The sequence below is a fragment of the Natrix helvetica genome (assembly GCF_964273705.1).
Source record: "Natrix helvetica genome assembly, chromosome: 2".
In the NCBI taxonomy this organism is placed as follows: Eukaryota; Metazoa; Chordata; class Lepidosauria; order Squamata; family Natricidae; genus Natrix; species Natrix helvetica.
The window spans coordinates 181,324,275-181,468,453 of NC_138552.1; the positions used below are offsets into that span (position 1 = coordinate 181,324,275).

Here is a 144,179-nt window from a genome sequence, read left to right on the forward strand (position 1 = left end):
TTTTTGCACACGTTTCATTACTTAACTAGATAACATCATCAGGGCTAGAAAGGAGAGGGGTTGCTCTTGGTTTATATGTAAGTGGCATGCTCTGCAAATATGGGAGTGTTGTTTTCTTCTTCGTGGTTCCTTGGTTGTTTACTGTTGTTTACTGTTTGTCAAGTGGTAAACAATACATCAATCAAGAAACTACCAATTCAACCAAGCGGCTAGAAGACTGTTCAAACAATTGTGGTCACTTCTGGAATCATGCCATATGGCTGCCCAGATCACACAGAGCTGCAGAAAGCTCTGGATATCTTCAAAAAGTAAGTATGGGATACCTGATTGGGGGGGTGGGGATGGAGAAGAGGTCCAAGCCCTGCCAGGACTTGATGGGGATAAAATAGGGGGAACTGGCAGTGTCCCTGCAATTGGTTGTAAAGGCAAATGACTGGAGGGATGCTGCAGCAGCTCTAATTTTGGGACCAGGTTGTAAGCAGCTTACAGGGGTTCCACTGTAACTTCAATCGCTTAGCAACCAGTCATTAAGCAAGGACTATCAGTATTATGCACCTGGAAAATACGATACATGAAGAAGGTTACTCAAAGTCCATAGCATAATATTGACATCTTAGTTCCTATTTTTTCAGGTATTATGTTCATTAGGATTGTAGCAACTCTACTTCCCTGAAACCTATAAATTTAGTCTGCATAATTATAAGCTAAATACTAAGATATGCCATTAACTCTTTGAAATAAATGAGAAATCAAAGTGAAAGTTCCCATCTCTGATAGAAAGATGTAAGATGCTTAAGCCTACTTTCAACACCAAGATCTCTTTAGAATTCATGTTTACCAAGCAAAAAACTGCTTACTTTGGCATTTACTAAGATGTTATAAACAGCATTTTTATTTTGCAATCATCATTTTAGAAGGTAAGTTGTAAGATTGGACCTAGTTAAACTTATTAACACAAGGTTATTTTAGTGTAATTATGGTTATAATTACAGAAAAAAAACTGAGTCAAAAGCAGTATTAACTTCTCTGATCATACGAGGAAAAGTGTTGCAAAGCTATAAACTTGTTTCATATAAGTTAAGTTACTTGGACTTACTATTTTTGTTTGGCTAGTCTTGGTATGTCTTACAGTAATTATCCACATTTCATTGACACACAGTATGATGAAGCATACCATTAAAATAAAACAAAAACCTTTGAGGTTTTTCCCAAACAGTTCTTTTACCAGAGAATTGACTCAGATTTATCCAAAGATGAAACCCAGAAGTTAAACTACTATTAAGCATTTTACAAAAGAAAAATGCCAGGCAAATAAATATTTAAAATAAATAAAAATAGAAGAATTTAAACAAAAAAATGAACTAAAGAACTTTATTGACATCACATACATTCAATAGCAATTTAAGAACATTACAGCTGAAAGAGAATGACATATTTCATAGCCTTAGGTAAGCACTACTGTTTTGAAAAATGTAAATACAAAGAATTCCTAGCAAGTACTTAACTCCGAGCAGTGTTTCCAAAAAATACAGCTATGTACAGATCTTTTCGTTAAAAAAGGGGTCAGCTTCCATCTACAAAGCCACAACTGTAGCCTCTATAATGAGCCTCTATAATGAGACAAGCCCTTAAAAACTCATGGAATTTTTAAATCATTATGACTAGTGTCATATCATTCCTCAGCGTTTACGACGAGGAGTCATTGATCTGAAAAATAAAGAAAAAGTGGGGAAAATTAAAGGGAAAAGAATCATAAAAAGCATACAGGTTAGGCTTAATAACTGTATTTCTTTTTTTTAAAGCGATCAAATGTATCTCCCCATCCCACCAGAAGGATAATCTACAGAAATTAGTTTAATTTGCAAAATATTTACATATATATATATATATATGTTGCAGGCAAACATGAAGAAGAATTGAAATATAAAGAAACATATAAATCAAGCAAAATACTTAAAAGAATACTACCTTGATCGTGATTTAGACTTGTGTTTGCGGCTTGCCTTCTTACCAGACCTTTGAGATTTCTCCATGGACCGTGACCGACTATGCTTTGACTTCTTCAGCTTCTTTTCTTTGCTGCTGCTTCGTGATTCAGAACTGCTCCTTGTGCTAGATTCTGAACCTGAATGCTTTTTGCTCTCTTTGGTAGAACTTTTTTTGCTTTCCTGCCTAGAATCACGTCTTAACATTTTTGAAGACAAAGAATCACTGCGAGAGAAAGTTCTTTCGCTATCTCTTTTTCTTTTTAATCTCTCTTCATGATTGCCAGTTTTACTGTCTTTGTCTTCTTTTTTCTGTTTCTCCTTACGCTTTTCCTGATCTCGGTCCCTCTCCCTGTTCTTTTTTTTATCTTTCTCTATGCTCCTACTGCGTTCCTTTTTTCTTTCTTGAATTTTGCTATCGTGACTTTGTTTGTGCCTGTTCCCGCTTATGTTCCTGTGCTGATCTTCACTTTTATGCCTATCTCGACTCCCACTACAAGCGGAATGGCTAGTAAGTCTATCTCTTGAGTGACTATCACTTCTACGTCTCTCCCAGTTTCGGTCATGGGAAGGACTATGATTTCGTCTCCTCTCCCTTCTTTCTATACTTTTGTGTCTACTAGATCTCTGTCTTTCTCTTATTTTACCCCTGCTCCTGCTCCTTTCTCTTCTATTTCTATGTGAATAGCTCCTACTTCTGCTACGCCTAATTTTAGGTGTCCTACTGTGACTACGTCTTTTTTTTCTTTTGGGGGAGGAAGAATGTGTAGAGCTGCGACTGCTAGCTGAACTACTACTATAAGATGAACTACTAGCTGTGCTGCTACTGCTGCTACTGCTACTACTTCTACTATTATTACTTGAACTAACACTACTTGAACTTTTTGACCTACTCCTTCCTGCTCTCTCTTTTTCTTTAATCTCTTTTTTGGGTTCGATGTCTGGTGTTATTTCTTTTGGAGACTTTTTCTTTTCACCAAATGCATCCTCCTCCTCAGCTTCTTTCACATCTTCTAGTGGTGAATTGCTGTCTTGCTCCTTACTGGCAAGTTCACTCATCTCCTTTGCAATTCTCTCATTTTGGAGCTTTTCTTCTGTAAAATATGTGCCAAAGAGAAACAGATCCCAAATCATACAAATAAAGTGGAACCGATACATAACTATTTCTATTCTTCTGGCCAATAACAATGTTAAGATAAAATGTATTAGAATAGTACTTCTTCCACAATTGTTCCATGGCAGCAAAAATCACTGGATGACTCTCTTGAGAACATACAATAGACAAAGGAGAAACCATAACATGATTTCCTACAATTAGTTTTCCATAAGTTCAATAGCTTTGCTTGGGTATATAGTATCACATAATAAGTTAGACCTGTGCAGATCATCTGATTAGGTGGTTGTGAAAGGCCTCTGGATCTTTATCACTAAGCACATAGCATGGCAGGATATTTCAAGGCCTTATCTGTGCATGTGCACAAAAGAGGCTGCTGCCCTAACTGCCTCACGAAATGCTACACATGGTTAACATATATTAAGAGGTGAAAATAATATTCTATAAGCATAAGAGTCCTTCGCCCTATGCATATATACATACCTTCCAGCTGTTTCTCTAGCAGTAGTTGCTGTTCTCTCTCCTTCCTCCAAAATGCTTCTTGTTTTTGCCTGATTCTGTGTCGTAGTTCCTCATCATCAGTATCAGATGACTCAGAGCCTCTGTCACTCCTCTCATCGTCACTGTCTCCTGATCCATAACCACCCAGTCCACCTGCGTGCATAAAGCCTAGTCTATCACGAGGAAAGATCAATCCTGGTTCTTAATATTTCTGCAGGGCAAAGAAGAGTGCATATTGCCCATCTTTCACTTCTTCACTGAAGAAGCCACTTATTCTGGAGGAAGTGCCAATGCTGGTTGACTGGAGTGTTCAAGGCCCACACATCTGACCTGCTGTTCAGTATCTGGTTTTACTTCATCCGGAATAGCTTGCCATGTTTTCCAGCAAGCAATCGCTAAGATTACATACTTTCTGCTCAATATGAGTGAAAAAGCTCTTTACAGAGCCAGTACCAAATGCTTAGAATACATCAGCAAGAAAATAAGACTCTGAAGTGCAATGCCTAAGATCTATCCTTCAAGATATAGTTACAGGGATTTCAGTCAGCTTCAATATCCAGGGCTTAAAAAGTCCCAATGCCAATCAACTGTCTAGTGTTCAGAAAAGACTGTACATTAAAAAGGTACAGATATGCAATAGGAATGGACTTCTCTTCCCCCAAAAGATAGATCTGAAAAGCTGGTAGAAAGTAATCTTGAGCATCTGGTTCAGAAGCATCTTTACTTTCTTTCCCAGGTTCTTAATTTTAAAATTATTTTCCAAATACATTTAAACTAACAAAAGAATTCATCATAGTGGTCAAATAATGTATTTATTTAATGTCACAATAATATGGCAGCATTATCAATTTACACTGACATGCAAAATTTTTACACAATCTATTACAACATAGGATGCAATTCTGAATTTCATATCTAGCCTGTTCTAATATAAAGCACTAGCTATGAGAATTCAAAATATGCATTTTGTTGTATGGGATTTTTGGCAAGACAAAGTAGTAGGTGTTATTGTGTTTTTTTTTTAATTTAAACATACACTAACACAGTAAAGTTTAAAATAATAATACAAATCATTCAAGTCCATTGTATTTTAGATACCATATTAGATATCTAACCAAAAACACCCAACCTCCAACCTCAGGGAAGGCTTGCACAGAAAGAATACTACAGTTTTCACAGATTTTAGTATAACTTTTGTGAGAAAAGTCCTAAGTTACTTGATGCTTGCCTAATGCATATTGGAAGTTTCACTCTTGTTTCAATACATATTTAGGAATGCAAGCGACAGCTCTCCCCATTAAGTCCCTCTCAAAAATCAGGAACATACTTACCAAGTCCAGTGAGGGAAGCCAATGCACTGGACTGTGCCAGCTGTTTTGCAGGAGCTTTGTATCACATCAACAACAGGAACAACATGTTAACACAAATAGCCACGTTTTCATAGTCATGAGAGTCTATGGTATTGTTAAATCTACTACTATTGCTGTTTTGTGGAGGAGAGAAAAAACATTAAACACATATCATCCATTCAAAGCCCAGTAATTTCTGGCCATGATTGTTTAGAAATTAATTAATGGATAAAATTAAAAAGGCAGTTCCCTAGAGTAAAGCATTAACAGATCAATACATTTTACCTGCAATCAATATATTAATTTATTCACAGTTATATGAAATAAGATTACTGGCTCTTTAAAAAAAAGCTGAATAGCAGGATCACAAAAACATTTAATTATACAAGTTTGACTTATAGGAGTTTTTTTCCTCATCTAAATTTCAACTAGAAAATCAACTATTTAAAAACTCAACACTATTTTTAAAAAGTTAAATTGAAAAAATGAAATATTTAATGCTAGAAACTATGCAGAACAACTATATATGATTACAAATGATTTTTTGGAACTTTACATTTAAATTATTTTAGGTACAGATATTATATATGAACATATGCTTATATACTTTAAATTATTACAAGACATGCACAAGGACAATTAATGAACCTATTAGAAGCCTAAACATACCTTTTATTGCTTTACGATGGACATCTTTAGCCACATAATAAATTTCTTCATTGGTGACATCTAGGAGAATTTCTGTCAGCAACATTTTTGTCAGCAACATCTGAACAAATTTAAAGATAAACATTCATTCAGATGCTATTCTCAACTACACCAATTCAAGGCATCTCACTTCTTGAAAAAGAAATAGCAAAGGATTTGGTAACAGTAAGAGAAACAGCATATTTATGCCAACAATAGTTATATGGTGTCCTATGCGAAATATCAAGTAAAAATATGTTCCACAGTAAATCCTCATTGTAACAGATCTCAGTTTAACACATTTAATGCAACAGATGTATCAGCACACCAATAAAATTTCAATCTAGCAAGTTGCTTGATGTCTCCATTAGAATAACTTGACTAAAGAATAGCAGCTTTTCTGAATATTTAAGGATGAAATCTTTAACTGCTTTACTTCAATAATGGTTAACAATCAAAAGAAACCTTCCTAGTTAAGCTTAAATATATTTTTTTCAAATTACAAATTGATAATTAAATTTTATCAATTAAATTTAAAAAATAGAATTTAATACAAAATTATTTTTTCTTAACTATGGCGCCTATTATATCAACAGTCAAATGTATGGTAAATACAGTGATCAAAAAATGAATTGTACCATCTGAAAATCCTTTTCTTCCTCTGTCATTTCTGGTTCACTCTGCTCCTCATGAGTTGGAGATGGGCTTCTGGTGACTTTTCCACTACTTATAGCCTCTACGTTATCAAAATCCTCTTCTTCATCACTATCCTATAAAACAACAAGAAATATAGCTCTTCAACAAGGAACATTCATTTTTCAAATGTTGACTATTCACACTGACAAAATCAAAAAAGATATTGATGCAAAAGAAAATGACAAGGTTAAGGTCTATTTTGCCTGATCAAGACTGCCTGACACGTTCCATCATTTTACCAGAACAAAGCCAGTATTTTGGGCAGGACCTTGTAATTAAAATTACCCATCTGCTTTAGAAGCCTGACAAATAAGGAAAAGTATGGACAAACTACTGCCTGTGCTACCATCACTTGGTAAAATACAACTTTATTTTCTAAAAAAATATATTAAAATGAAGTATTTTAAATATGCAAGCATGTACATACTGTACAGGAATTTCCCCACTTACAAATTTACTTTTCTGTGGTAACCGAGGTCCACCCTCTTCTCCTGGTTCTGTAATTTCCTTCTTTTCCTTTTTAGACAGTTGAGAACGCTGCTGTTCCATTCTCTCTTTTTCTAGCTTCTTCTGTTTTTCCCTTTCCATCTTCTCTAAGCCCTCACGAATCCAAGCAGGTAGAGTTCTACGTTTAACAGCATCTACAGCATCGTAAAATAAATTACTCAATAAATGCATACTTTCTCAGCCCTATCAGGGTTTTTAAAAGTTAACTGTCTCTAATAAGTTTTATAATTCTTTCCTTGGGCCATATCGGAGAACATTTGTTAGGCTGTAGCTGAAGGTCCGTAAGTTGTTCTATTTAAGATGAAGCACAGATAAGTGAAATTAAGTACAGTATGCATAACTCAGTTATGGGACGTGGCACTCAGTGACCAACAACATGTATTTTCAAAATGTGTGTATCACATACATTAAACTAAATATACTGAAGACATACCAATTTGAGGGGGTTCCTGTTTCACGGGCAATGTAATTGGTGATCGCTGGCGATCTCTAAATGCTGGCCTTTCCCTTCGATTTTGAGGAGGTGCAGGAGGTGCTGGAGGTCCTGGAGGCCCTGGTGGTCCAGGCTGCCAGTAAGGTGGATGAAACCCACCTTGAGGTGGACCAAAAGTGGTCCCATGCTGAAAAAGTAATGAAGTTCATTTTTCTTTAACTCAATGCTACAGATTCCCCTAACAGTTTCTCAGTAAAAAGGTGAAATGGAAAAGAAAAGAGGAAAGGAAAAGAAAAGAAAAGAAAAAAGAAAAGAAAAGGACTTGATCTCTGTATAGAATATTTTTTGTTTCTACTAGAAAGTCTGGAGTACTTTAGGGAGAATGCAAAGATTAATGAAACAAAAAAGGGATTTTTACCATTTAAAAAGCAATTTTGTAAGAGACGCCCATGCTGTATTACACTATGACATTAGAAAGTTTTAAAAGCAATATATAATATACTGGAATCTTCCATTGAGGAAATAGAGACCCAAGAGATCTATAGGAACAGAAATTATTTTTTATTTTATTGAGGGTTTGGCATTTATTTGTAGGTCATCAGGAATACCCAGTATTCTTATCTTATTTTTCTGAAGTAATTTTGACAGGCATAGGGAATTAAATCACATGCACTTCTAATGAGCTTATGATACTAAATGGTTTTTGTATTATATAAATGAATTGTCATGCATGTGCAAGCAAACAAATCTAAGTAATTTATTAGGTCAAATTCTCATGACCAATTCTCACTTCTAAGCAAAAAGTAACATATTTTATTTAAGTAAGTAAATAACCTCTTTATGGTTAAAGGATATGTTTAACATCAGAAATAGAGCATGATGTGCATGAAAAAACATTGGTTTTTTTTTTCTTTTATTGAAAGATAATTGTAAGAAAACTACCCATACTCTTTTTAAAGGATTTGTACAATCAAGCAATTTTTAACTTTTTTTAAAAGTATTTTCATATTACTGAAATTGAGTATAACCGTTTTTCAGAGTATGCGTGAGAAGGGAACATGCATTCTTTTAAACATGAATCATGATTTCAGGAAATAAAATCTACTCATTATCAGAAATAAAACTATCTAATGTTTTCCTAATGATTTGGGATTTTCTCTTGTAAGTTTTAAGTGCTATCAGCTCTTCTGGAAATGTGGATTTAAGAAATGAATTCATTTCAGTTGTGGGGTGTGATGTTAGTTTGCGTCCTCGCAATGCACCCTGGATAGCACAGTCATGTGACCCAAACAACTAGCAGCAATTGGCAGCCAGACTACATTGAAGAATTGGCAGTTAACGACAGTTGGCAGCCAGACATCTTTGTAGAACTTCTGGCTCTCTATATACATGGCAACGGATTAAAATCTACTCCTGCCTGCTGGCTCCCTGTCTTGAGCCGTATTGCACCATCAGCTCTACAAAGACAGAAAGCCTTAGTGAAGGAATGCAACAAAATTATCTAACAACTTTGACAAACACACAGTGGAAAGCCACATGGACTGCTGAATGCCCAGATACAGGCAGTTACATAGATGACCCTACACAAAAGGTGCCAGGTTTTGACCTTCCTCGCCAGCTTTGGTCAACTCTGAACAGGATCTGTGTGTGACTGTCGTGCTCCTCGACAAAATATCCATCACATTGGGTAGTCTGGATATTAACATTTGAACTACTATAAATCCATGTATTTTCCATACACTAAATAAATAATAAATTTCAATTGCATGTTGTTACTGTTAAAAGAAAAGCTGCTACCAAAAGCTAGTCAATCATGTCATTGTTCCACCTTCCCTAAATTATATCTAATTGTTAGATAGTGTACAGTGGGGCAAAAAAGTATTTAGTCAACCACAATTGTGCAAGTTCTCCCACTTAAAAAGATGAGAGAGGCCTGTAATTGGCATCATAGGTAGACCTCAACTATGAGAGACAAAATGTAAAAAAAACCCCAAACAATCATATTGGCTGATTTGGAAAGAATTTATTTGCAAATTATGGTGGAAAATAAGTATTTGGTCACCTACAAACAAGCAAGATTTCTGGCTCTCACAGACCTGTACCTTCTTCTTTAAGAGGCTCCTCTGTCCTGCACTCATTACCTGTATCAACGGCAACTGTTTGAAATTGTTATCAGTATAAAAGACACCTGTCCACAACCTCAAACAGTCACACTCCAAACTCCACTATGGTGAAGACCAAAGAGCTGTCGAAGGACACCAGAAACAAAATTGTAGACCTGCACCAGGCTGGGAAGACTGAATCTGCAATAGGCAAGCAGCTTGGTGTGAACAAATCAACTATGGGAGCAGTAATTAGAAAATGGAACACATAAAAGACCACTGATAATTTCCCTTGATCTGGGGCTCCATGCAAGATCTCACCTCGTGGGGTCAAAATGATCATAAGAATGGTGAGCAAAAATCCCAGGACCACACGGGGGGACCTAGTGAATGACCTGCAAAAAGCTGGGACCAACGTAACAAAGGCTACCATCAGTAACACACTACGCCGCCAGGGACTCAGATCCTGCAGTGCCAGACGTGTCCTCCTGCTTAAGCCAGTACATGTCCGGGCCCATCTGAAGTTTGCTAGAGAGCATTTGGATGATCCAGAAGAGGATTGGGAGAATGTCATATGGTCAGATGAAACCAAAATACAACTGTTTGGTAGAAACACAACTCGTCATGTTTGGAGGAGAGAGAATGCTGAGTTGCATCCAAAGAACACCATACCTACTGTGAAGCATGGGGGTGGCAACATCATGCTTTGGGGCTGTTTCTCTGCAAAGGGACCAGGACGACTGATCCATGTACAGGACAGAATGAATGGGGCCGTGTATCGTGAGATTTTGGGTGCAAACCTCCTTCCATCAGCAAGGGCATTGAAAATGAAACGTGGCTGGGTCTTTCAACATGACAATGGTCCCAAACATACCATCCGGGCAATGAAGGAGTGGCTTCGTAAGAAGCATTTCAAGGTCCTGGAGAGGCCTAGCCAGTCTCCAGATCTCAACCCCATAGAAAACCTTTGGAGGGAGTTGAAAGTCCGTGTTGCCCAGTGACAGCCCCAAAACACCACTGCTCTAAAGGAGATCTGCATGGAAGAATGGGCCAACATACTAGCAACAGTATGTGCCAACCTTGTGAAGACTTACAGGAAACATTTGACCTCCGTCATTGCCAACAAAGGATATATAACACAGTATTGAGAGGAACTTTTGATATTGACCAAATACTTATTTTCCACCATAATTTGCAAATAAATTCTTTTCAAATCAGCCAATGTGATTGTTTGGGTTTTTTTTTTTACATTTTGTCTCTCATAGTTGACGTCTACCTATGATGCCAATTACAGGCCTCTCTCATCTTTTTAAGTGGGAGAACTTGCACAATTGGTGGCTGACTAAATACTTTTTTGCCCCACTGTATATATCAAGAGTGGCTAAAGGTGTATGCATCATGGTTCTTCATCAATTGTGTCTTCAATCTGTTTCGTTAATACATCAATGTGGGTCTATGGGATGGGATATACTTTATTCAAAACTTCAGATGACCAATCTACCAAATTATAGTTTGCAACTTTTAACAAACTATATAAGGACATAAAAAGTTAACTTATTATGAAGTCTCTTCATTTATTTTGTAGGTATCTATGAAATGTAACACCAACATTTAGTATAGCACTAACACATAATTGAGAAAATGTAGCCATACCTTGTGCTCCTGAAACAATACACTTAATGCTGTCTAGGTCATACCAAGGACTCCATTCATAGATATAACATCCAGAAACATGCACAGATAACAGATGTGCAGAAATTCTCGTGCCCCACCCTCCTTTCAATCTAGAGACTAATTCTCTGCTTTCACCAAAATGAATGGGAATGCCTAGGTATAACAAAGTGCTCCAGTGTGTTTCTTAACTAACTAACCCAAAACAGATGAAATAAATAAAGTTGTATTCTACAGTTCTGATTTAACTCCAATTTCAGAATGGCTAAAGGTGAATGCATCATGATTCTATGCAACATTTACCTTTATGTTAACCTTTGTATTCTTTATACATAATTTTATTTACAAAAGTATTATTTATTCAGAAAATTAATAGGGAGAATCTCAACATATTTTCAGGCTTATTTTCTTAGTTTTAGTAATAAGTAATTAATCTCATCCTTGTGGTTAATATTTTTCTCCTTTACAAAACATCAATCTGTTTTATATAAACACAGCTATCCCTTATATACTTTTAATATATAAATATCACATGGGAAGTTCAAAAGCAAAACAAAAACAAAAAGACACCCCTCCAAAAAAAACTTAGTAAAAAGTATAAAAGCAGATAAAAGAAAGTATCATGTAAATAAAATTTACATTTGCCTGCAGTTGAACTTTCTCTTTCATAAGTGATCCCAAACAGAACACATCACACTAATCCAGTGTAGCTCAACATATGTACAATATCACAGCCAATCTGATAAAGAATACAGTTGGTAGAACAACCAATTGAGCTGGGTAAATGTTTGTAAACAAATCTATTTTAATAAACAAGCAAACTCTGTTGAAATCTGCTTTAGAGCAATGCTGCTGGAACTCCACATGCTTATATTAAAATAACAAATGTTTCACCTGGTAGTCAAACTGGTTCACTGGCCCCATTGCAAAGTTATCAGGTGGTGGTCCCCCAAAGTTGTGATTATTTTGATTAAATATATGCCTGTTTTCAGGGGCAAATTCCCCACTGTCCTGACTGTTACTGTCTTCAGAAGGAGGAACAATATCCATTGATGCAGGGGCTGGAGGAATCCATGGCTGATCTGGAGGCGGATGAGGCGGCTGGTGGGGGATGTTCCATTCTGTTTTGATGTCATAACAAAAAATGTTTATAATCATTTTAATCAGTGTTTAATCAGGCTGTATTGATTTTTATGATGAGGGATGTATCATCAAACATATCTGGTTTTAATTTTTGTATGAATCCAAACTATGTTTAGTTGTCCTTTGTATGAACAGTATTCAAGCAAACCACATCTATTACAGGGAAAGTCTAAATTATATCAGCCAATTTCCCCCCTCAATTTGCCCTTTTAGATCTGAAATGCAATTTCAAGGATAAAGATAATCTCCCACATCAAAGAAAATATTGATGTCAAATAAAATGGATGTGAGCTACAAAAGCTATATAATAATACATTTATTAGTGTTTAAGTTGCCACAAAACTCTTGTTTATGCTGGCACAATATCCCTTTGGAGAATAATTATTTATGTCAGCATCTCCAGCTATTGTAGATTATCACTTTCAGCATCTTCAGTGCATATAACCAATGGCAATTCTGGATATGGCTGACAAAGAAGTAGTTCAATGAATCTGGAGAACACTTTCTAGGGATCAACTTTAGTTGAAAAAAGAAGCCCAAAAGAATGTCATTTTTTGTAGAAACTGGTTATCTTACACAGCAGAAATTGATGACTTTATGGTACTCCATGTTTCTGAAGTTCAACTCACAAGAGTCCTAGCAAGTATAGTAAAATAATGGATATCAAAAATTGAAGTTCAATCATATTTGTGAAGCCACAATTTTTTATGTTACAGAATATGGACATATTTAAAATTTTAAAGTAGTAAGACCAGCTGCTGCAACAACATCACAATATTTAAAATAAATATATTCTCTTCTTCCAGTGAACACTTTGAAAAACCTGTTCTATAATTGGTACAATTAATCCTAAAATGGCAAAAACTCAAGAAGAATAATGTTGAATGCTAAGATATCAACACACATACACACAAACAGCCCAAAGAGAACAAGCCCAGTTTTTGCAAGTTCTTTAAAAGGCATGCAGGTATTTGTATGAGATAAATCATAAACATGACAATGTGCAACTTGTCTGAAACAAGAACTAAGGCTGACCCAGTGAAAAATTTCCTCACATCTGTGTTAGCATAAATTGATACTATGTTTCATTTGAAGGTGAACTGCTCTTTGAAATACTATTGTCTAAAAATGTATTTTTAAAAATTGATTCAATTGCTTATTGCAATCTTTTTACAGTACATATATTCCTTTATCAAGGGTAGTTTCTGCTATAAATTTCTGTTCAATTCAAAAACCAATGAATATTCTTTACTTTCACTCGGAAGGATTATTTGTTTTTTGTTTTTTTATTCAAGCAGCAGAAACTGTTTCAATGAATACTATTCTACAATGCTTTTGGGAGCAAGCATTGAACTGAATAAAATTATTGGGGAACTATGGGAATAACTCTGTCCTGTTGGTTTATTGCTAGTCCTTTTCAATTTTTATGCCTGTCTAAACAACTTTGAATTTATGTAATCTTTCTAATAATTTGTAGTATAATCACATTACAAAGCTTGATTTTTAAAGCATCTGCAGATTATTTTCTGATCACAATCTGAATCAATATATGAAGTTGGAGACAGGGAAATCCATAAGAGATCATATATCTCTATAAGCAACAGTTACTTGGGAGAATCAAAGCTTCTTGTTCTTCCCATAAAAGAAAAGAAATTTTGTCCTAACTGAATTTTGGCCAGTATTGGTAAGAATTTTGCAAACTAAATCAGATTTAATTTGTAGTAGTGCTCTTGTAAGAATGTTATCCACAACTAGGAAGATTCCAAGTGCAGTGAAAAAACAAGGACCAACAACATACCTGGCTGCCACATCCTGTTGAAATTTGGATCATTCTGAAAATTACCATGGTTGTTTGGACCAGGTTCCATTCCTGTCATCTCCTGGCCATTTGGCATTATTCCTTGCTGTTCTACTACACCCTGCTGCCCCGATGCTTCCCGCTGAGCAATCCATGCCTGAGCTAATGCAGCCCAGTCAATTTGGCCTAGAAACAGAATTAGATTTTCAATATATAGATTTCCACAACACAACCAAGAATTGAATTTTATTCATACTCCAATCCTCCATTTTAAAAAATCTGCATCATTTTATATTTTGGAGGCCTCTAAACATTCATATACCACACCACACCACACATAGCAATTCTCCGCTGACCCAATAAGAAATTTGAGCTTTTCTGAATTAAGAACTTAGTACTGAAAAAATACCCAAAGTTTTACAACTCAATCCTGAACATGGGCCAGTTTCAGCGTGTTTTAAAAATTTAAGCACCTATATGAACATTCGGATATAAACTGATATCCCATGAGAGTGAATGAGAGAGATAAAAAGAGAGAGACCACTGACATAGATGTGCTTTTTCTTCTTACTCTTCTACAAAACACTACTTCTGAAAGAAATAATTGTACTAGACAGGCAAACAGAGTATTGGTTTGTTGCAACAATGTAACAATTAACAGAACTGGAACACTGGCCTCAAGTTAGTACATCCAGATCTGCCGGATATGATGAATATATCGACTATTTATTCTTTTCAACTTTCTTGTTTTATAAAAGAATAAAAAGCTATTAAAACATAACAGAAAGATAGCATAAGCATATACAGGAAAAGCCATGCATGTAAGCTTGTTTGGCTAAAACAAAGCACTTTTTAAAGAAAAGGTAGAGATCCCACCACTTGCAGTGGATGGGCCCAACATTTCTCAAGAGTATGGGGATTTTAAATAGCAAAATGGGTGACTTAAGCTTCTTGGGGTATCAGGTTGTTCCTTTTTGCCCCTTAACCCTATCATCAATAAATAAAAGGGGAAAAAAGAGGAACCTCCAATTCTAGATATGTGTCACAACATTATTGAATATATTCTTTTCAAGTCTCAGAAGTCAAGGTTTTTTTTTAAACCAAAAAATTAGTAAAGTTCCTGCCACAAGAAAGTTGCCCATTTCATCTTAAAGGAGGAGCTCATTAACTTTTTGCAATCAAACCTCCCTTAATGTAATCTTAATGTACACACCTCCACTAAAAATCCAAACACTGAAATCAACATAATGAACTATGAAAACAATACAATGAAACTTTGGAGAAAGGTGGGTTTTTTCTAATAGTGTAACTAAAAGGTTCTTCATACCTCTCTGGGTTCAGTCTACACCTCCTCCCTGAGGGAGGTACACCTCACTTTTTAAACAATCCTGTCTTAAGGGGGTAAGGATCAAAGAGCAAGAAACTCTTTTAACCAGCTTCTACCGGTATTATTTTGCATATTACTGTTGAAAGAGAAGCACGCACTTGGGCAAAATACTGAACAATTTAAAATTTGTTTGAAGATTGCACTATAAAATGAAGTGTTTAGGAAGTTTACAATACAATGTGTTTTGAAAATATGGTTTTTGAGAACCACCAGAACTTCCATTATGCATAAGATTCAAAAGATTTATCGCCTCAAATAGTCTTTCTGTATTTGTCAGTATTGTTACATATATATGGCTGACATAGATATTATAATAGTTCAAATCACCTTCCTTGTATATTAACGATTTGGGAAATGCTCATTGGAAGAAGATGTTGTTTAAGAATTTCAATAAAGGCATGCTGGGATAGAGAATAAATCATTAGCTCAGCACATACTGCTGCTTACCAGCATTTTCTCCTATTCACTTAAGAGTCTAAAAGAGTACTTACAAGCAATATAGAAGCAATCTGTAAAACTTTCAAAAGATTGTAAACGCTAAAGAATAGTTTGTTGGATTTTGATTTAACAGGTGGGGCTTTTTGGTGAACTCATCACTAGCAATCTTTTCTATGTGACTGAAAGAGAAACACTCTAACCCAGTTTATAAAATGTGGACTTAACTTTAATGCTGAAGGCACAATCACAGCTATTTACTTACTTGGATCTTGCTGATGCTGAAATGACTGCATCCATTGTTGCTGATTCAAAGGCCACTGTTGCCAAGGCTGCCCACCTTGATCCCACATCTTTAATTATTTATATGTACTCTATTGGAGCAAAAATAACATTTCAAATTTGAGTACAAGCTTCACTTTAAGCCATTCAACTGTGTACAGTGACATCCAAACTTTTCTAAACTACCCATTCAACATTATCCAAGCCTTGTTTCTTGAGATTTTTTATGATATTCTTGTAATCAAAACATTCCACAGAAATTATATAGGATTTCCCTGAAATTTGCAACATCAAACAAAAATATTTGATGTAAGTATTTTACCATTCTGATTGCAAAAACTGTCTATCAAATGTAAAGTGCTACAAGGTCTGCTATCCTGGGTTGACCTTCAGAATTTAAAAGCCATAAGTTTTAGTTTCCAATTATTTTAATTTGATTTTCTGCTATATTTTTTAAACAGCCATCATTTATACAAAAAAATCTTTGGAAAACAGAAAGAATAAATGAAAAAAAACACCTACTGGGGCTCTAGAATGTCAACTATGTTTTACTTTGAGTCACACCATTTTAGCTCTGTGGCCTTATATATCATAAAAGCAAATCTGATAACCATTAACCAGATAATCACTGTTAAAAAATTATTTTCTCCTCTCTTCACATGGTTCCTATGCAGATTACACAACTCTGAACAATGCTACATCACATTATATATAGTATAAAAGTTTAATTTTCAGTCCCTTTGCACCATTAAATACTGCATTCAGACTACATGAAATACAATGTTTTATTTGGTATACAAATAAAAGGCAAATAGGCATAAATCTGTAAATTTATCGTAATATAATCTTTCTTACATATTTGTTTTATAATTTCACATATTCCCCATTATCTTTTAAAATCATATTCAAATGGCCTAGTTTTCTGGGTTCCACTACAGTAGTTTTATCATGGAATTCAGGCTCTATTTGGTTATAAGGCATATTTGTTAAGCACCTCTAATTATCAAAATACTACTTTATCCCAGAATTTGCTCATATCTGTGAATAAAGCTTTGGTGGATATATATAAAGTGTTTTAACACCCAAAAGAATCAAGAACAATACTACAACTCCTAAAATATAAAAAATAGCTGCAATGCCACAAAATGTCAGTATTTATGATTTTGTCCTCTTCCTATTGGTGGCATGCACTTTTGCAGCAAACCAAGGACTCACCTAAAATATGCCCCCCAAAAAGATTATAACTTAATGTGCCACAACATGCACATTACTAGATGCCTACAACTTTAAAATCTTTAACTTCCTGCGTCCACTTTCCATTTTTATGGGAGATAACATCAAATCTGGATGCAATAGAAAACAATCGGGCCTGCACACCTCCCTGAATTAATGGAGAAAATCTGTTAAATCTAGATTTTATGCTTCAGGAAAGTTTTGAAATAGGCAAGTTAGTGGGAAAATCATTAACAGCAGAAAGTGCTCAGAAAATTGAAGTAGTAGAAGTACAAAATTCTTAAGATGAAGAGAAAATCTTCAAATATTTAAGCAAGAACGCACATTCCAAAAACCATAGCCACTTCTAGCAATTTTCTGTCTATAAATAAATTACTTTTCTTTATTGGTCCAACAGACCACACTGGTACACAAGACATTAAATATAAGCTAAGAAGAATAGGACAAAAAATATCTGCTGATGATATTACCTAGTCTAGTAACGAAACGTTCAGAAACTAAACTGAAACAAGCTTGGAGAGAAAACCACTGCCAAAATAATATTGTGCATATACAGTAATAGCACGCAAGAAAAAAATCCCTTAGTTCATGCTATTGTCATTTATGATAGTTCTCTTAGAGACTGGTTCAACATATCTTTACAAAAAAAATTTCAATAAACTTAATATAAAATGCCTTCAATTTACTGAACATTGGATGGAAATATGGTAAATGAAGTTTGTAAGCGCAAAAACCTCTTAAGCACCACATACACATTTTCCTAACATAGTATAATCAGGAAACTTCAGAAATAATGACAGATTCATGAAAAGCATCAATGAATCTAAAGCAAATACAGGTAGTCCTCAAATTACAATAGTTCATTAATGACTTTTTGAAGTTACAAGAGGTATGAAAAAAGTGACACGACCATTTTTCACACTTACTTTCACTGCAGGATTGCCATGGTCATGTGATCTAAATTTGAATGCTTGGCAACTGGTTCATACTTATGACAGTTACAGCATCCTGTGGTCATCTTTGATATGCTCATCTTTTGCAACCTTCTGACCAGCAAAGTCAATGGGGACAATTGTTTTACTAACTTTACAACTGCAGTGGTTTACTTAATGACCATGGCAAGAAAGGTCATAAAATGGGGCAAAACTCACTTAACATGTCTTGTTTACCAACAGAAACTTTGAGTTCAAATATGAAAAGTTGACGACTGCCTGTATTTCTCATGTCGTTTAGAAATTGAAAGTAAAAAATAGTCCCCTCCACCACAGATGAGTATTCCTATTAAGCATTATTTTAAGAACATATTCTGAGAAATGTACAGTCTGAAATATGATATGAAAATGGTATTAGGTTACCAAGTTTGACATGGATACCTGCAATACAACTAATTATGCTGCTTTTGTTTACAACACCAACATTTCTGAAAGTAAATTGACCAAGGTTATTTATTCCACTAAAATGACAAATCTCTGTTAGTCACCTGCAGCCCACAAGGAAAAACAGGGGGACCTAATCTAGAGACAACCAAAGGAATGGTTGCTTACAACTTAGCTTGTTTCACATCTTTTGCTTTTGTTACCTTTCATACAACTGAAGTGAGGTTATCACTTTTTTCAGTCATTATGGATTGGACTCCCTGAACTGGGGAAGACAGAATCCCACTCTACATTTTGAAACCAAAATCCAGACCCAGAGAAGTTCTATTGTTTCATATCAATGTCCTATTAGGTTCGGCAAACTACTTCCAATAGTTGTCAGCCTGACCTTTTTTGGGCCTTCCAGGGACTAACAGAAGACAGCAGCTCTTTTTGTTGTACGTCACACATACCATCTAATCCAGAATTTCGGGTACTATTTTAATCATTTGTGGACAGGAGGTTCCTATTAAAACTGGAAAAAGCCTCCTGCTGAATAAACACCCATAGGGTGAGACTAATCACATCAGAACATATATATATGAAATAGAAGTTCTTTTATTCCATTGCGAGACACATACACACAACTTTTACCCATCTCCTAGCTATCAGCAATGCCGCACAAGGTCGGCCCAGCATGTTTACAACACAATGTGAGAGCGCGCCTGGCTCCTGGCCTTCTCACGTGGCAACCATGGCAACAGAACTAAGCCGTCGCCCCAAGTGTCAATCCAGGCTATTTATCCCGTTGAGATTAGGGGCCCTCAACGCACGCGCACATGAGGCTCGTATAACGAGCCCAATCTCAGCCCGCCGCCTGGATAGTCCAGCAAGATCAGGGCGCATGCGCACAACGGGGATCGGGTTTTTCCTCTCTCCCCGCCTTCCCCGCCCCTACACCTCCCCCCCCCCCGGCAGCCCGGTTACGACTACCGCGAATGCGCCTGTAAGGAAACGATCGGCCACCCGGAGAAGTGAAGTAAACTAGCGCCCCCCCCCCCCCAAGTTCTTAATCCGAACCCAGAGCACCAGCCTTGCATCTTCTTCCCCACCCCCTTTTGCCTCGCCGCAGCGAGCTCCGCCTGTTCGGAATTCAGCGCCGAATCCAAATGGTGGTGGAAGAATAATCAATTATCCAGCTGCCTTCCTCCTGTTCTCAAACGCAGCCGCTACGCAGGCAGTTACTCACCCCGCCCGCGCCTTCTGCGCTGACCGGTAACACTCGCAGCGCCTCGGCTGCCCCCTTCCCTCCGGTTAGCTTTGCGTTAACCACACAAAATGGCGCCCGCTGTCACTCACCCGGAACAGCAAGCTTACGTCACTGCAACCCGGCGGAGAAGTCTGCCCTTTGAGTCTATTCGCCATCTTAAGTCAGGGCGGAGGCGTTAGACCGAGAGACATCTGGAGGGGAAGGGTTCCGATTGCTCCTCTAACGTTGGCAACAGCTGATGGGAATGATAGTACAAAAATCTGGCAAATTTACCCAGCCATGGCATTAGAATCTCCGAGAGTTAGAAAGAAGAGTTATTTTTAACTCAGTTTTGTTTTATTTTGTTTGTTTGCCAACAAGTGAAAGTATCGCACAAGCGCCTGGCTGAAAGTGTTCTGTGGGCGCCATTTTTACTAAGGACGAGGAGCTGCTTATTGACGCATGCGCAACGCTATCTTTAGCGTTTCGGCCCGCACCGCCGAAACTCAGGTTGCTTGTTTGATTGTGCCCTGGCTACAGTCTAAAACGAGTTTAATACCGGCTGCAAAAATCTGCACATCCGCTGTTTAGCAAGCAAAGAGATTGGTTTTTGTTGCCATCTTCTGATTATCCGAATTTTAGTAGCTTTAAGCACTTTAAGAGTTGTGTAAATATTAGATTGGATGGGTTTTTTAAAGACACAGCGAGGCTTAACTTCTAAAAAAAGCCTGCATCGCGTGAAAACTACCTCTATTTTAGTGTTCCTTTAATTAATACACTTTCCTTGAGAAACGAGCTGTATATTTGAAACTTAGAATAACTTTTGTCACTTCAATGTACACCAATCAGCATACATTAAAATGAAATTTCGTTGCATACAGCTCTCAAGTGTCACCACCTCCAATATACCATACATAGATATGACTATACCCACACATGACAAGAGAAACAACAGTCAACATCTAATCTTTCTGACATAATTGTTTTTAGTCTATTTGCAGTAATGTTTTAGGATGCTTTAGTATTTAAGAGTAAAGACATGACAATGGAATAATTTTGTGAACAGCAGAATAATCAAAACTCAAATGTTTCTTGTGAGTGGAAATTACCAAGGCATGTTTCATACAGCTCCCACCCATTTTAAGGCAAGGAGAACACCCAGTGTCCACTTTCTAAAGTAAACTTTTCTAATGGTTTAGAACTGTCCAACATGTATGTGTATTTAATGAAATGCATTAGTCCAACAAAACCTATGCTATAACCATCAGAATCTAATTGTTGCCTCTGTACTGTATTGTTTAATCACTGTATACTATACTGTATAGTATACAAAATATACAGTGTATAGTCTTCTAGACAATATAGACTTCAAGACAACATTGCCCAGGGTATACCATTGTGCAGTAGTCTATATTCATACTTCATCAGTAATTGCATGACCTCGTAGATGCCATACACCAAATAAATCCATAAATAACTATATAGAGGGCAGGTGCTAGATTCTTGGAGGTGGGGTGGCTTATTCTGAATTCCTGCACTGAACAGGTGGTTGCATTCTGTGCCAAAAATGCCAACTTTATTATATTATGGCTGATGCCAGGGGAAAGTCTTCTGAATATGATGATCTGTTGAGCTGGATCATCTTGACAGGATGTCAAGAACATTTCTGGTTTCCCAAATGGGCACATTGGGTTAGCATCACATTCACACAGCAAAATATAACAACTTCGTTGAAAAGGCATACTGATAACAGCAATGTATATGAAGGCAACATTTTGAGGCCAAGAGATACATTTAATATGGTGGCCAAGGCTGTTTATGGGTGGGGCAATTATGAAAAAAAAGTGTGGGGCATGATACAAGAACAGGTGGAATTAGGAATTCTGCAGACTGTACAGGGAGAATTTTGGTATTTTGTTTTAAAATTTAATTTCCATTTTTCATGGATTCTGTGCTACGTCCTTAATTATTAAAATATTGCTGTCTTAGGAGATGAGAGAAGGCACAATGGCAAATGAGATAACACAAAAACTCCGATCTCATGAAGTACAGATATATATGCCCATCTGTCAAATAGCACTTATACCCATATCATTCCGAGGTTTTCTTAATATCCAGGATAAACTTCATTATGGTATGTGGAAGACAAACAGGAGGAACCAAATTTGACTCAGGACACAGTAGAGGTGCAAAATTTCATCAGTCTGCAGACTGAAGTAATCTGCAAGTTACTTCAGATGAAGCAACAATCAAGATAGTTAAAATTGTAAGATATCTGATAAAAAGAAGCTATGACATAGCTGATGCAGACTGCTGATGTTATAAATCTAGAAACGATTATGGGAAACTAGATTCTTACTGTTTCATTATTTTAAAATATTCTGATAAATGAGGAAAGGCAATACTTTTTTCCTTCTTTTAATAAAAGAAAACAGACATTTCACTATTTAATGTTTTGCAAATGTTCCTTTTGGGGATTTTGAACAATTTACAGTATACTAAATATACAGTAGACACTGGCGAAAATAAATGTAGTGTGTCATATTAAGCATAAATGCCTTCATGAACTTCATCTATATGAAGAAGTTGGTTTGAACAATAAACCAAAACTTAACACTAAATTTCCACAAAGTATGTATTTTATTTTACCCAATCACATAAATGTAAACATACTTTCCTAAACACCTGATATTTGATCTTGAAAAATAAAATTTATTTTCTATTTGCATCCAAAATGGAATATATTTAAAAGTCATTTTCTTATTTTGTCTGTTTTGTTAAATACATATTAAAACTTTCTATACATTACATGTAAAAATAGTGATAATTTTAATGCATATACAAAGCAAATTCAGCTTGCATTTATCTTTGCTATTATGTAACATTTATTGTCTGCCTATATACCATCATTTCAAATATAATCCAAGAATACTAGTGTTGAAATGCCATCATTTTTGTTAACATATTTAAAAGCCTTTTAGTATTCTGCTTCACCTAACCCATTTATCTATGGGATTTTATCTGTCAACATACAGAATGCATTGCTTGTATATTCATGAACCTAAGAACACCAAAACACTTCAGTATGAATGCGTTCCTATGGTACTGTTTTAGAAACTTGACAACCAATGTGTTTAAACGTAAAAGCCAAAATCAGCTAATACTTACTTTAAAAGAAAACAAATTAAAAAGGGAATAATTCCTAGGCTGCTACTTAGAAGTAGATAATCTCAAATATAGCAAAAATGATAAACTGGAGCATTTATGCACTAGTGTCTCTGTGTATAAAGCAACAACTGTACATAAAGTCTTGTCTAAATTGGGATCAGTTACACAAACAGTAATAAACTATTAGGAATCTTGACTAGAGTTTGCCTCCTTCCTTCCTATTACCCAAGAATATACAAACCCCATTTACAAAATATCTGTTCATAAAACATTATCTTAATCATAGTTGTCAATATTATTGTTTTGAAAGCCCATTTGACACAGAGAACATGTTTTCAGTAAAATAAGATATAAATTTCCAAGAACAAACCAGAAGATGGTGCTACCTCAGCTAGCAATTTTTGAGATGTTTTACAGACACAAGGACAGAATCACCAATGAGTATGCAGGCTAGAAATGGCAGGGGTTAATGTTCCACAGATATGGGAAGTAGATATTTAAGATAAATCCACTCATTTATGTCAATGTTTAATCTCCAGAGAAAGCAAGAATAGGGGAATGATAAAAACAATGTACCGTACATCTTATGAAAAGAGGTCGTGTAATATAACTCAAACGGATCGAAAAGCAAGAATTAATTTTTATTTATTTATTTATTCAATGCATATAGCTATAATGTGAACATAACAAATAGAAGGATAGAACAAGAGGAAAGAAATATAATTCTTTCTTTTAAATTAAAGAAAAACACAGTAGGATAACTCCAGCCAGAAGTAGCAGTAAATGCACTGATTTTATAATACAAATAAGAGAAAAATGACAAATGTTTCTTTTAGTACCAAGGGCCATGCTCCAGTCAAAATGTAGAATATTTAAATACCATAGATCTCAGTGACAAAATTGAAGAATTCATTTCTTCACTTTGCTTATAAGTTCTTATTTATGGAACTAAACCTCAGATTGTATGAAAGATCTGAAATATATTGGGTGGAAAGTAATCTTTATCTTGGGATTTAAAATTACGTATACATGATAATCTCGGGTACAAATTTATCTGTTCATCTATTTTATTGTCATGCAAACAAAGGTACCTGTATATATCAGAACGTATGAAACAATAAATGTAACTCACCCCCACAATTGTTTGAGATTAGATGCCCATGGATTCACTACACTATACACATCCCCTGGATGCCACTAGGTGGCACTGTTTCATAGAATGGACCCACAGCAGGCTCCTTCTGCCAGGATGAAGAGAAATAACTGGGAGAGAAGTTGTCCTGCAATAATTTGGCATTGTACTACAAGAGGCTTTTCAAGCGGTAACCAGCACTTTGATGGACTCTTATAAGGTACTAGTAAAGTGCTGCTACAGGAGTGCACCAAAGTGCCTCCAGAACTACTGACTACTGTATTTCAGATCAGTTGCAGCTTCTGCGTGGTTTTTCAAGGTTAATCTAATATACTGTACTTTGCAATAATCCTGCCAGGGGTTGACTAGGCAATGACTTTACCTGGAGATTTCGTGTAGATATTCAATAGTAGTTGAGACCAAGTAGTAGAGGCCTGGGAAATCCCACAGAATGGATACTTGGGGCACAATTTCTCCTTTTATCTACCAGCACTAATTGGAAATGCCCCGGAAGAAAAGAGAACCACTACAACACCATGCCTCTCATTCCTAATCTATAGAAATAGTCCAGAGAGATATAGTGACTGCTTGTATCAAAGACGGATGAGAAATCAAGGAAGGCCAGAATGGATTGTACCACCTCATCCCAATCCTACCACAGGCCTTCTATAACTGCAATCAATGCTATCCAGATAATCCGCTTCATCCATACTCTCTGTAACTACAAGCCAATCGCTTTCCCCAAAACTTCCACTTTCTTGGGATTAGCAGTTTTAAACTCATCCCAGATAGCTATGCCAGTCACCTCCAAGAGACCTCCACAGCAATTTGGAGTGATTTCATCCAACAGACACCTAGATTAGTTTTTATGGTAGCCCTGTAGATCTTCCTCCATTCTCTACTTCCCCAAGAGGGATTGGATTACTCTAATGTCTATCTCCAGATGCAATAAGGGTAGAAAAATTGCATTTTGCTGTTCTATAACCATGAGGTAGTCTCACCTGTGTTAAATCTGATCCCTTTGTTTTCCGTCAGTGACTCTGTGGGATCTAGAGGTCACACAAGCACAATTTTACTCAAGTCCTTGGCTGCCCTTTCATTCCAGATAGCAACAAAGGCCTCAGATGAACCCAATCCAAGCTTCTTTTAAACCTGTAGAGATTTATCAGGTGCCTGAAACAGACAAATCTAATGGGCCTCCCTCCCTGTGCCAAGGAGTGCTTAAACGGAACTCTAAGGTAAATGATCTGACCACCACAATTGGTAAGCCTTTCCCAGATATTATTGGATGGTAGTTGTGTTACATGAATAAACCTATGTGTGTCAATGTGGGTTGCTGCATTCTGCAGAAGCTGAAGCTTCGACAGGCACTTAGTTCCATGTGGAGTGCCCTGCAGTGCTTTAGCTGCAAGATGACAAGGAATGAATGACTGCAACTCTTAACTGCAACAGGTCCAGATAATCTGCATCCTCCAGAATTTTTGAAACTGCAGGTCTAGCATGGTTTCCCCCCCAATAACTTTTCTAAAAATAGCAGGTTGGATACTGGATTAAAATTGTCCACCCAGCTGGGGTCCAGCAATGGCTTTTTCAGGCAAATAGAATCACCACCTATAGAGAGGTCTCTGCTTGATTCCAGCTACGTATTACCTACCGGAGCCCCTAACCAACTAAGAGGAGCGTGTATCTAATATATAGCAAATTTGTGGTTTTTCATCCCCTGCTGGCAATGATCTCTCCCAGTGACTTCATATGGCTGTAAATAGTAATGGGGAGAGGAACAAGCTTTGGGACACTTTAGGCAAGGGCTCCATCTTTTCCCCGACCACCAATGACTAAAACCACATTATCCAGGGAGGAAATTTACTGAGGAACAGTGCTCTCTATTCCCAATTCTTACAGCAAGTTTAGTATAACATGGTTAATAGTACTGAGGGACATTGAGAAATTCAGCAGGATCACTCTCGTAACATTTTCCCTCCTCATACAGCTTAAAAACAAACAGAAAATAAACAAGCCATAAATAGTGATCTCTAATTCATAATACTGGATCTAGAGCTGATAAATGCAGACTTTTCTATCTTAGCAGCTATAGGTTCAACAAAGCTATTAAATTAAATATACAGGAATTTGAAAGCACCTCCTTTCCCAAAATAAGTAGAGACATATTCCATACTCCCACTAGCAGAAGTTACCTCTACTCAATATTTACTTTTCTCTTCGCTTTGTAAAATAATACTTGTTCAAGAGAGACCTCTATTCTCAAAGTAGGTTTTGGAGGATGATGGGATGATTAGCAATAGACTTATATACCCCTTCACAGTGCTTTACAGCCCTCTCAAGCAATTTATAGAGTCAGCATATTGCCCCCAACAATCTGAGTCCTCATTTTGCTGACCTCGGAGGGATGGAAGGCTGAGTCAACCTTGAGCTGGTCAGATCGAACTTCTGGCAGTGAGCAGTGAGTTAGCTGCAGTACTGCATTCTAACCACTGCGCCACCACAGCTTAGGTGATTGTCATTAATCATCTTCAATATGGATTCAATCCTCCTTATATCTGTGCCAAGTGGCATAGTTACAAAACTTATAAATAACCAAATTCTAAACCATACAGGCATATTTTATACATTAAAAGCCACACTTAATGGGAAGCTAATTGTACAGTTACTTAATATATAAAAATAAAACAATGTATTGATATTCACAACAAAGACCTGAGAGGTAATTCTATTTAAGTCACCTTAAATCACATACATTTGGACACCGTAATATCTATTTTTAATAGAAAAACCACTCAAATATTATCAATGTACATAATGAAAAACACAAAATATAAAATATTTTAGGAAAATGTAGTTTTCTTTAAAGATATGTAGTATTTAATTCAGGAGTCGTGTTTCTACCTACTTTTACCCAGTAATTCTGTAACCCAGTCAAATGATGGTTTCTGGCAACATACCATCACCCTAACTAGGTCACAAATAACCATTTATAGAATACAGTGTCCCATATAATTTCTCTAGGAAATATATAGTATATCAGGAGTTTTACCCAAATATCATATCATTAGCCTCTTCCCCAGGGAATAGGCTGGCTTGAACCGTGCCACTAAACGATGTATGGTACATACATTATTTGTGCTTGAGCCTTAAAAATTAGTTCTGTCACTGAGAAGGTTGCTTTTTTTTCATTTACTCTTTTACTTTTGGTCTTTTTCTTTTCAAGTATTAAGTAGGTAAGTCAACTATCTGTCTTTATAGATTCCCACAATGTGATTGGGTAAAGTTAAATTAACTTTTCCTTGTTGGGGTTCCTAGTTTAATTCCCTTCTTGACCTATTTAACATTATTTAAAAAACAGGGCCATGACGGCATGCATTAAATAGTAAAAATGTATGTAAAGTAGACATACTTGTGCTTTTGAGATTTATTCTGCATGACATTGTTTTTCAAGTTCAGAGAAAGTACCGTATTTTTCAGACTATAAGATGAACCAGACTATGCACCTAAATTTACAGGAGAAAAACAAGGAAAAAAAATAGTTTTTGCCAGAAGCACTCTGCAGTGCTCCGCACGACCAGTTTTTCCAAAAACATGGCCATTTTTGGCCTGCAGAGTGCTTCTGGGGGCCTGGGAGGGCAAAAATGCAATGCGTGGAGGGCTTGGGAGCCCAAAAATGAGCCTGTTTTTAGTAAAAACAGGGCATGCAGAGCACTGCAGAATGCTTCTGAGGATCTGTGAGGGGGGAAACGTGATGCGCAGAGGGTTCGGGAAGCCAAAAATGACCGTGTTCCACAGCTGGTATTCAGCACATTCTAACCAGTTCTGGAGAACCAGGAGCAGAAATTTAGAGTAGTTCAGAGAACCGGTAAATACCACCTCTGACTGGCCCCGTCCCCATCTATTCTCTGCCTCCCGAGTCCCAGCTCATCAGGAGGAAATGCGGATTTTGCAGTATCCTTCCCCTGACATGGCCACCAAGCCACGCCCACTAAGCCATGTCAAGCCCACCAAGCCACGTCGGTAGTAAACCAGTAGTAAAAATTTTTGAATCCCACCATTGCCGTATTCTGTCTATAAGATGCACCTAAATTTTTACTCACTTTTAGCAGGGGAAAGGCATGCCTTACTTACACTCTTCCAAAAAATACGGTAATCTCTTCTCTTGAACACATGCATTGTTTGTCAATAAATTTATGTGGAGAATATCCAATTGTTCTGAAAAGGTATGGCTTGCTCCCGCTTCTCAGTGCAAGAAAGATGGATTCAGAGGTGGTTTGGGGTTCACTAAATTTGAAATCCAGAACATCACAGGATGAATGTCTGTTTAACTTGCTCCTTTCTGATAGTTTCAACTATAATATTATCAGATTTCAAGGCATATTCAAATAAAGAAAAGCATCCTGGAATAAAATCAGGCCTGCACTCCCACATTCCCTTAGGACACACAATATAGTATCCTAGTTTTGTAGAATGAACCATTTTGATTCCATTTGTGGAACATGTTAAATTTATACCCAATTATTCCTTTCAAGAATAATTGAGTGCCAAATATTTTACAAAAACATGATGTCCCCAAACAGCTTTTTCTTCACTGAGGAAAAATCAGGTTGTCAGTCTTATCAAGAGTGTTCCTGCAATTCACTTTTGAAAAAGCACATGATTTTAACTAGCCCATTTTGAAAAAAATAACTATTTCGTTTCGCAATGTATTATTTCACATTACAGCTTAGAAGTTCAAAATCAGTGTCTGCTTGGATTCAGAAACACACACATACACCCATGTCTTACAATCACATACGAATTTTGTTTTAAATTAATTTCCATTTTAATGCAGTCTGTGCCCTCAATTCTTCATAAAAGCATATGAAGCTGTGGGTTCTTTTAAAACAGCAACTGAATTAAAACGTTAGCCACTCTACTGTATTTTTGAATGCATGAAAAAGTGGGGGAGGGGGGAACAATGCATGCATAGACTGTTCTGTATCCAAGCCATGATTTACAGAGTCTGAAACCAGGGTATATTTTCTATTGAAGAAGAACAGATAAAGGCACAATATTTACATATAGTGTAATTTTCTCTGCCCTTTAGCAAGTTAAATAACACTAATTGCTTCCCTGTTTTCCATACTGAACATGGCTACAGAATTCTTTCATAGAAAAGCAAATAGGCTTGTGAATTTAATACTCTTGATTCTGGGACTGCTTGTACATAGGTATCACTGACATAAACCCACTGTCCTACGGCTGATCCCGGAGATTCTTTTAAACCTGCAATGCAAACAAACGCACACAACCAGTATTCATTAGCTGGAATCAACAGGTACAATCAAGCTAAGCAAACCATTAGGATTCAGAAGCAAATATCTCACTCTTAAAACAGGGCTGTCAAACTTGCAGCCCACGGGCCAGAAGCATCACACACTGGCATGCCCACGCCCCGTTTAACAATTGGGGGGGGATCATGATATGTCACATGACGCCACCGTGATGCCGTGAGGTTGACACCCCTGCTCTAAAACATTTACAAATTTGTTTTTAGGATCTTGGCTCTGTTCTTTTGGAAGCTTTACTGAAAGTTGTGAAAGTTGCTTGAGAAAGACTGCGTGAAACAAGGAAACCACATGGTAGTAACACCCAAATTGTGGCTTGGAACAAGCAAGAGCATTTGAAAGAGACTAAAGTGGTTCTTGTAAATAATGAGGGTAGTTTTTATATTCTTCTTATCATTCCCTGCTTGAGCAAGGAGGCAAGAGCTTCAAGGCTAGGGGAAAAGTGATACAGTATAGCACACCAAATCTAGACTCCATAAAAAAGTATGTTTTTCTAACATATGGGCCTCTTGAGAGTATCAGCCACATCTGATTGCTTAAATTCATGTCCACCTCATGCCAAAATTAAAATCATGTTAACAGATATGATGCATGCAATGTAAAGGAAACAGTTTTCTGCAATTATTAGCATTTGTAACAATATTTGGGGGGAGAGGGGAACTATGCAAATGAAAATATAATAAAGATTACATACATACATACATACATACATACATACATACATACATGTATATAATCCTTGACTTACAACCATTCACTTAGCAACCATTCAAAATTACAGTGGCACTGAAAATAATAAGTAGAAGCAGTCCTTGCACTTATGACAGTAGCAGCATACGCTGGTCGCATAATAAAAAATTCAGGCACTTGGCAACCAGCATGCATTTTTGTCCGTTGCCATGTCCCGGAGTCACATGATCACTATTTCTAATTTTCCCAGCTGGCTTCTGACAAACAAAGTCAACGCAGGGAGTCAGATTCCCTTAACGACCACACGAATCACTTAACAAATGCAATGATTCATGTCTTAACTCAGGGGTGTCCAAACTTGGGAACTTTAAGACTTGTGGACTTCAACTCCTAGAATTCCCCAGCCAGCCATGGCTGGCTGGGGAATTCTGGGAGTTGAAGTCTACAAGTCTTAAAGTTCCCAAGTTTGGACACCCCTGTCTTAACTGGAGCAAACTGGTGATAAAATTGGTTGGCGCTCACTTAAAAACTGCCTTGCTTAGCAATGAAAATCCTGATCCCAATTGTGGTGGTAAGTTGCGGACTTCCTGTTTACACAACATCTGTATTTTTTTTTAATTTAATCACACGGTTTTGTTTAGATACCTACCTTGAACGTTTTTATTGCTAGAATTGTGCTCCAAATGTTTTTTGGACGATGATCGGATTTTTACATAAGCTGCATAATGACCTCCCCGCATGGAGCCATTATGCTCTACTATTCCGTAAAGCGCATAGAGGACCTTCCCACCATCAGTGACATTCTAGGAAAGGAAGGAAAGAAGTGAGGGCCACGTAGCATAGGCTTTGTAATACTTTCAGTATGGGTTTTGTAATTCTGTTGCACTGGCTAACTAACAGTTTTTCTTATATTTTAATTTGCCTTATTTCTCTCTTTCTCTTCTAAATGTATTGTTAATAATTAGCCCTAAGTTTAACCTAGCAAGAAGAGTGTAAAAGCTTTATTGTAGAACCTACAACTGGCCAACTCTTTGATACATGTTAAATAAATGCAATGTTATTCAAAGAAAACAGCCAATTTATTCTAATTTCAGGCAGCAAAAGGTATTTTCAGCTATTGTTAAAGCGTAGTTTAACAGAATGATCTTGTGCTGAATACGAATCTGACTGAATGTATGCCTAAAAATGTGTGATGTTTGTAAGAAGGAATTCACTTCAATTTTTGACTGAAACATCACCAATTTTGCTTCAAACACAATCTGACATTATGCTTTTATAATGTCTTACCTTGCAAAAGGCAGAACAAAATGGAGCCAAGTCCAAAACAAGTGGGAAATCTACATGTCGATTTACTTTTCGTAGGCTCAGGCCAGCCTTTAAAAGAAATTAAAAGTATTTGTAGAATTTGAATTTAATGCATAAATATTTGAAATAGGACATTTTGAAATAAATAAGTCAGTAGCAACTATGAGTGATCTACAAAACAAATGATATTGTAGAGCTACAATATACAACCTAAAATATTATCTTGCCTTGTATCACTCCAGTCCAGGAAAAATGAAACATAGAATATTTAGGAATCAAGAGCAAAACCTGAATCTGAATGCTATATTTGAAGCATATTATTAAGGTAGGAATCAAGTAGTGCTGAAACAAAACTTAAGTTATTTTTTTTTCTTTTAATAGATATAACTGTACTACTTTTCAAAAAGTAGTGGAAAGACAATGAACTCTGTATATAACCCTCTCTCTCTCTCTCTCTCTCTCTCTCTCTCTCTCTCTCTCTCTCTCTCTCTCTCTCTCTCTTTGTTTTTGCAAATCTTCCACCGCTCCTAGCCAACTTCTGAGAATGAACCAAACAAATATTTAATGTTCTTCTAATAAAAATACCTGTCTTTTAACTTTTAAGGAGGAAAAACCCCATCTTTTTCAGTGCATTACCTGATGAAATCTTTTCAGATGGAGGATCAGAACAGCAGGAACCAAAGAAATCAGCAGCTGCTTCCTAGCATTTGTATAGACACTTTCTGTCTTCTTATCTATAAAAAAATACATTTATAACGAAAATGATCTGAAAATGCTTGAAAAATATAAGGCAGAGCATAGAGATAGAGACAGATGGAGAGATAGAGATGATAGAGATAGAAACAGACGTTCCAATAATATATCCTGGTCAACAGTATCACAAGCCACTGAAAAAGCCAGTAGTAGCATTCATAAGGGCTTTCCTTGTTGTTCTATATATACAGGCCAACCAATGAGCAACACCGTGGCTAAACCCAGACTCAGAATGACCAGGCTATCTATTCTGTTTAAAAGAAAATCTTTGAAAGTGTAGTACCACTACTTCCCCATCAGCTTAGCTGAGTGTGGAATACTGGATATCACCCAACAGTCATTAAAACTGATCAAACTTTACCTCCTTAAACAACACCCTCACTCTTTCCTTCTATCAGAAAGAAGGAAACAACAATCTGATCATTGGCGGGCTAGGTTTTTTGTTTTTTTTACAGGGCCCTCCAAGCCAACTTGAGAAGAGATCCAACTGGTTCCAACAGATTCAAGAATATTCCCTTATTCTTCAGGAGATAAACTGCAAAGCTGCCTCAAAAAGGATGGTACTGGATGGTTCATCAGACACCCGTGGTGACATCAAAGCCAGCAATGAACCTGAACAATCTTATCCGCAAAGAATCAATGAACAGCTAACCTCTAGGTGAATTTTCACAAGGCCTTTGAAATGGATCCCTCAATTCACTTTTAAAGCAGGCAGTATAAGGCAGGGGTGTCAAACTCGATTTCATCAAGGGCCACATCAAAGTTGTAGACGACCTCAGAGGGGGGCGTGGGGGCATGGCCACCTCGACGCCACTCATGTCAGGTGCGCAGGTGGTGGCCCTAGCGCTCTGCCAGGAAAACAGGCTCCCGAGTTCCGTTTTCAGCTGCAACAGCCTCCTGCAACCCTCCCCCAGCGAAAACAGAGCTTGGGAGGGCTGCATGGGACCCTCCAGATCTCCACTCTCTCTTGTGCATGAGGTATTGGCAATGTCTTCCATTTTAGAGTTTCTGATTTTTCCGGGCAGAATAAAAGGGACTGGCATCAGGGGCCAGTCCTTTGCTGTTCCCAGGGTGACCCTCTGGGCCAGATCTAAGCACCCCGTGGGCCGGATCCGGCCCCTGGGCCTTGAGTTTGACACCCCTGGTATAAAGTATGGGAAGGGCACTGCTTTCCAAAATGCATAAACACCACTCTTGAATGAGCATGTGCTTGAATCAGAAAATTTTTTATTACGAGCTACCTGTGGAATTTGCTTTTTTCTGATGTTTGTGCTTCTGATCTGTGCACTTTTCACACAGCAGCTTATTGTTCCCCATTAGCAGCTCCACGGACGTAAACTGATAGAGGCATGACTGAACCGAACATTCCTTAGAACTTGTTACGTAACTCTGAGAAAGTGTCTGGAAAGCATTTTGAGGGTTTTGCACCTCTGCGGAAAAGGCAGTGTTCTTCGACAGGCTCGAAAGAGTGTTGAGAGGCCCTTCACTCTCAATGGCTGTGCTTCCAAAGTGAAATTTTGACAAGGTACTAGTAAGTGCCTCCGTACTGCTATTGCTGGGTTTGCTATATTGCGTTTTAGTATTTGGAGGTAAGTGTCTGTGTCTATCTGTGCATAAATCAGGTGAGGGACAAGTTTTATTGGCCGTAATTTGCTTAGCCGCGCTTTCGCTTTCAGAGGCCTCGCTATCAGCATCAATGCTACTTTCAGAACGGCTGACTTCTTTCTCACTGCCTTCAGTCTGACTTCCATTTCCTGGGGAGTCCAAAACGGCACCACTCTCTCTTGTGCATGAAGTATTGGCAATGTCTTCCATTTTAGAGTTTCTGATTTTTCCGGGCAGAATAAAAGGGCTTATTTCTTCTTCATCAGATTTGTTGGCAAGTCGTCTTTCATGGTTTACCTGGTTCTGCCAGTTGCCATGTCATCATCAAGGTGTTAAAGGAAAAAGGAAAAAACAACAACACATTATTCAAATCCCATAGAAGCACTGAAAACAAAATCTTACTTTCTTTACACATGCATTTAAATGATATTGTTTAATCTTACTTTCTTTATACATGCATTTAAATGCTATTATTTAAGAAATCATTTTTCAGCAAGGTTTCCAAATCAAATTTGAATGTTCGCCTTCGAGTACTATATTTTAAATCTATCATTTTAAGATATATTCAGCCTCATATATAATTTTATATACTGTATATTTCAGTCACAATCATTTCTTTTATATTAAAATCTTTCAATTAATCAATACAGTACTACGATTTCTGAAAGCAGTGATTAAAGTACATTCAAACACTTGTGACCTAAAATTGCAAGTTAAAAATATGTAATCCAGGTTTTTAAAAAGAACAATTAAATTTACGTGACGAACATCTGAATTCATGTACAAATGTCCATACTGGCATATTCTTACCTTATCCTTTGTTAATGAACACTTTCTAGATAATTTTGATTGCTGGTTAGTCAGAGCAGATATGGAAGAACAGCTGAATTGATCAGTATTTGCTTCTTGTATTTGTTTACCTTTGCTTGTCCTTCCAAAACAAACAGGTTTTGAGGTCTAAAAAAATCAACATGGGTTACTAGCAAATCATCTAAGATATTATTTAATTAGAATTGATTTTCATGCATACCATGAATTAAAAATAATAATAGCTGCGTTTACACAGTAATCTAGTCTAAACCAAAACCAAACCAGATTTAAAGCAATACATGACACCAGCTATAATTTCTATGCATATCAATATATTCTTTTCTCCATCCTAAATTGGCTGAGTTCTATATATCAATTGGCATGAAGAAGACTTCTGACAATTATAATGAAGGCTTTATGGAATAAGAACTTACTTACCCTTTCTTCTATTATAGGAAGTGAAAGATCAATGAAGGGTTCTTTTACTGTGGAAATCTTAGAACAGAAAAAAATGAAAATGGCAAGTGAATATCTTCTAGATTCCACCATACATACAAAGTTATATAGTAAATACATTTTTTATTAGGCATTGGAACACTTCACAAAAATGGAAAAACTGGGATTTGGAGGTGGAAAAAAAAATCCCCGCTGTACTGGTAGTCCTTATTTAATGACCACAATTGGAACTGGTAACTCTGTTGCTAAGCAAGGCAGTCATTAAGTGAGATATCACATGAATGTGAATGGGCTTACAGTCATACTTGCTCTGTGGTCATTAAGCAAATCACATCTGGATATCACATGATGGTAGCTTGCAATTTTAGTGCCAGCTTCTCCATTGACTCGACTTGTTGGGAGCCAGCTGTGAGCCATGCAAACGGCAATCGTGTGACCCTGGGATCCTGCGAGAGATTCTACTCTGTGTGCTTTGCTGTTAAGCTTTACAAAAGGAATAACTCTCTATGTATGCAAGAACAGCTTTCATCTCTCTTTCTACAGATAAGACACATTAAAATGCAGTGGTGATATCATAAAACACAGTATCCTATTACAACAGAGATTCTTTTAGAATATTGTTGAATTCTTCAAACAGGAACACATAATTTGACTTCAGGATTTAGTTTCAGGATGTTGCCCACTCAAAGAAGAGTAAAACGACAAACTTCTATATATGTCTAATAGTAGTATCAAACCTCTGACAACAATGCACAAGCAATGAAGCAAGATTCATATGGAATTCCATTAATATGCTTTAATATCAGAAAAGGGAAGCAGGATAGAGAATCTTGGAAACTGAATAAACAATCCTCGTTGCTTGTGAGTTCAGAAATACTGACTCATTAGAAAAGATCATATAAATATGAAGTGTTCATTATCACCAATGAAACCTATAGAAAACTATTAAAACATGATTCTTCACAGGTATCAATAAATATATTTAAATCAGTATTGTTCATAAAAGATACTTGTAAATCATAATTAATCAGGTGATTAAACCTTCAATCACCTAACTATATATTCAACTAACGTCTCTTGACTAACAGTAAGTTTTTGCTAACTGTTAGAAGTATGGGGGAGAGATCATTCTAAGTTATTGCCCCTCTTCATGCTCTGATGGATTGGCAACCCTTTTAAAAAAAATGTGGAAGGCAGCGAAGCCAAAGTGCAGTTATCAGAATTGTCATTCCTTCCTTAAGGCATAAACTTCAACTGGATCACAGAAACTTCCTTCAGCAGAGACACCAATTAAATAGAAGCAAACTATGAAACAAGGAGAAGTATACTGGCTGGTAGAATCAGGCACCAAGCAACTGAGTTGTCTCTCAACTTAGTAGCTAGAATGCCAAAGTCTACACCCTGGTAGCAGGCACATTACCAACTCTGTTGCCTAAAGTTGCTTTTCTTCATTATTACCATAATTTTTGTTCACTTGCTTTTTTTCAAGCAATAGAAATAGGCAGTGAACAAAAAATATAGATGTAATATATATATATTTGTACAACACAAATATAAAAAGGCAACATTAAAAATAAAAATATGGGTTTCTGCCTGCATGGTTTTCTGTGATGAGCCGAAGGACAGAAAGAGGGAGGAGTGAGCTCCCTCCCATATTTGGGCATACCAGGGGTTGTAACACAAACACACACACACACATATATATATGTATGTACGTATGTATGTACATATATACATACATACATACATATATACATACATATACACATACACATACACATACATACATACATACATACATACATACATACATACATACATACATATATATATATATATATATATATATATATATATATATGCCATCTTCAAGCGTGGGCAAAGACAATCTCAACCTTATACGGGAAAAGACCCGAATACAACAAAACCAGCATATATATATTTGCCTTTTCATCTTCCCGTAAAGCGAAGAAGATAGGATGGGGAAGCAATTGAATGGACAACAGCAACAACCAACCAATAACCAACCAGGACCATCCTAAAGACCTCACAATTCTCATACCAGTACCTGAGACCAATCTATTGACTTCTGTGATGTGCCTCCTTCCGCTGCTCGAACTGCAGGCTCCAACTTAAGTGTTGGTCTGCATGCACTAATGAATTTTTCAGGAGAAAACATTCTTTCTCTTTACATATTAGTTATTTTTTCAACTGGTATTCTTACTTCTATGCTGATTATAAGAAAAGCATTTCTTACTTCTCCAATACATGACAAATTAGAGAGGTGGAAACCAAACTGAACTTAATGAATTGATTTCCATAATATTTAAGAAGCCAATCCACATTGTCATGACAATATCAGAAATTACCATTATCCAAATGATTATTCAACATCCTTCTTATCAAATTCCATAATACTTACGTTTTCACATTCCTCGCACATGATAGTGCTGGTTAATTCACCCACAAAAATCCTGTCTATGAAATTCATCTTCACACCCTCTCTTCCATATGCTGGGAAAAAAAGAACTTATTTAAAAAATGTGCATCTCTATTCTAAATTTAGCAGAATTAATTCTAGGATTTAATTCAGAAAATATACCTCCAAAGAAAGTTATAGTTTGCATCCATTAACATGGGGGGGGGGGGGGGGGAATTATCATACCAAAGCTGCAAATACTGGGGTGGCCACCAGATGGCAATAAGAGGAAAGAGGTCATTGGATGTTTTCATACAGATACAGTTTGATTATAAACATGAGTTATCCATGACTACATTCAATTTTGTTTTTTATTTCTGCTAATTAGATAAAGATATATCATTTGTACTTGACAAGAATGTGGAGGTATTTTATCATGTTGTATGATGCAGCAGCAAATTCCAGTAGATTTTACTTTTCCCCTTAATATAATTTTGAAAACTATTCAAAAAATATGGGTTTTGGTATCTTTAACTTTAACCTGACACTAATTATGTGAATTTTACTCATCAACAACAAGCTGAGAAGCACAACTATTTGCCTTGAGATGATGATATAGCTGGTGTTTTATCAGCAGAAAATAATCTCCCCAACTCCTTACACAGCATGAATTTTATAAGGTCTATGTAAAGGTAAAGATTCCCCTCGATATATGTGCTAGTCGTTCCCAACTCTAGGGGGCGGTGCTTATCTCCGTTTCTAAGCTGAAGACCCAGCGCTGTCCAAAGATGTCTCCGTGGTCATGTAGCCAGCATGATTAAATGTTGAAGGTGCCCGGAACGCTGTTACCTTCCCACCAAAGGTGGTTCCTACTTTTCTACATTTTTACATGCTTTCGAACTGCTAGGTTGGCAGAAGCTGGGAGAAGTAGCAGGAGCTCACACCCTTATGCAGCGCTAGGGTTTCGAATTGCTGAACTGCCAACCTTTCTGATTGACAAGCTCAGCGTCTTAACCACTGAGCCACCGTGTCCCTTTAGGTTCTACGTAAATGTGCTCAAATGCTTCCAGGTTAATATGTACAGGGCTATAGTCTTCTATTTATATTCTACATATCTGAATTTTTTTATGCACCCATCAAGTTGCCAACTTTTCAGCTTTTCTAGTTAAATGTAAAGTAGTGCCTGATACCTCACAGTACAATCCTAGAACCTTCTCAGAAATCAGTCTCCCCAAATTCAGTGAAACATTTTCCTAGGTAAGTTAGCACAGGCACTGCAGTCTTCAGTTTGTATACTCTTCTTTCCTTCTCAATTACTGTGTAGGTTTCAGAAATCCATCATGGCAGGTTGTGTCCAAAATGTCTGTCTGCCTAGGCAGAGTTTATTTGGCTTTTATACAGTTTCAACAAGCAGAATAGAGCACAGGTAGCAACAGTATTGTTCTTTTGGTTTACTCCTTCCCTTTTCCTTTGTGAATCCAGAAAGCTATCCAGGCCAAGGTTGAATCTAATTCTCTGATACGGCCTGTCTCTGCTCGGTGAGATAATGGGTTAAAAGGTAAACGGCTACTTGAGATCATGGCAGTTTAATGCGCATGTCTGTACGTAACCTTTCCTCTCTTCCCACATCTGGTTCTGCTAATTAGGTGAGCTTGTAGGTATTCAAGGTAGCCAGCTACTGAGATCACGGTAGCTTACTACGCCTTACCTCTATTCCTTCATTATTGGTCAAGTACTTCGATATGTAGCTTAAATATATTACCTGTGTTATACAACGCTCTGCCTCCTCCCTAAATGACAATGCTAGAATTGCCTTTTAGGCAACATTATGAAGAAAACTCATTTGTGCAATAAGGAAACTCTTGTGCATATAATACAGGGAAGTTGTGCCAAAGGAAACCATACCTTTGACTCTTCGTTTGGTTTCTTCATCTGCTGTTTTACTTGTTGGATTATTAAATGCTGTTAAGATTGCAGCTTGTATGCGCTGTAACACAGATGTTTAGCACATGTTTTTATTAATGTTTGCAGTTTTAACTCTCTCTTTAAAAAAAAAATTAAACAGCCTATTAATTAGACTAGGAAATTACCGTTCTTTCAAACACATAGGTTCATATTAATGACAGAATTTGAAATATAGTCTCAGTCTTTCACAATAAGACCTCTACTCTTGTTTCCATATTCTTTTATTTAATTAAACTTAGTTATTGTTATACTTCCTTGCCCTTAAAGCCTAGTCAAAATAGTTGCAAAATAAGAGTAACGCTACAAGATATATAACATTAAGAAGAGCTGTAATAAAATACAATTCTAAAACAAATTAAATATATACTATCAGCAATAATTCAATCAGAAAACAACAGAATAATGAACTGTTCCCTTCTTATACAAAGAATATATGTGTGTGTCAAAAGAAAATATACACAGGATTTTATCAAGTCTTTAAATATATTGTTGCTGCTTTTCTAACATAAAGACTAGCAATTTGCACATAATTAAAATTAACTATCTTTACAATAGTCATTTTACTTTGACATATTTTATAATTTAAGATGTGTTTAAGGTAAAACTAGAAAGTGTCCACTTCAAAACTCATTCAGCCTCAATATGAAATTAGAAAACCAGGTTTATCCTAGTCTACCACTCACCTTAAAGCAGCAGCTGTGGAAGGAACAAGGCAATCTGGATTGCAACTTACGTGGACCAAATTTAACCCTTTATGCCTCTGCAGTCTTCATGAAAAATACCAATCCACCAAACTCAAGCTTCCATTCAGACCCAACCCAGTTTCCCCACAAATAAGACTGCAACTGCCACCAGTCTATATAGCCATTAGAAAACATCTGGAAAGACCTAAACTGGAGTAAGTTTCCCTATTTTATTATAAAGCCTACTGTAGTCTGAAAACCCATTACTTCAATAATGTTGCAATTTGTGTATTTTTAATAAAATGCATAACTTCTGGAATGGTTTGCTGCTTGCATCAAGCATACACAGAGAAAAAGAAGAAAATATTGAAATCATCAGCAGGAAGAGAAAAGATTTCCCCATGGAAGAAGAAAACTAAATTCAGTTCAGTTCAGAAAACTAAATTCAAAGGTAGTGAGAAAAGGAAGAAGAGGTTCCTTTCTTTGCAGGATAATATATATATACCTTTTAATTGGCTAACAGATGGGGTTAATGTTACAAAGACAAACAAACATAATAAATTACAAAAGATCAATAGAACTAAGTATTTTTGCACTGGAACTGTGTCATTCCAATATGAAAAAAATGAAATTATGATAAAAATGTAATATTGAACTCTTTTATGTGACCATTTGTTTTTCAAAAATATTAGAATATTAATATTAATGTGATATTTGGAGCTAAAATAAGTCCTAATATTGGGCAGGGAAAATACTAGGCAAGAACAAAAATTACACCTGAACATTTTTGGTATCAATATATATTACTTTAACATTCAGGGCAGCCAATCCCATACAAAATGTTTTAACATTAAAATGTATGTTACAACTGGGCTGTGATTATTGCATAGCCCTCTGTGCTTGTAATTAAATCATACATCACTGCATTTTATAATTAGGGCTCTATAAAGTGATTTCTCAGGTACGTGAATAAAATCTGTCTCTATCACCATCAGAAAAGAAAGAAAAAATATAATTGTAATTATAATCAAGAAACAGATGACGGGTACCTGCTTATATATTTCAGGTTTAATGATGAATGATGAATATATAGTTAAATATATTATAACTGCTTTACTACATGAGTGTCTACTTCACAAATTCTTGCCCTAGCTATTAATTCCCAATGCCTCAAAGACTTTTTCTGTTCATCTTAAATCCAACAACAAACAGTATTAAAAAGAATCCAGCCATGAAACTAAATAATTTCACTCATCTAAATGATGTCATAAACAATTTTTATGAACGCAAAAGAAACTCTCTTTTTATTGACATGACTGCATTGATTTATATCAAAGACAGTCTTTGAAGGGTTTGAGTGCATCAGACATTAATAAATTAACCAGCCTTGGTATACCCCTGTAAGGGGGTAAGGGGACCGTATGCAACTTTGCCTGAATTACCAGTTTTTTGAAAATTGGTTAACTGTTAAGTATTAATTTATCTAAACCCTACATTTATAATAATTTAGGAGAAAGCAATTACAAATACAAGTCCATCAACAACACATATCACTAAGAGAACTGTCTCACACCACAGTTCAATGCACAGATTAGGTAATCACAGATCCCTCTCTGCCTCTAAAATAAAAAATAATATTTTTACCAAAGTGCTTATGATTTCTAATGGTTGTTCATTATTGAAAACCGTTCTTCTTTTTTAAAAAAAACAACTCCACAAGTTTTTTTTTAAATACCTTCTTTAAATTACTTGTGCAGAAATATAGATAACTTAGAGAGATGGGATAATATAGAACTGCAAAAGTTAAAAAAGCTGACCCAAAATGAATCCTTAAAGGAACCACATTTACGAGAAACACGAGAACAGAGTGCTTGGTCGTTCTAATCAGTTTTAAAGGATTCTGGTGGCAGACAGACTGCTGGAGGCTTTCTTCAATTAAAAAAAAGTCACCGTAGTGACACTCTCTAACAATAGCACGATTAACAGCTGTGGTATTCCCATGACAGAAAATGTTGCTCAGGTTTGTTCAGGCTGGCACAACTGTCACTGCTGACAAGATGGTCCAAATTCTCAGATCTGACATTCTCCATTTGCCATGATCATATGGAAACCTGAGAAGTGGAGGGGGGGGGGGGACGCAACAGCTTTTAGTAGTAATGCCCCTTGCTGTGAAGCCTGAGGTAATAAAATCCCCTGTTTGCTATATTGCTCCTTTACAGCGGAAATATGGGCTTAATTATTGATGCAGGCTCAACATTTGTCTTCCTTAAAGGAAAAGGAAGAAGGGAATGTGGGATTTGAGGCAATGAAGACAAGGGGTGATACAATCATTTTGATTTATCTCTGCTAACTCAGTGTTCTTTTGGAAATTCCTACCATATAATTTCGCAACAGGCTAAAATCAAGATAGTTATCTGATACTCTTTCCAGACTCTCATCTTCATATATGATCTTGCAAATGAAATTATCAGCCCCAAACATATTTAAAACAGCACTCATTGTAACAAGGAAAGTATACAGAATTTGAGGCTGCGGAAAGTAGAATGAGGGTATTAACTTTCTGCTCAAATTAAATATATAGTTTGTGAACCTTCAAAAGTGTATAATTAAACTATATGACATTAAACATTGATAAATAAGGCCCATCTTATATTTGACAATCCAGCTATTTTAACTGATGACTATAGCATGACGTAATAGCAGAAGGGGAAATACATAATTGAACTGATAACGGTAATTTAGATCACCTGATCTAGATTATTCAAACAGAGTTAAGGACTGTCCATGGTCTTTAATGACATAAAGGCGGCATTCTAGATAGTATTCTACAAGTTGATGGGCATCTAATATAACTGGCACAAAAGTGGTATCACTTCCTCAGATCGTCAGGCATCTATTAGCATTCCTGGACACATTTTTATTACTGATTGTGGAGTTTAGATGTGGGTTGGATGCATCACATTCAGGCCACGCCCACCCCAGCTCCGCAAAGGGGAAAAACGTCTATATATCACATAACAGCAATATGATGCCACAAGTTTGACAATTGTGTGCTAGAGCCAAAAGGAGTCCAACATAATGTATTATCACACTCATATTGCCAATATGAAATTTAAAATCCTGGGTAATATCAAAATAACTACGGTACTGTATATCCTAAATTAAGGAGTTCAACTATGTTCAGTGGTTGGGATTCAGAGTTTTATTCTACCATTGAGTAAAATTCTGCTAAAATTCTCCCACAGATGAGCAAAAGAGGCATTTTGATCTACTTCTCTTTCTTTCCAGATTCCAATACTATTCTAATAAGTTCTTCCTCTCAAAATCTTTGGAAGAGTTGTTGAGAGGACATAAGGGGCAGGGTGATGAAGAGCAACCTACTCCCATTAAACCAGTAAAAAAACCTCCAGTGGTACAATAGCCACCAATTGAGTAAGGCATACTTCTGTCTATATCCAGAGGAAAAAATCTCTATAGAGTAGTAACCAAGCAACACTGTTTAAGGGTTTGTAAGGAAATAGAATCTCATAGATCAGGGGTAGGCAATTATTTCCCCAAAGGGCCACATGAGAAACCGGAACTGTTATGGAGGCCAAACCAATAGAGCTATGAAGGTGCAGAAGATGCATATACACACATATGTAAATTTTAAAAAATAAAATAAAAAGAAGTCACTTTCAAAATAAAAGCCAACCCATGCATGCCACACAGGAACAACCAAAGGGCCAGGTGTGGTCTGAGCTCTGTCACAGATCATACACTGTAATATTCAGACAGCTTAGATCCAATGTGTTTTTTCAAATAAAAAGCAAAATAAATTCACAGCTGGCATGCAGAACTAGAGAAAATATTTTTTTTTTCTGGTTAAAATTATCAATGCTTCTGTTTTAGAAGTTGCTGCTTTAAAGTCTTGAGTTTAAAAGATGGGATGGGAGGAGGACTGGGAAAATAGTGCAGATAGGTACTGTGAGATTTTGCTAACGAGTTAGCAAAGCTGCTATAGTCCTGCTTTATGAACTCCCATATGAAATAAATATTTTAAAATGTGATTGACAAACAGGTACACTGCACAGGGGACACTCATTCAGGAAATCAATCAGGCTGCTTATCATTCTTTTATAAGTATACTTTTGTTAGGACACTGAAGTTGGGCACATAATAGTTTGGAAATTACCTACCATCAGTAAATGTTTTTATTACATTATTATAATATGTATGATATTACAATGTAAAAACAGCAATATAAAACAGATAAACTTCTTTGAGTGAATCCATGAACACAGTAAAATATAAGAGCAAATTTAGGTTTGATTTGCAAAACAAATTCACACAGCAATCAGACAGTATCCAATTAATAAGCTCCATTTAAAATTAATAATTGGAAGAATTGACTATTACGCCAAAAGCTACAACATCATCAGTGCTTCACTGTAGACCTGCAATACATCTTGAAGATGTGGACCAAAGCAAATCATTTTCTTAATATATAGCATAAAATAGCACAAGGTTCTTTAATTTTTTTAAGAAATAATTTGAGTCAAACCGGCTCTTTTTGCAAAAATAAACACGTCACCTTTGTTTCTTCTATTCTCATTGCATCCAACAAGTAGTGGAGCACCTCCTGGCTGTCCTGTTGTTGAAATCCTTTAAACCGAGGGGCCCTGCAGGGGGGGGGAAATGGACAGTCTCTGGAGAAGGAGTTATAAGGCTTAAAAGTAGAGGTTTAACATGTACATGCAAAGATATGTTCAAGAACAATGGTGCTGTGACAGAGCCAAAAACAACATTCAGAAAGAGGGTGAGAAACACAGATCAAAAGTGTGAGAGAGATGGACAAAACATGGGAAGTACCTTTAGTTTCCAAAAATAATATAACCCTGATGGCGAACCAGGGTGCCAGAGGTGGCATGCAGAGCTGACTCTGTGGGCACGTGCACTGTCTCCAGCTGCTCTTCTAATTTCTGGTGTGCACATGCACACTGGCGCGCCAGAAAATGGTTTGAAAATGGCCAAAAAAAAAGGTTTTGGGCTATTTTCAGGCTGCTTTTCGGGTCATTTTTCAGGCTGTTTTCAGGCCATTTTCCTAACCCAAACCCTAAAAACACCCCAAACAGCCAAAGAATGTACTGTAAATGACCCAAAAATGACCGGAAAACGGCATGAAAATGGCCCAAAAACAGGCATGTGCACGCCAGCCAGGTGGTCTTCGGGTTTCTAGTGTTCTGAGCCCGCGAAGACCAGCTGGCCGGTGCGCATGCTGGAAACCCGAAGGCCAGCTGGCCGATGCATGCAAACCGGCCAGCTGGTCTTTGGGTTTATGGTCCTCCAGTGTGCTGACATGTTTGGCCACTCGGTGCTGAAAAGGTTCGCCATCACTGCACTATTATGTGAAATCTGGCTGAAAGATGACAGGCCTTAACTACATTATCTTGGGATAATGTGTGACAAAAATGGCAAATCCCCGTTGGACCACCATGGATGTAAACAACATAGAATAAGGTGTTCTACTGGCATAGGGAAGACTAGGTTCTAATCAATTCTCAACCATGGAAGGTTACTTTGGCCCAGTCGCTCCCTTGTAGCCCAGTTTACCTCAGGGTTGTCATACTATAATTACATATCAGGTTGTAAACCATCAGCATTTACAATGTGATTTACATGGGTGGCCCACCAGCTACCTGTTAAGCCCCATGCTTTAGGACATAATCCACAAAGCAAAACCACTCCACTGCGGAGCTTTAATACAGGCAGTTCTCGTCTTACAACAGTTCGCTTAGTGAAGTTACAACAGCACTGAAAAAAGGTGACTTGTGACCATTTTTTCACACTGATGACCATTTCAGCATCCCCAATGGTCACCTGATTTACATTCCGATGCTTGACATCTGACTCACATTTATGACAGTTGCAATGTCCCAGGATCATGTGATCCCCCTTTGCGACCTTCTGATAAGCAAAGTCAATGAGGAAATCAGATTTCACTGAGCAACATTTTGGGCTCCATTGTGATTGTAAGTTGAGGACTACCTGTACAAGAATTAGGGGTAAGGTACAGAACCTTGGAAATTGCAATAAGAACTTCCAGCTTTCTTTTACTAAGGCACGGGTCTCCAAACTGGGCAACTTTAAGACTTGTGGACTTCAACTCCCAGAATTCCCCAGCCAGCTGGCTAGAGAATTCTGGGAGTTGAAGTCCACAAGTCTTAAAGTTGCCCAGTTTGGAGACCCCAGTACTAAGAATTTCATCAAGGTGGAATCTCTGCATGTTCTGAATCTGATTTTCTGGGATTTCTTCCCCATTTCTTTCCCATTTATTTAAGCTTAAGTTCTCAGCCTTCTCAAAATTTCTCACATTGCCCAAACATCTTGTCAAAAAGTTACACAGTATTTTAACGTATATTGTCCTGTGATAAAGTCTAATAAAATTACTACCATGCTATGAATGTGGTTTTTTTATTTTCATTTTGTTCCCATGAATCAATGGAATCACTCTGATTTTTTAAGACAGGCATTGACTCAAATTATCATCAACCATCCTGATGGCTGGGAAGCAGTGCATCAAAGAGCCCAACTGTTTAATTTAGAGGCAACCTTTTAAAAGATTTATAACTATTGGGAGATTAATATGGAAGAATATTCAGCATACACTGTTTTAAGCTAAGCTACTAGCCCAGTCATTGCATTTCTACAAAATTGCAAGATGAAAACGGGATACATATTTTCATAGTCACTTGTGATAAAGAATTAAGGTGACCAGGCAGGAAAGTTGAGATAATATTTTTAGATTGATGAAGGTATATATCGGGGAGGTGCTAGTAAAGCTTTTGAGCTTATCTGCAAAACCGAAAAGATCAAAACCAATTCAAAAACATTGTACAAAATGAAGATATGATAAAATTACAATTAAAATGTTCTCCCAACTCTTCCTTTCTCAGACAGAGGGCTGAGAAATAGGGCTGCCAGCCAGCCATCTATGGGCAAATGAGAAGAAAAATAACCATGTTTTGTTGCTGTTATCACCCTAAGTACATCTTCTTCTACTACCTCCTCTCCCAGAATTTGCCAGTAAACTAAGGAACTGTCTGGATCCATATACAGCTGTGATGGCTAACCATTTTTTAAAGGTGTGCCAAAATTGTGCATGCGTGTGCTATCACACACACATGCATGCCCCACCCACCTGTGCATGCACACGTGCATGTGCAACCACCCATGGGGGGGGGAGTTTTCATTCTCCCCAGGCTCTGCAGGCTTTCCTGAAGCCTGGGGAGGGCGAAAACGGCCTCCTCTAGCCCCCCTCCGGAGGCTCTCCGGAAGGCGGAAACGGATCACCTCTGAACTTCCGGTTGGCCCGTTGGGCCCATTTTTCGCCCTCCCCAGGCTTCAGGAAAGCCTCCAGAGGGCGAAAAAACGGCCACCCCCAGCCCTCCGGAAGGCCGAAAATCAGCTGGCCATACGCACATGCGCACCAGAGCTGAGGGCTGCCATGCCGGCAAATATGCCATAGGTTCACCATCACAGATGTACAGTTTTCTCAGATGCAGCTAATCTAAACCCCTTATTGCCAGCAATGCCACCCCAAATTTCCTGTGAAACCCCAAGCTCACACGAGGAGGGGGGGAAATACAGGTAAAAGAAAAATAGAAAAAGAAAAAGGATACAAAGAAGTAGTTTCTGATCTTCTTTATAGCACCTCTAAGTATAATTATAACTTTACTCTACAGTTACAAAATAATTGTCTATTTTCTAGAAGCTATCCTGTGTAATCACCAAAACCCTAAATCAGAAACTTGTTTTTTTCTGTTCCATTCAAAATGTTTATTAGGGCCACTTTAACAAATCTCATTCCCTGTGGTGAGGAGCAGGCACAGGGAACTCAAAATTATCTGATAAAGGATTAATAGCAACGTTGACTTCAGATCACATTGCTACTGCCCCAAATAAAAACCTGATCTAATTCTAGGTCAGGTCTAGGTCTGGTGTACAGTGACAATTCTTTCCCCTGCTTTGCACCTAAAGAAAGCAGGATTAAGTCCTCCAAAACCACAAGTAGGAAACTGTCACACAGCACAAAGGCCAGTGCAGTAGCAGCACTCCCATCTAATCAGCAGGGTCTCATACTTGCTTATGTGGGGAAATAATGCAAAAACCACCAGAAACTCAAGGATGACAATAGCCATGCTATTACCCCTGTCCTTGGGTCCATGGGTTACACACCCAACTGGGCACATTTCCCCTCCATACTAAGCCAAGTCTTAGCAAGGCATGTCAGGTCATCTCTAGACCTCCAAGATCCCTTCCAACTCTGTTATACTGCCTATCAGACCTGGAAGCCATGTTTTACCTTTGGGACTTCAGGCCTGCCACATTTTCTACTGTGGGAAAATGGGAGAGGGGATTATACAGAGTGTAGGTGATATATAGTCAAAATAACGTTCTTTCTCAGAAAGTCAAGGCCATCTTGCCCTGCAGCTGTGATGGGGTGACTGGGAGGCATCTCCAGTTTTGGATGGTGCCTGATTGGATCTTGTGATGGACATGTAGGTGCTGGGCAGGGAATTAAACTTTCTTTTGGGTGGGGAAAACCTGGAAACATTCAGATTCGGGTTTTCCCAGATGTGCTGATATGACATCTCTAATAAAATGGAACTTCGAGGAAACTCAAGCCTCGGAGTCTTCTTTCGTTGGGGGTGTTACTTGGAACCCTGACATTGTCATTCACTATTAATCCATGGGTGAGAGAGATCTCATTATAGTCTGAACTGGAATGCATCCACAGCTAAAAGCCCAGACCACTGAATCTTGGGGGCTGAGTCCAGGAGCCAGGAACATGGAGCCAATGCATACACACCAACACCACTTTCCCTATGAGTGACCCATCCCTGCCTCCCACCATTTCTCCTCTTGCCCATCACCAGCAAATTTCCAAGTTGCCCTTTCTTTGCTCTGACTAGTGGAGCATGGCATATGCGTATAACTGTTGTCTGTCCTTTTCTATATTTGGTGTAGGCTATAACTGACAGAACAGAGCTTACGGTGCTTTCTAAAAAAGCCAGGCTATGAGAAGAAAGAACATATTGCTAGCTTAGTGGAGTTTCCAATAAAATTTCAGGGAGGCCAATTTTTATGTGCTGCCTAAGGAAAGATGTTCTGAACAGTAGTTTTAATGTATGTCAGCAACTTGTCCTATACACAATAATTGCATTTGTCATTTGCCCTGAGAGGACCTTTCCAATAAAGACCTTAGGTAGCTTCACATATTAATAACTATGAGAGAGAAAATAATATACACAAAAGAATCCAGAGAAGAAAATGGGGCAGTTTGAAAACTTCAGAAATCAAAGAAGGTCCTACGCTACAGAAGAAATAGCTCTCACATTTCCTCAAGTTTTGTAAAAGTTCTAGTGCAGTGATGGCTAACCTTTTTGTCGTCACATGCCAAAAGGACGCACGTACACCCATAATGCAATGCGTGTATGACAGCCACCTTGCGCGCCACCCCCCACACATGTGCACACAATCCTCCACGTGCCCTGCCCCCTGCGCATGCATGTGTGACCCCTGCATGTGCCCCACCCCCTGCACATGTGCAGCAGAGACCCGAAAACCAGCTGCTGGTGGGAGGCACGCCCACATGTGTGGTGGAGCTGAGCTGGGGCAAGGGCTCGTCTGCCCCCAGAGAAGGCTCTGCGTGCCATAGGTTCACCCACATGGTTCTAGTGCATCCTTGACAATCACTAGAGACATTGCTTATAGGAACTGTTGAGGCCAGGAGTATTAGCTTGCAAACTCAGTGCAAATTTCATGTTTTAAAAAATATTTTGCAAGCCCTTTGTTCAGCCCTTTGTCCTATGAAAAACAATTCTAAAAACAACTGGGCAAACAGGAAAAGAAAAAAAGGAGGAGAAAAGACAGAAAGAGAGGAAAGTGACTCTTATTTCTGGCTCTCTCACTCTCACTGGCTCAGTCTTCTGTGTCTGTATTCTGCCCCAATAAATTTGATTATGTCAAATTTGATTATTACTATTATTATCTTAATCTCCAGTACAATTTAAATACGTTTCAGGTAAAATGAAAAGGATTTTTTAAAAATCTTGAGAGAAAACTAAAATCAGATAGGAAACATGCGGAGCAGGAGAACAGAAGCTGTGGTCCACATTTGATATGTTTGGATTTGACAACTAAAAGATGTGCATTCCTTTCCTCTTGAAAATATGCTCCCAGCAAAATCCTTGGCAAAAATGGAGGACTCTGGAATGGTTGATTGAACTGACCACTCCCAGACGACTTGACATATGGAAGCCAGTGCCAACATGCTACAACCTGTTGTATGGCGTTAAGAGAATAAATGACTGAACAGGTTGAATTACTGTTAATGGCCATAAGCAGTGAAGGATGATTAGGACAGCTATGCCACACTTATTCATGTTTATCATCTTAATACTCAACTTCATGAAAAATATAATTATCTGAATACAATCATTCTATTGTATATTGATAAAGAAATGTCTACTCGTTTTAAATCAGAAAGGTTATTAGATAACCTGTCTGTTGCATAGTAATGCCATGATTCAATTTCCATTTTAAATATGCAGTATATGATGTGTAAACATGAACTATAAATAAAATTTAATGCAAAAAAACCATTTCTACTTGTTCCCCTGAAAAGATTAATATCGACATTTTTTACTGTGGCTAAAAGATAAATAAATTACAAAGCAAAATTCAGTAAAAAGTGATATTGTAGGACACCAAAAAGAATGAGAAGAGATATGTCTATTAAACCATAGATTATCTCGCATTACTGAAAATAAATGCTGTTTAACCTTTTGATTTTATGGTAGCACTTCATCTACCCTAGCCTAAAATCTACAGCTGTAACTCAGGCCCAAGTTTCAATTATTTAAAAAAAAGAATCCTACTAATTACTAAGAGGTTGAACTGATTAATCTATCATTAACAAATAGTCTCCTATTTCATGGTATATACATAGTTCCAATGAAAAGGCCTGGCCTATGTGCTTTAGAACATTCCAGCCTGAAAAATATGTTTTGTTACTTTCAGAAAAACTGCTTTTTAGGAATTATTTATTTAACTGCACAATCCAGAAAATAACTGCATTTGAGTTGTGCAGTTCTATTTCAGTAGTTCTATTTTAGCAATTGATCTTAATAAGATCATTTTGTGTTTGCCAGTGGAAAGGTACCAAAGGAGGTCCTAACTGGATTTTGATTGGCAGGGAATTACAGATCTAGAAGTAATTATCAAGGTTGCTAAACATGCTTTTGATAATAATGGAACTGAGATAGCAATAGCACTTAGATTTAAATATTGCTCTATAATGTTTTACAGCACTCTCTGAGCAGATTACAATGTCAGCACATTATTTCCAACAGTCCAGGTCCTCATTTTACCGACCTCGGAAGGATGGAAGGATGAATCTCTCTAAGCCTTATCTCAGAAGAGATAAATGTCTCTTGGGCAGAAACATGGCCTTCAAATCATTCGGTGAAGTCTTTTCTAATTAGTTGCTTTTAAATGTTGAGTACTTCAACTCCCAGAATTCATAGCAATGATCATGATTGGGAAAATCATTAAATCCACACATCTGGATGGTGCCATGACTGATGATACAGTATTGAGAATTTAGTGTAGACTTATCATAATGTTTTTATCCTCCCTCTCTAATGATCTAGAACATGGGTATCAAACTCATGGCGCCATGTTGCCGTCACCTGACGTATCGCGACGTTTTTCCCTTCCCAGAGCTGGGGTGGGCATGGCCTGTGTGTGACGCATCTGGCTCATGGGCCACCAGTTCGATACCCCTAATCTAAAAAGAATAATATTGGAAAAGTTCTACTTGATCTATTCTCTTTTTTGGAACTACTATATTGTCAATTCTCAGTTCCAGGTTCATGAAGAAAGAAGTAAGAGATCCAGGACTTAAAAGATTCACTACCAATGGATCCTTTGGGTTAAAAATAAATAACATATTTTAATACCAGGATAATCATTAAATAATCACCTAATGATTATTCATTTACTAAGGAAACTCTTACTTAGCAATATTAAAGCAGTAAAATTATAACAATGATGAGAAGTAACCCATTCTATTTCTGTGAACATTTCACATAATTTGGAAATCTATACAATCATGAGTATGACCACCATAGTATCCAACTTCACGATTTGTCAGCTGCAACAAGTAAAATAATACTTTATTTAAAAGTATATAAATGTTTGATGAGCCGCTAAGTCTCTAGATAAGTCAAAAATCTGCATCCACAATATTCAGAACAAACAGAAGGGAGCCTGTAGTTATGCACACAATCTGTCTTCGCAAAATGTCCAACAGCTGCAACACTAACAAAATTAACAATAGATGAATTGGTACCAGACACTAAACAGTTGCTATGGAAAAATAAATTATCAATTTCTTTCTTTTTGTTTAGATTTATTGTAGGTTATTAATATCTAGGAAAGGGTACTCTTACAAAAATGCAAATGCTTACTGTTTTATTTTTAAACAGCACAATGCATTTCTGTTGCTTGAACTACTAAGACATATTAAATAAATCACTTTCAATTTATATAGGTAAATACTTTCTCTCTGAAAGTTACTACTGATAGAGGATTATCCTTACTTCTGACAGAGTTGGTTGAACAAAATTTTAGGAGAAAGAGGACCTTTCCCAGCATCTTTCATGCTATGAAGAAACAGGAGCATGGCTGAAGTCAGAGATCCAGGATTCGAAAGATTCACTACCAATGGATCCTTTAGTTTAAAAATAAATAACATATTTTAATGTTGAAACTAAACATTTCATGCAATTCAGTATTATATGAAAATACTTCTATTCAGATAGTAGGAGTTCTGCTAGTTCTCCAGCTTGCCCCTTCTGACATGTTTTCCGGATCTATTCTAAAGAATCTCGCAAACCTGAAACAGAAGAAGAATCTTCTCCAGAACTTCTTTTGATTAAACCTATGATTTTTAACTTCAAAATAGGCTGATTTTGTCGTTGTTATTGCAATGGGCAATGATTTTCATAGCGAGAATGTTAGGGCGAAGCAACATTTATAATAGAGTACTGTATTTTTTGGAGTATAAGACGCACCTTTTCCCCACCTAAAAGAGAGTGAAAATTTGGGTGCGTCTTATACACTGAATATAGCCCCACCCACCCACCGTCTCCCACCCTTTGGCCTCTGCCTCCCAGCAATTTACCTCCTTGCAGCAAACAGGGAAAATGGGGCCTGTGGAGGCTGCAATAGACTATAGCAATCCCTGCAGCCTGAAACAGCTGATGATCGGGAGGCCAGCTTAAACTGAAAGTGAAACTTGCTGTTTGCTCCAGAAGGCAAATTGCTGGGAGGCAGAGGCAGATTTTTTTTTCTTGTGCTAATCAGGTTGATTGCTGTTTGCTGCAAGAAGGTAAGTCAATAACTATAAATATTCAAATTATTAGACTTATTTTTTAAAGACTGCTTTATTATTGTTCTAGACAGCTTAACAAAATGAAGAAGCTTTTTAAAATAAATACTTGATCTGAAGAGGCCCAGTGCTATTGGATCTTCTTTTAAATAGCAGAGAATAACTATACTTCCAGAAAGCACATCAATTTTAACAGCATCTGTACAAGTATAGTTTGAAATGTAACACTACAAACAATGTATATTGTCTGTACTGTTTTCTGTTTGTTGCAAGAAGGCAAATTGCTGGGAGGCAGAAGCAGATTTTTTCCCCCTTGTTTTCCTCCCCAAAAGCTAGATGCATCTTACACTTCGGAACATCTTATACTCCGAAAAATACAGTAACTCATAATATACAGGACCAAATACAAATCTAACAAAAAAATACATTTTGCAGAAAAAAATCAAGACTGATATTAGATAATTATATCTAGTTTTCTCTAGATGACATGGGTGGTATATATGTTACTGTGAAAGTCCAAAATCTGGTGAATGTCGACATTCACCGGTGAATGTCGACATTCACATAGTCGCTTGGTGTATGTGCGAAATATTTGCTAAATACCCTTATCCTCTCGACACCCTTACCCTAATACCCTTACCCTAATACCTCGGCTCCTCGCTTCCTTTTAAGCGTCTTCTATTCACGGACTTTTTTTTTTTTAAACCTGCGATCCTGTGCGGTTAGAACGAGTAGTTTCCAGGACCGCGAATTGAAAAGCAAAAGTAAAGCGTTACGCTGACTCGTTCGTGAAAGACCGAAATTGGTATGTGTCGACATTCACCGGTGAATGTCGACATTCACCAACATTCACCGGTGAATGTCGACATTCACCAATTTCGGTCTTTCACGGTGACATATATATCAAATAAATAAATAAATATTTAGCCATATGCAAGGGCAATTAAGGGTTTTCCAATTTAATTTTTTAAGTCTTTATTTTCTAAAAACATCTGGTATATCAACTCCAGCTACTGTATATAGACTCACAAACTAATGGATTAGAGGAATTGAAAGGTTGACATTTCCATTAGGGAAAAAAAAAGAAACTAAACTAGGCTTGATTCAGCAATGTATCCAAATAGCAATCACTGGGTTTGAGCAGTGATTTAGTGCAACAGGTAAGTCAGAATAAGGGTCTGTTCTGGACATCCTCTGTTTCAAAAAAGACTTTCTATCTGAGAACAGATGGTGATGTATTACACTCCTGCTTGGAGAAATGGAAGGAAGGAAATGATTTCTGTCATCCACATTTCTCCTGAATCTTTGGTGCTACACCTTCCCAGATGGTCCCCCAAACCCACAATCCAAAGGGGGGGAAATGGGAAAAACCATCTTTCCCCAGCTACAATAACTCCTTGAGCATAATTCTGCTGATTCAAACTCTAGTGCGAACTACAAAATGACACAGCTCATTGTGCACTAGAAAAATGATTACATTAAGAGTGCTCCTTATCATTCTTAGTGTCCACACAATGTAATGCTCAGAGATTGGTTCAAGAGAATGCTTACCAGTTGAGATGCTGGGCTTTGAGCTATTTTTAGTTTTGTCCCCTTTTCTTTCATTTCGCACATTAGCTCACTTAACATGTGTGTCTGTGCCAAGTTCTAAAAAGAAATGAAAAAAAAAGCTATAGATAATGAGCAACTGGACTAATAGTGATTTTTTAAAATTGAGTTGCTTCAAGCTACAGAATGTGTATGCAGACAGTCCTCAACTTACAACAATTCATTAAATGATCTTTCAAAGTTACAACAGCACTGAAAAAAGTTATGACTGTTCTTCACACCTTTTTATGATCATTGCAGCATCCCCAAGGTCATGTGATCAAAATTCAGACACTTGGCAACTGACTCATATTTATGACGGTTGCTGTGACCCAGGGTCATGGGATCCCCTTTTGTGATCTGACAAGTGAAGTCAATGGGGAAACCAGATTCACTTAATAACCATGTCACTAATTTCACAGCTGCAGCGATTCACTTAACAACCGTGGCAGGAAAAAGTCATGAAATGGGACAAAATTCACTTAACAAATGTCTGAATACAACAAAAATGTGGGGCTCAATTGTGGTCTTAAGTCGAGGACTACCGGTAAATGGTCTTCGATGGCAGTTGCTGGACTGGATTATGGTACTTGTATCCATTGAACAAGAGTTTTGGTATTTTAATTAATGTGTAACTGCCTAAATCTCATAGTATATATTTTTTCAAAGGCAACCTAAAGACCAAGAAAATGACAATTAATTGAAAGTCTCTGGTCTCTGCTTGAAAATTTTCTTCTTGGATTAGTTTATACATACAGCTGTGTGAAAAAATCCTGCACGCTTTACGGTTTATGACATTTTTGGGATAGACCATTGATTTTATATTTTATGCTAATTGCTATGCAAATATTATTATATTTAAATAAATACTGGTGGTTTTTAAGTGAAAAGCATAAGCTTTTTGCAATTTGGTGCTGCTTGGATGGGGATTGTGAATTTTCTTGCATTCTTACAATGAATATGAAAACAGATTAACTGATGCATACCCAGCGGAATATGTGTTGCAATTACTAAGGCCGATGCTAGTGTTTTGTTAACATTTTTATTGTTTGTGGCCCTGAAAAGGAGTGTTTAGGTAACCAAACATGGTTACAAATATGAAATTGGCCAGCCCTTATTGCTTATCACCAGGCAGCATCACTTTGGCATAGACTGTATAAGCCTTTGCACGTGATCTTTGGTGACAATGTGGTGCCAGGCTGCAATAATGGATTCAATCAGTCCTGCTTGATCTTCAAATGCTTTTTGCTTATTTTGTAACCAATCTTGGCTCACAAGTTCTCAATTGGGTTCAAATCCAGGCTCTGAGCTGGCCAATCCAGGAGTCTTACACCATGCTTCTTCATCCACTGCTGGATGGATTTGGCTCGATGACAAGGAACGTTGTCATCCTGGAAGTAAAAGTCCTTCCCTACAAGTTGCTGAGCTGAAGGAAGCATGGTCTTTTCCAGGACTTCAACATGCTGCTTGGAATTCATGATTCCCTGCACGATTTGTATCCAACCAATACCAGAAGCAGCGATACAGCCCCTGATCATCACGTGCAATGGATGCTTCACAGATAGATTCAGGCAGCAGGGCCTAACGTCTTCAGCTGGAAATCTTCTGACATACTTATTGCACTGATTCCCAGACAAGTAGAAATTGCTCTCATCAATGAAGATGACCTTGGCCCACTGTTCATTGGTCCACTTGGCATACTTCTTGGCCCATGCACATCAAGAGCCGTGAGTGTCTGTAAGCAAAGGTTTACTTTGAGCCCTGCAGCCTTTGAGCTCTCTGGGAAGCAGTCTGCGATGCACTGTGCTTGTGCACACTTTTACATCACATGTTTCACCCCAAGTTCTTGTAATCTGAGGTGAGGTGAGCTTCCTGTCAGCCATCGAAATTCATTGCAGAGCCCGATCTTGCCATTTTGTCGACTTTCTTGGTCTTCCAGAGCAGAGCCTGTCACAAACTGAACCAGTTATTTGGTATTTTTCAACCACTCTGCTCACTGTGGGGCGAAGGCATTTCACTCTCCTGGCTACTTCTGTACAGGAGTAACCCTCTTCATGAAGCACAATGATGTGATGCTGCTGCTCAGTACTGGTGAAAGCAAAGGCCTTCATCCTTGCCCGCAGCCAGAGCTAAATTAAATTTCTCGATGCTTTTCATGCCTATTTATAGTCAGAGAGTATAACAACATTGATTGGCTCATAGATTTAGCCTCTGTGCATTTTGATTGGTTAGCCAAAGCTCGCTGCTGATTGGCTACTTTCAATCCTAACATTCTCGAAAATTCAAGTTGTGTTTGTTTTAGCACATAAACTCACTCAAAACCTTTAAAAGGCTTTGGTTATATTAATAAAAATTATGCATCTCAATCTGACTACACAAATGTTCATCAAAGTACTAATTTTGCATGGTTTCTATGAGTGAAAAGTTGATTAACATGTAAATAGAGCTTAAAACTGAAAGCGTGCAGGACTTTTTCACACAGCTGTATATACTAGGCATTTCTATAAATACATTTAAATATTAGACATTTCTTGAAAATCTTTGAGCAATTAGAGGTAAACTAGATATCCAGTTATACAATTTTGCACAACTTGTGTTGAAAAGGGAATGAACTACCCATATAACATATCATACTTTGATCTGATTATTGCCATAGTCACTCTTACTTCTTTGTTCTGTGATTTCTGAGCAGTTTTACCTGCATAACAGCATTAAAGAAACATGTGTTTCCTAAGTTATTAATGCCTTTAACGGGAACAGATCCCCAGCTGGAACTGAGTCCTTTTCCTCTTAATATGTCATTTGCTTCATTGTTTTCTTCATGTAACCATATAATTTTTGACGATGAACCTTTAACGAGAAAAGATAAGAATCAAATATCGTACACAAGGTACTGCATGCTGACCTTAAAAAAACCTCTAAAATATCAAAAGCAACATAAACGTCCAGTTTGGAATGATAATACGTTCTTAAGAGATTCATTCAAAGAGTTTGGAAACAGCTACTAACTAAAGTCAATCAGTTCTCAGGCTCTGACTGGTAACTCTTCCTATGTTGGGAAGATACTATTTATGTTGTATAGACTATGTTTATGCTCATCTGTAATATAGAAATGATATGTATAAACAAATCGACTAAAAAAATCAAGAGAATGGCATATAGTTTTTCTTTAACAGCAAAGATAAGATCCACTTTCATAAATAATTGTAAAATGGGATGGATCAACAAGAACACAAGACTTTTTGGGTTAATACTAGCACCTTGAATAATCTTTGGCCCTTTAGTTTCTAAGATATAGAAAGTGCTGGAGTGTGCGAAGTTAATTTGAACCACTCATTTTCCAATTTCCTGTGATATTCTAGATTTCAGAATTCCTCAGGATAAGCAAGTTTTGAGCCTGCAGCTCTTGAAAAAATCTGCCGAACAATGAGGTACAGAATAGATGTAATTGAGTCTATTACATCATGTTCTTTGTATTAGGCTCCAGCTTTTAAGACACATAAAACAATTAGTATCTTAACATCCTGCCCCTAAAATAACTTGTGATCAAAAATATTTCCTGGAAACTTCATCTAATTTTGCACATATAAAAAGACTAAAAATCCCAAGTCCAGTTTGCTATTTCTTTACTTCTACAAGGACTTATTGGGTTGGTTTAAGAAATTCATAGTCTTCAGAAAATAGTTTACTTTCGAAGATATTCTGTAATATTCTGGATTGGTTTCAGATCAAGGTAATTATTCTTAATTCCCATTGGAATCAATGGGAAGAATAAATAACTAAAACATTATTGCTTTCAATGGAACTACATTCCAATAATTAGTTGGGATCTAACTTCTGAATATTTCTTAACATACCCAAGAGATTCATCTTCCTGCTTTTGAACTATTACATAATATAATAGGAGATGCATACAGTAAACCAAATAGCTTTGCATGAAATGTGTACCATTCTGAAGTATATTCCAGGTTCTAAACAATTATTTTATGAAAACAGCATGTCAGCATTATCTGGAAATGAGAATTATGAAGCAGAACCTTAAGCAACCTACATGAAATCATTAAGTCAAACTTACTCCAAGATAAGTAAATAAATAACACTGCAGCTTCACATTTTTGCCTACTAAGTGAGCAAAAATTAATTACCTTGAGCCCGGGATGGTGAACCTATGGCACGCAGAGCCATTGGTGAGGGCACGCGAGCCATTGCCCCGTCAGCTGGCCAGCGCACACGCACGCACTGGCAAGCTGAGTTCAGCCTTTTTTAAAGCCATTTTTCACCCTCCCCACGCTCCAGAGGCTTTATAGGAGCCTAGGGAGGGCAAAAACAGCCTCTCCTGCCCCCCCCCCGGAGGCCCTCCGGAGGTTTCAGGAGCTTCCCTGAAGCCTCCGGAGCGAAAAAAAACAGCCCTACGGGCAAACCGGAAGTTCAGGAACGAGGAACGGAAACTTCTGGTTTGCTCGTAGGGTCATTTTTTCTCCTTCTGAGCCTTCAGGGAAGCCTCCTAAGGGCTCCTGAATGCTCCCGGAGGGCTAAAATTGGCCCTACAAGCAACCCGGAAGTGACTTCCAGTTTGCTCGTAGGGTCATTTTTTGCCCTCCGGAGGCTTCAGGGAAGCTGCTGAAGGCTCCAGGGGCCTCTGGGGGGGCGGGAGAGGCTGTTTTCACCCTCCCTAGGCTCCTATAAAGCCTCTGGAGCCTGGGGAGGGCAAAAAAAGCATGCAAAAATGGGGGGGTTGCACCTGTCATGTGCACATGCACGCTGGGGGGGTCACACATTGCACTGTGGGTGCAGCACGTCCGTGCATGACCCCCCTGCGCTCCTCCTGCTTATGGCATGCAAGCCAAAAAAGGTTCGCCATCACTGCCTTAAGCAATTGGCTAGATATTATATTGTCTCCATGACATAATTCTGTGACTCCTTAATCTAGGGGTATCAAACTCAAGTCCAGGGACCAGATCCAGCCCACGTGGGGCCAGCCTTGAAACAGCAAAGGACAGGCCCATGATGCCTCTGTCAGTGAAAACAGAGCTTGGTAGGGCCACACACAGCCCTCCTAAACTCAGTTTCACTGGCAGAGGGTTGCAGGAGGCCATCGCAGCTGAAAATGGAGCTCGGGAGGCCATTTTCTCTGGCAGAGCACTTGGGCCACCACAGCCCCCCCCCAACATCAGTGACATTGAGCTGGCCATGCCTACCCTGGCCACGCCCACTTCTGGTCTCTCCCCTGAAGTAAAACAACCCTGTGCGGCCCTCAATGAAATTGAATTTTACATCCCTGATCTAGATACTTGCTACCTGAAGTGAAATTAGAAAGTTTTTAATGCAGAGGTAATGAGAAATCCTGAAATATGCTATTCAGCCTAGATTTCAACTGCAACTTTCATATTGTCTCATGGGTCCTGAACTAAATATGAAAATTACCGTCATATATAACAATGGGCTTAATGGATGCCTGATGCCCTTCCTGACACCTACATGGAATAAGCTATTTTTCTCTTTGCGCCCTGATAGAGAAACATCTGTCGTTGCCTATGACTGAACTCTCAACCTTCCAAGTGCAAGGTGTGCATCTTCACCTCTAGGCCACTGACCCTGTAAGTTCCCAGGTACCACAGGTAAATGCTGTCAAAGGCAGTAGCTACATTCTTTCCCTATTGCAAATTATCTTTATACAATAGCAGTGCATTCCTTGTGAACCGCTCCCTAAAGAAACAGTCAGCAACAAGATCAACAACCTAAAATATATACTTCTCTGTTCAGAATGTAGGTCTACAACATGCCTCATAACAAGGAGAAAAACTAAACCAATGCCCCTGAAAGTTCCCAGGTGCCTCCTGCAAATTTGCTTCAGGGTAATGATGTACTGCAGGCTAATTCTGCTAACTGACAGCACCCCCCCTGCCCACCAACACTGCCAGCAGTTTGGCAGTTCGAATCTCACCAGGCTCAATGTTGATTCAGCCAGCCATCCTTCTGAGGTTGGTAAAATGACCCAGATTGTTGGGGGCAATATGCTGACTCTGTAAACCATTTAGAGTGGGCTGTAAAGCACTGTGAAATGATCTATAAGACTAAATGCTATTGCTATATTTGGAATCATGCAAGAAGGAAGATTTGAAAAGTAACTCCAATCATAAAACTTTAAAACCACTTGCATAATTTTAGATTTAATATTTTAGAATTCTCAAAGCAAGAAAGATAGAACTGGTGCTTTGAAAATTAATGATTAATTATAATTCTGTTTCATTTTTATGTAAACTCAGGCAAGCAGCCTTGCTTTGGATTTCTTTCCTTTCCTCATTCATTTAATAGTCTTTTAACAATCCCTTATGATATGGATAATATGAAAGGTAGTATCAGTTTAAGACTTTTGTGACTAAGTTAAACTTTTTCTTTCCTGCACCAAGTCTGACATCTATCTATTTTGTCAACATGACTCACATCTTTAAAAAAAAAAAACACAAGAAACTGATATTTTCATTTAAAGTACATATAATATATTTGGATTTTTTGACAGAAGCCTAAATTGTATGCTTAATTTGTATATTGGTGCACCACAGTTGTTGCATTTATCCATCGGCATTCAACAACATCTGGGAAAACATCTTAAAGTAAACAATGCTCAGTATGCCATCTGGACAAAACTGCAGGCAAAAATTAAAACAGAAGCATATGGAGAAACAGATTTTAACTCCCCTTCAGCACTGCAAGATGACAAATGTCAGATCTGGATCTGCCCACGCTTCACTGTGCGATGCTTTGCAGCACCACCTGGCTCTCCTTGCACAGCCACCAAATATGGGCAACCCTGCCACAGCGGACCATATCCGCAGGGCAAACTTAATAAAAGCATTTCATTTCATGGTTAAATGACAGCTTCACACAAGTAGGGAGGTTCTGTCTACTCAATCTCCAACCCTGAATCATCCAGGAGAAAAATAAAACACACAGACCCCCTGAAACTGCCTCCCCACAAAACCACAAAGACCAAACAAACCATATTACAAGACCAGAGCGCTCATATAATTATAAATATAAGAAACCATAATTATGCAATCTTAAAAGGACATTATTTTAATGGCAACCTTAATAAAATCCCATCTTTCCATATCTGAATATCAGTCACTATATCAGTAAGATGGGCAGCATAGAAATTTAATGAATAAAACAAAATTTTCAATCTGTTAACTCAAGCCTAATCCCAAACATACTTTCCAGGGAGAAGGTGCATTGAAAATAGTATGCCCTATTTCGTAATGAAATTAGTTCAGGTACATGGAAATCAACTAAGCATTTGGTAGTAAGTCCTACTGAAGCCTATGACTTGTACTAAATATGTGGTTTGTATAGTCATGGGTTGTTGAATTAACCTCAGTTGGCTGGTTTCATATCTACTGAGCCATAAACCATTGTTTACAAACCACAACAGTCAGAATCACAGTATATTGATCTAAAACCCAAAATATTTATGATTTGAAACAATGCAAAAGCCAAAAATATTTTCAAATAAATGTTCATAAAATCACGTGCTCCAGTCACTTGCACTGAAAAAAGAATAATGGTATGCTACTTCAAAACAAATCTCACAGCATTAATTGGAGTTTCCTCAGTCTAAAATGAAATTGCAGATCTACAACATTCATTTAACTTCTCACCTATCTTTTTTCTATTCTTGTGTTATTGTGAGTTTAGCATGTATTTAACCAAATATTTATCCTTAAAGCCTGCATTAATCCATTTTAACTAACAGCAATGTCTCTGACTATACTCTTATTTCTTTTACATCTTACTGAAACAGAAATTTAAGTGGACACACAGATGGCACAAAAGTAAAAAAAAAGCAATTGTTCACTATGTTTATTTAATCATTGTATATTTTCCACTTTAAACATTAAAAAGTCAGTATATTTTATCCACTGAATATTTCAGTTGCAAAACTATACCAATCTTGTCTGTTATAAAATTCACATCTTGCAGCATGAGAGTGCATTGCTAAGATCTTTAAAAGTAATAATCTATGTGCAAAACTAATGAACAATGATAATAATGAACTATATTAATGAATCAGTATTAATTTGAAAGCATCATAAAATAATAAAAAGGAGGAGGAAGAGAAAAAAAGAGCTGTAAGATTGAATCCAGTGGTTGCACTGATCATATCTTTTCTAGGACAAAAATGAAAATCACTGTAAATATCCTTATATTAGGTAGTCCTCAACTTATGACCACAATTGAGCCCAAACTTTCTGTTATTAAGTAAGAAATTTGTTAAGTAAGTTTGCGCCATTTTACGATATTTTTTTGCAGCATTTGTGAAGTGAATCATTGCAGCTGTTAAATTAGTAACAAAGTTGTTAAGTGAATCTGGCTTCCCTATTGACTCTGCATGTCAGAAGGTCGCAGAAGGAGATCACATGACTCTAGGACAGCCATAAGTGTGAACCAGTTGTCAAGAATCCGAATGTTAATCACATGAGCATGGGGATACTGCAATGGTCATAAGTGTGAAAAATTGTCATAAGTCACTTTTTTCAGTGCCATTTCAAACGGTCACTAAATGAAGTCAATGTCTACCAGTACAACCTCCACTACATTTAAATAAATGAACCAGTGGCTACTTGGGAAACTCAAAATCAGCACCCTTAAAATGGCTCTCAATGGCTTGGAGATCTGGCAAAGATTTCAATTGTCATAGCTAGGCTAGTTTAACAAAACCACACAAATGTTAACCTGATGCTCTGCTTTTAGAGACACTAAAGAACATAACTCTCTGCAGAGTTCCTCACATATTGCCTCTTATAAAGAAAAATAATAAATCGGGTTTACACTTCAGTTTCCTAGGCACTACATGCAACTTCATGAGGCACATGGGTTTATTATAAAAGTAGTGTATACAAATGGGGAGTTTTCCTGAGCTTCTCTTCTTATAGCCACTAATGTATCCAGAAAACTGCTTCAGATAATTCCTCAACACTGTGGGGTAGATCTGTGGGGTGAGCAGAAAATGTGAAGGAAACTGTGTAACAATTTGGCTGGCAGAAATTTGGATAAAATATCATGGCGCAATTAATTCTAAAAGTTAACCGTATGTTTTAACCTGGTATATTTTAATCCGTTCTAAAACTACTGCCTGTAAAATCTGCTGAGGTCCTATTCTGCTACTTCAAGTTTAAGAACCTTTACTGGAATTATTAATCTTTAATTTTAATCTCATCGTAAGAAAAAATTAACAGATGAGCTGACATTGTCTTCCTTTGAACATTTAATTACCACAAAACAACACATCCCTGCCAAATTTGTTTCATAATTCCTAACAAATAACAATAACTGCTGGGATGTGATGGTTTACTTTTTATTTTGCTTTTTAATTTTGTAAAATATTTTAATTTAAAATATATAAAAATTAGGCAAAGCAATTATATAATTCTTCAGGGCCTGATAAAATACAATGCAAAATATTCCAAACTTTCAAAATATTGTTAAAACGAACCAGCATTTCTTTTAATTCACAGATTAATTGGTATTCATTCAAAGACCTTAGTAATTATGGGTATCAGAGATATAGTGCAATATCTTTTTTCCTTGGTTTTCTTTTTAAACAAAACGAACGCAGAGCCTGGCAAAAAGGCAATTACTGAATTAGAAATAAAATAATAAAATAAAATAAAGAGCAGCCTTTGTAGAAATCCATTGGTACTGAAAATTAGAATAAAAGGATTCTGTAAATCTCAGAGCAACCAGTAGAAATCACTTTTGAATGGTAATTAACATTTTCCCCCTGAAAGATGCACTGGGGACATAACTAAGGGGAGGGGTAGGACTGTTTGTTTCCAGGGATCAAACAAACCTGCATTTCTAATCTTCTTTCCCAGGCAACAGTCAAAACTGTAACAGCACAGCATGGTTCCTGTGTACTACATGTGCACTGGGTTCATGTGAAACTCACAAGTGTGCCATCATGACAATGTTGCACCTGCTTTCCTGGCAAATGCTGTATAATGGGCCAGTTCCTTTTTGGCAAAAAAAACAAAAACAAAACCATAGCCTATGCTGGGTGGTTACTTTTTACAAAACACTTGCTTTATTCTTCCACACTGTGTCAAACCTGACTTGTTAAGCAAACAGATGATTTTCAGAAAAAAGAGAAGAGGGAAGAGGAAAAAAAGAGACAATGAAGTCTTTCTGGGCAGGGTAAATCATAAGATCCGATGGGAAGTCCACATACTGCCAGCATTTGGGGTGGGGGGGTGAGAACTCCACAGTTGGGCTTAACTCAATTTAATTTCCTGGTCAGTCATGGAGCAATAATGTCATTTGCCCATTTTTGCGAGCAAGTTGAGTAGGAGTAGGGGCCGGGGGAAGCAGAGATCAGGGTGCTGTGCTTAGTCTTGGCAACCAGAAACATTTTGCTTTTGGTTTATTTCTCAAAATATATTTCTTAGAAAATCTGTGCTGCTTTTTCCATAATCTGGCTGCCTTTTTTTCAAATTGATTAGTCTGAAGCTGAACAAGCAAGCTAGGCTCTATAGTTGGTGTGTCTCATTATTAACAGGCCTACAGTACTTGAGAAAGAATCATAATCATAACCCTTTTCTAGCAAATGCATGTTGTTATAAAACAAGCATTGTTTGTTTCTTCACTTATTTTAAGGAACCGCCTGTACATGGTGCACTAAAATATCTTTTTCATCTAAAGGAAAACAGCTACTGGCAGTTTGCATGTTCTACTGGATATAAAATAAAAGAACAAATCATATGCAATTAAAAATCATCATAAAAGCAGTGTTTGAATTGCTGGTCATGCTCAGTGCTCTTTTTGTTCTCTTTGGAGTATGCTTGAATAATGCTACATTTAAATTCTTTAGTATATGCAATAAAGAAGCTTCTTTAAAAAAATCAATGTGACTAATAAATTCAACAGAAAAATGAAAGGCTGCATTTAAATGTATATTTAACCCTCAAAAAAAGACAGAGGGGCAGTTAATTGTATTTTAATTTTTTTTTTTAACCGGCTAGGACTTTTAAAACTATCAAATTTTTTAAAAGCATAAAAACTTCTGACACCATGCACAGATAGGGAGAGTTCGCTTTTCTAGACTCACTCATGAGAGTAAACATCTCTAACACAATACATAATATAGTATAAATAGTATGTATGTTATGAAATATATTTATAACTTGTCTTTTTGCATTATGTGTTTAAAGAGATTTAAGACAAAGTGAAGAGCTTTTCTTATTAGAAAGAGATGAGTCATGCACTAATTTATTTCGGCATTATTGTGTAATATGCATATAACTGATCAACAAACATGATGCCTATTAAAGTCAATTCTATTAGATTCAATGTGACTTACTTCAAGCAGACATGTAGAATATTCTGTGGAAATGCTACAATCTTATGGATATTTATTAAAAAGTAAGATCTAATAAAGTGGTTGGAATTATTTCTGATGAGACAAGCATAAGATTGTGCTTTAAGTTTTCTAGTCTACCAGGATTTCTTATTAGTATCTGGATTTAAACATTTTAAACACCCCATAAACCAGGTTCCGTCTAGTCAACCTAAATATGAAACCAGCATATGAAACCAGCATCCATTCATCTGGCCTTAGGTATTTTTTACTGAATTAAAAATTTTATGAAAAAAATTCCAGCCAATTGCCAAATGGATTTCCTATTATATTCTTATTGTCACTTATCCAACCTTAGAGCATTTTATTAGAACTACAATCCTTGATTCCTCAACTATAGAGTATATAAAACCTTACATACAAAAATAACATATTAAGATAGATATTATTTTCCAGATGGTTTGGAGCTAATTATACTTCTCATTCCTGCATAACACTACATGGAAGAATCAGTACTGATATATCTAAATCTCTGCAAAATACATTATCACTTTTTATTTAGCACAACCGTTGCATTCTAAAAAATACATTTTAATTCATTTTCTGCCATGGAGTAATTTCATGTTCAGGAAATCATAACCTGGGATTTCTAATCAATTGAACTACTGCAATGCTAGCAGATATTCCAAGTCGGTGATGGGTTGCCAATTTTTTTACTACCAGTTTGGTGGCGCTCCCATGAGCGTGGTGCTTCTGCACATGTGCAGAAGCATCCAGGCGGATGGACAGAGCCTCCCGCCACCACTACTACCGGTTTGCCTGATCTGAGCCGAACCGGGAGCAACCCATCTCTGTTCCAAGTATAATGTAAATCTAGAAAAATCAACTTTTTTCCCCTCTACCTCTTTCATCTTCCATCAAGATATCCAACTTTTGAACTCCTTCCTAATCTCTTTTACAAAAAGTAGTTTAACAAAAAATACTCCTCTGATTTGGACTACCACCATATTCATTCATTCATTCGTTTATTCATTTGTTGTGATGTTGCCACTCTTTTAGTACAGTCCTCCAGTTGATTGAGGAAGCGAGTTGAAACTGAATTTTAAGAAGTTGTCACTCTGGCTTAGTGGACTGATATCCTGGCCAAAGTCTCAACCCAGAATTCTACTGTCTATCTTTGCCCTATTCTAATGCTTTGGAATTCCAAATGCCCTGTTCAGTTAATTCTCAAATTTTTTATCTGAAAAGTAAGAAGGAGGGAAAGTATAAATCCTATCCAAATTCAATACATAAATACTGATCCCATCTTGGATAAAAACTGCAAATTAATTTCAGGGCAAACAAATATTAAGTGGTGTTTGTTGCATTTAAAGTCTTACACAGCGTAATTTCAGACTATTTGAAAGAATGCCTTCTTCTATATGAACTTCTATATGCTTATTGAATACATCCAAGGAATATGTTTATAGTTGTCCCAAATTTCTTTGGCAGCAACTCAGGATCAAATCTTTTATGTTGCCTGTCTAGATCTTTGGAATAAACATTTTATTAGGCAAGTCCTTTAAACCATATTTTAGAACATTTAATTAAAAGTATTAATTTTAAGTATTAATTCCACTTGTTTTACTTATTTTAATCCTATTTTAACTGTATTTAATCTCTCATTTTAAAATTATTTTAGTATATTTTAAACCAGTGAGAATATTTTGCTAATCAGACAGAATATCAGATTCAACGAACAAATAAAATAGAGTGGGAATACATGTTCTTATTTACAGCATAAATAGGACAAAACGTGAACTAAGGGTTGAATCAGAGAGAGAATATTTATATGGGATCTGGTCATGACTTTCTTAAATCCCATAAATTCAAGTTGCTACTAAAAGTAGAATTAAATCTGGTCCAATCCAATATGTACCCTTATAATATTGTTCTCTACTGCTAAATTCTATCATTATAAAGCATTATAAAGTGTTCCTCAAAACTCATATATCTGGCAAACATTGAAGACTAGAAACTTTGTTTTAAAAGTTAACCACTGCATCATTAGCAAGTGGTGAGTGGTCAAACTATTTTTGAAAGGAGACCTTTGCTTGCTAGCCAAAAGATAACTCAGTCATTTATTTAAACTTTGCTTATCATGCTGTAACATCATGCAGAGGTTTTTTTTTATTCTACTTCATCTTTCTGATGTATCTAATAAGATACGTAACATCACACTAACATAAAACGTCTCAAGGTAACTTACTTGATTCATTTCTAGTAACATGCCTTTGGAGGAAGTCAACGATCTGTGTCAAAGCCTTTTTGTTACAATGTGTTGAGAGTTCCTCCTTACATTCATAACACCTGAAATAAAACATTTAAATGCAGTGACAATAACTCTCAAGGACATTCTTATGACACTAGCCACATGCAGACATTCTAAAATCTAGAGTGCTCATGATGAGCACTGGATAGGTCACAACTCCACTAATATAATTCAGATGTTGCCCTAGAGGAGTCTGAAACTTAGAACTAAACAAATACCATAGTTCCTATTTTGCTCTCTTATTTTAAAGACTAAAAAAGACAGCAGTCTCATCTTAAACACATTGCTTGTGCCATTCACTGATAAGAATATATTAGTTCAGAAGAAACCATAAGTGACCAGAGAGAGACAATAGAAGGTATTCATTTCTTTCCCACTTCACTCGCTATGTAACTGGCTTTTGCATCCTGCAATGATCTCATAGCACAAATCTGGAGATCAGGAGAACCTGGATAGGGGTAGTACATCAAAAAAGTATCTAATAATACAATAATCAAAAATGGATTGGCAGTTACTATTAAAGTAATATTGCCTTTAATAGTTATTAAAGGCAATATTACTTTAATAGTAACAGCCAATCGATTTTTGATTATTGTATTATTGTAATAGCTGTTACTATTAAAGTAATATTGCTTTTAACAACTATTAAAGGAAATATAACAAATTTCAAAAAATACTTCTACTATTGAAATATAAACATATTTAACAAGCTATTAGACAACCCGTGACCTGTTATGTCCTTGTTTTGAAAGGTATCTCTTTATCTAAACAGAGAAACAGAGTGGGCAAGGTCAAAAAAGCAGTGGGAACAGGAACAACTTCCGATTTCCTGCCAGTCTGACCATGGCTTGACTATCTCTGGCAGCCAATGGTATAACTAGTCTACCCAGTCTCCAGAAGACTATGGCAGGATTGATTTACTAAACCTCTGGGCAATGGTGCAGTTGCACTTTAGCACTGAAGTGACCACAAATCTGCCGAAGTTCAATTCCACCGGAGTCAAGGGTCCCAGATTTTGGATGCATTCTATAAGTTAGCCATTTGATATATCTTCATTCAAAAAAAAACTATTGCCCTATGATGCACTGCTTCACGGAGTTAAAGGTTACAGACCCAAGTGTTTTAGTAGTGTATAAATTAGTTTGACTTACTGAAAAAAACATGAATAAGAAACAAGCATTTGGTCTAACCAACTTGAAGAATGACTAAATAAAATAATATAAATTCTACTACACTCATATGCTAATTTGCATCTTTAATCATTCTTAACTACAATCCTTTTAATAATAACTTGCACAAACTATGAGGCATACACACACACATACACACACACACACACTTAAGGCGACCTAGTTATCTGCAGGATCGCATCCTACCACACACGTCCCTACGACCAATCCGCTCACACAGGGAGGGACTCCTCCTGGTGCCGTCCGCTAGGCAATGCCAGCGGGCGACACCTAGGAGTAGGTCCTTCTCTGTGATGGGCCCAACCCTCTGGAATGACCTCCCCCCCGACATCCAAACTACCACCGACCTCCGCTCCTTCCGTCAAAAATTAAAGACTCACCTGTTTCAATCAGCTGGCCTGGCACTCTCTTAGTTTTGCCTCCCGGGGATATATTTTAATTGGGTTTGGGTATTTTAATTGGGGATGTTTTTTAGGGTTTCTATAGTATATTTATTTCTTGTACAGTCTTATCTCCTCCATCCAAATGTTTAGTATTTAATTGTTTTATATTATTGTATTTTATCTGCATTTTATTTGACTGTACACCGCCCCGAGTCCCTTTTTGGGAGAGGGGGCGGTTTAGAAATCCAAGAAATAATAATAATAATAATACTTAGCAACTAAAATAAAGTTATTTCATTTCATGTATACACTCACTTATATACACCTAAATGTTTAACTGCTTAATCTTTACTTTTACATGTACAAAACTTTCTCTCTCAAAATGCGAATTAACTTACCATATGATCCATGTACTAAGATTGATTACAATACAATGAGAATCTGCCCGTGCAGTCTGGAAATGCTTTACAGAATGCTGGCCTTCTGAATTTTGACCACAGCCCTAAAGACCATTGATAAAAATATATAATTATATTCTACAATGAAAGCAGCAAGTATGTTTTGCTCTACATCAAGCTACAGACCCATCCTTTTTTTTTAAAGAACATCAACATACTTCAACAAGCATAGCTTGTCTGAATATGGAAATTGTGGAAACCATTATATTGTCTCCTTCATACTCAACCATTTCCATAACAAATGACCAGCATCATAGAAAAGTAATAGTTCAGGATAAAATGACTCTTCTGACCCACCCAAGAAATATAATAGCAGCTACATTTCCTCCTGGTTATGATGCAAAGTTGTAAGTATAGTAGCATTGTCTTAAAACAGTGAGATCCGAAAGGTCTATGAAAGAAGAAGTTGCTGCATATTCCTAACTAAAAACTAAAGTGTTACATTCATCTCCCATAATACATAAAATTCCACAGGTCCAGTCCCAATTCCTGGCTTTTGATACTTCAGCAGAACTCTACAAAAGCAATGAGATGCTCTATGACCCAGAACATCTATTTATTTTTCAAATTTAAGAGACTGCACATCTCTCACAGAACAATTCATATAGGATAAGGACTGCAGGCCAAAAGCCTATCTAATCCAGCATTCTGTATCATGCCAAAGACAACCAGATAATTTTGTGAAGCTCAGAAACATGAACTGAAGAATAATGTCCCTCTCTTACTACTGATACTTTGCCTTTGTTTCTGAAGGAAATGCATGACTATCAGAATTACCTGTGAAGATTGTGTCTAGTCCCTTTTAAGACCCACATGAGTGAGTCACACTAAGATATATTTATTTTACGGACAACTATCATAAAATAAAGTCAACATAAAATCAGAACTGATACTAAAAATTAAAATAATAAATGCTTCATGAAATTATCAACCATAAAATCCTGATCAAAAATGTGTCTTTAAAGCATGTTAAAATTTCCACAAAGACCTCTGTTTTCTCACTTCAAAAGGGACCACGTGCCATATCTGGTGGCAGTGAATTCCATTGTTCAACAATGCTTTGTGTATTTTTTTTTTAAATGTAGTAGTTCAGAAACTACTTTTTTAGTGGTTCAGAAACTCATTGTAATTAGGCATCAGGCAGCCATTCCCTAGGTGACCCTGGGTTCTAATAATGTTAAAGAATGAACACTTTCTATATATTTTTCACTCTAGGCATGAGTGTTTTAAAACCTCTGTTCTGTCTCTCCTTAACATGCTTTTGCAAAGTTCACAATTCCCTGATGGTGTATTTGTTCCATAGGAATGATGTATAAGCTATTATTTTATCATTTTAATTACCTGAATGCCACATCGGAGACAGAGCCATATATCAGAAGGCATTACTGGTTCACCATTATATATTCTCCTTTCCTTTAAGCACTCTGAGCACATTGACCAAACATTTTGAGCCACTGCTCGCTTCACATGATGTACATCAACTGCCTGGCCCACATGTTGGCATGTTAATCCTACATTGAAGATTTTTTAAAAAAGTTTCAAATGATTAAGACATATATAATTTCTGGAAGAAATATTTAATAACAATATATTTTTATAATTGCAGCCTAAGAAAGTACGTTATTAAGGTTTAAGATTTAAGAACAAAAGATTTAAGATTCCTCACAGAATTCAATATCTGTCCCACATAAAGCAGCATCAATAATAATATAGTTTGAAGTGTAACTCTTTGATAGGCTACTTCATTTTCTGCTGCCTTTCTCTCAAAGTGTACTTCTACTTCTGATTGTTGTTGTTTTTTAAAATTTCTTAGCGTCTTCATTTTTATTCTGTCACTTCTTTCTCTTTCTAGCATTCCCCAAATCCAGCTTTTTCACCTGTAATGTCATCTGAGGAATCTTCATCCTGATGCTGATTTGCCTTTTTTGGTCTCTTATTTTTATCATGGGTAACCTTTGATGGATCTTTTACCCTCATCAGTTATTTGCTAGAAAAAATAGAGGGGTGGGAAGAATAGAGCAAGAATAAATGAGATATGCATTGGTAATAGGCAAACACTTTGGTTCCCATAAGCATACAAAGCAACATAAACTATAAAACATGCAAAGCAACATAAAGAGCCCAATTTTAGCACAAATGCCAACTCGGATTATTTAGTAAAATCTTCTCTTTGACTTGCCATAACAATTTCAAATATTTCTTATAAGCTACACCAAGAACAGACAGTAAAATATAATAACAGTGATTCCAATCAGAAATAGTTGGAATGAAATCAAAATAGAATCATTCTAACCTAGGCTCAAGTATCATTTGTAAACATAATTCAGTGACTCTTATTTAATATCTATTATTTTGTGTGTGTGCCTTGAAGTCAGTGTTAATTCCTGGTGACTGTCTGGATAAGTACCTGCAGTTTTTTTGGCAAGATTTTTCGAAAGTGATTTGCCGGGAGTGAGTTACTGGCCCAAGATCATCCAACTGGCTTTGTGCCTAAGTCAGGACTAGAAATCAGGCTCCCCCAGTATATAGCCCAATGCCTTAACTATTACATCAAACTGGCTCTTTTAATACTCTGCATTGAAGGGCAACTACGTGGAGGCAGAATGTACAGTAGAATGAAAACTTCTGAAATTCAACTCAACTCATTTCATTTCATATTTCTTACAAAGAGTTCAAGGTGATATATTGTTTCTGCCCTTTATTTTATCTTAGCAACAACCCCCTGAAATAGACAGGTCTTAAAATAATTATAGATGTTAACTTTTGCATCAGACTGAGAAAATACATTTGAATTTCCATAGAAGGAAATTGTATGGAAAAGGAGTTTCTCCTATACAAAGAACAACATCAATAAGCATGGAAAATATCTAGTTTCAAAGAGAGGTCAGGGAAAAAAAATACGGGGTTCTTCAAAAAATTTGATTTCAAGAATTATATTAATTTTAAAAAATCAATCAGAAGACTGCATGCACACAAAATGAACATTATATGCCTAAAAAGGTTCCTTCCTGAGATCTCCATAGGAAAACAAGTATGAAGTCTATAAAATGCCTCTTTCTTCTGAAAGAAAAGAAAGAGGTTCCTATCCAGGGGTGGGATTCAAAAATTTTTATTACTGGTTCTGTGGGCATGGCTTGGAGGGAGTGGCAGGGGAAGGTTACTGCAAAATCCCCATTCCCTCCTGATCAGCTGGGACTCAGGAGGCAGAGAATAGATGGGGGCGGGGCCAGTCAGAGGTGGTATTTACCGGTTCTCCGAACTACTCTAAATTTCCGCTGTCGGTTCTCCAGAACTGGTCGGAACCTACTGTATCACTTCTGCTCCTATCATTATAACAACTATCTGGCTACCAGCCCACACTTCTCCAGTTTCAACTCTCGTATGCTTTTACAGATTCTAATTTACCAAAAAGATGTATTTTTATAGGTTGTATATGAAAAGAAAAGACAATGAGCATCATAGTGTAATGATTAAAGTGTTGAGCTGGGAGCAGGGCACTGAAGCCACTTAGGTGATCTTGATCTCATTCCTAATCTCAGGAGCATGCATTGAAGGCTTCATGTTGCTGTGAACCAGGCAAGTGCAATGCAAGTAAGTGGACCCTGTAACTAAGCAGCGGCCGGGGGGGGGATGAATTGAGGGGTGGGTATATGAGAGGAAAAGAATATGTAATTGCTAATATCATGGCCAGTAACAGCAAAACATCTAATGTCAATTGATTTCAGAATGCTAAACAGGATTGGATCGGATTAGAACTTGGATGAGAAATCACTAAGAAATATTGGAGCTGTCGGCTTGTTTGCAAAGTCAAAGAAATAATCTCTAAGAAGGCAGCAGCCAAAAACCATCTCTGTAGTGTTGCCAAAACAATTGTACAGGTTGTGTCTACAAAGTCACTGGAAAACAGCCTTGTCTGGACTTTAATATTTTAGCACACATACTCCTTGACTTTTTTCTCTACTAACTGATACATAAAAATCTTACTTAATAGTGACTTAAACTCAATGTGGTACCCAATGTGCTTCCTATATAAATCTTTAGTACACAAAAAGATGGTAACAAAGCCAATATCAACATTATTCAGTATGCATCATAATGGGGTAAAAAGATTGTCCTAGGATCCCTATCCATCTTCATTGCTATGCTGACTCTAATTATTATATTAAAAATAATTATAATAAAACTGTCATCCATAGTGACAAATGCAATTTACAGTAATTGTAGAACAAGGTTAGATCGCAGTGATAAAAAGCCTGGTGAGCAAAGTTGCTTCCTCCCTTGGCTAGGAATGAAATGTTTATAAAGTACTGTGTTTATGGAGCTGCACGCAGAAACGTTCCATATTTATGGCATTAGATATGTCCAGAGTGAGATCAATGCTGATCCATTTACAGTGAGGACTGTTGCTATCATAACTAGCAAGTAAACAATGTCATCAATCAGCAGATCAGAAATTTCATCACAATGACAGCTTTGAAATCCTTTCAAGTATGCAAGCACTAAATGCTTCCTGGAGCAATAAAAGAACCAGAACTACAGACCAGTAATGACAGAAGCATTTTTTTCATTTGTAACTGTCATGCAAAATTCTTCATAACCCATAACCTTGATAGTCTAAACTAGAGGCATGCTCCACTTATAAATGGCATCTTGGGGGGGAGGAGTTTTTTTAAAAGTAGCCTATTCCACCACTGAAATTATCTTGTAAAGCTCTACAGAGATTTCACTCATCACACAGATGCTAGATATGCAACTAACTTTTTAAACTTTATGTGCATGTTAAAAGATAGGAACAGTAGAAACAGCATCAGTGAAGAATTCCTAGAGAGATCAACAAGGTGTCAACCCTGAAGCAAACCAGGCTGAGGCCATCTTTGAGGTTTCATGGTTGCCACAAGGCAGAGGTGCTGGCAGGTTGCACATGCCTAATCCATTCGGATACCCAGAAGATACAAAAGTCTGAGAAATGAGATTCAGGACAAACAGGAACCAATCCCTGAACCCTCTTCTACAGCCTCCCAAACCACTGAGAAATGAAGGCAAAATGTTCAATCTCTGTCAACAAACAAAAACATTAACAAAGAATGTCTTTTTTAGTCTTAACATATCAAAAATGAAAACCACTCCTCCACCACCACTCACTTAACCAAATACTATTCTCTATCATTAACCATGAAGAATTAGGATTCAATGGGCATGTTGCACCAGCACCTGATTCAAGCATCCTCCACATCAGCAACTATAAAGAGCTGGTGTAGAGCAAATGAATAGCATTTAGATGTGTCTGCCGTGGGTGCTGAATCCACTTCAGGTACCAAAATAGTGTATACATTCACTCATACAGAAATGATGATGGTGGTGGTGGTGATTGATGATCCACAGTCGTGCAGTGGTTAGATTGCAAGCTAATTATGCTGACTGCCAGCAGTTCGATCCTCACTGGTTCAAGGTGGACTCAGCCTTCCATCCTTCCAAGGTCAGTAAAATGAGGACCCAGATTGTGGGGGGGGGGGGCAATATGCTGACTCTGCAAACTGCTTAGAGCGGGCTATAAAGCACTGTGAAGCGGTATATAAGTCTAAATGCTACTATTACTATGATAAAACTATCCAGAACAGATCCCATACTAGAATAGTTTCCTGTACCAATTAAGTCTTCCCTGAGTGATACAGAATTATTATTTTTTTTAGCTTTGCTTATGTTCCAGTACTCACTGGTTGCTGAACAACTGGATGAAAAACTGCTGGTGACCTTCTACCCTGCACCATAGAGAATATTTTAACTTACTGCATCTGTGTATGGTTTGCCAATTGCACAGTGGCAGATCAGACAGCACTCCAGAGGGTTATCATCATTGGTTGCCCTTTCCCTTCTTTGGAAGAGTTTTATAGGTGCTGCTGCCTTAAGAAAGTTCAAAACATTCTTAAAGCTCCATCTCATCCTTTTTTTGAACTTTTACCATCTGGTACAGGATAATAAAAACAAACAGAAATAGGCTGAAAAACAGCTTCTATCCCAGGGCAGTAACCATATTGAATTCTACTGTATAGTGCAATACTAATGCAATATCGGGTCTTCAATTCAATTGTATAGAATGTGAAGGATGTGTGTTTGTGTTTTATTTGTGTAGTTATAATGTACACTGAAAATGGCATTTAATTTCATTGTACGAGGTGCAATGACAATAAAGTAAACTAAACGATTCGAAGTTGACAATTATAGTGAAACCATTTAATTCAGAATTAGAATAAACATTTAACAGGGTCACTATCACTTAATTAATATAATCACAACTATATTCAAGCACAGAATTAATAAGGGCAAAACCTTGCATGCTGGCTATCGATGTCAGAAGAGCCACAGTGTCTAGAAATAATCAGTTCAGATATGTATTGCTACAGCTTGACAGGGAATGCACAGTATTTGACAAGAAAGTAGGATGTCAACATAATGAACATTCTGCTTCCCAGGGAGTTTGTGATTGCCAAGAGTAGAATATTGTTATCAGAGTTCGGGGGATTTTTCTCTATAAAACAAGCTGTCCTACTTTGTTCTTTGTGACACACATCACTCTCAATGTTCAACGATGATATATCGCTCTACTTTGGACATTACCAGCTAACCCCAAGAGGCAGAGGGTATGCTGCTACAGAACTTAAGGGGAAACATAACTACAGAATACCAGCTTTGAATTAGTTCCTAAAGAAAAATGACAAAATGTTTACAAGTCAATCACATTATAAAGAAATGTCTCAAGTCTATAAAACACAAGCCATTGTGTTGCAATCTTGCCTCAACTTTGCTACCAGAGAGATCTTTAAAAGATTTCAGTATCTGGCACCCAGATTTTGAAGTATTTCATTCAATCACTGCAGATCTGTCACACTGCACATAATTAACGTGTAATGAAGTGTCATTTTACTTCAAGGGAAGTGGGTGCCACATTGTAGCATATCAATTTATCTCTAGAATATCCAATATGTTCCCACCGAAAATAGAGTGTTCTTTTGCAGTTCATCAGGCTTTCTCATTCCTCCCCCAACTTTTTTTTTTTAACTTTGGAAGAATTAAAAAAAATGTATGCTATAAAGTGATCTATCATCCTGTAGCATAAGAAGTGTGAGGGAATGAAGCATGTATTTTGCCTATGAGCTGAATGTTTCTTTGCTTCTTAGTCCCATGTACAGAATCTAACCTAGTTTAGTATGGAACGGACTGTACATATTTTTGCCACTTTTTTCTTCCAAATGGAAACTGGTTTTATGGTGATCTGCCTAGATTTGGGGTGGGGGTAGTTGAGGGTAAATCATGCTTTAGATGAAATGACAGAATAGTTTTATCACACAGAATGTTCCACAAACTAATGTTTAGCTATATACACTACACTTTTTATTAGAACACAGAGTCATCCGTGACTCACAGGAACAAACCTCTCATTTAATAATTAACTACAAGAATTACAGCTGAAATGCTGGATAAACAGATACTCCCCAATGACTCGGGAGAAAAAGGAAAATATTAACAAGCACATTCTGGAGCTATTTCTCCTGATACATTTTGAGTTCTTTTTTATATACATCCTCTTTAACTTTTTATCAGTTGGCAGCTTATCCACTAAATACAGGTAGTCCTCGATTTATGACCCTAACATCTGTTGCTAAGCAATGCAGTTATTAAGTGACTCACACCCAATTTTACAATGGTTTTTTTGCCATGGTTAAATGAATCAGTGCAGTTGTTAAGTGGTCATTAAGCCACTCTGGCCTTCTCTATTGACTTTGCTTATCAGAAGCCAGCTGGGAAGATTGCAAATGATGATCACATGATCCCAGAGTGCTGCAACCACCATAAATATGCCTGTTGACAAGCCCCCGAATTTTGACCACAAGATGATGGGAGATGTTGTGACAGACATATGAAGAACAGTTGTAAGTCATTTTGTTCAGTGCCACAATAACTTCCAACGTCCACTAAACAAACGTTGTCCCTGTGTCCCTCCTGGCTGGTACTGGCATCCTGGGAGGTGACACGAGGCTGGCTTCTGGGCCTGGTGAACGCCTCATTGGGTGAGGGATCCTTACCAACTGCCTTGAAAGAAGCGGTGGTGAGGCCCTTACTCAAGAGGCCTTCACTTGACCCAACGGAGCTAGCTAATTACCGTCCAGTCTCCAACCTTCCCTTTCTAGCGGTTGTTGAGAATGTGGTGGCACAGCAATTTCCGCGACACCTTGACGAATCCGAATATCTAGACCCACGCCAGTCCGGCTTCCGACCCGGGCACAGCACAGAGACAGCCTTGGTCGCGTTGGTTGATGATCTCTGGAGGGCCAGAGATAGAGGTTGTTCCTCTATCCTGGTCCTATTAGACCTCTCGGCGGCTTTTGATACCATCGACCATGGTATCCTATTGCGCCGGTTGGAGGGGATGGGAGTCGGAGGCACCGTTTTGCGGTGGTTCGGCTCCTACCTCTCCGACCGGATGCAATGTGTGTTGACAGGGGGGCAGAGGTCGACCCTGAGGCCACTCACTTGTGGGGTGCCACAGGGGTCGGTCCTCTCGCCCCTCCTGTTCAACACATATGTGAAGCCACTGGGGGAGATCATCCGTGGTTTTGGTGTTGAGTATCATCTGTACGCTGATGATACTCAGCTGTACATCTCAACCCCAAACCACCCCAACGAGGCTGTCAAAGTGATGTCCCGGTGTTTGGAAGCCATCGGGGTCTGGATGGGGGACAACAGACTCAAACTCAACCCCTCCAAGACTGAGTGGCTGTGGCTTCCGGCACCTCGGTTCAGCCAGTTGACTCCATCGCTGGCCATAGGGGGCGAACAATTGCCCCCTGTGGAACGGGCGCGCAATTTGGGCGTCCTCCTAGATGCCCGGCTGTCAATGGATGACCATGTGGCAGCCGTGGCAAGGGGGGCGTTCCACCAGGTTCGCCTGGTGCGCCAATTGCGCCCCCTTCTGGACCGGGACGCCCTACGCATGGTCACTCATGCACTGGTGACGTCTCGCCTGGACTACTGCAACGCTCTCTACATGGGGCTTCCCTTGGGACGCGCCCGATGACTGCAGCTAGTCCAGAATGCAGCTGCGCGGGCTGTCATGGGGAGTACTAAGTACTCCCATGTAACACCATTCCTGCGCGAGCTGCACTGGCTGCCTGTGGTTTTTCAGGTGCGTTTCAAGGTTTTGATCACCATCTTTAAAGCGCTCCATGGCACAGGACCTAGCTATCTGCGGGATCGCATCTCTCCACACACATCCCTGCGGCCAATCCACTCTCACAGGGAGGGACTTCTCCTGGTGCCGTCCACTAGGCAATGCCAACGGGCGACGCCAAGGAGTAGGGCCTTCTCTGTGATGGGCCCAACCCTCTGGAATGACCTCCACCCGGACATTAGAACTACCACTGATCTCCGCTCCTTCCGACAAAAATTGAAGACACACCTGTTCCGATTGGCTGGCCTGGCATAATCATAACTGCTACCTCCTGGCAAACATATTTTAATCTGATATTGTAGGGAATTGTTTTTTAAAATTTAATTTTATGGGATATTTGTTGGGGTTTTAAATTATTTACTCAGCTGTACAGTTCTTTAAACTTTTTATCCTCCTTCGTATCTATTTATCTATTTATCTATATAATAATTTTAATTGCTTAATTTTATAATTATTTATATGTTGTATTTCTAATATGAACTGTACACCGCCCCGAGTCCCTTTCGGGAGAGGGGGCGGTCTATAAGCGCTCAGTAAATAAATAAATAAATAAATAAATAAATAAATAAATAAATAAATAAATAAATGGTTGTAAGTTGAGAAGTATTTTTGGAGTATAAGACGCACCGGAGTATAAGACGCACCAAGATTTTGAAGAGGCAAATTAAAAAAAAAGGTTTTGCACTCTGCAGACCTCCCAAAAATGACCTGTTTTTTGCATGAATAGCCTTTAGGAGGCTTGTAAAGTGCTCCTGGGGGCTGGAGGACACAAAGATGAGCAAAAAACGGCCCATTTTTCACTTACTTCTGCCCTCCCCAGGCTCCCAGGAGCATGCTGGAAGCCTTCTAAAGGCTATGTACGGCCATTTTGGTGAAGGGGGCAGGGTTTCAGGAGGCAGAAAAGGCTGTATTCAGTGTATAAGACACACCCATATTTTCAGCCACTTTTTTGAGGGGAAAAAGGTGTCTTATACTCCGAAAAATACGGTACCAAGAAGATTATAATAATTTTCACCACCTAACTTTATCTACATGTCTATGGAGATTCTCAGTCATCCGAGTCATGGCTTTTTCAGGACTTTCTGGTTTTTCTTTGAAGAGGTTTCACTTCTCATCCGAGAAGCTTCTTCAGCTCTGGCTGGATGGTAGGAAATGGAAGGATTTATACTCCTAGGAAGGCCTGCCTTGTATAAAGAATGTAAATCCTTCCCACCATCCAGCCAGAGCTGAAGTGAAAGGTCTTCAAAGAAAAACCAGAAAAGTCCAGTTGCCTTTTGAAAAAGCAGCTTTGGGACTTTACCTACCGCATAGCAGCAGTAGGCCACATCATCAGACAAGTCAGTTTACTAAATCTGTAACAGCTGTCTAAATTAAAGATACTCTGATTTCTCTGGAAGGCTGTTTTTCCGCTACTTGGAGCAGCCATTGGTGGGTGTATCAAAACATAGGGCTGGCGGGTTTAAAAAAGTAAGAGAGAGAGAATATTTTGAAGACACTGCTTAGCGCAGTGATGGCGAACCTGTGGCACGCAGAGCCATTTGTCAGGGCACGCAAGGCGCTGCCCTGTCAGCTGGCCAGCACACATGCATGTGCTGGCCAGCTAAGTTCACCCTTTTTAAAAGCCATTTTTCGCCCTCCCCAGCTCCAGAGGCTTTATAGGAGCCTGGGGAGGGCGAAAAGAGCCTCCCCCGTCCCCCCCGGAGGCCATCCGGAGGCTTCATGAGCTTCCATGAAGCCTCCAGAGTGCAAAAAACCGGCCCTACGGGCAAACCGGAAGTTTGGGAACAGACTTCCTGTTTGCTTGAAGGGTCGTTTTGACTGCTCCGGAGGCTTCAGGGAAGCCTCTTGAAGGTCCTGAAGCCTTCGGAGCGCTTAAAACGACCATCCGAGCAAACCGGAAGGGCCTCCGGGGGGGGGGGGGCGAGCTGTTTTCGCCCTCCCCAGGCTCCTATAAAGCCTCTGGAGCCTGAGGAGGGCGAAAAAAGCATGCACACTGGGGGGGTCGTACATTGCATTATGTGTGTGGCACGCCTGCACATGACCCCCCTGCATTCCCCCCACTTATGGCACGCGAGCCAAAAAAGGTTCGCCATCGCTGGCTTAGCGGATAAACAGCCAATGGACACAGCATGCATTTCCTTTTTAAAGACTATGGTACAGATCTCTCCCAGCAGATTGTTCATATAATTCATATATTCCCTAAAGAAAAGGACAAACAGAATAAAAGTTTGCGCTGTTTCGTTCCGTCTCAAATTTCCTAAGAAAACCCTTAGGAATATAGTGGCTGGAATACAATGCAGAGCCAGCATGCAGTTGTCAAGGCCTTATGTTGCCTACTAAAACAGTGTGTTCCACATTCTTAGAGGCCACACTACAATACAAACCTGCACATCATTGGTTGAGAAGTCAATCAAACGATGCCGGTGAGACACACTTACCATGTTTCCCCAAATATAAGACAGGGTCTTATTTTCTTTCCCCCCCCCCACCTCCAAAATAAGTGCTTGGCCTTATTTTGGGAAAGGTCTTATTATGTTTGAAGTGCTAGAGGCAAAGAGCATGGTCACCTCATGGCTGCTGCTATGTTGCAATATTTTTGGGGAGAGCTTATTTTGTGTGTGTGTGTGTGTGTGTGTGTGTGATTCATGTGTGTGTGACACACACACACACACACACAAGAAACACCGTTTCACCCACCGAGGCTTCCTTCCTTCCTCCCTCCCCACCCCCAAACCCTTACAACCCAGGCCTTCAACACAAATCTCACTAGCACTTAACAAAACCTCGACCAAAACGGGGAGGGGCTACGGTCGGCCTCAAGGGCTGAGCAAGCTCCCAGCTCCGGGGCTTTTCCAAGGCAGCAGCACCTCGATAGAACTAAGGCTAGAGAGAGTTCTAGCCGGCGTCACGGGGGAGGCCACCGACCTCCCAACCAAAGAAGGAAACCTCGTCTCGGGGGCGACTCCGTCATTCGCCAGCCCATCTCCGCCCCCAGCTTTGAAGACGGAGGAGTGGAAGACCCGGGCGACGTGCTGCTACTACTACTAGAGGTCAGAAAAGGCGGCTAGGAAGGCCCGCCAAAAGGCAATCTTCCCCCTTCCGGAAAAGTCGAGCGAGCCTTCCCAGTCCCCTGCCCGCAGCGTTGCACCCCATCGGCGGGCGAGATTCCAGGGGATTCCCCGGCTCGGCCGGCCCCCAACCTCTTATTCTCCTTTCCTAACTCACCGCGCTGAGCTTCTGCTTCGCCCAGAGAGGCAGCCGGCTAAAACGACAGCCGAAAGAGGAGGAGCAGGAAGCGGACCTCCTGCCAGCAGGATACCTTCCCTTGCCGCCCGGCAGGGTGATCTCCCGTCTTGTTTTGTCCCGTCCCGTCCCCGTTTCGCACAACCAGAGCTGCGGTCCGGCTGGGCCTCGCTGCTTGGCCGAACGGCGCTTAAACAGCTACTAGGCGCGTAAGGTCAGGGGGCTATTTGCCCTTCAATTCCCAAGCATTGGAGGATCCGATCGAGGTCTCCGCTGGCTCCAGCAGAAAGCCGATCTCCGGGAGTAATCCGTCGCCCCAACTTTCATGCCCAAATGGGCTTCCGAAGAAGAGAAATCTGTGTGTGGCATCGCAGCCACCTCCACGTTTTGCAGATGGAAAAAAAACCCCACCCCGGACTGATTTTTTTTTAATGCATAAGTTTGATTTTGTTTCATGATTTTCCACGGCCCTGCCTCCCACTCCCCACCCCTCTTCGGCAATACCCAAGAGAGATTTAGGAAGCTGATCTACAGGCACGTTGTCTGTCTTTCTCAGGAAGGGCAAGCTCCCCTCTCCCCCCCCACCCCCCTCATAGAGCAGAGAGTGTGACAGGTGAAAATAGGGGAGACCAACTTTTCTTTTTATCTCCCCCTTTTCCTTTTCATCCTGCTTGTAAAGAAGGAAAGAAGCCTTTGATATCTGCCAGGATCCCTCTTCAAGTGTTAACAAAACTACATGTAGGAAAGCGCTGAATTTAAGAGCTATCCTGGGTTAAATTGCATTCCTGTCTACTTTATTGTGTCATTTGATACAGTGGCCAGTCAGATGCTCTAAAAAGCCCAAAGTTCATCATTTGTGATTGGCATTCAGGTCCTGCCTCTGACCCTGGAAGAACCCTCATCATGATTAGGTGCCATTGATAATCGTATCTTAAATGAATATATTTCCATTTTGAAACTGCTATAGAAAAAGGATACCATACAGCCAAGTTGACAGCCAGCAACTAGAGAACCACTTTGTATGCCTACTTAGATTTATCATGGTTCCCATTTAGAAATATGGTTGACTTTGCTTTATTTAAAGCAAAGTTAAAAGAATAAAATTAGTGTTATGTTTATTTTAAACGTGCTTTTTGTTTGTACAAGTTCACCAATTTAGATTCTATTGTAAATATTTTATTTCTGTAAACAATTTTGTTAAAATCAGGTTGCAAAAGTTTCAATGTAACAACATTTATGTAAATCACAGTAAGTCACGATATTGCAGTGGCTTAAATATCAAATGAATAAATAAAAAGCAATAAATAAAAAATCTCATGGAACCATAGCACCAAATGGATTTTCCTGATGGCAAATAAATAATTGCCTAAGACATATAATTTTAATGTCCATGGAAAAATCATGCACATATCAAGGAAAATATGAGCAGACTAGAATCTGGCAGATGCAACAAATCACTTGATGGATCAGGCTAACAGTCTTTTAAACAACCCCTTTCATATCAGTGGACACTTACGATGCATTCTACTAGCTACTTACCTTGTTCCACTCAAAAGCTAATTGTAATGACTTGGCCACAAAAACAATTTCTTAATAAAAAAGTCAGACAAAATGTCCCAGAATAGCAATATATTCACTTGCAAAATGGGTGAATGACATCATTGTCATATTTTGGTACTATATTTGGTTCCCAGTGAAAACATACAGGTGAAACTCAAAAAATTAGAATATCGTGCAAAAGTTCATTTATTCCAGTAATGCAACTTAAAAGGTGAAACTAATATATGAGATAGACTCATTACATACAAAGCAAAATAGTTCAAGCCGTGATTTGTCATAATTGTGATTATGGCTTACAGCTCATGAAAACCCCAAATCCAGAATCTTAGAAAATTAGAATATTACATGCAATCAATAAAACAAGGATTGTACATAGAACAATATCGGACCTCTGAAAAGTATAAGCATGCATATGTACTCAGTACTTGGTTTGGGCCCCTTTTGCAGCAATTACTGCCTCAATGCGGCATGGCATGGAAGCTATCAGCCTGTGGCACTGCTGAGATGTTATGGAAGACCAGGATGCTTCAATAGCGGCCTTCAGCTCTTCTGCATTGTTCGGTCTCATGTCTCTCATCTTTCTTTTGGCAATGCCCCATAGATTGTCTATGGGGTTCAGGTCAGGCGAGTTTGCTGGCCAATCAAGCACAGTAATCCCACGGTCATTGAACCAGGTTTTGGTGCTTTTGGCAGTGTGGGCAGGTGCCAAGTCCTGCTGGAAAATCAAGTCAGCATCCCCATAAAGCTCGTCTGCGGAAGGAAGCATGAAGTCAAAGCAAAATCTTGTAGACAGCTACGTTGACCCTGGACTTAATGAAGCACAATGGACCAACACCAGCAGATGACATGGCTCCCCAAATCAACACAGGCTGTTGAAACTTCACACTGGACTTCAAGCATCTTGCAGTGTGTGCCTCTCCATTCTTCCTCCATACTCTGGGTCCTTGGTTTCCAAATGAGATGCAAAAGTTGCTCTCATCAGAAAAGAGGACTTTGGACCACTGAGCAACAGACCATGTCTGTTTTTCTTTAGCCCAGGTAAGACGCTTCTGACATTTGTTGTTCAGGAGTGGCTTGACAAGAGGAATACGACATTTGAAGCCCATGTCCAGGATCCGTCTGTGTGTGGTGGCTCTTGATGCACTGACTCCAGCCTCAGTCCACTCCTTGTGAAAGTGCCCAACACTTTTGAATGGCCTTTTCCTGACAATCCTCTCCAGGCTGCGGTCATCCCTGCTGCTTGTGCACATTTTTCTTCCACGCTTTTCCCTTCCACATAACTTTCTATTAATGTGCTTTGATACAGCACTTTGGGAACATCCAACTTCTTTTGCAATTACCTTTTGAGGCTTTCCCTCCTTATGGAGGGTGTCAATGATGGTTTTCTGCAAAACTGTCAGGTCAGCAGTTACTTTTCCATGATTGTGATTCCTACTGAACCACATGGAGAGGCCATTTAAAGGCTCAGAAACCCTTTGCAGGTGTTATGGCTTAATTAGCTGGTTAGAGTGGGACACTTTGAGCCCAGAATATTGCACCTTTTCACAATATTCAAATTTTCTGAGATTGTGGATTTGGGGTTTTCATGAGCTGTAAGCCATAATCACAACAATTATGACAAATCACGGCTTGAACTATCTTGCTTTGCATGTAATGAGTCTATCTCATATATTAGTTTCACCTTTTAAGTTGCATTACTGGAATAAAGGATTCAACAAAGGATCTTTACTAATTCCTGGAGCGGAGGGGGGGCTGTGTGTGCATTACAAGATGTTTGGAATCACACAAATCCAAAGAAGCCACATTATGGCCTCTTGTGAAGTCAGCCTTTGGTTCCTATATTGGATTGTTTTCCAAGTCATATTCATTTTCCAGTTAAAATATTGTTGGGAGAAATGTCCTTCTGGGTTCAGTTCCAAGTGGGGAAAAAGACACTGGAAACATGGAGGCTGCTTGGAAAGATGGTTTAACGGTGGACAGGACCACATGGCTTGAGGTTCTGGGGGAAAAGATGATCACATACTTCAAGGTGTTGAGTGAAGAAGAAGAGAGGAAGAAGGGGCTTGCTGGGCTTTTATACTCTGTTCAGTCCCACCTCTCTGTTTCCTGTTCCTGTGTAAGAATTGTATTCTGATTGGTTGTCAGACTCCCATGCCCCATGCAGGAGCAGGCTGTGATTTGAGCCCCAAGTTTGGTTGAATTCCCAAATGCCATGCGATGAGTTTCTGTAGAAAACTAATCCTATCTTTGTTATGCAGAGTAAACTAGCTCAGGGCCCGTATTGGGCTTTGAGAAAGATGGGGCAATTGACTGTGTCTCCCACCCAAAAACATGTTTCTCCATTTCTTATCCAGGGAAATATAATATTCTGCCTTTTCAATATTTTCTAGAATATTTCATTCTTCTAGGAGAGGGGTGGGTGCTAACTTCATACAGTATCTTATCAGATTTTGGCAGAAAGTTTGAGTATTCCATATCCTTGTCTCCATTTCTTGGTCACCTGAACTGTTGCTACCCAGTTTAGGTAGCTGTTATACCAACTAAACTACACTATACTTATCATGTTTAACAAACCATGCTCCAAATCCCATTCGGTTTAGTTTCTTTTTTTTATGAAACTGTCCAGCCTTCAACCTTCTGAAACAGGATTACTGTTATTCGTCCTGCAAAAAAACACGCTGGCTTTTTGGATGAGAAATCGGGTTCCAGTCAGAGGAATAATCTTACCCCTTGCAAGTAAAAGTACACCTGGCTTTTCAATTAGCATTTCTTGCTCAAACTGAGACGCAGCTTCCTGGGAAAGCGAAACCAAGGAGACAGGCAAATCGGTGGCCTACTATATTCGGGAAGCTCCTCCCAAGTGGGCGGTGGCCTTGTAAGCTTGGCAAGAGTGCTCCGCAGCAGTAGGAACCATGCAGGGATGTTGCAGGCGGCTGGGTCAATTCACTTTTGGTTTAATTACGCAGCCGGCTGCAAGTAGGCTATGCGGCTGCGGTGGACGAAAGATAAGCCAGCTGACATGGAACCACCGTGAGAGCGTCCTGCATAGATTTGAATCGGCGGCTGGCGTTGGCCGCCTTTACCCTTCAGGCTGTAAGAGCTCCGGCAGGGTTGGGAGAATCGGAGTGTAGGAGGGCGTTCCCTTGTTTCCTGGATTGCTACATTCATTGCTAAGTGATGGGCAAACGCTTTAACTTGGGTGGTTCCTGGAAAAAAAATACTGAGCTCTTCAAAGAATTCAATTACTTTAGTACCGTAGCAAATTCATCAGTGTAAAGTGGACAGAACGAGCATATTTAAGACTGAGGCCCCGTGTAGTTTCCAGCGGCGTGTCCGCTGGAGTCCGGTTCAAATTCCAATTTTGCCTTCGTGGGTTTGGCAGTTTCTCTGCTGTTTTTCAGCCTGACTTCATTTGTAAAAAATCTTCCTCTCTTTCTCGCTAGCGGTCTTATGGAGATGGATTGTTGTATAATACACAGGTTATTTAATTTAGCTCCTCAAATAGTATAAGTCTGAGAAGGGGTAATAAAAGTAGGCATTCTTTGTTTTATTAAAAAAGTCAAAAGACTTTTCTAAGAGAATTGGAATGATTCCTCTGGTTTATGACTCCACTACGTTCTGACTAGTGGTCTTATAGTAGAAGATACTTTTGAGTATTACATAAGAACTGTAGTAATACACAGAAACAAGTACTATAACCTAACATTCATATTATGCTAAGTAAGCCATGGGTTGTTGTATAATACACAAGTTAATGTATTTGGCTCCTCAAATGGTATAAGTCTGACAAAATGGTCTGTCAAAGCGGTCATAAAAGTTGGTATTCTTTGTTTTATAAAAAAAGTCAAAGACTTTTCTAAGAGAATTGGAATGATTTCCTCTGGTTTATGACTCCACTATGTTCACATAGTTTGCTAAGACAAAAACCATGGTTTACAATACCCAAAGATTAAGCCAAAATCAAACCTGATTAATTAAAATAGCAATAGGAACCAGTCTGTCTTATTCAACCAACATGTGGTTTGATACTTTAGCTTTATGGGTTAAGCCAACATAGTTTTTCTATTGTAAAACATATCCTAAGTTGCTGCCTTTGAGCAGAGTAAAGGAATAATATATGAAATTCATGTGATCTGAAAAACTGCTCTGGGGTAAATATACAGACAGCTTGTCTGGACTCTGCTTGTCCATTAAAGTGCTTGGTCAATACATTGATTGCCTTACCTGTTGTTGCCCAGCAGCACTTAGAAGCAAATTAGTGCTTTGATGATCATGTCAGAATCTGTAATATTATTGTTAACTTATTTCTTTATTTATTGTATAGATCCAAAAAACAGGAGACAAATTGTTTGCCACTTTTCCACAGCTGAGGATCACAATGTCTCTTATCAACAGCTCAAAGACTTGTTGGAATCAAAGGCCATCCGGCTTATTGATGTTAGAGAAAAATGGGAAATTGCAGAGCATGGAAAAATTCCTGGCTCAATTGATATTCCATGTAAGTTGCTGTTGGATGATTTAGAGCAGGGGAAAAACAAAAGTCCAGTTCATTGTATACAAGGGGGGGGGGGACATGAAATTGTCTAATGCGCAGTACTTTCTGTACTTGGATTTGTGCAGCAGGCCAATGTTATCATCCAGAGAAGTCAAGGAGGTACAATAGAATGGGCAACAAAACATACATCACTACACAGGTCCTGTCACTTGTGTATTTGCATTGTGATGCAACTCGTGTGTGTGTGTGTGTGTGTGTGTGTGTGTGTGTGTGCGCGTGCGCCATTGTGGCACATGGGATCCCTATATAGTGACTCAATTTTATGCCTAGCGTGAAAATGGCACTCCAGCCAATGGGTCATCATAAAAAGACCAATTAAATCAATGGAGATTGTTTATTTTTTACAGTGGGAGAAGTTTTGGAAGCTTTACAAATGGACTCAGTACATTTTAAAGAGAAATACAATCAAGATATGCCTTCTAAATCAGATCATGTAATGTTTTCCTGTCTTGCTGGAGTGCGAAGTAAACAGGCTGTAACTGTTGCAAAATCATTGGGTTTTAGCAGGTAAGCATAAAGCAATCAGGAAAGGTATATATTTATGTTAGTGTAGTTTTATTGAAAATGAGTTGTTTCTAATTTGATTTCAAAATATGGACTTAAAAGGAGAAATACAAGTCAGGGGGAAAGTGTTTATTCTTAAGTATTTTGCTCTTAAAATGCAATGAATAGGATTGATCCAATAAATAGTAGTTAACAGTTTCTGAATAACTCATCTGAAAATCTAAAACTAAGAAAAATGTACTAAGGATGTACTAAATCAATTAAGAGATCAAATTTTCCCCAACAAACACTAACCTGCATTTAAACCATTTGATTCTACAGATATTTTCTTATTCCTGCCCCCCCCCCAAATATGATTGTAGAAGGAAAACAGTGTCACCATGTACCGTGTTTTGCCAAAAATAAGACAGTCTTTTCTTTTGAGCCCCCTCCCCACCAGAAATAAACACTAGGTCTTATTTTTGGGGAGATCTTATTTTTGAGGTGCAGGAGGCAGCAAATGTGATCACCTCATGGCTGCTGCTGTTTTACAATATTTTCAGTGAGGGCTTATTTTCGGGGAAGCCTTATTTTAGCACATGCACTCAAAAGCCCGATTGGGCTAATTATCCGGGGGTCTTATTTTCGGGGAAACGGTATTTTATTCAGGACAAAGGTAATTCAGTGTTTAAAACCTTGTGGCAAGACTCAACATCACTTTTATTTGCATCATTTTTATTTTCTATTATAGGCTTCCCCTTTTCCAGTTGGGTTTAATATATTTTAAGGCATATCAATCCATTTTTAAATAGAAATACACTGCTTCTACATGATTCTTACCGCACAATTAAAAGAGGGTGTCACATTGTTTACGTTTTGAGGAAGAATAATTATGCATGGGGTTTTTTGTTCCCTTACATGGTATAAAATAAAATTACTATGCCAGAATATTTCTCCTACATCTCTAGTCACCTTACTCTTAAGAGGATAATGTTCCTGAAAGATATTTGTGCAATAAGAAGTGTTACAGAAGCTGTCTTGTGTGCTTTCAGAGTTCAGCATTTTCCTGGTGGCTACAAGGAATGGCTGGAATATGAATCTTCAAAGAAGAAATGAAATCTAGAATACACAAACTAGGTATTCTGAAAATGCAGAGAGGGTGATAGCTAATTCTATTTAATAAAGTGCATCAAGATATAAAAGGCATCTAGGCCTATTAAGACATGGCTATTTTGCCAACAAAGAAAAAACGCTGAGATACGCTTCAAATGTTTAGCCTGGTTAACATGGAAATTTTTGTTTAAGTTTTAAAAACTAATTTAAATAGATTTAAGAAATTGACAATTGATCATTGCAATACATTTAGTAATAAATAATATTTAAGTAATATAAAGTAGAATTAAATTAGCTATTTATTAATCAAAATTTATATAGCTGCCCATCATCACATGAGAAACTATGTGTATCTTTGGAAATGAAACAAAAATGTACTATAAAAATGTTAAGCCCTTGGGAAAATGGCATTAAAATGTTTAGCCAGGTAATAGAGAGGACCTGTATTTTTTTTTCAACTTCATATTCAGGAATTAAGCCTTAGTCCATCTTCTTGTTCTTGACTTTCAACTATCTCTAGATAGTAAATATTTGCAGAAATATTATGAAGAAATTTTATTTTTGTATATGCAGAGGAAAATTAGTAGAGACATACGTATTGTATCTGTGATAAGGTTTCTATATGCAACTTTTAAATTAGGGACACAATCTATTTCTACATAAACAACTTCTGGAAAATTGCTGAGATTACATAACATGAAAACTTTGGATTTCCAGTACAGTGCGCTATATGCTGAATGATATGAGGACCATTCTAATCCCATGTTAAGATAATGAAACTGGTAAAATTTTGTTAACTCATTTGAAGTTGGCTCTCCAACTTTTGGTGTTTGTTTCTCTTCTCATAACCAAAGAGAAAAAAGGCAAACACATTACTTGCAACTTGTGATAAGGCACTCCAGAGAAATGTTTTAATTTTTTATAATTTTTAAAAATGTATTATGTGTACTTGTACTGACACAGTACTTGTAAGAATTACTGCTTATGGTTCTGAAATAAAATAGTCAATGTTGTTAATTTCCAGTGTTGTTTTATTCCTATGCAGTTAGTCCATATTACAAATAAAGTTAAAATCCTCAAGTTAACAAAGTAATTTCCAAAGCACAACACATGTGGTGTCTTAACCAATTCTGTTAGCAAATGTGTGGGGCAACATGACCAGCCTCAACAAAATTGGCCAAACTAAAAAGGGAACATGAAAAAGCTTAAAAAAAAAAATCCTCACAATTGTTTTTGTCAGTCAGTATCCAAACACTGTGTTAAAAAATAACTTCCAACACTTAAGTGCAGAGAGCCCAAGCGTTTTGCATACAAAAACACTTTGGTTACCCTTAATTCAGTGACATATCAAGTACCGTATTTTTTGGAGTATAAGACGCACCGGAGTATAAGACCCAGCAAGATTTTGAAGAGGCAAATTTTTAAAAAAAGTTTTTGCACTCTGCAGACTTCCCAAAAACGGCCCATTTCTCACGAAAACAGCCCCCTTTTTTGGGTCAAAGGAAGGGCATGCATAGCCTTTAGGAGGCTTGTAGAGTGCTCCTGGGGACTGGTAGGGTCAAAAATGAGCAAAAAGTGGCCCGTTTTTCATCAAAAGAAATGTCATACATAGCCTTTAGGAGGCTTATAGAGTGCTCTTGGGGGCTTGGGGAGAAAAAATGAGCAAAAAACAGCCCATTTTTCGCTCATTTTTGCCCTCCCCAACCCCCAGGAGCACTCTGAAAGCCTCCTAAAGGCTATGCACGGCCATTTTTGTAAAGGGTGTAGATTTTTCGGAGGCCAAAAATGCTGTATTCAGTGAAAGAGAGGCTACTGTTAACTCATTTTAGGGTCCCAAACAAATAGTCCATGAAGATTTCAGGGCTCGGGACTAAGTAGGGAAGTCTGAGTAAAGAATACGCATATGGCCCTTGAGTTTAAAAAAAAGAGAACATCTTTTCTTTGAATGATTCTTGTGTTAAATTTGTACAGTAATTTATTATATTTTATTATGGAATCATAGTCTCAAATGCTTCTGTTTTCTTAAGAGATAAACCATTCCTAGTAACAGGGGAAACAGAAGGCAAACTTCCAGCACACAACATATTCACTGTTATAACCTCAAATAGGTTAGATTTACTTGATTGGATTGCAAAATATGTCAAGGACTTAACAGCACATTCTTTCCTAAAACAGCCACAGTTTTCATTATATATATTGCACTTTGGAGGTATCCTCGATTTCCTCTAGCAAACTACAGGTATTGTAGTGTATCCCCTTAAATTTCAGATGAGGAATGCAACATTGTATACATTTGAAGGATTTCCTCCCCCCCCCTTTTTTTTTTTCCTGAGGCATTTACTACAGCAGTGCATTCTTAAAACATCCTTTGGCAAGTACCATATTTTTCAGTATATAAGACACACCGGAGTATAAAACGCACCAAGATTTTGAAGAGGTAAATTTTTAAAAAAATGTTTTTGCGTCCCAAATCCTCTGAAAACTGAGGCATGCAGAGAGTTTGGGAGGCCTGCAAAGTCCTTCTGGGGGCTGGGGAGGGCAAAAACATGAAGTGTGGTGTCCGATCATCCTAAAGGGTAAGGCTTTTATCGATCTCAAATCCGCTTTTCTCTACCCCTCCCTACGGAAGGGCAGGACTAAACATATCTCTCTGTGCTTTATTTTTTTTCCCCTTCCCTCTGACTGGCGACCACGCAGAGCTGCTTGACCCAAGGAGCGGCAGTCGGCTTGCTCCTTCTCTTCAGTGAGGAGAGAAAGACGTGGGGGTTGCTGAACGGCCGCTGCTGCGCTCGACCGGCAATGGCCCATAGGGCGAGGAGGGGTGGGGATCCCTTCCACTTGGATTAACAGTTCCTCATGGTGGTGCCTGAGTGGCAGAAGGGAAGTCCAAAGAATATAACCTGGCCGCCTTGAAAAAATGGGCTTGTTCACAGCCCTCTTCGCAACACTTAGTCTTGGTGCAAAAATAGGTGCCAGGCTCCCAGCTACCATATCTCTTTGCTGCATGACAGATCCAGACAGATTGGAGGTGTGGGTGGAGGAAGAGAACAATCCTCTCCACAAAGGCTTTTCTAAGGGCGCTAGATTGGGAAGTTAAAAACCTGGAATTGGATGCCATCAATCTCCTTTGATCGCTTCGCTGCCCCCCCCCCCCAAACGCTGTTACTGTGATCTCTGCCTCCTGGAACAGCCCGAGAAGGGGCAGTGAAGTGGGCTCTGCAGAGATCGCTGTAACAGCATTTTTGGGTGGCAGCACAGCGATCCAAAGCCAAAGCCTTTGAATCAAGCACGATTGTACCCCATTCCAGGTTTTTAACTTCCCGATCTAGCGTCCAGAGAAATCTAGCTTCTCTGAGACACCTCTCATTTGTAGGAAGAGGAGGAGGGCGGCATATACAAAAGCCTCTAAGTAACTGGGAAAGAAAGCCATGGCTTTGAAGCATGTGATCACTATACCCTAGGACCTCAAGCCATGTGGTCCTGTCCACCATTAAACCATCTTTCCAAGTAGCCTCCATGTTTCCAGTGTCTTTTTCCCCACTTGGAGCTGAATTCAGAAGGACATTTCTCCCAACAATATTTTAACTGGAAAATGAATATGATTTGGAAAACAATCCAATACAGGAACCAAAGGCTGACTTCACAAGAGGCCCAGTGGTGGGTTCCTGCTGGATCGCACCGGATCGCGCGCGCTCCCTTTCAGCGCTCCACCTGGCTTGCGCGCTCCCTTTCAGCGCTCCACCTGGCTTGCGCGCTCCCTTTCAGCGCTCCACCTGGCTCTCGCGCTCCCTTCCGGCGCTGAAACCGGAAGTACAGTCTTGCCCCGCCCCTGGCGAAGCAACGACGCCTGCCTGCGCTCCACCAGCTCGGCTGGGAACGGAGATGTTTCCTCAGCGGAGCGGAGCGCCTGAAAAGACTTTTCAGGCGCTCCGCTCCGCTGAGGAAACATCTCCGTTCCCAGCCGAGCTGGTGGAGCGCAGACAGGCGTCGTTGCTTCGCCAGGGCCGGGCAAAACTGTACTTCCGGTTTCAGCGCCGGAAGGCAGCGCGAGAGCCAGGTGGAGCGCTGAAAGGGAGCGCGCAAGCCAGGTGGAGCGCTGAAAGGGAGCGCGCGCGATCCGGTGCGATCCGGGAGGAACCCACCACTGAAGAGGCCATAATGTGGCTTCTTTGAATTTGTGTGATTCCGGACATCTTGCAATGCACACACAGCCCCCCTTCCCCCCCCCCGCCTCCAGGAATTAGTAAAGATCCTTTGTTTTCTGCTAAGTATGTTTAAGAAAGCATTCCATGTAATTTGACATATTGTCTATGGAGAATAAATACTAGCAGACCTAAATAAAGCTCTGAAAATATCAATAGTATTATCTTTAATATTAATATTACACTATAATCTAGAGTTTACTTTTATAAACTGAACTGTGGTCATATGCTTTTATGGAAAGATTTGGAAACTGCAGAATTCCTGCTATACCTAGGGAAAATATCACCCACATGCATACAATTTATATTCATAACACTATTTAACAAACCTTAACTAGTCAAAGATTTCAAATTTCATTAAGCTTTATAAATATATTAGTAGGTTAATACCGTATATGTTTTAATGTAACAAACAGAAGTGGGTTATGCAACCCACTTCTGATTGTTACATTAAAACATTTGCAACTTGATTTTAACAAAATTGTTTACAGAAATAAAATATTTACAGTAGAATCTAAATTGGTGAACTTGTACAAACAAGAAGTGCATTTAAAATAAACATATTATTGAGTGGGTGTAATTATATAGTTGGTCAATCATATAAAAGCCATGATCAGTGCTTTATTCCAAGATCTGGCATTTTCTGGTGGCCTCCCATCAGAGTATTAATCAGTCCAGACACTGCTCTGAGCTCAGTGCTGCCATTTGTTGAGACTAAATGGCAGTAAAAAAGGACATCATGTTCATTCTGCCAATGGAGTCCAAAGACCCGTTTCATGGTTATGTGGCCAACATGCTTATAGGGCAAATTAGGCTGAAAAACAGCAGGGAAACTGCCAAACCCACGAAGGCAAAATTGGAAATTGAACCGGACTCCAGTGGACACGCCACTGGAAACCACATGGGGCCTCAGTCTTAAATATGCTCTCTCTGTCCACTTTCCACTGATGAAGTTGCTACGGTGCTAAAGCAATTGAATTCTCTTAAGAGCTCAGTATTTTTTTCCAGGAAGCACCCAGGTTAAAGCGTTTGCCCATCACTTAGCAATGAATGTAGCAATCCAGGAAACAAGGGAACGCCCTCCTACACTCCGATTCTCCCAACCCCGCCGAAGCTCTCACAGCCTGAAGGGTAAAGGCGGCCAATGCCAGCCGCCTATTCAAATCTATGGAGGATGCTCTCACGGTGGCTCCACGTCAAGCTGGCTTATTTTTCATCCACCGCAGCCACTTAGCCTACTTGCAGCCGGCTCAGTAATTAAACCAAAAGTGAATTGACCCAGCCATCTGCAACATCCCTGCATGGTTCCTACTGCTGCGGAGCTCTCTTGCCAAGCTTATAAGGCCACCGCCCAGTTGGGCTGGGCTTCCCGAATTTAGTAGGCGTGGCCCCTTGGTTCCGCTTTCCCAAGAAGCTGCATCTCAGCTTGAGCAAGAAATGCTAATTGAAAAAAAACAGGTTTACTTGCAAAGGGTAAGATTATTCCTCTGACTGGAGCCCGCTTGCTCATCCAAAAAGCCAGCTTGGTTGTTGCAAGACAGTAATCCTGTTTCAGAAGGTTGAAGGGTTCTCTAGACAGTTTCATAAACCGAATGTGATTTGAAGCATGGTTTGTAAAACGTGATCTATACTGTAGTTTAGTTGGTATGACAGCTACCTAATCTGAGATAGAACAGTTCGGGTGACCAGGAAATGGAAACAAGGCACGGAATATTGAAGCTCTCTGCCAAAATCTGATAAGATACTTTAATTGGAAAATGAATATGACTTGGAAAACAATCCAATACAGGAACCAAAGGTTGACTTCACAAGAGGCCATAATGTGGCTTCTTTGGATTTGTGTGATTCCAGATATCTTGCAATGCAACCCGCTTCCCCCAGGAATGAATAAAGATCCTTTGTTTTTTGCTAAGTATATTTAAGAAAGTATTCCATGTATTTTGACATATTGTCTTATGGAAAATACAAGCTGACCTATACAAATCTCCAAAAATATCAATAGTATTATCTTTACTATTAGTATTACACTATTATCTAGAGTTTTCTTTTATAAACTGAACTGTGATCATAAGCTGTTATGGAAGGGTATGGATATTACAGAATGACTATTTCTGCTATACCTAGGAAAAATATCACCCACATTCATACAATCTGTATTCATAATACTATTGAACAAACCTTAACTAGCCAAAGATTTCAAATTTCATTAAGCTTTATAAATATATTAGCAGGTTAAGATTCTGTTAGCACCTCTTGAATGGTTTAAGATATATTTCAATATTTGGGCACCCATATATCTACTGCTACCAGTGAGGTTCCAGGCTGACCTTTGTGCAATAGCATTAACAAGGTTTCTTCTACAAAAATATTTCAAACTGCATTGATCTAGCACATGGATGTCAAACTCACAGCCCGTGGACCGGATGTATCATGCACTCGCCGTACCCACCCCTTTTAGCAAAGGGGGGAAAAGTCACAACACGTCACATGACGTGACGACATGCGTTTGACACCCCTGAAAAATTTTCATAATAAAATGGGAATTAATTGATATTGTTCTGCAGTTTCTTTTTCAAGTAATCTTGACTTTTTTATTAAGAAATTGATTTTGTAAGTTTTCAAAATATTTTCATTTGAACAGATGATCCACTGTAAAACAAGAATAATTCATTTGTAGATAAAATAATTTTAGACTTGGGTGTAGCCTTGCTGTTTAATACGGAAAATTCATCTCAGCATGTAGTTGATCCATTTATTCATTCCGTACCTACCCTCTGGGTTTAGTGATCTAATAGGGATTGATTAATTATGATTTTTCAATCATAAGATGCAGTCTTAAAAAGAATTTAAGTTGTGATTACTGTAAGTAAAATGGGACACTTAAATTTTCTTATGAAAAATTTGAAATTGGAACAGGTTGAATACTTGCCATGCCTCATTGACATAAAAGCAAGCCTTCACTATTCAACATCCATAGACGATGGTTGGTAGATTTGAGAGACACATGCAATTTGACTGCTCCTCATTTTATTTTATTTTTTTTTGTTGATTCAGGTAAAGAAGAAGGCAGCTGCATTTTCAGCCCTTGTAGTGCCTATGGTGGTTCCACTGAAATTTGGTATAAATTATTATTATTTTATTATTTTTGGTATAAATTATTATACATTATTTGATTTTGCATTTTACTGCAGAGGGAATTATAGATAACAATAAATGGGCTAAGTGTTGATTAGACTTATTGTACCCATTGTGCTTAACACCCCACTCTCCCCCCCCCCCCCCCAAATACTCTGCAACTCTGGAAGGCCAAAATATTTTTTTTTTCCTGGGCAAAAATAGAGTAGTTTGCTTTACTTCTCCATAGTGAACATAAGTAGCCAGCGTTTTCCAGGGAATCCTGTTAATGAGAGTCAGATTAAAATGAATCTCCTTTAGCAGTCAAATTCATTTTAATGGGTCAACTCTATAAAGCAATGGCTTATTTATTTATGTGTAAGTTTTTAAAAATAGTCTGTATACTGAATATACAGAAAAGAGATAGGTTCCTACCGGTTCGGAACGGTTCAGCCATACTGGTTTGGTGGCCTGGGTCACTGAAACCAGCAGCGACCCAGGCCTACCACACCCCCAAACCGGTTCCCTGTTACTCACCCCACACACACACCCCACCCAGTCACTCCTCACCTCCCAGGCAGTTTGCTTGCCTAAGCCGCCTTGCCTGCCTAAGCAGCCCTGCACCCCAACTGAGCTGCCTCCTTCTGCCTACAGGTAAGTCTCGCTAGCTCCCACATCCCTGGAGCTTGCTGCGTCTCCCCCCCCCCCCACTATCCCCTCCAGGCTTGCAACCTTACCTTCCCCTGCCCCTTCCAGGAGTTCCCACGAGCCCCGTTATGGCTTCAGGGGGCTTCAGGGAGGCCTGCCAGGCCCAAAATACGGCATGGGAGTGCCTAGCAAGCCTCCCTGCAGCCCCCAGGGAGCAAAAATGGGCTTGTGGGGGTTCAAGGGAGAACAAAAAAAAAAGAAAGAAATCCTCACCATTTGGGGATCCCCAAGTGCATGGAACAGAGGTCTTCAAACTTGGCAACTTTAAGACTTGTGGACTTCAACTCCAAGAATTCAGCTCTGCTGGCTGGAGAATTCTGGGAGTTGAAGTCCACAAGTCTTAAAATTGCCAAGTTTGAAGACCTCTGGCACCGAGCTTGAGTTGAGGGCTTATTGAAAGTGCTACTAGCTATCCTTGGTCAGGTTAAGCTAATCAATAGTGGAGCTCTAAGAATGCCATATGTACAATGGGCATGTTCTCAGTTTCAAAATGTCTGGCTTTTCTTCCTCCTACCAAAGACCTTCTGGGGTTCTTCACAGAAATGGAAAAAAGAAGAAAGGAAGGAAGGAAAGAAGGAAGGAGGGGGGAGGGAAGGGAGAAAGAAAGAAGGAGGGAAGGGAAGGGAGAAAGAAAGATGAAGGAAAGAAAGAAAGAAGGAGGGAGGGAGGGAAGGGAGAAAGAAAGGGAGGGAAGGGAGAAAGAAAGGGAGGGAAGGGAGAAAGAAAGAAAATAGGGAGGGAAAGGAGAAAGAGGGAAGGGAAATTAAATGAAATATGGATGGATGGATGGATAGAGGGAGGGAGGGAGGGAGAGAAAAAGGAGAGGAAGGAAGGGCCACAAACCTGGCACTAGACTCAGCTTCAGAAGAGGATATGAAACAGCACAGCAATGCAGGGCTAGAAGGGACCTCAGAGGTCATCTAGTCCAACCTCCTGCTCTAGCAGGAGACCTTATATTAGTTCGGTGCCTCTAACACAGAGGAGAAGTTCACAGAAATCCCCAGGCTTTGCCAGCCTTTCCCTCTTAGTAAAACAAAACCTAGAGGAAATACTTTGTGCAGTATTTAAAAGAAGAGAAAAGGGGACTGCTGTGTATTGTTCAATGGACTGCTAAATTGGCAAAATGGACCGCTAACTTGGCCATGCCCAGCCAGTCACATGACCACCAAGCCACTACCACCCAGTCACATGACCACCAAGCACGCCAACCCAGTCACATGACTGCCAAGCCACGCCCACAAAATAGGCCACACCCACAGAATAGGTGGTAAAAAAATTGGAAACCCACCACTGGTAACAATATTACTGTAAATCACAGTATGTCACAGTATTGCAGTGGTTTAAACATCAAATGAATGAATAAATAAAAAGTGTACAAAATCTCATAGAATTGTAGCACCAAATGGATTTTCCTGATGGCAAAGAAATAACTGCTTAAGACGTATAATTTTAATGTCCATGGAAAAATCATGCACATATCAAGGAAAATATGGGCAGACTAGAAACTGGCAGATGCAACAAGTCACTTGATGGATCAGGCTAACAGTCTTTTAAACAGTCCCTTTCATATCAGTGGACACTTATGATGCATTCTAGTAGCTACTTACCTTGTTCCACTCAAAAGCTAATTGTAATGACTTGGCCACAAAAACAATTTCTTAAGAAAGTCAGGCAAAATGTCCCAGAATAACAATATATTCACTTGCAAAATGGGTGAATGACATCATTGTCATATTTTGGTACTATATCTGGTTCCCAGTGAAAACATATTCTTTTGGAGCAAGAACAATGGCAAATATATATAAGTATAAAATTCTTAATTATCTACGTTTCCTTTAAATTTGATGCGTTTTGTTTCATTCACTGTTGCTAAAGAATTTATGAAATGCTTTACTGTTACTAAATAGCTATCACATGACATGACTAGTTTAAACATTAATAAGTCTTGCATATAGAAATCTAAGGTTAACATAAGCCATTCAGATAGCTGCAAAAAGACTTTCACAGTATTATGAATATATATCCGTCCATCTGCCCACACAGCGAGGGAGAGAAGGTGGGTGCAACAGTGCTGTTTAAAAATGGTCAAGAAACTGCAGAACAGTATTAATTAATTCCCACTTTATTATGAAAATTGATCATATTTTTCAGAGGGGTGTCATACTCGTGTCGTCACATCATGTGACGTATTGTCACTTCTCCCCCCCCTTTGCTAAACGGGGTGGGCGTGGCCAGTGCATGATACATCCGGTCCACGGGCTGTGAGTTTGACATCCATGTGCTAGATCAATGCAGTTTGAAATATTTTTGTAGAAGAAACCTTGTTAATGCTATTGCACAAAGGTCAGCCTGGAATCTCACTGGTGGCAGTAGATATATGGGTGCCCAAATATTGAAATATACCTTAAACCATTCAAGAGGTGCTAGCAGAATCTTAACCTCCCCGAGTCCCTTTCTGGGAGAGGGGCGGTCTAAAAATCTAAGAAATAAAATAAATAAATAAATAAACCTGCTAATATATTTATAAAGCTTAATGAAATCTTTGGCTAGTTAAGGTTTGTTCAATAGTGTTATGAATACAGATTGTATGAATGTGGGTGATATTTTTCCTAGGTATAGCCAGAATTCTGTAGTATCCATACCGTTCCATAAAAGCTTATAATCACAGTTCAGTTTATAAAAGTAAACTCTAGATAATAGTGTAATACTAATAGTAAAGATAATACTATTGATATTTTTGGAGATTTAGGTCAGCTAGTATTTATTCTCCATATAAGCAATATGTCATGGAATGCTTTCTTAAATATACTTAGCAAAACACAAAGGATCTTTATTCATTCCTGGGGGAGGCAGGTTGCATTGCAAGATGTCTGGAATCACACAAATCCAAAGAAGCCACATTATGGCCTATTGTGAAGTCAGCCTTTGGTTCCTGTATTGGATTGAATGCTCCAAATCACGTTCGGTTTAATTTCTTTTTTAATGAAACTGTCTAGAGAACCCTTCAACCTTCTGAAATGTCATTCATCCTGCAACAACCACGCTGGCTTTTTGGATGAGCAATTGGGTTCCAGTCAGAGGAATAATCTTACCCCTTATAAGCAAACCTGCTTTTTTTCAATTAGCATTTCTTGCTCAAGCTGAGATGCAGCTTCTTGGGAAAGCGGAACCAAGGACCTCGCCTACTAAATTCGGTAAGCCCAGCCCAACTGGGCGGTGGCTTTATAAGCTTGGCAAGAGAGCTCTGCAGCAGTAGGAACCATGCAAGGAATTGGGAGACGGCTGGGTCAATTCACTTTTGGTTTAATTACTCAGCCGGCTGCAAGTAGGCTAAGCGGCTGCGGTGGACGAAAGATAAGCCAGCTGACATGGAACCACCGTGAGAGCGTCCTGCATAGATTTGAATTGGCAGGTGGCATCGGTCGCCTTTACTCTTCAGGCTGTAAGTGCTCCGGCAGGGTTGGGAGAATCGGAGTGTAAGAGAGATTGCTTGTTTCCTGGATTGCTAAATTCATTGCTAAGTGATGGGCAAATGCTTTAACTTTTTTGTACCCGCTTCCTGAAAAAAAAAATACTGAACTTTTAAAGAATTCAATTGCTTTAGTACCGTAGCAACCTCATCAGTGGAAAGTGGACAGAATGAGCATATTTAAGACTGAGGCCCCGTGTAGTTTCCAGTGGCGTGCCCACTGGACTCCAGTTCAAATTCTAATTTTACCTTCGTGGGTTTGGCAGTTTCTCTGCTGTTTTTCAGCCTGATGTCCTCATTTGTAAAATTTCTTCCTCTTTTTCTGACTAGTGGTCTTATAGTAGAAGATACTTTTGAGTAATACGTAAGAACTGTAGTAATACACAGAAACAAGTACTATAACCTAATATTCATATTATGCTAAGTAAGCCATGGATTGTTGTATAATACACAAGTTAATGTATTTGGCTCCCCAAATGGTATAAGTCTGACAAAATAGTCTGACAAAGCGGTCATAAAAGTTGGTATTCTTTGTTTTATAAAAAATTCAAAGACTTTTCTAAGAGAATTGGAATGATTTCCTCTGGTTTATGACTCTACTATGTTCACATAGTTTGCTAAAACAAAAACCATGGTTTACAATACACAAAGATTAAGCCAAGAGCAAACCAGATTGATTGAAATAGCAATAGGAACCAGTCTGTCTTATTCAACCAACATGTGGTTTGATACTTAGCTTTATGGGGTTAGCCAACACAGCTTTTGTATTGTAAAACATAACCTAAATTGTTGCCTTTCAGCAGAGTAAAGGAATAATATATGAAATTCATGTGATCTGGAAAACTGCTCTGGGGTAAATATACAGACAGCTTGTCTGGACTCTGCTTGTCCATTTAAGTGCTTGGTCAATGCATTGATTACCTAGCTGGTGTTGTTGCCCAGCAGCACTTAGAAGCAAATTAGTGCTTTGATGATCATGTCAGCATCTGTAATATTATTGTTAACTTTTTTCTTTACTTATTTTATAGATCCAAAAACCAGGAGACAAATTGTTTGCCACTTTTCCACAGCTGAGGATCACAATGTCTCCTATCAACAGCTCAAAGATTTGTTGAAATCAAAGGCCATCCGGCTTATTGATGTTAGAGAAAAATGGGAAATTGAAGAGTATGGAAAAATTCCTGGCTCAATCGATATTCCATGTAAGTTGCTGTTGGATGATTTAGAGCATGGGAAAAACAAAAGTCCAGCTCATTGTATACAACATACATCATTACACAGGTCCTGTCACTTGTGTACTTGTGTCCAGAATTGGGATACAAATAGAAAAGGGCAAGATTTGCATTGTGATGTAACTAAGCGTGTGTGTGTGCGTGCACACGCGCATGTGCCATTGTGGCACATGGGATCTCTATGTAATGACTCAATTTATGCTTAGCATGAAAATTCATTGGCACTCCAGCCAATGTGTCATCATAAAATACCAATTAAATCAATTGTTTATTTTTTACAGTGGCAGAACTTACAAAAGCTTTACAGATGGACCCAGCATCTTTTAAAGAGAAATACAATCAAGATATGCCTTCTAAATCAGATCATGTCGTGTTTTCCTGTTATGTTGGAGTGAGAAGCAAACAGGCTCTAGCTGATGCAAAATCATTGGGCTTCAGCAGGTAAGCATAAATCATCCAGGAAAGGTGTGTGTCAGTGGTGGGTTTCAAAATTTTTTGGAACCTACTCTGTGGGTGTGGCCTCCTTTATGGGAGTGGCTTGCCAGCCATGTGACCTGGTGGGAGTGGCTTGCCGGCCATGTGACCGGGTGGGAGTGGCTTGCCGGCCATGTGACCGAGTGGGAGTGGCTTGGCAGTCATGTGACCGGATGGGAGTGGCCAAGACAATGTCACTGAATTTTTTGCCCCAATGAATGATCTACAAAAAGAAAATATAAAAAAGGAAATTTATTATTTTGTGCACTTACTACTTAAATAAGATTAAAATAAGTACACAAAACAATAAAAGAGCTACTTACAGAAGGGAATAAATACATATTTAATTTTACACATGTTAACAGCTGTTGGAATTGTGTTTGCACAACAGTGGAAAAAACAAAGATATGAAAATGAATAAATATTAGAATGTGCAAGAATGAATAAATTGACAATTAAAACCAAGAAGGCTTTGAATACTTTTTCACGTGGAATTTGTTTTATCAATTGCTAACTAACAGAAACAGCAATTAGAAATCTAAAAGTATGAAAGAAAACACCAATTATGAAAGGAAAGGTCATTAAAATGTATAAGGAAATATTATTAGTACTTGATCATTATTAATGTGTAGATAACTGCAGGACATTACATACCCACAAACACAAACTATGACAGTGCCAGGAAAACACACACACACACACACACAAAAAAAACAATTCCCCCCCAAAAGACTGCAGATGAAACCAGTTTTTTTCCCTAACCCTAAGAACAGGAAAGACAAAGCCACAGGAATAAAAACCATCAAGGCATTGTGGGAAATTATAAAGGACAGTGCCAGGAAGCTCACAGAACCAGCAACCACCTCACAATTACCTAAACAACCAGGTATCACACAGAAACACACAAAATCTGGCAAAGCTGCCTTGCACCAACCTGGCCTGCCCATAGAAAAGAAGCCACCTTGAGACACATACCATACACCAACCTGTACACTTAAAAGCAACATATTGCATCACAAATAAAACATTTGCAAAAAGGAATAACATTTCTTGTAATAAACATTCTATAAACAATAAATAAATAAAAATTCCCTAAAAATAATTAAAAACCACCAGGTTCAGAGAACACCAAAGGACCCCACAGTCCTCTCCCTCCTTATCTTTTTCCTTTTTGTCCTTCGACTTCTCCTCCTCCTCCTTTCCCCACAACCCCATCTAGCACTGATGATGTTACCTAGTTTGGTAGTGAAATGTCTGTAAAAAAAACCACCAAGCTCAGAAAGCAGCAAGGATCCCACTTTCCCCCACCTCCTCCCTCTTTCTCCTTTTTGTCCCCCCCCCCCAAAGACTGCAAATGAAACCAGTGTTTTTTTCCCCCCTAACCCTAAGGACAGGAAAGACAAAGCCACTGGAATAAAAACCATCAAGGCATTGTGGGAAATTATAAAGGACAGTGCCAGGAAGCTCACAGAACCAGCAACCACCTCACAATTACCTAAACAACCAGGTATCACATAGAAACACACAAAATCTGGCAAAGCTGCCTTGCACCAACCTGGCCTGCCCATAGAAAAGCACCCACTTTGAGATATATAAACCTGGTCTGAACACTTTTAAGCAACATATTGCACCACAAAGAAAACATTTGCAAAAAGGAATAATATTTCTTGTAGTAAATATATTTTATAAACAATTAAAACATAAAAATTCCCAAACAATAATTTAAAAAAGATATTCTATAAATAAAAAAAATCCTTAAAAACCATTGTTAAGTATTCCACCAGCAATAATTTATACTATAACTATTTTAAGGTATTGTACCAACTGTAACCATTATTCCACCAGCAATAATTTATACTGTACCATTTCAAACTACTCCACACACAATAATTTAAAATGAAACCATTAAAAACATTCAATACACAATAAATTACAATAAAACAATTTAAAACAATTCTATACACAATACATTTTAAAGTATTGAGTATAGAATATTTTAAAATTGTTTATTTTAATTTATTTTGGATAGAATCTTTTTTAAAATAGTCTGAGACAATTTTAAAAAAGAATCCATACACAATAAATTGAAGTAAACCATTTTAAAATATTCTACACTCAATACTTTTAAGTAAAAATATTTTAAAAAATTCTATGCACAATAAATAAAATATTATTTTAAAATACATTAAAAAAATAAAAGAAAAAAAACCAGGTTACTTACCAGCAGGCAGAATCAGCAGCTCTCCGATGCAACAGGCAGCAGACAGGCAGAGAGGCAGGAGGACAGGTAAGACTGTTTAAGACTCTTAGGGCTTAGCCAGCCAGGCGAGGCTGGAGAGGGGAGGGTGGGGGGCTTTTGGCCTAGCCTCGCGGAGGCTTGCCGCCCACGCCAGCCTGGTGCTTTGTCCCGGAAAGGCCCAGCGGCCTTTCCCGGGCGAAGCTAGCTTCCCGGCGGCCGCGCGTCCCACGCGACGCCGGTGCTTCGCCCCGGAAAGGCCCAGCGGCCTTTCCCGGGCGCAGCTAGCTTCCTGGCGGCCGCGCGTCCCACGCGACGCCGGCGCTTCGTCCCGGAAAGGCCCAGCGGCCTTTCCCGGGCGAAGCTAGCTTCCCGGCGGCCGCGCGTCCCACGCGACGCCGGCGCTTCGCCCCGGAAAGGCCCAGCGGCCTTTCCCGGGCGCAGCTAGCTTCCCGGCGGCCGCGCGTCCCACGCGACGCCGGCGCTTCGTCCCGGAAAGGCCCAGCGGCCTTTCCCGGGCGAAGCTAGCTTCCCGGCGGCCGCGCGTCCCACGCGACGCCGGCGCTTCGTCCCGGAAAGGCCCAGCGGCCTCTCCTGGGCTGAGCTAGCTTCCCGGCGGTCGCGCGTCCCACGCGACGCCGGCGCTTCGCCCCGGAAAGGCCCAGCGGCCTTTCCCGGGCGCAGCTAGCTTCCCGGCGGCCGCGCGTCCCACGCGACGCCGGCGCTTCGTCCCGGAAAGGCCCAGCGGCCTTTCCCGGGCGAAGCTAGCTTCCCGGCGGCCGCGCGTCCCACGCGACGCCGGCGCTTCGCCCCGGAAAGGCCCAGCGGCCTTTCCCGGGCGCAGCTAGCTTCCCGGCGGCCGCGCGTCCCACGCGACGCCGGTGCTTCGCCCCGGAAAGGCCCAGCGGCCTTTCCCGGGTGCAGCTAGCTTCCCGGCGGCCGCGCGTCCCACGCGACGCCGGTGCTTCGCCCCGGAAAGGCCCAGCGGCCTTTCCCGGGCGCAGCTAGCTTCCCGGCGGTCGCGCGTCCCACGCGACGCCGGTGCTTCGCCCCGGAAAGGCCCAGCGGCCTTTCCCGGGCGCAGCTAGCTGCCCACCGCCCGCACGGCCCACGCCAGCCCGCCGCTTCAGCGAGGGAAGGCCTAGAGGCCTTTCCTCGCCGAAGCTAGCCTCCCGCCCCCCCTCGCGCTTAGTTGCTTACCTGAAGGAAGCAGCAAGCTCCCAGCGAAGAGAAGGGAGTTTTGAAATGGAGGACAACCCGCTTTTAAACGGGTCGCCTCCAGCCCGCTCACTGATTGGCTGAACTCCAGCCAATCAATGAGTGGCTAGCTGGGCTAGCTAGCTTAGTGCGGACGGGCGGGGGAGCGAGCGAGCTCCGTTGGGATGGCAAGGGGGATAAAGTGACAGGCCCGGTGCCGGTTCCCGGTTACTTCCGGGTCCGGTTACTTCCGGGTTCGGTCTGGAACCGGTTCGCGCGATCCGGTGCGAACCGGTAGGAACCCACCACTGGTGTGTGTGTGTGTGTGTGTGTGTGTGTGTGTGTGTGTGTGTAGTTTTATTGCAAATGAATTGTTTCTAGTTTGTTTTAAAAAATATTGACTTAAAAGGAAACATACAAATCATGGGAAAAGTGTTTATTCTTTAGCATTTTGCTCTTAAAATGCAATGGATAGGATTGATCTAATAAATAGCATCTGACAGTTTCTGAATGACACATCTGAAAAATCTAAACCTAAGAAAAAATGTCTAGGGAGGTACTAAATCTTCGTCCTTCTCTTCTGTCCCCAGCTCTTCCTCACGGGTCTTTGGGAGATATACTCTTCACCCCGGCCTTTTAGGCTCAAGAGACAGTTAGCCGCCAGCCAATCGGAGGAAGGGAAGGGAGAAAGAGAGAGGCACGGAGGGAGAAAGTGTTTTGTGTCGAGTTTCTAGTTGCCTCGGGTCCGAGCTAGAAAATCTAATAAAGGGACGGCAGGGAAGGGAACCAGGCAACCTGCCTTTACCATTGGGGCGAGGTGGGCGGTGTTGGGCCGCAAGGCACGCCTCTTACCTTTCCAGGTCCATTGTGTCCAGGGAAGCCCCTCGTAAAAAAAAAAAAGAAATCCTTCTCGTGACTTCAAGAAGTTTGATAGAACTCGCGAGAAGTTTTTATTTTTACCAGCGGCTTCCCTGGACACAATGGCGAGGAACGCGACAGAGCTGGAAAGGTAAAGCCTCACTTCTCGCCTGCCCCAGAAAATAATAAGCCCTCCCCTATAATAAGCCCAAGGCCATATTTCGCGGGTCAAAAAAAATAAGACCCTATCTTATTTTCGGGGAAACAGGGTATAGAAATTTTATTATCCCCCACCAATATGATTGTAGAAGGAAAAATAATGCCATCATGTACTTCATTTAGGACAAAGATAATTTGGTGTTTAAAACTTGTGGTAAGATTCACATTTGCATCAATTTATTTTTTAATATAGGCATCCCATTTTCCAGTTGGGTTCAATATATTTTAAGGAATATCAATCCATTTTTTAACCAAAATACACTGCTTCTAGATGATTCTTACCCCACAATTAAAAGAGGGTGTCATTATTCAGCTTTTTACTTAGCCGATTAAAAAACAAACAAACTTCGAAGTACTGTGAGAAAATGTTTGTAACCCTGTGAAATTCAACATTTGGATTAAAGTATTCTAAGCCAGAATCTGTTTAAAAATCCTATCATACTTAACCAATATCAAGTAGAGTGGTCAAGTATTAAGAATGTCTCATTTAATAACAACTAAAGAAACATTTTATTCTACTTTCTTATGTTTGCTATTATTCAAAATTACTTTATTATGTGGCTGATTACCAAAAGTATTTAACTAGTGTGATTCAAACTTTCTCACTACTTTATCTCTATTAAACATTGTTTACTCTTTGAGGAAGATATTATGCATGGGATTTTTTGTTCTCTTACTAGGTATAAAATTAGATTGCTATGCCAGAATATTTCTCCTACATCAGTGGTCAGCATACTCTTAAGAGGATAATGTTCCTGAAAGTGGTTTGTGCAATAAGAAATGTTACAGAAGCTGTCTTATGTGCTTTCAGAGTTCAGCATTTTCCTGGTGGCTACAAAGAATGGCTGGAGCGTGAATCTTCAAAGAAGAAATGATATCTAGAATACACAAACTAGGTATTCTGAAAATGCAGAGATGGTGATAGCTAATTCTATTTAATAAAGTGCATCAAGGTATAAAAGGCATCTGGGCATAATAAGACAGGGATATTTTGCCAACAAAGAAAAAACACTGAGGTACACTTCAAATGTTTAACCTGGTTAACATTATGGAAATTTTGGTTTAAATTTGAAAAACTAATTGAAATAGATTTAAGAAACCTACAAGTGATCATTGCAATGCATTTAGTAATAAATAATATTGTCAGCCTCTATACTGCTTTGCTTGTTATCGGCTGCCATAGTAACTGGAAGGGTGGAGGTTTCTGCATTTGGGAGAGGAATCGTGTTGGAGGTGATATCTCGAGACGAAGAGAGAATTTTGTTCTCATCATCTTCTATGCATGCTGAATGGTCCTCTTTAGGTCTGGTCAAGGTCAACTGTCTCTGCATACCAGATGGATAAGGCCACCTGAAGATGCATCCAACATGACACCCTTGGGGGCTACAGATAGGACATTTACCTTGGGGTTGTTGGGTGGAGGGATTTGAGTAAACTTTTGATATGTACAATTTCACGCCTTTTAGCCTCAGACCTTGCTTTACTTGTGATGCTATCACTTCATATTCGTAAAAGTACCTTTTCTCTAAAACAATGGAGTTGGGGGTTTCCTTTCTTGAAATTTGAGGGCACACCTGACATTAAGCAAGATATCACTTAGCAGCCATCCCGGAGTTGAAACTACTGAGGGGACTGCCAAAATTCATGTCTAATCCATGTAGCGAACTTGAGGACCTGGGTACCGCTGGATCCTCTCCTCCCCCAACTCGTGCTGGCTGGAAAGAGATGGAGTGGATGGCTGAACTGAAATTTGATGAGAAGCTGGTCCGGCCCAGGTAGTCATTGGGAGTTGGACGGATGGATGTTTCGGAGGAGATCCCTTTGGAGTTACAGCCATCCGGTGCTGGTGGGCAGAGGCTGTCTGGCAGGAAGCCAACAAGGAGGACCTATTGCTGACCCAAGCTTTACATTTCCTGTATGAAGCTTTTGAGAGTCGAAGAGTGTGTGAAAGGTACACCTTACCAGCATGTGGAGGGGCTGAGAAAGCAGAGGGGGGAGACGAAACGCTGGCTAACCCAGAGCCAGGCATAGGGGCTCAACTGGGACTGGGGCAGGCGGTCAGAGTTCCAGCAGCAGCAGCGGCCCAGCACCCCCCCCCCCGGAGGTGCCAATTTCCCACGATTCCTCCATTAGGAGTGAAATATGGAGGGGATCCCAAGACGCTGGGATTTTTCCTAGCTCAAGTCTGGAACTACATGCAAGTGTATGGGGAGGATTTTTCATCTGAGTCTGCAAAAGTGAGGTGTTTGACCATGGCGCTGGAGAGATCAGCAGCGGAGGGGGTGGTAACTCTTCACAATGATGATTCCCCACAGCTTAGAGATTACGATGGTTTCATGATGGCCTTAAGGGTGTGCTTTGAAGATCCCCTAGCTGACAGGAAGGCGAGGACCAGAATGAAATCCTTAACCCAGGGCTGAAAATTTGTGGCAGAACACACCCATATGTGGGTGGCCATATGTGGGGGTGATCTCAGGAAGCTTTAGTGGAAAGGTACAAAGATGGTCTTAATGATGTCAACCAGCTCTGCATTACTTGAGCCTCCACCCCACCCCCTGGAGATCTTCAACATTGGTATGTGTTGGCTGCGGATGTGGAAATTGATTTGGCCAGAAACCAACACCATGGGGGCAGCAGCTGGCACAAACCCCTCTTCTCAGCATTGAAAGTGGCCCCTAAAGCCATAAAAGGGAGGTCAGCAATCAAGCCCAGGTCGACAGCATGTTTCAGATGTAGGAAGGGTGCTGATTGTTTTTCTAAGCCTGCCCCAAACCCGACCTCAGCTGGAGGAAAAAGGGCTGAGAAGCAGCCAGCAAAACATCATGAAATAGCCCTGAAAAGTGTGGAAATCACTGATTTCGCTCCTCCAGGCCTGGAGAAGTTGGGAATTCCAACCACCCTGGGATAGAGTGAAACTGACTCCGATGATGACCCCCTGGTAAGTCCGCATGTGGGCCCCCGAACCATCCCAGTAGAATTAAGGATGTTTTCCACTGGCGCCCAAGGGAAGATGTTGGCTCTATTAGATTCTGGTTGCACCCAGTGTGTGATTAGTCCGGTGGTAGAGGAAAAAATGTGGCTAAGACTAAGAACAATGAAAGTACTCATCACCTTTTGCCAGCTGGATGGACCAGTAGCTGGGGAGGGGAGCCCATTTTGTGACGGAACCAATGGAGATGTGGATGGGGGACCACCATGAATCTTTAAGTTTTATCATTGCCCCTGGGATGGAATGGCCCCTCATACTTGGATTACCCTGGTTACAGAAGTGGAACCCTCATGTAAATTGCAGGAAAGGAATGCTACGCATCCGTTCCACCCAGCCGGGAAAGGCAGCCGGGAAAACTTCCTACATAGCCAAAGCCAAGAACGAACTAGCAGCGGCCGCACAGGAGAGCATTGAGGGGGAGGAGAAAGGAATATTGGGACCTTAGAGAGGTATTTAGTGAAAGGGCTTATGATGAGTTTCCGCCCCATCGACCTACCGATTACAGTATAGAAATCCTCCCTGGGATGAAACTCCCTAAGCCACAGATTTACTCGATGACCCCATGTGAACTAGAGGAACTACAAAACTTCATTGATAAAAATTTTAAAAGGGGGGTTCATTCAACCAGCTAGGCCACGGGTATCCACCCCGGTGTTATTTCAAGAGAAGAAAGATGGTTTTCTTCGCTTATGTGTCAACTACAAGAACTTGAACGCCATTTGCGTGGAAAATGTATACCCTTTGCCACTTATGAAAGACATGTTAGCTCACCTGGCCAAGGGGAAATTTTTCACTAAATTGGACTTAAGGAAAACTTACTACAGATTTTGAATAAAAGCAGGAGATGAGTGGAAAACCGCTTTCAGTTGCCCCTTGGGTTGTTTCTAGTTTAGAGTGCTCCCATTTGGACTGCAGGGGGGCACCAGCTGTTTTTATGCAGTTGATAAATGAGGTACTGCATGAACATATGTATAAGGGGGTGTTAATTTATCTCAATGACATCCTCATCTATACAGAAATCTTAGAGGAACATGTGAAACTTGTGTGTTCAGTCCTAAAGAAACTCAGAACTTTCTGCAAAATTGTCTAAGTGTGAATTTCACCAGGAAAAAATTGATTACTTGGGTTACCGCATTTCTCAGGATGGTATTGAAATGGAGCCGGAGAAAGTCTGAGCTGTCACAGAATGGGCACCTCCCCCCAACCACAAACAACTGCAAAGTTTTTTAGAGTTTGCCAATTTTTACTGCCAATTCATCCCATCGTTCGCTAGTATTGCTTTGCCAATTACAAATTTCCTAAAGTCAAATGGGGAGGTGAAAGGGCTGCAATGGAATGCCAAGTGGCATTTGAGAAACTGAAATGACTGTTTGCAGCTGAACCTGTTTTAAAACATCCCAACATGGACACACCTTTTGTGGTCCAAGCTGATGCCAGTGACATGGCTGTAGGGGCAGTACTACTTCAAACAAATGCTGGTGGAACCTTACAGCCTTGCACCTACACCTCCTGGAAATTAACTGAGATAGAAAGGAGGTGGCCAATTTGGGAAAAAGAAGCTTTTGCAGTCCGGTGGGCCATGCTGACGTGGCGGCATTTCCTCGAAGGAGCCAAGCACCCTTTTGAGGTGTGGACAGATCACAAGAACCTCGAGGCTATGAAAACCGCACGGAAACTGTCACCCAAGCAAGTTCACAACACTTTAATCAGTTAAATTTTACTCTGAGAGGGAAGAATTTTATGGCAGATGCCCTATCCAGGCTGCCCCAGTATAACAGTGCCAGGCTGGAGGTGATTCATCCCGTCATTGCTTCCAAGCAGCTAGGGGCTCCAGTAGTAACCAGAAGTCAAGGAAAAGTTGACCTAGACGTACCCACAGAGCTAACAAAACGTCTGAGGGAGGCCCTAACATCTGATGAGTGGTTCAAATCCCACTTAAACGAATGCACCATGTGGGATGGCTTTGCACGGGTGGGGGCCAAGTTGCATGTGACTGCTAGTCTTAAAAGCATTGTCCTCCAACAGGCCCATGACTCAAAAGTGGCTGGACATTTTGGGTTCGGGAAGACTTTACATTTGGTTAAGACAATTTTGATGGCCTTCTTTAAAAAAAGACATAGAATCCTACATTGCTAGTTGTCCTGTTTGTGCTGTAGCAAAGAGACCACCAGGAAAACCTCATGGGTTACTCCAATATGTTGCCAGACCTGGTGCCCCTTGGAAGGGGATATCCATGGATTTTACTGTCGAGCTACAAGAAAGTAATGGCAATAATGTCATTTGGGTGGTCACGGATTTGTTCTCCAAACAACTGTATTTCGTGCCCTGCTCCCAGATTCCGTTAGTGAAAACACTGGCTAAACTGTTCATCCTACATGTCTATAGGTTACACGGTGTTCCTGAATGCATTATCTCACAGGGGTCCAGTTCACCTCCCACTTTTAGAGGAAGTTCTTTAAAATGTTAGGCTTTGCCCAAGGTCTAAGCTCCACCCACCATCTGTAGACTAATGAGGCTCGTGAACGGGCTAACTCAATTCTGGAGCAGTACCTCAGGTGCTATGTCAATTATCAACAGGATAATTGGACCGACCTATTACCTTTTGCAGAAGTTGCATACAATAATTCTACACATAACAGTACCAGGTTTAACCCATTCAAAGTAGTTTTTGGTCAGAATTTTGTGCCTATCCCTGAATTGCCTGAGGGAGAACCACAAAACTCTTCCCTATCCGAGTGGATCAAACAGCTACAAGTCATCCCGCCTGTGACTGGAAAAGCACAAGATGAAGCTCATCAAGTGCTGAAGAAACAAGCTGATAAGAAAAAAGTTAAGGCAAAAGAATACCACATTGGTGATAAGGTTTTATTACATCCTCCTCACTCCAACCAGTCCATAACCCTCCTCCTGTCCCCCTCCTGTTGAGGGAGAACAGCATTTTGAAATCAAAGAAATCCTTGATTCGAGGAAACATAGGGGGAAAATACAATATTTAGTTGCTTGGAAACATTTCCCCTCCTCCCACTCTGAGTGGGTGAACAAGTGAGATGTCAGGGCCCCAAAGCCTTTACAAATGTTTCATTCTAAATAGCCTGATAAAACTTGATTTTATTGTATTGATGTTTATCTTTTCCTGTTGTTTTATGTGTTCTCTATTTCCTTTCCAGGACTAACAGCTTTCTACAGGAGGACCGAATGTCAGCCTCTATATCGCTTTGCTTGCTATCAGCTGCCATAGTAACGGGGAGGGAGGGGGTTTCGGCATTTGGGAGGGAAATTGTGCTGGAGGTGATATCTCCAGACGAAGGAGGAGTTTTGTTCTCACCATCTTCTGCACATGCTGAATGGTCCTCTTTAGGTCTGGTCAAGGTCAACCATCTCTGCATACCAGATGGATGAGGCCACCTGAAGATGCACCCCACATGACACCCTTGGGGGCTACAGATAGGACATTTACCTTGGAGTTGTTGGGGGAGGGATTTGGGTAAACTTTTGATATGTACAATTTCACGCCTTTTAGCCTCAGACCTTGCTTTACTTGTGATGCTATCACTTCATATTCAGTAAAAGTACCTTTTCTCTAAAACAATGGAGTTGGGGATTTTCTTTCTTGAATTTTGAAGGAGGCACGCCTCACAAATATTTAAGTGAAATAAAGCAGAATTAACACAATCTATTTCTACATAAACAACTTCTGGAAAATTGCTGAGAGATTACATAACATGAAAACTTTGGATTTCCAGTACAGTGAGCTATATGCTGAATGGTATGAGGACCATTATAATCCCATGTTAAGATAATGAAACTGGTAAAATTTTGTTAAATCATTTGAAGTTGGCTCTCCAACTGCTGGTGTATGTTTCTCTTCTCATAGCCAAAGAGAGAAAAGGCAAACACATTACTTGCAACGTGTGATAAGGCACTTCAGTGAAATGTTTTAATTTTTTATAATTTTCAAAAAATTATGATATGCCCATGTGTTCTGATGCAGTACTTGTAAGAATTATTATGGTTCTGAAATAAAATAGTCAATGTTGTTAATTTCCATTGTTTTATTCCTAGGCAGCTAGTCCATATTACAAATAAAGTTGAAATCCTCAAGTTAACAAAGTAATTTCCAAAACACAACAGATGTGGTGTTTCAACCAATTCTGTTAGCAAATGTGTGGGACAACATGACGAGCATCAACAAAATTGGCAAAACTGAAAAGGGAACATGAAAAAGCTAAAATTTTAAAAAAAATCTCACAATTGTTTTTGTAAGTCAGTATCAAACACTCTGTAAAAAAATAACTTCCAACACTTAAGTGCAGAGAGCCCAAGCGTTTGCATACAAAAACACTTTGGTTACCCTTAATTCAGTGACATATCAAGTAGAGGCAGGCACTGCTGCTTTTAGATCAAGTTTTAGAACAAGCACCATTTGACAATACTCTTTCAACCAATGTCCCTTTGATTGTATCATGGCAGAATAATGCTCCCTTGGGTGAAAGGCATCTTAAAGCAGCCTTTCCCAACTGGCACATTCACTATGTGTTGTACTTTGTGATCTCCCTAATCCTCTACTTACATGGCCATGTTAGCTGGCCTGAAGGCAACTGAGATCTAATACAGCCAGTAGGCATCGTGTTGGGGGGAGCTACTTTAGCCTGAAAGAGAGGCTTCTGTTAACTCATTTTAGGGTCCCAAACAAATAGTCCATGAAGATTTCAGGGCTCGGGACTAAGTAGGGAAGTCTGAGTAAAGAATACGCATATGGCCCTTGAGTTTTAAAGAAGAGAATATCTTTTCTTTGAATGATTCTTGTGTTAATTTGTACAGTAATTTATTATATTTTATTATGGAATCGTAGCCTCAAATGCTTCTGTTTTCTCAAGAGACAAGCCATTCCTAGTAACAGGAAAAGCAGAACATATTCTCCATTATAACCTCAAATAGGTTAGATTTACTTGATTGGATTGCAAAATATGTCAAGGACTTAATAGCACATTCTTTCCTAAAACAGCCACAATTTTCATTATATATATTGCACTTTGGGGGTATCCTGGATTTCCTCTAGCAAACTACGGGTATTGTAGAGTATCTCCTTAAACTTGGGATGAGGAATACAACATTGTATACATTTTAAGATCCCCCCCCACTCTTTTTTCTCTTCACTAAGGCATTTACTACAGCAGTGCATTCTTAAAACAGCCATTGGCAGGTATATACCTAGAAAAGTAGGATCTCAAATCCCAACTTCTCAAGTCATCTCTTGTATTCCGTAGTTAAACAAGTATAGTTGCAAGAAAGATCCATTCACAGTTATCCATCTTTGTGTTAACAGAGTTTGTTTAACTTACCACTATTTCTTTCAAATGACACAATTTACTATAGTCTGTCCATACTGAATTACATCATTATTTATATCCAAAAATTTTGATTTCTGTTGTATCACAATTCAAATGGGTGTGTGTTTAAGGAAAAGCTTTTGTACACTTGATAGAAACATTGTGTTCTATCTGAAAAGACATTGTTGAAACCTTCTGTCCATGTCTTCCACACATGAAAAGATCCCAATGTGTCTTAATCCAAAGTGGTCCACAATTCATTTCTTTGGAATGTCTAAGACTGGCTGTAGCTAGAATTCTGACTTCCATTTGGACCCTGGTCACTTTCACTGTTTGAAACAAATCAAGAAAGTATTACATTATATATTATTAAAATGATTGCAAACATTTGATTTTAAAATTAAGATAATCTTGATTGTCATTTTGTTTACTGTGAGCACACTGACATACATTAAAAATGATTTTTTGTTGCCTGCTCTCAAAGTATATGTCTACCCATATGCTTTATTAAGGAAACTAGTTCACTGTTGATACTATATGGAACAAAACTGACTGAATCTCAATTATCTGGTTCGGACACCATGAAGCCTCCTTCTAGATGGTAACAAGGAAAACAAGTCATGAAGAAGATGTGTAGGGTCCTTTGATGATTAATATGCAAGCAGATTTCAACCTTGCCAATGAAACTTCATCCTAATTTTCCCAAGTTGTAATGGCACAGGGCATTTCTTATCATATGGAATTACTTTAGTATTTAATATAATTTAATTTAAATAGGTAATATAATTTAAATCAGGGTAGTACAAATTTTTATTTTGATATTCAGGATTGCATAACATTTTGTTGTAATGTAACATAAAGAAGGATGAAATGGCCTTCAAGATCGTATTTGGGGTGACATCTTTCCTCATTTGGTCTGGCTGCTATTTTTAATTCAGCAATATCAATAACTGACTGCTGGTAGGGCTATGTATGCTTCAAAAATGATTTGAAAGTATGCTATAGAGTGGGGGTCTCCAAATTTAAGATTTAAAAAGCATAGCTGGCTGGGGATTTCTGGGAGACGAAATTCAGAAATTTGGCAAGTTTGGAGAACTCTGCTATACACCGTATTTTTCGGAGTATAAGATGCACCTTTTCACCTCAAAAAAGAGGGTGAAAATCTGGGTGTGTCTTATACACTGAATACAGCATTTTTGGCCTACTGAAACCCCGCTCCCTTTGCAAAAATGGATATGCAGAGAGTTTGGGAGGCTTGCAAAGTGCTCCTGAGGGCTGGGGAGGGCAAAAAAGAGCTAAAAAGCCCCCCAGCCCTCAGGAGCAGTTTGCAAGCCTCCCAAACTCTCTGCATATCCATTTTTGCAAAGGGAGTGGGGTTTCAGTAGGCCAAAAATGCTCCTGAGGGCTGGGGAGGGCAAAAAAGAGCTAAAAAGCCCCCCGGTCCTCAGGAGCACTCTAAAATTCTCCCAAAGCCTCTCCATACCCCCCTTAGTTTTGCAAAAAAGACCTGTTTTTGCTAGGTTTCCCCCCCCCCCAGCCCCCAGGAGCACTCTAAGAGTTTCCCAAAGCTCTGCATGCCCCCCCTTTTTTTTTTCAAAAAAGGCCCATTTTTTTTTAATTTACCTCTTCAAAATCATGGTGCGTCTTATACTCGGTTGCATCTTATAGTTCGAAAAATACAGTAGCTTCTGTATATTCAGTATACAGACTATTTTTAAAAAAACTTACAAATAAGCCATTGCTTTATAGAGTTTATTATAAATAAGCCATTGCTTTATAAAGTTAACCCATTAAAATGAATTTGACTGCTAAAGGAGATTCATTTTAATCTGACTCTCATTAACAGGATTCCCTGGAAAACGCTGGCTACTTATGTTCACTATGGAGAAGTACCGCCCTAACTCAAAGGCAAACTACTCTATTTTTGCCCAGGAAAAAAAAATATTTTGGCCTTCCAGAGTTGCAGAGTATTTGGGGGGGGGGAGTGGGGTGTTAAGCAGAATGGGTACAAAAGTCTAGTGAATAAATGGACCAACTACACACTGAGATGCATTTTCTCTATTAAACAGCAAGTCTACATCCAAGTCTAAAATTATTTTATCTATAAATGAATTCTTGTTTTACAGTGGCTCATCTATTCAAATGAAAATTTGAAAGCTTACCTATTTGGAGGCGGTTTGGGTTTAGGCATCTTGCTTAGAATTGTAGCCATTTCTTTCCTTTCATCAAAGTTTTTCCATTGTTCATATAATTTTAAAATGACCCTGATTATTTCTAAGATCTAAAGAAATAAGATGAAAAATAGTTATGTGCAGATCTATGGTGATTACAATAAGTATGTACTTCAACGTAAGATAGATTTGAAAATCTTCTGGAGTCAGGGAGTTTATCATGAAAACATTTTTCAGATCACTATTATTTTTATACTTTGAAGAAAAAAAAAGTGCAAACTATCCTCAAAACAACTTCCTACCTTAGTGCCCTAGTTTCTAAATCTTAAAATTCATTTTAGAAAGTTATTATTTTTATTTTGAATTAACATAGCTTTTTCTTGCGGTCTAATGTAAACTCATGATCTCACTCACCCATTCTTAAACCTATTATTTAGAGCAGGGGTGTCCAAACTTGGGAACTTTAAGACTTGTGGACTTCAACTCCCAGAATTCCCCAGCCAGCATGGCTGGCTGGGGAATTCTGGGAGTTGAAGTCCACAAGTCTTAAAGTTCCCAAGTTTGGATACCCCTGATTTAGAGGTTGGGTGCAAAGGCTCAGCAGTGAAAAATGCTGAGTTTATCAGCTGGAAAGCTGACAGTCTGGGTTTGAGCCCCGAGTGCCATGGAATCGGGGTGAGCTCCAATTCCTTGCCCCAGCTCTTGCTCACCTAGCAGTTTGAAAACATGCAAATATGAGTAGAAAAATGGGCTCCACTTTGGTGGGAAGGTAACAGCGTTCCAAAGACTTGGCATATAAACATGTTGGCTACATAACCATGAAACGGGTCTTTGGACATTGCGGGGGCCCTTGACCCAATAAGAATCTTTCATCTTACCCATTTTGTTCAATGGCATAATAATGTACCAATCCAGACAAGTTACTTTCGGTAAATCTGTAATTATTAAATAAAATATAACTACCTTCTCCATATCAACCGAGAGTTCAGCAAACCACTGTCTAGCATCCTTTTGCTGGACAACACAAGCCACATGTAGGCAAGCTGTAAAAAAAGCATATGGTTGAAAGGCAAAATTAAGACATAAAATTTCTGGTATAAGTGCTTATACATTATTAAATGAAAAACACAGTCAGAACACATTCTGTGTGCTACTGTCTCCCTCTCCAAACTGGATTTTCAATTATACCATTCTACAAATACAATTATTAATGCTCAATTAGGATGCATAGTTGAATAGTTTCCCAATTTACCATTACTTTATTGTATGTCTGGACAAAGTTCAGTTATAAAGTGAAAAATGAAATAGTTGAGGCTTTCATTATAACACCACAATTTCTATGAAAATGGCCATGAATGTAACTCTATCTTGAACCATTCCATTCATATAGTGATATGGTACACAATGTGTTACATACCTAGAGCTATCATGAAAGGAGGGTACAACAGACAAAGATCAGTTCTGTATGTGTCATTCACTATCCTCCTGCACAGACAAAAGCAACAGGTCAGCAAGTTTGTCATTCATGGCTCCACACGATAGAGTCAAAACAATATGAAACCGTGACATGAGCTTACTTTTACTTAAATACAGTATCTGATGTAATGAGTATAATCTGAACAGGAGGACATATTTCAATATATTTCATTTCTATGTCTTTTTCTATATGGAGCATTGGCATCATTCTTTCCCTCAAATAACAGAACTCTGCAGAGATATTAGGTGTATTCATCTTCTATGCAGTAAGGTAAGCTTCATCATGAGCTTTTCAGTTATAATATGTTCAGACTATAAGAATAAATAGTAGAAGATCTGATGGATTATCTTCATTCATGAAAAAATGATATTTCGGTCAACCCCACCCCCCCACCCCACCCCTTTCAAATCAATAAATTAAACTTTATGTTTTATGCATTTTCCAATAGATTCAGTGGATTAAGCAGATTCCCTAGGCAACAATTTTATTCAGGTCAATAATTTTCATATGTTTTCTATTTTGGCTAAAGGACTTTTTAAATACTCTTGTCTTCATTACCAAGCAAGAGGCAGCAGCATGTCTTCTTGGCCCATATCTTGTACATATTGAAGTAGAGGTCTATAGGGATGATAAACTATCAAACAGCAGTCCTAGGGGAATTGCATTTAAGAAAAATGTTAAAAGCATCATCATCATTCCACAATACTCAAGATGTTAAGTACTTCTCTGATGTTTATTGTGCCATCTATTACAAAGACAGTAGTTGGCTTCACAGAAATAATTCCTCTCTAGACTGACTGGCAGCTTACCAAATTCTATCTCCTTCTGAGACAGGAATGCTGACACATTTGCAGCACAGAGAGACCCGATTTGCCAACAACACCCTCACTGGAAATAAACACTGGCACTGTGCGCTCTATTACAGAATAACAATATACAAGAAGCTTTGTGAGGATCCTATTAATATATAAAGAGAATCTGAGTGGGGGAAAAACAGTATCAACCTTTAGTGGTTTCACTTATTTTGTAAATATAAAGTTTGGCTTGAGTAACATCAACAGAATAAGAGTTGGAAAGTACTACTAGTCCAACTCCCTGCTCAAGCAGGATACCCTATACCATTTCAGACAAATGGTTGTCAACTCCCTTCTTAAACACCTCCAGTGTTGGAGCACCCATATATAACTTCTGAATGCAAGTTATACCACTGATTAATTCTAGGTTGCTTCTCTGATTAGTTTCCATCGATTATTTCTTCCCCTGTCTTTAAGTGCTTTGGAGAATAGATTGACCACCCCCCTCTTTTTTCTGGCAGCCCCTTGGATATTGGGATACTTCTGTTATGTAACCCATAGTCTTTCTTTTCATTATACTAGGCCAGTGATGGTGAACCTTTTTTGGCTCGTGTGCCACAAGTGGGGGGAGCGCAGGGGGGTCGAGTGTGGGCGTGCCGCACCCATAATGCAACGCGCGACCCCCCCCAGTGCGCATGTGCTCAAAACACGCGATCCCCCCCATTTTTACATGGTTTTTTTTCCCTCCCCAGGCTCCAGGGGCTTTATGGGAGCCTGGGGAGGGCGAAAAGAGCCTCTCCCAACCCCCCGGAGGCCCTCCAGAGGCTTCAGGGACTGTCCAGAGGTTTCCCTGAAGCCTTCGGAGTGCTTAAAACCACCCTCCGAGCAAACCGGAAGTGACTTCCGGGTTGCTCGGAGTGTGGTTTTAAGCGCTCCGAAGGCATCAGGGAAGCCTCGGACGGTCCCTGATGCCTTCAGAGTGCTTAAAACCACCCTCCGAGCAAACCGGAAGTGACTTCCTGGTTGTTCGGAGGGTGGTTTTAAGCGCTCTGAAGGCATCAGGGAAACCTCGGACGATCCCTGAAGCCTTCGGAGCGCTTAAAATCATCCTCCGAGCAAACCGGAAGTGACTTCCGGGTTGCTCGGAGGGTGGTTTTAAGCGCTCCGAAGGCATCAGGGAAGCCTCGGACGGTCCCTGAAGCCTTCGGAACGCTTAAAACCACCCTCCGAGCAAACCGGAAGTGACTTCCGGGTTGTTCGGAGGGTGGTTTTAAGCGCTCCGAAGGCATCAGGGAAACCTCGGACGATCCCTGAAGCCTTCGGAGCGCTTAAAATCATCCTCCGAGCAAACCGGAAGTGACTTCCGGGTTGCTCGGAGGGTGGTTTTAAGTGTTCCGAAGGCTTCAGGGACGGCCCCTGAAGCCTCGGGGGGGGGGAGGTTCTTTTTGCCCTCCCCAGGCTCCTATAAAGCCTCTGGAGCCTGGGAAAGGCGAAAAATAGCTTTTAAAAAGGTGAACTCAGCTGGCCAGGGCGCGCATGCGCGCTGGCCAGCTGACAGGGCAGCACCTCGCGTGCCCTGACAAATGGCTCCGCGTGCCACTTGTGGCATGCGTGCCATAGGTTCGCCATCATGGTACTAGCCATACCTAATTCCAGCAGCCATTCTTCATGTTTTAGCCTCTAATCCCCTTATCATCTTCGTTGCTCTTCTCTGCACCCTTTCTAGAGTCTCAATATCTTTTTATATTGTGGAAACCAAAACTGGATGAAATAGTCCAAATATAGTTTAATCAAGGCATTATAAAGCGGTATTAACACTTCATGTGATCTTGACTATCCCTCTGTTAATGCACCCTAGGACTGTGTTGGCTTTTTTGCAGCAGCAGTACACTGCTGGCTCATATTCAAGTGATTGTCCACTAGGACTCCAAAATTCCTCTCAGGGTGGAGTATCCTTTGTAAGAGCTTTCCTATTTAAAACAAAAGGCAGGACACTTTCTTGTAAACAAATCTGTATGTTTATTGGCCCTCAAGCCAGCTATTTCAGGTGATACATTGGACACTTTTTTCTCATGCAATCTTAGATATATAAATTACTTCTCTTCTCAAAAACCTGGCACCAGTTCTTTCTACCTTCATGTATGGGATTCACATAAAAAATAGGAAATAGTACACCACTTTCTCAATCTATAGCTCTACATCCTTTCTCTGAGATTATTCTCCTAGACTTAGCCCATTACATCTCAAAATTCTTTCTTCCCAGTACAGGCACATGCAAAAAGTAGCAACATTACAGGAGATGATAGAATATTCCAAATATGATCAACATATAATTATGCATAGGAATTGTATTTCTACTATTTGTGTTACAACAGCAAGAGACCGGGATTGCCGCCACAAAGTGATGCAGTTGGTAAAGTACAACATCACATGACTACCCTGTTCAGTGATGACAATCCCAGGCAGTCCCAGTTGCCATTGTAACCCCAAAATTCCTCAATCATTAATAGGAAGATGCAAGAATCCCAGGTAAGAAGCATGAGGGTTCCAAGGGGGGATGGGAGGAAATTATAGTAGGACCTGGATAGGTCAGTACAGTCTGTGTCTGAATTGCGGGAGCCAGGGAAGGCCTGCACAAGCCATGCACAATTTGCAGGAGGCTGGAGGAGCTCCACATGGGTAGGGGTGTGCTAAAGATGGGAGAAAAAGCGGGTGTGACTTACCAAAGCAACTTTCAATTTTCCCTGCTGGCTTCCTCATAAACTTTGCTTGGGGTAGCCAGCAGGGAAGGTCACAAATGGTGATCACATGACCCCAACTCTCTGTGATGTTATAATGACACGCAAGGTAATCTAAGTGCCTGGATCACAATATGATGGGGAGGGGAATGTGCTGTGGTCTTCAGAACTTCAAGGAACCCATCATATGTCCATATTTTCAGTGTCACTGTAACTTTGAACAGTCACTGAATGGATATAATTCAAGGACTACCTATACAAGAGATCGAACAGAATGTACAAAGTAAATGAACATACCATTAACTCTAACAGATAAAATTCACATTCTAATATCTGTAAAGAACAAAAAATGTATGAATTAAATGGACAAAACGTATGTAACGTGCATCATAGATTATCCTGTTCTATGATCAACTGGATCAAAACTATTAAAATTCTAAACTTGGAAAACCATGGGAACGAAAACATATAGAGTTTTTTTGTCAGCAGCAATAACATTTGACATTTCCACTTCAATAAAGGAAACTCCTTTTTGAAAATACTGTATGTACAATTTTTATTCCAGCAAAATACCTCTTTTACAGAGGTCAACAGATTTATCATATTTTTTTTCGTTTTTCCAATCAAATTCATTCATTCAGTTTCTATAGTCGCCAACTCAACCAAGTGACTCTAGACTGCTTACAATTCTAAAATTATAAAATAATTTTAAAAAAACATTAAAACAAAAAACATTCGCAAAATAAATAATACAAACAGCAGGCACGAAGATTAATCAACTATTAGTAAAGCCAAGTAATGGGGCTCTTAAGCACATTCTCAGTCCCAACTTGCTATGGGTGCATAGCAAGTTTTTCAACTTCTGCAAAAACCTAACAGGATTGGGGCCATTCCAATCTCTGAGGGGAGAATATTCCATAAGGCAGGGAGTACAGCAGATAAAGCCCATCTTTTTGTTCCCGCCAGTCAACACTTTTTGGCTGACGGGCTCTGCAGTTTGTCTGTTGGATCAGACTGAATGGGTAGAAACTCTTGGAAAAAGATAGTCCGTCAGATAACCCAGCCACAAGTCACGTAGAGCTTTAAAGGGGACAACCAGCATCTTGAATTGCACCCGTAAACACGTCAGCAGCCAGTGCAGCTCACGGAGTAGTGGTGTTACATGTGCCATGCAGCCGGCATCATTTATTGCCATTCAGCCGCATTTTACACCATTTGAAGTTTCCGAATGCTCTTCAAGGGCAGCCCCACGTAGAGCATGTTAGTGGATAGTAATCTAGTTTAGGTTTTCCTCTTCTTCAAATCACACTCCCAGAGTCTTTCAGCCACAGCTGATGACACAATGCCAAAACCCTTTTTTAAAAACTTCAATTTTCTACTTTTTAAAAACAATTTAAAACAGTTGGGAGTATAGCAAAACATAAACTTCCTGTCACCGTCTGGAAACAATGCTTTGATATATTCTCAACATCCCCATTCTTCCACATACAGTAAAAATGTAAAAGTCTTTTCAAAATCATTTGCAGAGGAAGGGAAGTGCTAAGGCAAGGAATGTTTTCTTAAGAGTATACTTACATGGTTCATCCTATAAGGAAATTCTTTTGGAAAGGCATACGAAAACCTAGTTTTCACTGCAACGAAGAAAATTCAAGAATGCTTTTTAAAATAAAAGCAATTAAAATTAATTTAGCATACTGACTTCTCTCTCTACACCTTAATTTAATTAAAATATTAGATGCTGAATGCAGGGATTTTTTGAAAGCACAAAAGAACAAGAGTTAACTATTAAGCATATATATTTTTATATGTGATAGCAATATTTTATAGAAATTTACAATTCAAAATAGAGACAAAGCAAATATTTCTGTTTCAATATTTTGGAATATATATTAGAACCCGTTTACACAATGTTTATCAGTTTCTGCAAGTTTCAAATATTATCAAATGGGAAAGAAGCATTCATTCGTTTAGAAAAATTAAATACTATACCAACACAATCTTTTTTCTTCAATCATGTCTAGTTCTCTTGGAAACTGCTTGGGGAAATCCTTGCAGTTTTTTTGGCAAGATTTTTCAGAAGTTGTTTGCCACTGCCTCATTCCTAGGGTTGAGAGGGACTGGTTCACAGCCATGCAGCTGGTTTTCTAAACTTATGGTGTCCTGGTTTCTAGCCTGATGCCTTTAGCTACTACATCAAATGGCTCTCCCCAATACAATACTACCCAATAGTATTGTATTGTATCACACTTTATCATATTGTATCGTGCAATACAATAAGACAGAGCTTAATAGCTTTTAGTTTTTCATATACACACATACATACAGTATGTGCCATTCCATACGTCGGAATACGATAACTATAAGCAATATTTGATTTTAAAATTCCTTTGAAAGATGACAGCTTTACAAAAATTCCACTTACATACAGAAGTAGCAGCAGATATCAATCTTGTATTCGAAACCACACCAAATTCCTAGAACATCAAAAATAAAATAATGGTGGTAAGTACACAATTCCAGAAGCACCTACTAACAAAATATCAAACTTTAATTACTATGTCAGATTACGGGGGGAGGGGGAGGGGTGCTCTTAATCTGTGAGAAAAAAAGGGCATATTTTGTTGTAATTGGCAGCCTTGTAGAATCATCCAAGCCTCACTATGCCCAATTCCACAATACCCCATGTGAGCTGATGCAACACTTCTCTGCCTTTATGCCAATTTTTCTTGTTTACTCAAAATCACAGTATTTTGTGGATGCAAGGATTATATTACAATAAACACATTTTTGTCTGTGTGAAAAGAAAGCTATTTTCTTTCCTTTCATCAATTTCCATTGGCTACTTTACTACTGGCAGAAAGCCACTTTGATGTTAATCCCCCATAGATAAAAGGCAGGAAAACAACCTGCAAAGCAAGCACTGAAAGCCCAACTGATCAAGAGTCAGAAAAGATCAACTGACTGATATGACCAACAAAATGCTGTGGAGGCTGGAACAGGGGGAGGCCTAACAGAAAAATCCTATCATAAAAAGGATATTAAATGTGGCTAATTACAGCCTCTCCTCATTTAGCAACCATCCTGGTTGGTGACCATTCACAAATACGATGGTAATAAACAGTAATAAAAATTCATTTCCAAGCAATGCCTGGATTGACCACGAAATTTCATGCCCCTGACAACAAAAGCCTTCAGTGTGAATTAAGGTCAGAGAGCTGAGATTGTTAACTTGCAGTTAGAGTTTTAAGGAACATGCTTTTACTGTGAAGAAAACTATTTCAGAAAGCGATAGCTAGTTTAAGCAATCTCTACACCCTGTGAGGGTGGAAAAAGTAGGGAGGGTAAAAAAGAAACACATCTTTGCAGACACACTCTGCAGTGTGTGTGTGTGTGTGTGTGTGTGTGTGTGTGTTTGTGTGTCAGTTACATGTTCACTTTGTGACCATTTCACTTTGTCCAACAACAAAACATCTGGAAAGGATTACAGTTGCTAAATTTGATAGTGTGCTTATTAAGACGAGAGAATGCTAAAATGCCTACTTACCTCTACTTTGGATGCCAAAAATACACATGTGGGAGCCATTAGCACTGGATCAATACTTTTTAGGGAATACCTAAAAGTTATAATATATAGTTTTAAACAGAAGGGAAAATTACTAATCATACCACTTTTGAAAAGAGACCTTATATTCACAGAAAATATTTATATAGGGAAAATGAAACCGTATTGAGCTCATGATCTTACCTGGCATAGAACCTCTTGAAATAGACAGTAGCAGTGGCAATAACTTGTTGTCTTAGCTTCAAATGTTCACCTAATGCCTGAATAACTTAAAATAAAATTTTTAAAAATGAGTTAAATCAATAGTTCAGTTTTGTATTCTGCAACAATTATTGAAACTGAATCCCACAGAGTTGCAAATCTTTTTTGTAACGTTGTTACATTATGTCCTTATACTTTTTTTGGTACTGAAAGCCCATTCATAGGCCCATTTCCTAAAGGTGAAATAATATATTTTGTATTTTATTTTGTAGGTGAAGGTTGCAAATTGAGATTGTGACACAATAGATAATACTATAAAGCATTGAAATTGTAGTTAGAAAAACTAACATTAAATCACTGCTTGATATTTCTGATGCAAAGAACAATTCAAAGGAGACTGCACAGTTGGGATTAAATCTGATTCCTAAAATATATATAGTAAGATATGAAACTGAATAATGCCAGCATTTTTCTATGATTGGCTACTAAGCAGAGTTTGTTTAAATTCAGGCAGATGGTATTTCCAGCCCTTGTAGGTAATTCTGAGGCATTATTCAACTTCTCCAAAAATGACAAAACAGATGCAAGGCATATTGAGGTGTAATCTACATGTGGGAAAAAATAATTTAGTCTATTATCTGCAACTTCATGCAATTCTCAACTCACTCTTATCCAGAAACTTAGGAAGTTCACTCTGTGTGAAATGCAAAGCTTTCAGTTATCAGTTATCATACACAGCATCTAAATACTTTGCAAAAGAGATATTTGTCCAATGACTTAAGCTGCCAGTATCAACACAGTTATGGAGTTGGCAAGGGCAGCAGGTGCTTGAAATATGGCATATTTCATCTATGGAAAGGGACTAAGGTACCGGGGGAAGGTAGATCAGGAAAAAAAACTGTCAGCTGCTCCACACAAGCTCTATCTGCCAGTTGGCTAGAAAGCCACCATGGTGTCAGCTGTACAGGTAGCTCATTTGGCTTTCCAAGCAAAGGATATGTTCCAAGCACGTTGGAAGCATCCATCCAAAATACCAAGCAGAGGTAGAGGCACAGAATGACAAAACAAAACATAAGATGGTTACTTGATATTTTTCCAGAATCCTTCCATCCATTCATAATTTGAACATGGCAATGCTTTATCATATTCCTGCCATTTCCAAGATAATTCACACATCAATGCTCATTTTAAAGGTTGACAGCCAAGCAAGTCCTTTGTACACAAGGTGGTTAGCTAAATAATTTTTTTAGCTGGGATAAATCTGAAATGATCAGTGGAGGCAGGGATTTTATTTAAAGTACAGGATATTCAGGAAACCAATAGAACGCTTGGGCAACAGAATTCTAATAGCATTGTCCATATATCAGTACTCTTTCATTGCTTACATTTTTAATAGTTTCTAAGATTCTACAAATGTGAACCATTTTAAATACAAAATAACTATTTGATTTTAAGAAAGCAACTATAATTTCCCCCATCTCACCTTGCCAGCTCCAACACAGAAGATACTGATTCTGACTGTAACAAGTAACTTTGACTATTCAGACACATTATGAAAAGTCCAATTGTGAATATATATGCATATTTTAAAATATTACTGCCATACTCCCTGTAAGGAAATAAGGTGTACACACAGTTTGTACATGCATTGCTTGATGAATGCAAATAACTCTATATTAAGAAGACAGATGTGCAGCTTCTTTGAGCTTTAATTATTCATACTTAACTTCCTTTATTAGGAAGTTTTATAAAATTTAGTACTTTGATTTATAAATATGAAAGCTGTACTTTAGCTGTAGGATTGAGCCAAAATATATTCTAACATTTTAATGATTTTAAATATTTAAGCATGATTTCCTCTCTTATTTTAATTAATTTTTTTTTTAATTTAATGCTTCTAGACCGCCCCCTCTCCCGAAAGGGACTCGGGGCGGTGTACAGTTCATACAAAATATAACAAGATACAATAAAATTAAATATGTACAGTTGACAGTTGACATGGAGGAGGTTAAAATGCCGTTAAAAGAACTATACAAAGCAGATATAAAATAAATTCAAACCCCTAAAAACAAATACAGTAAATTAAAAAACCCCTAAAATAACCAGATATAGTACGTTTGCCAGGAGGGACAGTTGAATTATGCCAGGCCTGCTAATCGGAACAGGTGAGTCTTCAGTTTTTGCCGGAAGGAGCGGAGGTCAGAAGTGGTTCTAATGTCGGGGGGGAGGTCATTCCAGAGAGTTGGGCCCATCACAGAGAAGGCCCTACTCCTCGGTGTCGCCCGCCGGCATTGTCCAGTGGATGGCACCAGGAGAAGTCCCTCCCTGTGTGAGCGTATTGGCCGCAGGGATGTATGTGGGAGGATGCGATCCCGCAAGTAACTAGGTCCCGTGCCATGGAGCGCTTTAAAGATGGTAATCAGCACCTTGAAACGCACCCGGAAAACCACAGGTAGCCAATGCAGCTCGCGCAGGAGAGGTGTTACGTGGGAGTACCTCGTACTCCCCATCACAGCCCGCGCGGCTGCATTCTGAACTAACTGCAGTCTCCGGGTGCGTCCCAAGGGCAGCCCCATGTAGAGAGCGTTGCATTAATCCAGGCGGGACGTCACCAGCGCATGAGTGACCGTGCGTAGGGCATCCCGGTCCAGTAGGGGGCGCAATTGGCGCACCAGGCGAACCTGGTGGAACGCCCCCCTTGCCACGGCCGCCACATGGTCATCCATTGACAGCCGGGCATCAAGGAGGACGCCCAAATTGCGCGTCCGTTCCACAGGGGGCAATTGCTCGCCCCCTATGGCCAGCGATGGAATCAGCTGGCTGAATCGAGGTGCCGGTAGCCACAGCCACTCAGTCTTGGAGGGGTTGAGTTTAAGTCTGTTGTCCCCCATCCAGACCCCGACGGCCTCCAAACACCGGGACATCACTTCGACAGCCTCGTTGGGGTGGTTTGGAGTTGAAATATACAGCTGAGTATCATCAGCGTAGAGGTGATACTCAACCCCAAAACCACGGATGATCTCACCTTCCCTGCACATGAATTTTATATTTATATAAAATAAAGTTTCAATGACACCCAAGTACTGTATTAAAATGCAGGCTTAAATTGTATTTATCAATCTTTTCTACTATTGGCTCTGACTGGAATATAATGACATCCTTGAATTTCAATACAAAATAACTACAGAAATTAATCATTTTAGAAATTTATTTTGCTTTTCCAAAACCTCAATTGCCATTTTGGTTTCCCATCATTTTGATAAAGAATACCAAAATCTTAGAATAAAAGTTAGGCCTAAGACCATTTCAAGCGAATTAAAACTCTCCACAACAAGGAAAGACCTATATATGAAAGGGATCACTCATGGTTTAGAATTGTAATGTTCCAAAAATAAAATATATCTCTAACTTTAGAAAAAAATGTTGATCAATGTTATATTTAAACCAAGTAAGAGTCTAATAGGAGCATGTTCAAAGGCCTTGGCAACATGTGCTTCTTCTAAAAATCAATGTTAAATCATTGTATTTTAAAAAATAAGGACAATCTCACTCATCTACCCCATCTCTCTCACACACATATGCATACACACAGAATATATCAATGATTCATTGACATCATTTTTACCATTTGTAAAAAATATCTGTAATTTCCAATATTCTTCTTCTGCTAAAAATTTTAAGTCTTTTTGGCGTTCCTTCAGTAGATCTTGTTTATCCAAAATCCATTGTAAACTACAAAGAAAGAAAGAGATCACTTTTAGATATTTGTAACACAGAAATTGTAAACACAGAAAAAAGAAAACACTTTTTATCCTTTATTATACGGCCTGATGTCAAAGATACATATTCAGTCAAAAGTATTCAGAATTCATTTTTTTCTTCCAATGCTGCTTATATTTCCCCAATGTTTGCTGCCACCAGAATTTGAGAGCTCCATAACAGGCCAGCAACAAAATTCTGGCAAATAAGAAACTACTATCAGACTTTGGGGATCATTTCAAACTAAAAACATTTTATATGTGATCTTCTATAATCCAAAGATTATAATCAATCTCTGTCAATAGTGAATTTGTTCTAATATTTTTCCCTTTTCTGATAATTTGTTATTGTATTTAAATATATGATGTGAGAAGTAGGATGACTTAATAGATGTCCAAATAGAGTTCAGATCTACCCTCAAATACAGGATGACTTTGAACTACTTGCATACATGCAAACACTCACTCACTCACAACAGTCCAGGATAGTTGTTGACGAGGTAAAATGAAAGGAGAACCTTGTATAAATTGTCTTGACCTCTTAAAGGCAGTATATAAGACTAATACATAACAATAATTAATTTATGTTGCCTCAGGAATTTTAGATAGTTCTAAATGCTCTAATTTATTTTGTTTATATTTCATATTTCTTGACCACCCATCTCCACAGACAAATTGCATACAAATGTTGTATAAACCCCACTTTCTATCTCTAACTCTTTTACAAATAACATTTTGTAATACTATGAGTTTGAGTTATATGGCTATATATATTTTAGGTATATTCATTCTAGGTATATTTGTCTTCCTAGTACAGAAAAATTAGCATTTAAAACACATTTAAGTTATATTTTGATAGAACACTTTCAGATGTTCTCCATGAATCTTGGTTTCTTTAGAAATAGTGGTTGCAAATTATACTCAAGCAGCAAAAAAAAAAAAAAAAAAAAGAATCTTACCGCCATAGCAAATACCACTAAAGATTTTCCCCTATGATAGGATTCCAATTTATGTTACTCAGAAATAACATTGCATCAAAAATATTTGAATTATAATCATGTGATTACTGTATGCCATTCATGACATTCTTCAGTTTCATAGTACAATATTACAATTTAATCACCTTAACATAATGTGCTATGCATGTGAATTAGAACAATATTCATTTGTGCAAAAGTATTTAAATAACGGTGAACTATTTTGGAAAGAATCATACACATGCCAATACTTTCCTCATGTTAAACCCAGTGTTATCAGAATACTTGTTTTTCATTTTATCTGCTTCCATATGAGTTTAACAAGTACATCTTTGTTTTGTACAAAAGTTATAAGAACCAAAGAAAATGTTAAAGATATTACATAAAAGCAGGTTAGGGTGTAGAACCACATTGCTACATTGAAGGGGAAATCAATATTTGTAGTAACACAAAACCATTGGGATGGGGAGTGGAGGGTCTACAGAAACCTGTACTATATGCAGCTTGCAGTATGTATTTTTACTTTGTCAAAGTACTTGCACTTATAAGGACTTGTCACTGTAAGTATCACAGAACGTTCAATGTAAATAAAATATGTTCAAGCTGGAAAAAAAACCTCAGCTTTTCTTTATACACACACATCCAGGGTTTTTTTTGTTAGAATTGATTAAAAAAAAGTTGTCTTGTTAGAAAGAACCCATATTCTAAACATAACACGTTTGTATGTATATATAATTACACACACATAGGGATGTGTGTGTGTATATATACATTATGTTTATAACATGGGTTATTTCCAACAACACTAGACAGACAGACAGACAGACATTAAAAAAATTGAAAGTCAATCTGCACAGGCATTTCTCTCCCAGGCATACAGCAACATCCCACTACACTGAGAGCCGTCCCACCCTCTGCACTGAGAAAACAACTTCCTAGAGAGAAAACACTGAGAAAGCCTCTTACACTCTCCGCAATTGCCCGGCCCCGGGCGCCTGCATTTCCTTCCCTCCCTCCCTTCTCCCCAGAACCTTCAGACTGCAAGGACAACTCACTAATGCGAACTCTGCCAGAAATTTCCTGCCATGTAGAGGGGTCAAGGTGGGAACGCTTTTTCTTTCCTGCTTGCCGGTAGCCAGAGCAAACCCTTCTTTTCTTCCTCCCCTTCTTCTTCTTTCCTCTACCCTCACCTTCCAGGAACAGGAAGAGGAACAGCTTTAGCAGCAGGAAGGAGTCTGCAAACACAGCAGCACCCATACGAGCGGCGACCTCACTCCCTGCTCTGTGCTCTTTCTCTCTTCGTCCGGCGGCTCGTCGCTTGCCAGCCGCCCAGTTCCGCGGCAGACAAGTTCCGCTTGCGGAAATGATAAATTAGCCCACTGGGCTCTTTTTGCTTATCCGTGAAATTGAACGTTACGTGTTACATGGAGGCTTTATCATATTTCTTTATTCTAAATGATGACATCTGCCTTATAAACACATACTCACTGAATACGATAATTCATTTCATTTTCTTTCAATATCAAATATCTAAGCAATGTGATTGCTACATTAAATTTAATCCTAAAATGGAAGTTTGCTCCATTAAAGAAAAAATAACCTCCCTCAAGTCAAACTGATGACTACGTGACTACGTGTTACTGGATGTTTTTTTTAATAGCCATGCCGAATTGTTTCATCTTTGCCATCTACTCATTTTAAAACTTCTCTATCTTTCAACCCTGGTTTTTCCTCACTCTCAGATCTAAGTTTAACCTCATCTGAGCTGTTTAGGATTAGCCAAGGGCATCCAGTATGTTACCTCCTGAGATGTTCATTGTTTTCAAGAACCCAAACATTTCCACTACCTTTATTTCATTCACAAATGTTTTGTATTATCATCTTAAAAATGTTCATTTGTGTCACTAATCCTTGCCTGTTTTGGAATCCCCCTCCCCAATATCACTGTAATTTACCAACCAGAAAAAAAACAGAGATGCAATCCACAGGTGGTATAGCTGAAGTCCCAGATAGCCTTGTGTCTTGTGACAAGACTTTGTGACTAACAACAACAAAAACAACAGCCCCCTCTAAGCAGTTTACAGAGTCAGCATATTGCCCTCAACAATTTGGGTCCTCATTTTACCCACCTCTGAACGATGGAAGGCTGAGTCAACCTTGAGCCTGGTGAGATTCGAACTACCAAATTGCAGGCAGATGGCAGTCAGCAGAAATACCCTGCAGTACTGCACTCTAACCAGAGGTGGGTTCCTACCGGTTCAGCCTGGTTCAGCTGAACCGGTAGTGGTATGGCGGCCTGGGTCGCTGGAACCAGCAGTGACACAGGCCTGCCACGCCCCCGAACCAGTTCCCCGGTTGGTGCCGTTGGCCCAGCCATCTTATTTTTAAGTTCTGCGCATGCACAGAACAATTTTAATTGATCTGGGCATGCACATGCAACGTGCAAAGCACGCACATGAGCGAACCAGCAGTAAAGCCGGCCAGAATCCAACCCCATGGCTCAATAGATTCAAACTGCTCCCAGATAATCTCACAAGGATTTACTGAACCCCCATCCAACTCTGATCAACTGTAGATGATTTTATCCTCCAGATGCCTTGCAAATACATAACTGTGGACTCGTAACTGATCTTCTACCCCAACTTTCCCAAACAAAGATTTGACTTAAATAGTTTGCTGGATGATAATCAGGATGGGATAAGACCGGAGAAGTATTGACACCTCAGAGCTATTACTGCTGTTGAAAGAAATGTCCTTCTGGGTTTGGCTCCAAGTGGGGAAAAAGACACTGGAGACATGGAGGCTGCTTGGAAAGATGGTTTAATGGTGGACAGGACCCCACGGCTTGAGTCCTGATCAGAAAAGGTGATCACATGTTTCAATGTTGGTGGAGAAGAAGAGAAGGAAGGGCTATGCTGAAAGTCCCTGGCTTTATGCCCTCTCTGGCCTTTGATCTTGAGCTTGTATTCTGATTGGTTGTCAGACTCCCATGGAGCCATGCAGGGGCAACTCTCTAGTCTGCGTTTTGAATCCAGGTTTAGTTGAGTTCTCAGATGCCATGTGGTGAGTGGGTGAAGGCTAGTCATGCCTTAATCCCATCACTCTGGAGCTGAAGGGGAGAACTCTTTATTATGTAAAGTGGACTAGCTCAGGCTTTAACGGCTCATTGACAAAGGGGGGTGAGCAGGAAGCTGCAAGGAGCCATTCTGTCTTTAAAATATGTTTCTTCCTTTTCACATCCAGAGAAATAATCTGCCATTTCCATATTTCTAGGATATTTCATTTTTCTGAGAGAGGGCTGGGTGATAACTTCCTACACTGCCACCATGGAAGCTTAATTCCAAGCTTGTATTCCAGTTTGGTCATATTTGCTCTTTGCTACTTGCCAGTGTCACTCCAAGCACTCCAAGCCATGAACTCAAAAGGTATCTCTTCATCTTCCAGAATTCTTCAGTATACCAATGAGTCTCCCCAGATCCACATTCAGGGAGAGGCTTTCCGGTGCAACCCTGTCAATCTTCATTACTCTAGGAGTCTACTGGAGCCTTGATAGAGCTGCACACCAAAACCCTGGGAAATGCTCCATTCTCAGATGACAGTTTATCTCTTCCAAGACAAAAAAAAACCTAGATCAAACTAACATTTGAGTATGACCTGGGATAAGCCTGTGCTTGTCATGGCTGTTAGATATTAGCATATATTGAGGCAAGTCTCCTCTCTGGTCCGCTGCTACAACGGGAAACAGGTATCGTTCTGATTGGTCGAGGGGCGTACCCGATCCCTATAAAAGGGGAACCCTCCGACCACAGAGCAAGCTGGATCACTACTAGTATTAATAAAGAGCTGATAAGTCACTTCGTGTCCGCAGTCTGTCTCTCGTTGCCCAGATCTAACATTGGCGACGAAGGTGGGATCGAGAGGCAGATAGGACGAAGAACGCTACTCCAGAATCTCCGGATTCGATCCAGCCCAGGAATTCGGCAGAAATTCCGGCAGCCATCTCAGGTCACCGCAGCGCGGCAAATTCAAACAAGAGAAGATGGCGATGCACACTCCCCCCGCTCCATTCGACCCAGCGAACGACGAGTGGGAAGCCTTCATGATTCGATTCGAGTGTTTTCTCGAAGCGAACGAATACATGGGGATCACCGACGCCCGGAAGAAAAACATCTTCCTCGGCTACTGCGGAAAAGAAGTCTTCAACACGGCCAGAGACCTCACCGCGCCTACTCCAATACAGGCAGTATCGTGGATGGCGTTGCAACAGGCTCTACAAACTCATTACGCGCCAAAACCTTCCCGCCATGTTTGCCGCAAGGAATTCAACACGCGGAACCAGATGGCGGGAGAATCCATCAATCAATATGTTGCAGCCCTGCGTAAAGCAGCAACTCACTGCGAGTTCAGGGATCTGGACGAGCACATCTTAGCGCAGCTCATCTGTGGGTTAAGAGACATTTCACTACAAAAGAAGCTGTTGGCAAACCCGAATTTAACCCTACAGATAGCGCTAAACGAAGCAAGAGCGTCAGAGTCAGCAGAGAAATCATCGGTAACCATACAACGAGGTTTCAGCGTAAACCAGCCAGCACCAAGGCAGACCAGAGTGCACAACGAGGACACAAGCCCCGACTACGAGGATCCCGAGTTCGAGGACAGTCACCTGATGCGGAGCAGTCACGTGAGGCCTGGGGGGAGACCCGGATCCCGCTTGCCGCCCTGCGCAAGTTGCGGAGGGAATCACCCCAGGTCTACCTGTAGGTTCAGGAACGTTGTTTGTTCACACTGCAACAAATTTGGGCACATCGCACGAGTGTGCCGGAGCGAAGTCCCTGCCTCACGGCAGCCACCCATGTACCGCCAACAGAAGCCCAACCCAGGGGCTTGGCGAAATCAAAAAGGGCGCCCAGAGAGAAATCCACAAGTGTTTACCCAGAGAGAAAATGCACAAAGAGCTGAGCGAGCGTATTCCCAGAGAGATTACACACAAGGAGCTGAGCGAGCGTATCCCCAGAGAGACTACACGCAAAGAGCTGAGAGAGCGTTCTATCAAGACGCTCAACGAGAGTATTTTCAGGATATAGATGGTGAGATAGAGTTGACCCAGAGAGAGGAGTTGCGAACGTATCTCACCACGATAAATCAGGTCCGCCCCAAGCGGCCCAAAAGGCTGAGAGTCACAGTCCTTTTGGAGGGCTCACCTTGCGAGCTAGAAGTTGACACAGGATCAACCCTGACGATCATTTCATGGGCATCCATGAAACAGGCTATCCCTAGCCTCAGAAAGAGCCAACTACGCGCTCTAGACGTCCTGCTACGAGACTACCAGGGGAACCAAGTCCCCATCGTGGGCCAAGGCACATTCCAGATCCGTTTCAAGGACATCGTAGCCCAGCTGCCCGTGACCATCGCCAGCGCGCCATTACAGAACCTTCTGGGGCTTGATTGGTTTGAAGCCCTGGGGTTAGAAGTCACCGGAATCAACGCTGTGGAAAACAGCAGCGCTGAACAGATTTTTAAGGAGTTCGAGGATGTGTTCAGCTCCGGTCTTGGTAAGTATGTGGGTAAACCGATATCATTCAATTTAGACCCCAAAGTGGCGCCAATCCGACTTAAACCGAGACGAGTGCCTTTTGCACTCCGCCCAAAAATAGATAAGGAAATAGATAAGTTAGTGGAGCAAGGAATCCTTGAGCCGGTGGATCACGCACGCTGGGAAACACCCATCGTGACCCCAGTCAAACCAGACGGGTCAGTCCGCATCTGCGCGGACTATAAATGCACAATTAATGTCGCGCTACAACAGAGCGCATATCCTGTGCCTGTAGTACAGCACTTATTGCACTCGTTGGGGCCAGGAAAGGTATTTGCTAAATTAGACATGGCACAAGCTTACCAGCAACTGCCAGTTGATAGCGCCACAGCGGAGGCCCAAACTATAGTGACGCATAGAGGAGCATTCAAATACAACCGGCTACAATTCGGTGTGAGTATTGCCCCAGGATTGTTCCAGAGCGTCATGGAACGACTTTTGCAAGGGATACCGGGAGTCGTCCCCTATTTTGACGACATCTTGGTGTCCGCTGCAAACGAGGAGCAATTAAATAAAAGAGTCAGAACTGTTTTGGCCAGAATCAGAGAAAAGGGTCTCCGCCTCAAAAAGGAAAAATGCCAAATTAACGTGCCTAGCGTAGAATTCCTGGGTTATAGAATCGATGGTCAGGGAATACACCCCACTTCAAAGAAAATTAAGGCGATCCAGGACGCCCCCACACCACGGAATCAGACCGAGTTGCAGGCCTTCCTCGGACTACTTAACTTCTACAGCGTTTTTCTGAGGCAGAAGGCGACCGTTGCTGAGCCACTACACCGTCTACTACAGAGGAACGCACCATGGAAATGGGGACGATCCGAAGCTGCAGCTTTCGCCGGGGTAAAGCGCCTGCTCACCACTGACTCACTGCTTGTCCAATACAGCCAGACCCTACCGCTGGTATTGACCTGCGACGCATCACCCTTCGGAGTTGGAGCAGTCCTCAGCCACAGGATGCCCGACGGAAAAGAAGCACCCATCGCCTTCTACTCCAGGACTCTTTCATCGGCCGAAAGGAATTACAGCCAAATGGACAGGGAAGCGCTGGCTGCTGTAGCTGGAGTAAAACGTTTCCACGAATACCTCTACGGCCGCGATTTTGAACTGATTACGGATCACAAACCGCTGTTGGGACTTTTGGCGGGAAACCGCCCCACTCCGGTCTCCCTTTCTCCACGCATGACCAGGTGGACTGTTTTCCTGGCTGCGTACTCATACAAATTGATTCATCGACCGGGCTCCACTCTCGGACACGCAGACGCACTCAGCCGTTGCCCATTACCTGACATTCTGCCAGACCCCACTCCAGAAGTACCGGTATTGCTCATTGACTGTTTGGACTCTGGACCGGTTTCTTCATACGACGTTGCAAGGTTCTCCTCTAAAGACAATTTAATAAAGCAAGTTCAAACTTGGGTTTGGAGGGGGTGGCCGAAGGGAAACGTGGGCCCGGAATTCAAAGTGTTTTGGTCAAAACGGGACAAACTCTCAGTGTTACAAGGTTGCTTATTGTGGGGGGATCGAGTTGTTATTCCGTATGCTTTACGTAGGAATGTATTAGATGCTTTACATGTGGGTCATCCGGGGATTGTTAGGATGAAGGCGTTAGCAAGAAGTTACGTTTGGTGGCCAAACATGGACAAAGAAATAGAGGAGTGGGTGGCCACTTGCGACCCATGCCAGGAATCGAGACCAGCACCCCCGGAAGCGCCCGCCATAGAATGGGAGAAACCTAAAGCACCCTGGTCGCGAATACACATCGACTTCGCAGGGCCATTCCAAGGTCAGACTTTCCTTATAGTTGTGGATGCATACTCAAAATGGCTAGAAGTAGTCCTAATGACTTCAACCACGGCAGAGGCAGTCATTAAGGTTCTACGGCGACTTTTCGCCACCCATGGCCTGCCCGACCTCCTGGTCTCCGATAACGGGCCCCAGTTCACGGCCATGCAATTTGAGACATATCTAGCAGGTCAGGGAATTCGGCACGCCCTCGTCGCGCCATTCCATCCGGCATCAAATGGACAGGCGGAGAGAATGGTGCGATTCGCAAAAGAGGCCCTCGCTAGGATGGGTCCAGGTGATTGGCAAACACGCATTGACCATTACCTCTTAATTCAGCATATTACCCCTAGCGCAACGACGGGTAGGAGCCCCGCTGAACTACTCATGGGCCGCCGTTTATGGTCTCACCTGGACCGTCTTCACCCAAATTACTCTGCCACAGCTCCCCCAGACTCCACAAGCAAAATTCGGTCTTTTAGCATAGGGGATTCCGTATACGCCCACAACTATGCAGGGGGAACATTGTGGATGCCGGCAAAGATCATTGGCATCACGGGTCCACGATCGTATCTGCTGGAGCTGGAAGATGGGCGGAACTGGAAAAGGCACATTGATCAACTTCGGGGTCGCCTAGCACACTCAGACCTTCGAAACGAAGACGAGATTTCCCTGCCTACAGAAAGTCAGCCACGCGAGAGCCCCATCATAGAAAACTACGACACCTGCGAACCGAGCTCGGAACAAGAAAGCAAGCACGAAGCAGAGCAACCTCCAGACAACGCAACCGAGCAGACTCCGGAACACCCCAGCTACGAGGGCACAAAACCTTCAGAACGCGGAACAGGAAAAGCATCCGATCCTGCAACCATTTCTGACCAACCAGAACTACGACGCTCCTCCCGAGTAAGGCAACCCCCAACATACCTAAAAGACTATGTTACCTACCGCAACGTTCCGTCTAGGAGGGGAGGGGTGTTAGATATTAGCATATATCGAGGCAAGTCTCCTCTCTGGTCCGCTGCTACAGCGGGAAACAGGTATCGTTCTGATTGGTCGAGGGGCGTACCCGATCCCTATAAAAGGGGAACCCTCCGACCACAGAGCAAGCTGGATCACTACTACTATTAATAAAGAGCTGATAAGTCACTTCGTGTCCGCAGTCTGTCTCTCGTTGCCCAGATCTAACAATGGCGGCCATGAATTCAAGAGCTATCTCTAACCCCTCCTCTCTACCATAAACCCTAGGAAATCCAACATCATCCTAGATATTTAGCAGTTCAGGCGAGGATGGAGTTATGCAGCATCACGTTACAATAGCTGTAGTCGCAGCTATTCTTAATACCCAATCTCAGAAACAAGGCCTCACATCTGATTATCTGCTGAACAGTATTTCCGATTGCATGCAGAGTTCCTGCATAATAATTACCACATTTCCATGGGCACATAGCAGGTACCACATCTGAAACTAATGGAATATAGATTTGTATATCTTGCTGTTTGTTATTGTGATGGAATATTGTGGGCTGGATTCCCAGGAGGGAAAGGAACATTCAAGAGGAATAAGAGGGCTCAGCTCAGACAGTTTGTGTGAGAGAAAGAGGGTGAAGACAGTCCCTCCATAATAGCTCTTAGAGTATATCCTTGACATAGAAAGTAGAATGCTTTGGTTTGGCAAGATTCTATTATAGATGTAGAACAATAAAAAAGGAGTTCTAAACCAGGGGTCAGCCATGTGGCTCTTTCATTCTTCTGCTGAGGCTCCCTGTCACCTGTCGGCCCCACATTTGATAGGGCTTTCAGTTAGGACAGGTAGAGGGAAAAGGATGCCATGCTAGGAGAAGACTCTATGGTGGGGAAACTGGACTTCCGATTGGTTCCAGAATTGAACAGGGGGCTTCCGTTTAGGACCTTTGTGGCTCTTTGACTGTTTAAGGTTGCCGACCCCTGTTCTAAACTATCCATCTCCCTCAAAAAGGAATTCAGGTTGATTTAAAAAATAGTACCTAAATTTCATTTCCAGTAGCAATATTTTAAACTGCAAACCATTTGGTCGCAAAATAAGTTGATGTTTAACTGGAAGTGCAATTTTGAATTTATTTTAAAAACTATTTATGTCATGTGTTTCATTATATGGGACCCAATTTCCACTTATGGGGAGATTATAATGTTAGATAACAAACTTTCAAAATATCTATATGAGACCATTCCTTCATATAACTGATTTATTATGTACTTATGCATTCAACTGAAAAGATATTAAATTATCTATTTTAAATACATGTTATATTTTGCTGATGATATATAATCCCTAGCTAATGGGAGATTTGTTATTCAAACATCAACAAGTCTTTGGAGACCTGTAAATCTAACTTTTACTGTACTTAATAAGTACCAACTTCTTGGGGTCACTAACAACTCTTCTTCAACTTGTTGCAATCAGCCAAGGGCAGCTAACTGCTGCCACTTACCTGGGCAGTTTTAGAAGTTACACTTAATTCAGTAGGCTCAACTTCTAGTCAAAGAAGCCCAGAACTCCAGTCTCAGGGCCCAATTCTACCATTGCTATTTGAAAATATAGGTAGTCCTTGACTTACAACCATTCATTTAATGAACAACAGCCCTGAAAAAAAGTTATTTATGGCTACTTTTCACACTTACGACCATTACAGCATCCCTGTGGTCACATGATCAAAATTCAGACATTTGGCAACTGGCATGTATTTATGACAGTTGCACTGCCCCAGGTTCATGTGATCATAATTTTTAATCTTCCCAGCCAGCTTCCAACAAGCAAATGGGGGAAGCAAGATTTGCTTAACGACAGCATGTCTCATTTAACAACTGCTGTGACTTGTTTAACAACTGTGGCAAGAAAGGTCAAAAAATGGGACAAAATTCACTGAATAATTGCCTTGGTTAACAACAGAAATGTTGGGCTCAATTGTGGTTATAAATCAAGGATTATCTGTAAGGCAGACTACACTTAATTCTGCATGGGAATGCGGGGGCCCTGGCATTGTTCCGCTCTAATGCCCACCTTCCCAGGGTGGTGTAGTAGTTAGAATGCAGTATTGCAGGCTTGCTCACATTGTAGGTTTGGTTGACCTTTGGTACAACAATGACCTGAATTACTGAGAATCTCTACAGACCTTTAGCTATACAATTTAGGACGAACACCCTTGGAATGTGTGAGAGTAGGAATTGATTTCCAGAGAAAAAAAATTGCAGACTACAGGAACCAGGAGCAATGTTCCCTCTAATTTTTTTTCGATGTGAGCAGAAAAGTATAGTGTTTGAGCGGCACATTTTCATGCCTGAGCACCCGAATTTTTTTCACAGATGTCACCTAAACAACAACGAAATCAGTATTATTTGAAACTCAAAGTTATGTTTCTTCAAGGTACCCGCTTAATTCAAAGTGTTATATAATATCAGTATCACTTAACAACGCTCCTGCTTAGCAACCAAAATGTTGGCTCAGAAACTCTGGCATTTGAAGCACGTAACTCTTAAAGCTGTCAAGTTACAAGACCCTTGCACCCCTAACCCTTTAGGGAAAAAAAAACCCAGGGGTCTTCAAACCTGACAGCTTTAAGATTTGTGGACTTCAACTCCCAGAATTTCTCCTCCAGTCCTGTTGGCTCAGGAACTCTGGCATTTGAAGCATGGAGGCTGGTGACGTCATCAAACCACGTGGTTGCTCCGATCGCAGGGGCCCAGCCCAAAACGAGAAGTTTCTTCAGCTCCAGCCTCAATCAGCGCAGCCGCGGTCCCCTTCATCTTGCCTCAGGAAGGAGGGGAATGGGACCATGTGTGCAGGGGAAGGGGATCGCGGCTCTGCTAATTTGAGGCTGTGCGCTGAGGAGCCGCCTGCACACGTGGTCCCATTCCCCTTGCAAGGATCCCGGGCCAAGTTACAGGAGCCGGGGGTGGGGGGAGCGCTCACGTT

General features: G+C 39.6%; 5 protein-coding genes across 12 annotated transcripts; 2 read left to right on the plus strand and 3 right to left on the minus strand.

The window, feature by feature from the left end:
* Nucleotides 1-1,357: 1,357 nt before the first annotated feature.
* PNISR (PNN interacting serine and arginine rich protein) lies at nucleotides 1,358-20,067 on the minus strand. 4 transcript variants are annotated; one of them, XM_081942942.1, is made up of 12 exons: nucleotides 19,928-20,067; nucleotides 16,074-16,182; nucleotides 13,987-14,172; nucleotides 11,940-12,166; nucleotides 7,273-7,459; nucleotides 6,783-6,973; nucleotides 6,275-6,406; nucleotides 5,619-5,718; nucleotides 4,932-4,985; nucleotides 3,583-3,753; nucleotides 1,969-3,079; nucleotides 1,358-1,707 (listed from the first exon to the last, which is right to left on the minus strand). In XM_081942942.1, exons 2-12 carry the CDS (start codon nucleotides 16,159-16,161, stop codon nucleotides 1,680-1,682), a joined length of 2,475 nt encoding a protein of 824 aa, XP_081799068.1. In that variant the 5' UTR covers nucleotides 16,162-16,182; nucleotides 19,928-20,067; the 3' UTR covers nucleotides 1,358-1,679. The 4 variants fall into 4 exon arrangements, 3 of the variants coding, with proteins under 3 accessions (XP_081799068.1, XP_081799069.1, XP_081799070.1); XM_081942943.1 differs by having other exon boundaries at nucleotides 20,038-20,056; XR_014174519.1 differs by lacking the exons at nucleotides 1,358-1,707; nucleotides 1,969-3,079 and having other exon boundaries at nucleotides 4,932-5,083.
* Nucleotides 20,068-22,375: 2,308 nt separating this feature from the next.
* On the minus strand, nucleotides 22,376-87,808 carry USP45 (ubiquitin specific peptidase 45). 4 transcript variants are annotated; one of them, XM_081944847.1, is made up of 18 exons: nucleotides 87,723-87,808; nucleotides 72,844-72,953; nucleotides 72,308-72,477; nucleotides 70,907-71,010; nucleotides 68,873-68,973; nucleotides 57,970-58,121; nucleotides 55,236-55,331; nucleotides 52,894-53,024; nucleotides 44,820-44,907; nucleotides 39,504-39,585; nucleotides 37,602-37,693; nucleotides 35,162-35,218; nucleotides 34,724-34,870; nucleotides 33,550-34,216; nucleotides 32,192-32,289; nucleotides 31,538-31,624; nucleotides 30,900-31,053; nucleotides 22,376-29,498 (listed from the first exon to the last, which is right to left on the minus strand). In XM_081944847.1, the coding sequence occupies exons 2-18, from the start codon at nucleotides 72,941-72,943 to the stop codon at nucleotides 29,368-29,370; spliced, it is 2,457 nt and encodes an 818-aa protein (XP_081800973.1). In that variant the 5' UTR covers nucleotides 72,944-72,953; nucleotides 87,723-87,808; the 3' UTR covers nucleotides 22,376-29,367. The 4 variants fall into 4 exon arrangements, with proteins under 4 accessions (XP_081800973.1, XP_081800970.1, XP_081800972.1 ...); XM_081944844.1 differs by lacking the exon at nucleotides 87,723-87,808 and adding an exon at nucleotides 83,418-84,727; XM_081944846.1 differs by lacking the exon at nucleotides 87,723-87,808 and adding an exon at nucleotides 83,139-83,405.
* Nucleotides 87,809-87,853: 45 nt separating this feature from the next.
* On the plus strand, nucleotides 87,854-92,163 carry LOC309386072 (thiosulfate sulfurtransferase/rhodanese-like domain-containing protein 3). The gene is made up of 4 exons (XM_081941037.1): nucleotides 87,854-88,088; nucleotides 89,320-89,493; nucleotides 89,898-90,057; nucleotides 91,086-92,163. Exons 1-4 carry the CDS (start codon nucleotides 87,908-87,910, stop codon nucleotides 91,147-91,149), a joined length of 579 nt encoding a protein of 192 aa, XP_081797163.1. The 5' UTR covers nucleotides 87,854-87,907; the 3' UTR covers nucleotides 91,150-92,163.
* A 10,247-nt stretch (nucleotides 92,164-102,410) lies between these two features.
* Nucleotides 102,411-115,433, plus strand: LOC309386073 (thiosulfate sulfurtransferase/rhodanese-like domain-containing protein 3). 2 transcript variants are annotated; one of them, XM_081941039.1, is made up of 5 exons: nucleotides 102,411-102,612; nucleotides 103,668-103,841; nucleotides 104,153-104,312; nucleotides 109,667-109,751; nucleotides 115,012-115,433. In XM_081941039.1, the coding sequence occupies exons 1-4, from the start codon at nucleotides 102,432-102,434 to the stop codon at nucleotides 109,728-109,730; spliced, it is 579 nt and encodes a 192-aa protein (XP_081797165.1). In that variant the 5' UTR covers nucleotides 102,411-102,431; the 3' UTR covers nucleotides 109,731-109,751; nucleotides 115,012-115,433. The 2 variants fall into 2 exon arrangements, with proteins under 2 accessions (XP_081797165.1, XP_081797164.1); XM_081941038.1 differs by lacking the exon at nucleotides 115,012-115,433 and having other exon boundaries at nucleotides 109,667-110,008.
* A 445-nt stretch (nucleotides 115,434-115,878) lies between these two features.
* On the minus strand, nucleotides 115,879-134,115 carry CCNC (cyclin C). Its single transcript, XM_081941036.1, has 12 exons — nucleotides 133,908-134,115; nucleotides 131,743-131,849; nucleotides 128,100-128,184; nucleotides 127,899-127,968; nucleotides 126,777-126,828; nucleotides 125,930-125,985; nucleotides 124,652-124,687; nucleotides 121,381-121,472; nucleotides 120,763-120,830; nucleotides 120,309-120,388; nucleotides 119,337-119,455; nucleotides 115,879-117,503 (listed from the first exon to the last, which is right to left on the minus strand). The coding sequence occupies exons 1-12, from the start codon at nucleotides 133,937-133,939 to the stop codon at nucleotides 117,449-117,451; spliced, it is 852 nt and encodes a 283-aa protein (XP_081797162.1). The 5' UTR covers nucleotides 133,940-134,115; the 3' UTR covers nucleotides 115,879-117,448.
* Between the last annotated feature and the right edge of the window lie 10,064 nt (nucleotides 134,116-144,179).

Bases quoted from the DNA above. Each gene is read 5' to 3' on its own strand.
- LOC309386073 (XM_081941039.1), top strand. From the start codon at position 102,432: ATGCAAGGAATTGGGAGACGGCTGGGTCAATTCACTTTTGGTTTAATT. The intron at 103,842-104,152 runs GTAAGTTGCTGT...TATTTTTTACAG, and splicing joins TGGCTCAATCGATATTCCAT to TGGCAGAACTTACAAAAGCT. The intron at 104,313-109,666 runs GTAAGCATAAAT...ATGTGCTTTCAG, and splicing joins AAATCATTGGGCTTCAGCAG to AGTTCAGCATTTTCCTGGTG.
- CCNC (XM_081941036.1), bottom strand. From the start codon at position 133,939: ATGGCAGGAAATTTCTGGCAGAGTTCGCATTA. The intron at 121,473-124,651 runs GTATGTTCATTT...CAATTCCCCTAG, and splicing joins TTTATCTGTTAGAGTTAATG to GACTGCTGTTTGATAGTTTA. The intron at 120,389-120,762 runs GTATGTAACACA...CTTTTTTTACAG, and splicing joins TCCTTTCATGATAGCTCTAG to CTTGCCTACATGTGGCTTGT.
- USP45 (XM_081944847.1), bottom strand. From the start codon at position 72,943: ATGAGGGTAAAAGATCCATCAAAGGTTACCCATGATAAAAATAAGAGA. The intron at 71,011-72,307 runs GTAATTAAAATG...AATGGTCTTTAG, and splicing joins GTCTCCGATGTGGCATTCAG to GGCTGTGGTCAAAATTCAGA. The intron at 29,499-30,899 runs GTAGGTATCTAA...TTTGCATTGCAG, and splicing joins TAGCAATAAAAACGTTCAAG to GTTTAAAAGAATCTCCGGGA.
- LOC309386072 (XM_081941037.1), top strand. From the start codon at position 87,908: ATGCAGGGATGTTGCAGGCGGCTGGGTCAATTCACTTTTGGTTTAATT. The intron at 88,089-89,319 runs GTAAGAGCTCCG...TTTATTGTATAG, and splicing joins CCGCCTTTACCCTTCAGGCT to ATCCAAAAAACAGGAGACAA. The intron at 89,494-89,897 runs GTAAGTTGCTGT...TATTTTTTACAG, and splicing joins TGGCTCAATTGATATTCCAT to TGGGAGAAGTTTTGGAAGCT.
- PNISR (XM_081942942.1), bottom strand. From the start codon at position 16,161: ATGTGGGATCAAGGTGGGCAGCCTTGGCAACAGTGGCCTTTGAATCAG. The intron at 14,173-16,073 runs GTAAGTAAATAG...TTCTGTTTCTAG, and splicing joins TCAGCATCAGCAAGATCCAA to GCCAAATTGACTGGGCTGCA. The intron at 7,460-11,939 runs GTGAAACATTTG...TTACTTTTTCAG, and splicing joins TGAACCAGTTTGACTACCAG to CATGGGACCACTTTTGGTCC.